The sequence below is a fragment of the Uloborus diversus genome, chromosome 1 (genome assembly GCF_026930045.1).
Source record: "Uloborus diversus isolate 005 chromosome 1, Udiv.v.3.1, whole genome shotgun sequence".
Classification (NCBI taxonomy): domain Eukaryota; kingdom Metazoa; phylum Arthropoda; class Arachnida; order Araneae; family Uloboridae; genus Uloborus; species Uloborus diversus.
The window spans coordinates 96,785,300-96,929,478 of NC_072731.1; the positions used below are offsets into that span (position 1 = coordinate 96,785,300).

At 35.3% G+C, this 144,179-nt stretch overlaps 2 protein-coding genes and 1 non-coding gene across 3 annotated transcripts; 2 read left to right on the plus strand and 1 right to left on the minus strand.

The window, feature by feature from the left end:
- Positions 1 to 14,820: 14,820 nt before the first annotated feature.
- On the plus strand, positions 14,821 to 33,527 carry LOC129231292 (exosome complex component RRP40-like). Its single transcript, XM_054865959.1, has 4 exons — positions 14,821 to 15,078; positions 22,857 to 23,006; positions 25,293 to 25,444; positions 33,291 to 33,527. The coding sequence occupies exons 1-4, from the start codon at positions 14,887 to 14,889 to the stop codon at positions 33,499 to 33,501; spliced, it is 705 nt and encodes a 234-aa protein (XP_054721934.1). The 5' UTR covers positions 14,821 to 14,886; the 3' UTR covers positions 33,502 to 33,527.
- A 27,753-nt stretch (positions 33,528 to 61,280) lies between these two features.
- On the plus strand, positions 61,281 to 61,397 carry Trnal-caa (transfer RNA leucine (anticodon CAA)). The gene is made up of 2 exons: positions 61,281 to 61,318; positions 61,352 to 61,397. It is a non-coding gene; the product is annotated as a tRNA-Leu (tRNA).
- A 3,085-nt stretch (positions 61,398 to 64,482) lies between these two features.
- Positions 64,483 to 108,287, minus strand: LOC129232346 (uncharacterized). The gene is made up of 2 exons (XM_054866825.1): positions 108,043 to 108,287; positions 64,483 to 68,033 (listed from the first exon to the last, which is right to left on the minus strand). The coding sequence occupies exon 2, from the start codon at positions 68,024 to 68,026 to the stop codon at positions 67,139 to 67,141; it is 888 nt and encodes a 295-aa protein (XP_054722800.1). The 5' UTR covers positions 68,027 to 68,033; positions 108,043 to 108,287; the 3' UTR covers positions 64,483 to 67,138.
- Between the last annotated feature and the right edge of the window lie 35,892 nt (positions 108,288 to 144,179).

The following is a 144,179-nucleotide window of genomic DNA, read 5'->3' on the forward strand; positions in this document are numbered from 1 at the left end:
TTTCTGGTCTTGCACCCCAGGAGGTATCGTTTCACCTGGAGGCAGTCCTTCATAGTTTGAGGGCAAGAGGTCCCTTTGATAGTTGATAGAACTTGCTACCAATCAAAAAACTTTGTTCCATCAATTTTGTAAGAAAACCTCATCTGTTTCAAAATGCAGAGATAAAAATTTAAACAAACGGCAAAATTTCCAGTACATTTTCTGCACTATTCGAACATACCCGAAAATTGTCCTCCTCGTTGCGGTTGGTCAGTAGAAGCGTAGCCTACGAGGATGCAACGCTTGTCTGTCTGAGGAGCCTGTCATTTTCGACCGATTTCCGAAGCTGAAAGGGGACCAGAAATATAGTTCAGTTTGAGCTGATAGATGGAGCTTTTAGCGTTGCCAACAAACCGCACGATTGCATATGTTTGCGTGCTAAAAAGCGGTTTTGCTTTCGCTTTGAATAGAAAATAATTGATAAAATTGAAGATGAAAGGAAATATTGTTGGATACTTTAAAGTTCAGCTTCTAAGGTACTTCAATGAAAGAATGTCCCTCCAAATAATGTTCATAATAAGCTTTGAATAGTGCTTTTAAGGAAATGTTTTATCGGACCCAACCATGTTACACATTTTTAAATTACGTAAAATAAAAAACATATTTTAAATCGAATTGCATTATTACTATGGACGTATCTAGAGGGCGGCAAGGGAGGGCAGCCGCCCCTTTAAATTGAGAAAACATATTTTAAAATAAAGCATGAAATTTCAAAAAATTGATAATTGACATTTGTTTCAATTTCTCAATTTATTGATAATTTGGCTCTAGTGACCTGACTTTTAAAGTATAAACTGTTTTTTGGGGAGCTAAAGCGAATATAGATAATTTCAACTGCGTATTTTAGTCATATAAATCGTAATTGGCATTCGGGGGGGGGGGGGATTTTTTAATTATTTTTTATTTATTTATTACTCTATTTTATTTTTTAAATTTATTTCATTTTATTGTTTGCATTTTATTTCATTTAACTTTTTAGTTTGCGTGTGTGTGCGGGTATATGGGGTATGTCATTGGCACTTTTCGAATAATGTAATAATTATAATAATAATTAAAAATAAATAAGTACGTAAATAAAAATATTCAAATAAATAAATCTTTACTAATAATAAAGCTGAAAGTCTCTGTCCGGAGGATGTCAGGATATCTGTAGGATGTCTGGATCTCTGTGACGCGCATAGCGCATAGACCGTTCGGTCGATTTTCATGAAATTTGTCACAAAGTTAGTTTGTAGTATGAGGGTGTGCACCTCGAAGCAATTTTTCGAAAATTCGATTTTGTTCCATTTCTATTCTAATTTTAAACACATTTCTCACAGAAATTTAATAAAATGGGAAAGAATTTGTTCTGAAAATTATCTTTCTTTATCTTTTTTTTTCTTTACTTCTTTATCTTTATTCTTTTCTTTTCTTTTTAAATAACAAACCTGAAAGTCTCTCGGTATGAATGTTTGGATCTCTGTGACACGCATAGCGCCTAGACCGTTCGGACGATTTTCATGAAATTTGGCATAAAGTTAGTTTGTATCATGAGGGTGTGCACCTCGAAACGATTTTTCGAAAATTCGATTTTGTTCTTTTTCTATTCCAATTTTAAGCCCATTCTTCTCGGAAATTTAATAAAATGGGAAAGAATTTGTTCTGAAAATTATCTTTCTTTATCTTTCTTCTTTTCTTTTCTTTTTAAATAAGAAACCTGAAAGTCTCTTTGTATGGATGTTTGGATCTCTGTGACGCGCATAGCGCCTAGACCGTTCGGCCGATTTTCATGAAATTTGGCACAAATTTAGTTTGTAGCATGGGGGTGTGCACCTCGAAGCGATTTTTTGAAAATTCGATTTTGTTCTTTTTCTGATCGAATTTTAAGAACAAAAATATCATAAGATGGACGAGTAAATTACGAAATTATCATAACGCGGAACCGTAACATGGGCATAAGCCAATTAGCGAGATACGAAATTATCATAACGTGGAACCGTAACATGGGTACAAGCCAATTAGCGAGAAAATTCACCATACATTATTTGTAAATATACAGGCGACCTTTTAATTTTTCTATTACGGGCAAAGCCGTGCGGGGTACCACTAGTAAATAAATAAACAGAAAAAAAAACATGAGCTACAAAAAAGGAATAGAGAGTCGAGATTTTTTTTTAGTAGTGGGGGGGGGGGCACCCCTGATTGGGCTTGGATTCTCACTAAAAAATGAAATTTTTTTGATTATCTAGATAGGTCCGCTGTTTCAGAGGGTAGGAGAAACTGAAAATCAACAATAAAATCTCTCTACTAAATTAGCTGGATTATCGTCCTCTCCTGCTCCCCCCTTAAAATTTAATGTTTTTAAAGAGGTGTAAATATTTTTTATTTTAAATACATTTCAATTTTTGGAGCTTAAAGGAAAGCCTATGCCAAAGCATAAGATGTGATGTTATTTAGCAATTTTATTCAGTACATATACATGGCCACAGGGATCTCAACGCTTCCCCCCCCCCCCCTACAGGACTGATGAAATTAGTTTCCCTATAAAAATTATCCTCCTTCAAAATTAGAATGGCGGAACCGGCACCATGAGTGCCCCTTCATAGGCACTTCTTACACAAATAGACCGCACCGCTGTTTCTTTCTTTTTGGAGTATGTGTGTGTGTGTGGGGGGGGTAATATTAGAAGGTTTTCAATCTTATTTTATTGCTACTACAAAGCCCATCCGCCCTATACAGACCTCTCAACTGCTATGAAACACTCCCAAAGAACGAAACTCTCCAAACCCTATAAAATGACCCTCCTAAATCAAGAGGGTTATTAACGCAGACTGCCTCATTGATCTTATTTTTTTTTTCCGGAGGAGGGGATGTGGGTAATTTTTGAAGGCTTTTTAAAGTGCAATCTCAGTTATGAGCCCCAGTGGGTTCTCCTAACATATCCCACACTATATCTATCCCGCACTATCCAAAAATTTTATCCTTTTTAAATAGTGCAAGATGAGCGGCTCTGATAAAAAGATGTATGACCTTGAGATAGTTCATTTCTGTGTGGAAAAAGATAGGAGTGCCATGATGGGGACTCCTGGCAGAAATTGCTCGGGGGGGGGGGGGGTTAAAAATTTTAAAAATCTCATTTTTTTTGGGGGGGGGGGGGGCTTGTTACCGGGTCGTGCTCCATAGCATTTGAGAGTCATCCTGGGGAAATACTTCTGATTTGGGTGCACACGGGGTACAAGTGCAGTCTCTTCTCCTGAAATTGACAGGGGGTAATTTGGGTAGTCTTTTCATTGGGGGCCGCTCCATAGCATTCGAATGGGCGATTCAATACATAGTGCATGATCTCAGTGGCGGATCCAGACGATCCTGTTGGGAGGGGCGAATGAGTCATGCATTATAGAGGGGGGAATCGACTTTCACGAAAATAAAAATTTCCCAAACTTTATTAACTGAAGCATGACGTGTTTTTTTCTTTTTTTTTCTTTCAAACGGTAATGATTCAAAGGGTTTGAAGAAAGTTGTAAGTGTTTCAAGCACGAAGAATAAAAAATTGAAAGAAAAAAAAAGGAAGATTTCTCCTACTAATATTCTAGATCCTGGTCTGGATCAGGATCCATTATCCAAATTAAACCTTTTAACTCTTAATTTGTTTGAGGACTCGTGAAGTATTTTCAGTAGCCATTTAGGTCCTCAATTGTACTTTTTTCCTTATGAACGAAAGGTTGCAGTGTCAAGATGACTACTTTTTTACCAGTCTTCGTAACGAACACAATGAAATACAAATATTGCATTTGTAAATAAAATTTGAAGATAGTATTGGATTTTTTTGTTTGAGCTATTTAACATTCGCACATAAGTAGGAGAGTAGTAGGAGAGTTGTCGGGCATTCCCTGAAATATTTTGTTAGGAATGCATTTTCAGTATAAATGTGAATATGTGTTTGACATCTCATTACGTCAGAATATATGTTGTTTTACTTTTCCTTCAGAAAATTTAACAATTTTCAAGCTTTTTTTTTTTTTTTGGTTTTGCTCATGCCCCCTTTTGGAATTATCATGTTCCCGGAAAGAAGGACGCACCCCATATCTTATTGACTTTTTTTGCTCAAACGTTATTTACAGGCGTTTTGATGAAGTTTACAAATCGAAAAAGGGGCTATTTTATAGTCCTCATTAATCACTGTTCTTATGGTTTTACTTGTACACTGTTTCGATTCATTAGGGTTCTTTGTGAAACATTTAGCGTAAACAAAAAATCTGAAAAGAAAACCTGAAATTTATTCAAAACTATTATACTTTCAAAAACATAGATAAATCCGCTGTACTACGAACAAAATAAAAAAAAAAAAAAAAAAGATTGCCAAAAACTTTGTTTGAAACAAATTAAATTTTTGTTTCCGAATGCTTTGCTAATTCTAAAATTTATTTTGAATATTTATTTTTATTCTTCAATGAATTATGAAATCAGCATGTTTTAAGTCCGAATAATACGTTTCCGGACAATTTCAGTGCCGTATCGATAAGGGGAGGCGGAGAGTGATCTGTAATTTACTTTATCAACCCTGTGTCTGCTTTTGATTTTCAGAATGATAAGGTTAATGTTGCATTTTGCGCGAAAACAAAATGTTTATGAACTTACTGCATATCCTTCTTGCATAAAAAGTAGACTGTGAGAGCATTTTAATAAATCAAATTTAGAAAACAAACAACGAACATAATGATTAACAAAATTTCCAGTTGCAGTACATAAAGAAAGTTATGCTGCCCACTGCCAATAAATTTTGAGCATAGACAGTCGTTTAGAGGGGGAAGAATTATCCAAAACCTGTCAGCAGATCCGCTTAGAGAGGGTAGAAAAACACTGCAGCTCTCTCTCTTCCCGAAAGCTAGAAAATTTCTGTCGGATGAGTCCTCTTAACAGCTCAAAAATACATTTAGCAAAAACAATGACAATGCCAGTTGGTAAATGCACCCAGAAGATAAAAGAAGTTTTAAACGAAATGTTTTTACCGGATCCAACCATTATGTGACATATTTTAAATCACTTAGAATAAAAAATATAATTTTAAATCGAACTGCATTTTTACCACGGCCATGCCAAGAGGGGAGAGGGAGCAAGGAAGAGCAGCTGCCCCCCACCCTTAAATTGGAAAATATTAAAAAGAAAAAAAAAATAAGTATGAAATTTAAAGAAATTGATTAATTGTTGTTTGCTTTAATTTCTCAATTTATTGATGATTTGGTAAAAGTTTAAATGTTCATGGCATAGCTCAACATATTTAATGAAAAATGGATAATCTGGTAGTGCTTTTAATGTAAACATTTGTGCCCTCCCGAAGCAGAATCCTGCCTATGCCAGAGAAAGGAAATGTCGTGGACAGCGTTATCTTCCTCACCAATTTCGTTTATTGTAACTAAAGGGACCCATACACACAAGGGCGCAGTTATAGAGGCTCCCTGCCCCCGAAATGAGGGATTCTATGAAAGACGAAATAAGCTGACAAGTAACATTGACCTAGTGTCGCATGCCGATTTGAATTAAAACTTTGCACATCGAGGAGAACACTTAGGAATATTAAACACGTACTTTTTTATCGTCAATAAATACTTTTAATGGGGTGAAATTGATCTCTAAATGCTCTCAGCTCCACTTAATCGGGAAACGGATAAACGAATACCCCGCTTTTCGAATAACACCTCCCGGAATCGAATATTCCCCCATAGACGCAATGTTAAAGATCCCCGCTTAATCGAATATTTTCATCGGATTATCGAATAAGTCAGCTTTCGAAAATATTCTTGCTGACATTTTTTAAAAATAAATTAGAAATAAATTAAGTAAGGAAAATTATTGACTTAAAAATATGAAGCAATAGTTTTCGCCGACAAAACGGGAGAGAAAAACAACTTGCATATTACATCAAAACATGTCCACTATTCTATCAAATTTCTTTTGTCTTTGTCATTACAAAAAAAAAAAAGAAGCACATTCGAGAAATAAAGTGAATAAAAAAAAATACACATTTTCAACAACAATTAAGATTAATGAAAATTAAATGCAAAGCACGGTAAACGACGAGTAGGGGAAAAAGAGAGTCAGAAAATGCGTTTCCCCAAAGATCTTGAACAAGCTATCCACTATTATGGACTTAATTCAAAAAAATAATAAAGTGAGAAAAGATAGCAAAATTTTCAAAACCCAAGTTGTTAGTTACTTTTTTTTTCCTCATACGGACTTGAGATTAATTATGAAACTATTTTGTCCTTTATTTATCTTATTTCAAAAACGTTTTACCAAAAACATTAATTATTCCCTTTATATAGCTATTGATTTATTATTGTTACGTTTAAGACAAATGTTATCAATTTAGAAAGGTAAAGAACATTTGCCCCCTTAATCAAATACCCCGCTTAATCGAATAAAATTTCTTAGAACCGAAGATATTCGACAGCGGGGCCGACTAGTACTGAATAATTGGGATATTAAAGAGTACAATATATTCTTTTTTTTTTTTTTTCAAATTTTAACTACAAAAATTCAAATTATGATTGAAAATTGGTTGGAAGACACATATAAAAATATAAAAATTATTAAAGTTCAAAAAAGGAGGGAGGGGGCAAGCTTAGGTTCAAACAAAAAAAAGTGGGTAACGCTGTTCATCCTCGACTACACTAACTGTCTAATTTTAATTTAATGCAAATTTGTGGAATGTACTGGATAAAAATTAGCAGCGATTGCTAATAATTCCTTCAATTCTATATTATTAGTTTTTAGAAAACGACGGTCACGGAGGGGGCGGTTGCCCCCACCGCCCCCTTGTAAATCCGCCTCTAGTCAAGAAGGCGATTTTTCTGACATGGAATTGTTCATAGGCAACAAGAAAAATCCAAAAACACGTCAATTTTAGTTTGTTTAGTTTTTTTTCAAACTGCCAATCATTATTTGAATTTTAGTATTCAAAATTACAAGTGAAAGAATATATTGTATCCTCTATTATCCCAATTATCGAACATTTAGGGGTAAATTTCATCCCGTTAAAGCAGTTTGTTGCCGATAAAAAAAAAAACACGTGTTCAATATATTTAAATGTTGTACCGAAGGATATGCAAAGTTTTATTCCAATCGGTAATTCACACTTTTGAAGGATTACTTGTGAATATGAAGTAATGTAATTTTTAATCGATATTTTAAAATTGTGTACTGATTAAATAAAACTAACCAAACATATCGAAAAACATTCGAACTCTCATGAGCTGCAATCTTTCAAAGACATTTTCAGTTGTTAAAAAGACAACACATGTTTCTCCAACTGCAAACCTCTTTGTTTTCCTTTCTGAAGGTTATAGCAGAGACACGCCGGGGGATAGGAACACCTAGTAGAGTACAAAGCGATTGCCAATGGGGTTTTCGGGGAAATTCTTTCAATGACACACCACCCAATGAACGACAAGAAGGTTGGGGGGAAGACCGACGGGGGACTTTTATCCGAGTACTCGATTGTCGATTGCCCAATTTGGAAGGGATACAAGAAAGCAGTTTGTATTTCCTTATCCTCCATTCAGCTCAGAAATCTAATAAAATAAAAAAAAAAAAACATCCGATTGTATTAAATTTGGCTTTCGACAGTCATTCATCGCTTTCTATGGTCGAAGATTACGAGGACATACAAAACAGTTTAATACACTATAATTCATAATTTAAGTAGCATTTTTGAGTCTCCAACCTCCGGCCCGGTGAACAGATTTTGTCCGGACCCGCGGGAAGCTTACAAACTTTTTCTATTTTTTGGAACAGAGACAGTCTCGTGGGAAATATAATTGAGACTTTATTTTTAATTACAAATAATTATTTAAAATATTTTTAATCGCTAGTTAATCATTTTTTACCGTTAACTACGAGTGCAGCAATCTCTCTTTTTGCTCTTTCCGAGAACAAATCTCTTTTCTCCGCTCTACAATTCTCCTGGCATTGAGCATTTCATGGCACCAGGGAAAACATGTGCTAGGGCTGACACCAGATTTAAATGTTTTTTTTCCAAACTCTAATGCTAGATTGTGAATTTTGTGAAGAAACTTTAGAACAAAAGCCGAACATTAGCCTTTTTTTTTTTTTTGAGCAATTATGATTGCTTATTGTTCTCATTTGACTGTTTTGAATTCCTATGATTTTATTTTCCCACCACCACCCTCTGCAGCACCACCGTCGCGTCGACCGGCCTCACGATGCTGCTCCTCTTGCGAAAACCGTCTACAGGTTGCGTCCATATCCTACACACACACACACACGCATACACACACATACACACACATGCCTACACACATACACACACTCATGCCTGCGCACAAACACAAACACACACTCCTACGCACACAAATACACATACACACACTTATGCCTGCACACAGACACAAACACATATGCCTACACACACACACACATACATGAACGCCTACACACACAGCACTGCATACACAACACGCACACACACCCACGCACATGAGCCTACACAAACACGCGCATTCATACACACATGCGCTCGTGATTGCGAAAAACATAATTTGAATTCAAGATGCCAAAAATTCAAATTAATATAATTTTTTTTTTTAACTTCACTTTATTTTGTGACAAAGAATACCTTTTCTTTCAGTTTTCTGTACTATTCTAAATTTTACAAGACTCCCTGTCGTTTTATTGTTAGAAATTTAAGGGCACTTAAAATACAATTTCATTTAGCTAAGAGCAAATATGTCTAAGGAAATATAGTAACTTAGAAGCAAGCTCAGAAAATTTTCAAAAACTACCACTGAGACTGAGAGCTTAATTTATATATATATATATATATATATATATATATATATATATATATTAGGGTGGTCCTTATTTTTGAAGTTGTAGATATTTTACGCGACGCCCCCTCAATTTGTTCCATTATACAAATAAATGATCCATGCAAAATTTTAAGTCAATCCATGAATATTAACACGTGTCCCTAGGGCCCCCTTTTTTGAGTTTCGAAGAAAAAAATTGCGGATTTTCTCATTTTTATGAAAAAATATTCCTCGGTTTCATATTTAAAGTAATTTTGAATCTCAATAGATGTTGCTACTTCCTGATCAACCATTCTCTCACTTTCATTCTGTAAAATTTTACATATTACATAGGGTACATGTACACGAATGGCCTTGAGACAGCCATACCGCTATTCGAGCTCGTTTCAAACCAAACGGCAGGGGAACATTTCTTTCCATCAAGATGGACACAAGGGATTCCTAAAGAGCCATTAATGAATGGAATAGGCCCATTAATGAATGATTTTTGACAACAAATTGCCTCCTCCAGTCTTTGGGGGTGTTGATTTAGAAAATTTTCTGTGTATGTAATAGGTGTTGCAAATAGGTTCACTAGGTTTCCGTGCTATAAATATAAGTAATGACAATTATATTTTAATTCGCTGTTCTTTAGTTATATACTTAAATGTTTTATGCATTCTTTATAATTTAAATTTTGAAAAATCCTCTATTACCCTACCATAAAAATAAACTCTATTTTCCATATCTAAAATATAAATTTTAAAAAATTCCAGATCGGAATAATGTAAAAATCTATACTTTAAACTGTCTTCTATTTCAGTACATAGTCCTTTATTATCATCAATATTCCTCTTGCAATTCACACGATTTAGAAACCGAAATGGGGTATCTATCCTAACCTGTTGAACTTTTTTTTCTATATCTGGTCTACCACAACGCAAAAAAGCTTCAAATTATTGATATCTGCTCGCATTTCATCAATGTTAGACAAATGCCATATTAGGGACAAAGATGCTGCTCATTTATTAACAGCCTATGTAGATGCAGTAAATTTAAATCCAAATAACCTTATGATCAATCGTACATCCCTTAAGAGAGCAAGAGAAAATCTTCGAGAGGTAAAATCAGATTTCATGAATTTAAATTTAGATTTTTTAGTTATTCCCTGGGATACAAAGCTACATCCAGATGTAACTGGAAAAAAACGCCGATGGGCTTACCCATGATAGCTTCAGGTCCCAATGTTGAAACAGCTACTCAGAATTTCTGAGATATTTCTTCAGTTGTATATGTGATATCTTAGATGATTGCTCTTTATTGCTAACTGTTCAAGCTGCAGTGTTTTATACAGCGGCTTACAATACCGGAAGTATAATTGTTTGAATATATTGTTTGAATATTTATATATTTAGGAAACAATTTAAATTCATCTTACATGAAGAGAATGCCCGTAAATGCTGTTTTACAGTTAAATGTATGTATGAAAATATAGTTTTTCGCAGCAACCCATTCTAGGCCTTTTAAATTAATATAAAGTCTAGTGTTTAAAAAACCTGCAGCGTACAAAATGATGACAAACATGCAGCAAAAGCAGTGATTGAAAAATTCATAAATCACTTATGGTACTTAGGGCTACTGTAGCTTTGTCCGTATTGGATGAAGGAATTATTTTGGAGATAGGAAAAGAATACTTCAAAAAAATGCTTGCTGAATAGAAAGACGTGTCTGATGACTGTATAAAAAATTTCAGATAACAGTAGATGATTTGGAATACTTTCTTAGTAAAGATCTTCCTCTTTATAGAATGAATTACAAGTCAATAAAACTGTTTGATAAGTTACAAACATCAAAAGATGTTTTCCTATTTGATCCTGATTCATGGCAAAATGAAGGAAGCTATCTAAAGGGAAGCGGGAAGAGATATCGTTAAAATGCTGAAAGATGTGAATGATACTACTGAAAGAGGAGCACAATTAATCGAAGAATTTCACAATCAATTTACCAAATATGAGTCACAAAAGCAATTTAGTATTTTACAGACAGTCCCAAGACTATCGGAAAAAAATGCACACGATTGAGATACATTGAGAAAAGTGTACGATTAAGGTAAAGTTTCTAAAGCACTATTTCATTTTTATTCAATGTAAAATCTTTAGACGATATGAAGTAATTAAAAAGGTTAATTTTAGTGCTACCTCGCTGTAAAAATATTTAGCAAACATAGGAGAAAACGATGTATGGGATCTGAAGCAAAAACTCGAAGATTTGTGGGAAAATTATCAAAAGTGTTAAAGTTCAACGTCCTAGGGGCACGTGTTATTATTGACCGATCGAGTTCAAATTTTGCACCGATTACTTTTTATTATAGTGTCACAAAACTAGGGGGCGTCACTTGTTGAATTCCGAAATTGTTTTTCCCCATATAAATAAGGACCACCCTAATATATATATATATATATATATATATATATATATATATATAATATATATATATATATATATATATATATATATATATATATATATTATATATATATATATATTATATATAATATATATATATCATTCGCGATGTATGGGTGGAGGATAGGCCATATGCTAAATGGACATTTGGGCTAAAATATTGTTGGACCGGCCCGCCTTGTCTCAAAAAATTTTCAATGTGGCCCACAAGTGAAAAAGGTTGGAGAACCCTGTTCTATACCAACTAGAGCGTGATTACCGCAGGGGCATGCGGGCACAGGCCCCTCCTCTTAGATTTCAGGGGCCTAAAATTCCCTTAATTTATCATGCTAAATAAAAATAAATAGTAATGATTTTCACTCAGAATCTATAGAGTACAATAATATCATTGATATTTTTGCAAATGCCAAGACAAAGAAAAAATATCTTATAAAAATTCCTCTTAAAAATTTGATCTCTTTGCAAATCCCAAAACCATTCCCAGCTTGATCTGTATTTGTTATTAAAAGTTATATTGTAGATAACTTTACGGTAAACTGTAACAGGCAAAGTTTAACACATCTACTCGAATTATCGGTATACTATATCTCTTCCTACTTTTTAAATGTTGTGATATGAGGTACCACCAAATTTAGAATGGTTGTGTTAATACGCAAGTATCGAAATATTTAGTAGCTTCAGAATCAGCGGAAACAGGGGGAGGGGGGCACGAAATGACTTTCATGCCCAGTGTCTTCAAAAATCTTAGTAGGGCTCTAGGGGGCCCCCTGAAATAGAAATGTGCCCTATGTCCAATATCAGAATGATCGGGCTCTGATACCAGCGGTCCCCAACCTTTTTATACCAAAGGGCACATGCTAACATGCCGGTCGCACGCAGAGTCTGATTACTGAATAGACTGACTAACTATAGAGCCCCCACTTTTTAGGGGCCTCCAAATGCCTTAAACTGTTTCAGCCAACGACAAAAATTGTGAGGTTTAGACTTAAATACAAAAGGGCCTTGAAAGAGCGTTTGACCTTAGGTTCCAGATAACTTAATCGGGCACTGTGCACCCAGGGCTGCTCACCCCCTCTAAGAGTAAGGGCACACACCCCCTAAATATCACAAAGACCCCCCCCCCCAAAAAAAAAAAGCAGGAGACAATTCCCAAATGAGAAAAATATCCATCAGAGCATTCCCCGTAAAAATTTTAATGGTGCAGTCTGCACCTTGACCCCCCCTTTTCTAGGTGGGCACCCCTGGGGGTAAATTTTCTCAAATGCCTTTCGAAAAAATTCTTACATGTAAAATAAGTTTATACTAAATAATGAAAGCAAACTGTACGAAGGTCGTAGCAGGAAAATGAAATTGCAGTTCAAAGTCAATGTAAGTTTCGGAACTTCATTTTATTGGTCATCATGGGCGCAGCTAGAAGGAGTAAGGGCAAGGGAAGGGAGGGCAGCTGCCCCCCTCCCATCCAAAATAAAAATTGTTTAAGGCTACAATAGAGTTTTAAAATGAGAAAAATCGACCAAAATTTGGATTTTTCATTTTTTCCCTTACATTAATCTTTGAACTGGTGGCACTAGGCGCAGCCAGAAATGCCTTCTGGAGGTTTTTTTTTTTTTTTGATCAAAATATTTTCTGGAGGGTTTTTTTTTAAAAAAATGACTATCTGAAAAGGCATAAGCAAGTGCTTGTATTTTATGGCTCTGATAAAAAGACGTATGACCTTGAGAGAGTTCATTTCTGTGTGGAAAGAAAATATTAGTCGTGGAGAATGGGGACTCCTGGCAGAGACTGCGCCATTGGTATAAAAAGGGGGAGGGGATTTTAGGAGATTTTAAAATCGTATTTGGGGGGGGGGGAGGGGAGTCTCGTTAACGGGGCGTGCTTTTTTGCATTTGAAGATGTGTACCTTCCTCCTAAGGGGGGGGGGGATATTTCTCGCTTGGGTGCAAACGGGGGTAAAAGGGTAGTCTTTTTTACTTAAATTAACAGGGGGGAATTTTAGAGTTTTTTTTAAATTTCCTTTGGAGGAGTCTTGTCATTGGAGGGCGCTCCTTAGCGTTCGAAGGAGCGATACGTTGCCCATCTACCCAAGAACGATGACACACCCTTTCCATTGCACGGAGCTCCCTCCAACCCCCCCCCCCCAAGAGGGACTGCATGAAACAAGATCGAAAACCTTCTTCAATTACTGGCTCTGATTAAAAAGATGCATGACCTTCAGAGAATTCATTTCAGTGTGAAACAAAGCAGACAACGAAACTCAAAGCGGGGCGGGGTGAATCCGGGTTAAGACAGTTAATCATTAAATCATGTCCCATGAGGTCAAATAAAATTCTTAAACTACCTCCTAAAAATTTCAGCACTGTCTGCACCAGGACCCTACTCCCCCCCCCCCCCCGCCTGTTTCCTTTCACATTGAAATCAATTCTCTAAAAGGTCATACATATTTTTTATCAGTCTTATTACAATCATGCTTCTTCGGATTGCTATATTCGTCAGGAGTGACCACAGGAGGGGGGGGGGGATCATAACGTAGCCTGTACCATCAACAATTTCTGGGGGGGGGGGTAAAAAAGGTTTTTGATCTCATTTTGTTGAATCTCACAATTGTAAGAAAATGCCATCTAAATGGGGCCGGGGGGAATCAAAAGTTTTAAAAGTTTTTTTGTTTTAATTTATTTATTTTTGATTAATTTTTTTTTTTTTTGAAAACTGTTTATTACTCTTTTTATTTAGTTAGTTTGTGTGTCTGTGTATGTCATTTGCGTAGCACAGAACTTTTCTAATAAAATAATAATAATTATTAAAAATAAATAATCATAAAATATTTTTTTTAAACAAATTTATTTAAAAAAAAAGAGCAAAAATACGAAAGGAAAAAGGGTCGAGAAAATTTTTTCACGGGAGGGGGTGATTTTTGTTAGTAAGCTTGGGGGGGGGACACCCCTGGATTTCATATGTTTAAAGAAAACTGCTTTTAGAAAGTTAGGTTTTAGCATCTAATGAAACAAAAAAAAAAAAAAAAAAAAAAAAAACGTATTAAAAGTAAAAAAATACATTTGGCAAAAACAAAATGTTATCTGGTAAATGCACCGAGAAGAGTAAAAGAAGATTTTAACGAAAATTTACGAAAAACAAGGACATTCTTTGCGTTTGAAATTATTACTTTAATTCTCTGACCGGAATTTATCTCATTTTCGATGCTTGTTTTCCTCGCGCTATTGTGACTCAAAGGACAATATTTTTCATTTCCAGGTGCTAAGGGAGAGTATCCTGGGTTGCCTTAGATGCTTGAAAGTTGAAAATTTGAAAAAGTATGCATATTATAGCAAGATATCTAATAAGTTTGACAGTCCAAAACACTTTGTGTTTGCCTGTCAGAGAGCTTTGTTGGCCTCGCTATAGGCGCCATCTAGGGGCGAAATTCCCTGCCCCTGTCCCTCGCTTTCGAAGGGAAAATAACAGGCTCTTCAAGCAACAGCACAGATTCTCGTAGGCTACGGTAGAAGTATAACTGTTACTGTTGTTTTAACTTTGTAAACAATCGCACTGAGAAATGAATGAGTTTGTGTACTGTGAAGTCTAAAAGAATTTAAGAACTATGGATGCAAAAGTGGGCAGTATTGTTATGCCAGGAGATGTATTGATTGATTTAAAAAACTCTGACACAAATGATAAAATAATTTTTGGACCTGGACTTAGGAGAGATGGCGAAATGATTATTGCTATGAAATGCGGAGTAATCAAGCGAAGTTCAGCGAAAATATTTTACGTAGATAATCACCAGATGAGGGTATGTTCCATTTGTATTTCTGTTCTGTCACACACACATGAGCTTTCTCGGAAAATAACCTTAAAGTACATGTGTTGAATTGACATTAGGTACTCGTGTTGTGATACTGCAGTATTCAGGGCCAAGGGGGTAAATGCAGTGGTTGGAAGTAGCGCGCTACAAGTAGCGACGCTACTGTAGTAGCTACATTTTTGAGTAGTTTGTAGTGTAGCGCACTACTTTTTAAAGAAAGTAGTGTAGTGAGTAGTTAACTACAAAAAATAGTAGTTTGTAGCGATTTCTGGAAACTACCTTCAAATAAACTGAAACCAAAAAGGCTATGTTCAAACGAATTTGACTGGCGCAAATTTTACACAAGTACATCAGCAGATGCAATGAGAAATAAGACTAAAAAAAATTCGAGCTAACCTCAGGTATTTCATTTTCACGCCATACCTGCTATCTGTTCGACGCCTTTAGTTTGTTTGCCGTCGTAATTTTTATATTTCCTCAATATTTACATTGAAAAAAGCACTTATTTTCGTGAAAATGAAGATATTGGTGATTTTGCGAGTTGAAAATTTGGTGAATTTTATATGAACAGATCAAAGATTGAAAAACAAAAATATTTTAGCGAGGCTTAAATTTTTGACAGTATTCACCAAATAAAAAGAAGTTACTGAAACTGTTATAGAAAAGGATGAAATTGAACTGTTCTGTAGGACTTACAATAAATGCGAGCATTACAGTGTATGAGAGTATTATAACGGACATTTTTCTTAGTGTCTTCTGATGAGCTAATTTATCAATCTTTTTTTTGTTCAATCCTCTTATGGTGTGTTTGTGTATTAGGGTGTCCCGTCCCCCCAAAAAATGGAAAGCTGATTTTTCAAGTCGCACACTTTCTTATATTTTATCATTTTACATAAAAAAAAAAATCATATAATTTGAACAATGGCAACAAGTGCCGATTATGTCTGAAAGTGTGAACCAGCACTTGTGTAGTACTAGGTCAAATTAAAATAAAATGTTTTTCTTAGAAACTCAAAATTTCTGTTGATAAAACATTGCTCCTATACCCCACATATGCACCACAAAAATATTTATTCAAATTAAAAACCATTTAGATGTCCCACACGTGGCCTAACATTTATAATTTTCTTCAAAAATTAAGTTTTTGATACATATTTTCAGATATGTAAGATTTTACGAAATTATCAAGCTGAAAAATATAAACAGTAAAGCAAAAAAGTAGGGAATTAGCGTTCCCACATAGTACTCAAAGATATGGATTTTTTTCAGGTTGAGTTAAATTTTTCATTTAAAATATATTATTTTTTTATTATTCGTTTGTAATTGTTGATCTGTAAATGTGTTTGGCAGTAATTTTTGAACTTGATATTCTACTTAAATTTATATGTAATTTTTTGAAAGATAACTGAAAAAAAAATCAATTTTTTAAATGAAATTATAAATTTTAGGTCAAGTGTGGCGTATCTAAATGTTTTTTAATTTGACTAAATGTTCTTGTGGTACATGTGGGATGTTGGGTATAGGGGCAACGTTTTATCAACATAAATTTCGAGTTTCTAAAAAAAGTTTTTTTTTTCGATTTGGCCTAGCATACAAGTACTGTTTTACACTTTCAGGTGCAAGTCGACACGGGTTGCCGTTGTGCACATTATATGAAACTTTTTAACCGACTTCAAAAAAGGAGGTTATGATTTCGTATTGCGGCTTTTTATGTATGTTTTCGAATTATTCCAACACTACTGGACCGAGTTGAGAAAAAAAATTTTTTGTTTGGAAGGGTATACTTCCCAGATGGTCCCATTGTAACTTGGTCTGGATCTGATAAGGGGTCTCGGAGAAATCGAAAAAACTTTAAATGGAACTGATGTGATATACCCCACCCTTGCCGACTTTTTCCTGTTGGCGCCAAGAAAGCATCACCAAGAAAACGATGTATGACGACATATGTCATACATCGTTCTTAGCGATGCTTTTTTAGCGCCAACTGGAAAAAATCAGATAAAAAAACATGATCAAAGCACTTCAGAACACAATATATATAAAAACAACATAAAATCACAACAAAAAACATCACGAATATATGCTTCAAAAATGTACAGGGCCGGGGTTTTTTGTAAACATATTAAAATACAATGAAATAAATTATTGTATTAAATACAAGTCGAAATTAATGCATTAATTTTTTTTTCATCATTTCTCCGGGATACGAGCCCTCGGTCTCATAGTACTTTCATAATGAGACCTCGGCTCGCCGGCCCTGCCTCGGTCTCATTACGAAAGTACTATGAGACCTCTGGCTCGCCAGGACCTCGCTCCCCTCGGTCCGTTATCCCTCCGACTGTTAATATACATTACAGTCGGAGTATGGTCACAGTTATGTATATTTTCATGGAGACACCCAAGGGTGGCTCCTTCTGTTCAGTGTACAATAATGACACAGTTTTAAGTGTGAAATATGCATTATTATTGTGCAGATTTATTAATAAAATTCAGCATTTTTAAGAGTACAACCGAAAGAACTTTCAATTGTTTACATAAAATTCAGTACCTAAAGGAGGCACGTTAATAGAATGTCTAAATAATTCGAGGCATCGATAAGAATTAACTTTTAGAACAAAATAACCGTACTATTTCTGTAAAATTAATTTACATACAGTAAAAATAAAGTTAAAAACTACAAGAACCCCTCAAGGATTTGTAAAAACAAAGAATTTTGGAAGTGAGAGGTTTTTTTTGAATTCTAAAATAAAGAACTTACCTTTTTATATGGTATAAATATTCACACTCAGTCTAAAACAATACATCATATGACAATGGCACGTTACAGATACACACCACGTTGGAGTTAACTTTTAATTAACCTTCAAGTTTGAAGAAACTGGCATTTTCTAATGTTTTTACTTTAAAACACAACTACTGAATCTAAACTAACACAAAATAAGCATTCCTGTAAGGTATATTGCACAAAACAACACGTATCTCTCCTGCGTAAAACCAAGTAAAGAACCCAAGTAAACAAGTTCGAACAAGTTTGCCTTCGCGTTGCCAACCACAGGTTAGTTTCACCAGGGATGCCATGCTTAAAAATTTATTGCCTCATTGGCGAGAAAAATATTTCAATTTTTTGCAAAAAATCGGATGTCGCCAAATGGGGGGGGGGGGGTATATCACATCTGTACCCTTTAAATTTCATACATCACGGTCACGTGGTTTTGCTGTGATCGGTGTATTTTCACACCTAAGGTTTTGGCTTTCTCTTGAACGATATTTAATTCTCGCGGCACATGGATGATTAATTTTCGCAACGCTGCGCTGCCTGCTAATTTATTGTTGGTGTTACTAATGTATTTATTACTGCATAGCAAAGCTGTAAATTAAATATATTTTGCTGCTTTAATAGTTGAATCAGTTACCTTAATATTTTATTTACTAATAAATAACTTAATTTAGGCACTAAAATATAATGTTCTTTATTTAATATTCCAGTTTTTAAATATATTTTGTGTTCAATTGCGGGGGAATTGAATACAGACCACCCCTCCTTCACGATTTAATTTATATTCTTTAATAATATACATTATAACTGTGTATGATTTCTGAAGTTTGACCATTATTTTAGATTTACTATTTCACGGTGCCGCCAGTTCAATTTGAAATTAGGGTTATATTAATTAGCAGGCTTCAAAAAAAAAAGGAGGAGGTTCTGAACTCGTCGGATTTGTTTTTCCTTTGTACAATGTTCCATAAATACTTGAAGACACCTGTAGTCAGGGGCGTGCACAGGGAGGGGGGAGGGGCACCTGTTGGCCCGGGCCCAAGCCTAAAGGGGGCCCAATATTTTTATAACTAAGGGTGAAATGTAGGGTTAACAATATGGAGAGGGGTCCGGAAAAGTCATTTATGATGGGCTCCAAAATTTCTATGCACACCCCTGCTTGTACCGATAAGGAAAATTCTTTTTTTGTTTGAAACGGTATACTTCCTCGGCGGTCTACTGGTCATCAAGTTCAGGTTTGATGAAATTGAGGGAACTCTTCAAATATCATACTCACATTTCAATCGATTTGTACTTTATTAACTTTGTATATCGTCTCACTTAGTGAACTGGTTTTTATGATTTTTTTTTTTTCTTGTTGTTTAGTGGTGGTTTTGTTTAGGGGTGATCTAACTTAGGTTCCAATTCTTCGATTTACCCTATTTGTTCTTCAGGGAAAAGTTAAGGGTAAAACAATAAATTTCCCTCACAAACGATTAAATATAAAACCCATTGATAAACAAAGGCCATAAAACAAAGGTTTATACTTTCTTTACCTATAGTTAAAGAAAGTACTAAAAATAAATATTATTAAGAGTAATGATAATGAACATTTTGAATTAAGGATTCTCTGAAGTAAACATGAAATTCATTCTAGTGGAATTTTTAAACTTCATCTATAGTGGGGCCATGTGAAGAAACATGCGACTTTTATCATGAGTTACATGACATGTATTGTGAAACATAAATTACAATTTACAATATTACAATTCTAAAATTTTCAATTTTACAAATTTAAACTTAAAGCGATTTCGTTTATTTATTTATTTTTTTTATTTCTCGTGCATTTGCTTGCGGAAAGCAAACTTTGATAAAGTTGAACAACTAATGATGAAGACAATTTTTTTTTTTTTTGCAATTAGTTACGCATTTACAAAAGACTTTCTGCACAGTCGTCGAAAGTCTCCGAGACGCTCGCCGTGTTATTTATACCACTAACAAGCAAAAAATAAATTACTTTTAAATTAAAAAAAAACCCGCCTTCAAAAAATACCCAGGAACTAAAAAGCAAATAATAACTGATTACACTTACATTCTATTTCCTACCTAAACATAGAAATGAAATTTATTTTGCAATTCCAGTACAAAAATCAACTGAACTAAACACCGAATTGTAAAATAAACACTGATTTAAATTGCTACACGATGAATTATTTTAAATACCTAACTAGTTATATACGATCTCTTAATTTTTGATAATCTTTTGAAATCGGGGCCTCCTTTAAACTACTACCTAACGTAACTGAGTAGGTTTAGTTTTAAAGACTAATTTCGCGCATAGTTTTTGCGCATAGTTTTGTTTAATTCAGGATTCGGTGGGCTGTCAGTTGCGTTATGTAGTTGTTTATAGGCGGCACCGACTTCAAAAGGTTATTAAAAATTAAGAGATCGCATATAACTAGTTAGGTATTTAAAATAACTCATCGTATAGCAATTTAAATCAGTGTTTATTTTATAATTCGGTGTTTAGTTCAGTTGATTTTTGTACTGGAATTTCATTTAATTAAAATAAATTTCATTTCTATGTTTGGGTAGCAAATAGAATGTAAGTGTAATCAGTTATTTTTTGCTTTTTAGTTCCTGGGTATTTTTTGAAGGTGGTTTTTTTTTTTTTAATTTAAAAATAATTTATTTTCACGATTGTTTTTACACAAGAGGAAAATTACAAGAGTGTATGCAATTTGAAAAATTGACTTTCATTTTTTGAGGGACAGCCTATTGTGTATGCTATGTATTTACTTATTTTTTGGAAAGTAGCGAAGTAGCGACTACATTTCAGAAGTAGTTTGTAGTTGCTACGTTTTGAAAAAAGTAGTTGTAGTTAACTACATTTGTAACAAAGTAGTTGTAGTTGTAGTTCGCTCAAAAAAAAAATATTAGATTTTCCAACCACTGGGTATATGCTATCCAATATTAATGATTAGGTGTAAAAAATTATTTTTCGCTTTCGGTATAGTTAGTAACTGCAACTACATTTCTAAAGAATATTTCAAAAAGCAAATGTTTGATATCACGTTTACTAAAATACATTTTTGTTCTAGAAACTCATACATTTTCTTTAGTAAATTTCAAGTTTGAAACAAGGATCCTTTACTGTCTCGGTATTTTCTTTTCAGTGTCCAGGAAATATAAATACTACGGTACTATAATATACAAATACTATATTGTTCATTAAGTCAAAGAATTTCTTGCAAAATGTTGTGACCATTCAAAAGATTCGAAGCATATATCTCTAAAGCATACAATAAGATGTAGACGCTTTGCCATTTACCCAAAAATATTTTTTAAGAAAATTAACTGATGTTACATTTTTGGGAAGACAAGAAGTGGCAACAGTTCAAGACTGGATGAATGAGGGTATGGTGAATAGTTTGAAAACAACATGTATAAGGTTCATTTAAATGAAACAAGTTAGTGTGTCTAACTTCACGTTAGACATTAGACGATGCCACCTAACTGCATGTATGGAGTCACCATCTATTGGTAGAAAGACCATTCGCAATGTTACACAGTGACGGTGATTTAACGCCGAAGAGAAGGTGGTCACGCAAGTTATCGTCCACACAGAACATGTCCTTTTTTGACCACAAGGGTATACTCAGGGGGAGACTTTGCTTGTAGAGTTCCTGAAAGGGGGAAACTCCATCAATGCCCAGCGTTATCAAGCCACTTTACATAGCCTTAGGGTCAGCTCTGTTCTTTTTATCCAGATTAGAAACCAAATAATCAAGGATCCAGCAACTCCAGTGGTATCAATTCACTTGGACAACTTTGTGGCCATGACATATTTAATGCACCCCAGTTACCATTAATGAACATGGAATATCTTCGAGCAGCTGGCATTGAGCCAGGGACCCTTCAATTACTAGTCCAACAAAGATTTGATCAATGAGTAAATTTTTGGGAAGTCACTGTGACCTAATGTGACCTCCTGTCCAGGCAATCCATTTGCTGCATCAAAATGTTAAGTTCGTACAATTAAGTAAAATGCTTCTTTACTTAAAGCTATGAATGCAAAACATAAGAAAACTGAACAACAAAATTTTAAACAAAAAAAAAAAAAAACTCACTGACTTGGGTTTAAACTGTTAAACAACATTTCATAATCAGAGTTAAACTTTAATGGGGAAGTAATACACTAATTTTGCTATTCTATGAGAATATTCGAACTTAAGAAAATGAATGATTAATATATGATGGAAACCTACATATTAAACTATATAATAACACTTAATATATTTCAAACTCAATTGTTCTCTGCATTAGAATGCATTTTTTTTCCTTAACATTGCTTGCAAAAAACAAGTTTGAAACATTACCAGTTTCTAACCATTTTTGTGTATTATTTTAAATTATTTTGACTAGGTATTAAAATTTTTGGGATAACTTGGCGATATGTTGGCAAACTTTTGATCATCAACTTGGTGATAAGATTGAAAAAAAAGGGGGGAGGGAGGAGGGTTCAAATATGGTTTCAGTTTGCAAATATTTAAGGAGATATCCATTCAATCGCATTAAAATTGGATAAAATTATGTTTGGAAAATGAATCTCTATAAAACACTTTTTTTGCATTGATTCATAACAAACAAGGGGCGTAATTATTTCAACTTTTCTTGCTCCCTCTAAGTCACTATTATATCGTATTTTTTTTTCTTTAAACACATTCTGTAAAGATTATATACAATTTTAGAACACAGATGCTAATAACATCCCTTTTTTTTTTACTTTTAAAAGTACTATTCTCTATGTGTACCCTACTTTTTATAGGGTAGGAAATTGTCTAAAAAGATAATGCAGCCTTTCCTTTCAGTTATTAAAAACCACTGATAGTTTAATAGACGTAAAAGGAACTAGTGTGGGTTACACATCAGATTAAGTTAAAATATAAAGGAAGAAAACATATGCAATTATCATATTTTACAATTCATTATTGTTGTGTTCTTTTTGTAGTATGTACCAACACGAGGAGAAAATGTTATTGGAACTGTTGTGAAAAAGGGTGGAGAAGAAATATTAGTTGATATTGGAAGTAGTGAACCTGCTGTTGTTGACTTATTAAGCTTTGAAGGTGCTACCAAGAGGAACAAACCACTAATAAAGGTATACCTACTTTGATAGCTTTAAGATTCGTTGTAGTATTTCCAAATGATTAAAATCTAACTTAATTACAAAATTAAAATTAAGTGTTAAATCATGTAATTGCAGTATCATAGTTTCCCAAATACTCCAATTTTATTAGTGTACTCCAAAAATAGATTTTTTCCCCTCAAAGATAGGATTTTTTAGGACTCCCCCCCCCCCTCCCCCATCTCTCTTTGGATCTTTTTTCAGACGGAAAAATTTGGCATTAAAAAATTTAATTAAAATAATTTCACTAAAATGAATTTGAACAATTTATAGACTATTATGGTGAACAATCTGTGTTTGAAGACTTGTCAACATTAAGCTTGTGTTTCACCAAAAACTGGATGCAAAATTTGAGATTGCAATCCTTTTGCACCTTTTAAATATTTATTTATTTTATGTTAAAGCCCCCATTCAAACATATGCTATCAGCTAGCTTGAATTTGTGCATTTTATTTTTATTTTAAGTCATTTGTTTTATTTGCTTAATTTTAGTTGCAAAATTATGTAGTTACTAGAAGTTTAACATCGCACATTGTGATTAAAGTAAAAAGATTTTTTATAGCAATACGTTTATGAGACATGTGCTGGCTTTGCAGTGCTCTTATGCTCCTATATTTTCCTATACTATATTTCGCATACTTTTCAGTCCCTGCTCTTTCTTGATTTCTTATTCTTTCCACTCAGATCTTCAACCACATCAATTTGGGCGGAAAAATATAAAGCTCTATCAATACCTGCTAAAACATCAAGGTATGGCAGGCTAATAAAAACTCTTTGACATTGCAAATAATAATTCAGACTTTTAGTGAACTTTTAAAATTATTAATATGTTAATTAAAATAAAAAAAGAAAAGGCGTGTATAATATTAACAACTTAACTCGCAATTTGCATCATACAGAGCGAGATATAAAATGCAAGTAGAAGAATTAGGTTCTCGGACTAATGTTAACGTATTGTAATTATACATCTTAATTGAAATATAATAATTGCCTATTGCATAAATTAATGTGCCAAAGGTCTTATAAAAGTAGGTAATGTGACACATGCGCAGGGTTTAAGTTAAGTTCAAACGTTCCTTTGCGAAAAAGCTAAAATAGGGAAAAAAGCTTTAGGAAAATGCTAAAATGTCAAAGGTTATCACCATACCATGGTTGCATTTACATATCTTTTTCATCATATGCGTGTTTCATCTTCAGTTTAAAGCAAAATTCAAAATTCAGCCATGCCATCTTTAAAAAAATAAATACAGATTAGCTAATATTTCTTTAAAATTTGAAATAAAAACTTAGAATGGTACAAGTTTAAAACAATAATAATGTAATAATTGGGGGAGAAACATAATGTGTATTAAGACAAAGTATTGTTGAGCTTAATGGTAATTTAAGCATGTCAGCTGAAGATTTATAAAAAGATGAAGTTCAATGTCTCCATACTTGCTTTATCTCTCGGATTTTGTTTCATTTTTCCTTTTTTGAGCATAAAAGCAAAAATATCTTGCTTCATTTTCATACTTTAGAGTGTTTTCGCATTTTTCAAAAAAGCAACTATAGTTGAAACCCTCCACATGTGAAAAAGCAACAGACTCGGCTGTAGGAATAACTATTGGATGGAAGAGTAGGACCAATAAAATCTAAACCTGTTGTAGGGCTCATGAAATTTTGATAGAGGTGCTTTTGTGTGTCGATGTATCTTAGTCTTTTGGCATTATATGCCATATTTGCTCCATTTGGCAATATCTAATAACATTCTAAGCCAAACAAATTCTGACCTGAGCATGTTGCATTTTGCTGCACCAGGGTGAGCCATGTTGTACACAGAATTAAAAACATCTTAGCAATATTTATTTGGCTTATAAGGCCAAGTACAGTCTGTTGACACATCACACATTTATTCATTATTTGCTTCACGGAGGGTAATTTTCCTCAGCTGCAACGGTTTATTTTACTGTAAAGATAGTAGTAACTCCAACTTTTTGTCTACTGCTTGAGCAATTGTAATTGCAGCAAAATTAACTACTGTTAGAACAGTTTAAAATAAGACTACCTATCTCTGAAAACATTTCACTTGATTGTGATTGTTTTTTTACTTTAAGCACATATCATTTGTTGTAGATGGGTGTTAAATTACACTCTGCAAGTAATTTCCAGAATGATTGGAAACCTATAGAAGAAAGTTTATGTTCCCCATTGATTGAAATACATTTTGCAATTATATTTTGTTCTACATTGTTACTTTAAGTGTTCTGTTTTTCATTTTAGATTGGTGATATAATATATGGTAAAATTATTGTGGCTTGCCGAGACATGGAACCTGAATTAGTGTGCATTAATAGTTATGGCAAAAGTGCAGGTCTTGGAGTTCTTCCATCAGATGGGTTCATGTTCCCAGTCTCTCTTGAATACTGCAGAAAGTAAATATGTTTTTTCCTACTAAGTGTAATTCTACTTCTTAGTTTCATGTTTATTATGAGTTTATGTAAAAACGAGCTGATGTGTGCATTACATGACTCCCTTTTACTACACTTTAATGCTATTTTCTCATTATTGGCAGTTTTAATGTGATTCAATAGTTTACTCTCTAAATATCACCAACAGTGGCCAAATTGAAACCAGATTTTAAAAAAAAAAATCGCCAAATTAGTTGGTGACAAAACTTGGCGACCAAAACATTGGCGATATATCGCCAATGTTTTGGTCGCCAATGTTTTGGTCGACACTTGGCGATATATCGCCAAGTGTCTGCCAAATTATAACACCATGAGTTTACATAGAAATTAACAATGATTTCCCCCCAAAAAAGGGGCAAAAGACCCCCTTTGGAGCATCCGAATGCAACCAAAAAGATAGGTGCACAGCAAGACCCCACTAGGAGTCTACATACCAAATTTCCACTTACTAGGACATTCTGTTCTTGAGTTACGCAACATACATACGCACCCAAGCACATACATACATACAGACGTCACGAGAAAACTTGTAATTAACTCGGGAATCGTCAAAATGGTTATTTCACGTGTCTATACGTTCTTAGGCACTTATCCACGTGTGGTCGAGCCGGAAAAAAAAAACTCAATATTCATTTGGGGATGAGCAAAATAGAAATTAAGGTCGATTTTTGAGTGAAATTTTTTTTTGCAAATATAATACTTCCTTTTTTATAAAAGGAAGTAAAAAAGATGTCACTAATTTCAGGGCTCAAAAAGATCATCATATTTTCGAAAATATCCGATACTTTGATATATATCCGAATATTTTGATATATATGTATATGTCCGATATTTTTGACCCGTGAAAGTTAGGATATTTTATAAAAATTTTATTGTGCGGGTCCCTTTGTTGTGGAGGCCCCGGGGCAGTAGCCCCGCCTGCCCTCCCCTAAATCTGGCCCTGTGTTAACAACTATAACAAGTATCCTAAATGGGAGAAGGCAAAGCAATGATTTATATATATTTCATTACAAAAACCATGATTTACAAAAAAACTAATAAAAAAGAGCACCAGAAAAAAAGGAGCATAATAATGGGTCCTGTTCAAAAAAGCCATCAAAAATATTTTTAAAATGGGAAAAAATTACACAAAATGGTAGAGTATTGATTACAGGCATGTGTGCAAGACCTTCCGTCTCAGGACGGATTTCCGTCTTGGACGAAATTTCCGAGACGGAGGTCGGGACAGAAAGAAATTCGAAGATTTTCCTTCCGTTTTTACTTAAAAATGAAAAATTGATTGCTTGATAAACATGCTTTAATTACTAGACCATTCCATAACCACGATTTTACATCGACATTCTCTCGATTTTCCGCCATAGTCTTGTTTTGTTTGCAACTTGCTTTAGAAGGTGTGGCTTTTAGACTCGCGCCGTTTGACTTTTTTACAGGTAGCTCTGTTATTTCTAACTCACTGCATTGCAGACCGCAGAGTTGCTCACTATTCTCCTTGATTTTTTGAATTAATCGCCTTTTCTCTTGCTATTTTCAATCATCCTATAGTTTTTTTTCCATTCGTGGAGGGTTTTTTTTTCAAACTTTACACGCATAAATTAAAATTAAGTGCTCTCTTAAATTGTCTTAGAGTTGAATTTGAATCACCGATTGAGAGTGATTGCTGACGGGATGAAATGTTTTCACCACAGCAAAGGGCGTCCACATACCAGGTAAAACTTGAGCAATCAGGGATTGTGAAGATTTTAATGAAAATGGGAATTTTGGGAAGAAGCGGTAAAATTTCAAGCTGGTTTGAAACACCGATGGGCCACTGTTCCTTCATTTTTGACATGTTTCTAAGACTTGAGGAAACACTAAATTCCAATTTTTTCAATCTAAAACTCGCTAAAATGGAAATAGGGGGGGCAGGAGGAAACGAAAAAAACGATGGCAGCATGAGTTTGCGAAACAACACGGCTCTTGCAAAGAGGGTAAGTCTGCAAATTAACCCACGATACTGAGGTCTTTAAAACATTTATATTTTGGACAATCTAGGGGGGGGGGGTGCCACTCAAGGGCTCCAGAATAATATATAGAAAAACCATTTTTGAAGTTAGGAGTGGTTCGGGATTCTCTTCTGCAAACTCTTAAAAATTTATAAGTCAAAAATGTTTAGTCTACCTTTAATGATGTAAAAGTGGGGAAGGGGAGCTTTTAAAAAAAAATTCGTAAACTGGAGTCTTAAAAACACTAATTTTGGCAATTTTTGGTGAATTTTTGTGAAATGGTTTCAGTGTTCTGACTTGAAAATGTTTTATAGCTAATGTATTAAAAACTATTTGAGGCTATACTTAAATGACTTAAGAGAAAAGGAATTTGGGACCCTCTCCTGAAAAATGTTTGTAATCGAAGTCTTAAAACTTTAGGCTGTCTTTAGGCAAAATTCCGAAATTGGAGTCTCAAAAGCGCAACTATAGACCATCTTGGGGTTCGGGGTTCCCCTTCCCTGAAAAATATTCAAAGCTGCAGTATTCAGAACTAAGCTTTAGGTAATCTTTGGGGGACTTAAGAAGGGGGAATTTGAAGGCTTTCTCTCTATAATTTTTAGAACTTAAATTCTTAAAACTTCGGTGATGAAAAGGGGGAACCGCAAATTTAAGTCAAATTTAGTGAACTTAGGGGAAAGAGTTCGGGGGGCTCTCTTCCCCAAAAATTTCTCTATGCTTAAGTATTGAAATGCTGTTTTGGCTGTTTTTGAGTGCGTTAAGAGTTAGGGAATTCGGGATCTTTCTTGAAACATTTTCGAAATTGAAGTCTTAAAACTATGAGTTGTCATTGGCCATGTGGGGAACAGAAAAATAAATCTTAAACACAAACTTACACTGCCTTAGTAAACACAAGGAGAGGGGGGCATTCCGCCACCCAGCCAGAAATATTTCAGTTTCTGAAGAAATTTTAAAAACTCTGTTTTGGTCTATCTTTGGATGACTTAAGGGGCAAGGGAGTAGGAAGTTTCTTTCAAAACGTTTCTGAAATTAAAGTATTGAGATTTTTAGGCGGTCATAAGTCATGTATATAGGTAAGGGGGCTTTTCTGTTCCTAGAAAAAAAATTAGAAACTCAAATTAAAAAACTCATTTGTGGTGAACTCAGAAGAAGGGGTTCGGGAGTTCTCCTCCAAAAATTTTTAGATGCTGAAATATTTAAAACACCACTTTAGGTTATATTTGAGTGCCTTAAGAGGGATGCGATTCAGGGTCCTCCTAGGTGTGAGGATTCAGTTCTCCTATTGCTTTTTTAATTAATGAATATTGGAAAGTGTATCTCGTTTAAAAAATATATCTACTTCACTGAAGCGATTTTTTATTGCTAATTTCACCACCTGCTAAAAAAGAATTATAAAATAATTCTTTTTCAAATGAAGACTGCATGGGGAATGGTGCCACTTCATTATCATTAGTCGCCCATACCTTTCCTTCTTTTCTGGTTTGTTGGCTCTACCTTGGGTAAACTTTACGATCAGAACTGATTTGTGTTGCAAAAGTGAAAATTTTGTATGCCAAGCGACTTTATTGCTGCAATAAAAATGTTTACGATCAGCAAAAAAACTAATGGAGGGGAGCCCCAAATGCTTTTACCCCTAACGTTATCCATCATTGTCTAAAATTGCGTTTTTGGAACTTCGATTTCAAAATACTGCTGAATTAGAGCTCCGGAACTCCATCCCTTCGATAATGCAGTCAAAAGGCGTGTAAACGTTATGAAAGATGAAATACAAGTCCGTTTCTAAAGCTTCAATTTCCAAGCCCAGAGCTTCCCCCCCCCCCCCCTCTTTGTCTAATATTTTTGGAGGTCGCCCAATATTGTGATTTTGGGACTACAACTAAAACTGAAGAAACTGATGTAAGAGAGTCCCTGAACCTCTCCTTTCCCTGAAATTTACCAAAATAGCCTACGATTGCGTTTTTGGACTTCAATTTAAAAAATTTCTGGAGGAGAGCCCCCAGACCCTCCGTTATGTGCGGTTTTTAGGTTTTCGGAACTATGATATCAAAACGCTTAAGTATTACAATTTAAACTAAGGTTCATGTTGTTAGAAAAGTCAAAGCATTGAAATTCAAATCAAACAGTTTCAAAAACTGGCGTAGTTCAAATCTACAACATTTATACACATACATTTTCCTTAAGCTTGCATGCATGGGGGGGGGGGGGAGGGCTTAAAATATTTTCCGTCTTGAACACATCACCAAACTTGCACCCATGATTACAGGACAAAAAACAGTATTTACAGAAATCTTAAACATAGCTGGCTCTTTCAGCCCAGACTCAGTTTAAGTGTGCCTACATAACACATTTCACCTAAACCTCTCCCAGAGTGTCTTCAAAGAACTTTCCATCAAAAATATGCAAGTTGCATCGCTTTAGAAATAATTTTAGTTGTTTAAAAAGGGAGGTTGTAAAATTATGGACATCCTTTAAATGGGGGCCCATATTTACACCAAATAAACCTAAGAAAGATGACCTCACATATTAGCGTAAAAGCGTGTGTGACTAAAGGTGTGCTTCAAAAGTAGCTTAAGATCTCCGTTTTCTGGATATCACTGAAATTTTTTTAAACTAAACATAAGAATATAAAAAGAAAATAATTTCACTTGCCTCTTAGAGGTTTGCAGTCCAGAAAAAGACCAATTGGCACGATAACTCACACTGCATCCACACTATTTGTAAAAATGTTTCTAACTGCCCTTTGCTATCTAACATTAGTAAATGGCTCCATCTACAATCCTTGCCACCAGTCTTGAGTACCTGCCATAACTAATAGTGAGGGGTGCCCATATTTACACCTGTGCCCGTTTTACCCTTTTCCTCTACCAGTGAACAGTAAGGCTAAAACAACGATTATATACAATCGCCCCTGACGTCAGTTCAGTAGCACTGATTTATTCACCAATGCTAGAAAGAAAATAGAATCGAGAATGCTATCTGTACAATAACCATAACTATGTATCAGTTTTCATTGAAAAATTATTTAATTTGACAGCCGCAGAAAAATTCAGCATGTTATTATTAAAAGATTTCTTCAATGGCAATACCCTTCAAATGTTTCATGCTGAAGTCATTTTTATATGGTTCTGTGCAAAAATTACAATATGTCTCTCAAAACATGCTTTTAATGAAAATGCGCAAAATAAAATTTTGTTTCTGGGTTGGAACAAGATACTGTATGTGTTACTCCTGCTAAACCACCATATTTTTCCACAACTTGGAAGCTGAGCAATAAACAAAACAGTCCTGTCTATATAACAATTGAAGCTGGAGTTTTCATGTGCAAAGAGAGACAAAAGTGCTATCACTGAAAGTCCTATTCTAGGTCCATCCTTCCTGGAAAAACTTTGATGGGGATGTACTTGGGCATCCTTTTTCTTGCCTGCCTGCCAATGATATGTGCAGTGACTATGCTTTTGATACGCCTTATCAAGTAATATTTCCTTCATGACTGGAGATGTTCCCATCACATCATAGTAAAAGTTGCACTTTCAAGTATACTAATCATCCTAAAATGAACAAGAACACAAGGGCGGGGCTTTCTGTCCCAGTGATGGTGTCAAATACGCTTGTCCTTTGGGCAGGTTTACTACTGTGTTTCATGCTGAGATTTATATCATCCTTATGTGCTGTGTTGTTTGTTTGAATCAAGGCTACAGGAGCAGACATGTTCCCATCTGCTCTGATAGTCAACTGAAACTGCTTGAAAGGCCCTAAATAAGGTTGCAATGACATCCCACATTATTTGGGAATGTTATGATATGCTTTGCATGCACTCGTGCAAGCCTGAATAAGGTCACTCTCTGTTGGTACCTGGTACTCTAGAGTCAAAGGAGGTGAAAAAGCTGATGACTTTGCTGGGAAAAGTTATGATGCTCCTTTTGTTAGTCCTGAACCAGCAATTGGGATTTTAAAGAATCTTATTAGGACTGCTGTTTTTCATATTTTTAGACGAAACAGTATCGTAACTGGCATAACTTGAATAGGCAGTGTTAAGCTAAGGAGCTAAGCAGGGGTTATCCTAGTATTAGGGCAAAGGAGCTTTTAGAGAAATTGGATTAATAAGGCTATTGGTGTTCTTACTGATCGTTGCACCTTAAAGCGGCACCTCGTTATAATGGGTGTCAGCAGTGATCCAACTGTCAGGAGTTGCTTCTTTCATGAGGAAATTATTTACATGGTGTGTGATAGCCCCTAAAGCAGAATAGTTTGCTATATTCTGCAATGTAAAATCATTTGACCTAAATTGTTCTGAAAGTACTTCTAGCATTGTACATTGAAATGTTTTGAAACTAGCTTATCGTAAACACTATAAGTTCTCCAAAACTTGAACAGGCTGTAAAACCTAAATCGTGTAAGATTCTCCAAATTAAACACACAGAAAAAGCAAACATGTAAAATTTTATCAAACTCCTATTCTGGCTGTTGAGCAATTTTTTTTTTTTTGTTAATTTTACATAGTGTGAACAATCAATTAAAGTAATATTAATAAATAAATGAATTATTAAAATACTATAATAAATGAGTCGAGCTACGGCAGCATGTAATAAAATACCTCAAAAGTTTTTAAATAATTGAAATATATTCAGGATGCAAAGGGATTGAAATCTCAAGCAAGACACGCAATTTTCATTGAGACACGTCTTTCAATGTTGGCATGTTTTTGAAACATATGTGTTTATGGCAGAAATTGTGGTGGATAAAAATCAATTTGTGAAAAATAAGGAAAAGGAACCAAAAATCAAAAAAAAAAAATCTGAATTGTTTCATATTTATAAGAAATATAGGATCTCTCTGAGGTCTGAAAAAGTGAAACAAGTAGGAAAGCTTTGCAAAACAAATATAGAAAGCTAGAAGTCTGGTAAAAGCTGGAAAAACCTCATTCGGTATGGCCATTAAGGACATAAAGCAGGTGTTGGCAGTCAAAGATGATTTTCTGCAGAAATATTAATGTTGCACAAGTTTTTGCAGATTTCTTTAAGCCCCAAGTAAATCTAGAGTTTCTGCAAGTGACCCATGGAATTGCAACATTTTGCGCTCGCTTTTTGCTTTACCAAATAGGCGTAATTTGGGAAAATTCCAGATTTTCTTCTAATTTGAAGAAATCTGCCGAAATTCTACAGAATTACAACTTTAGTTGGAAGATATTTGCAGAATGTCTGCAGTTTCTACAGAGATCTGCCGTTCCTGCAGAAATTCTACAGAAATTTCTAGAATTTCTGCTGAAAATTTCTGCAATTTCCTTTCTCATTCTCATTTGTGAGCAGAGTTGTTCTGCAGCTCAGGCATCTGTTCTGCGAGGTACGTCACAAATTTAGTTGTAATTCTGCTTTGGGGGTGATAGCAAAGTGTTTACTGCCTATACTGCCGTGTGCAGATAAAGGGCAGTAACTCCAATTTTTTCATTTTTTTGCGTTTTTTTCATCTATTGTACGTTATCTTTATTGTACAAATTCGCTTATTTAGTTTCCTCTGAAAAAAGGCGTGAAAAAGACGTCTAATTCTAGCATGTCCCTATTTTTAGTATTGAATCTAAAACGCGTTTCTTTAAATATCTCGAAAACTCATTTCTGCAGATACTGCAGTTTACCTGCACACGGCAGTATAGACTTCATATTGCCTCAATCAAGTACTTCTGATTTTCTTGTTAAATCTGGGTTCTCATAAAATCAGGGCTTGTTATGAGCAAATTTCTCATAAGGTCATTCATTAACAGTGATTAATACAGTCAAATATATTCTCATCATATTGTATTTGATATCTTTTCATTATTTTCTTTGATTTTTCAGATTATTAGTGCCAAATTCTCCCATACTTAAAAGACTTTCCCAAAATGTTCCGTTCGAAATCGCTATTGGACTGAATGGTATAATATGGATTAAGTCTGTGTCCCTACACAAGACATTGGTACTTGTGCAGGCAATCAGCGTCCTTGAATATGCTACAGAGAAAGAAATAGAACTCATGTGTGATGGTATTAATAAAGTAAATGTAACATAAATGAAGGAAATTTAATAAATTCTGGTTTTAATGAATTATGATTACTTTTATTTGACATTTTTTATACTATTATTGCTATTGTATTTGCAAATCATTTGTAATATATATTGTAGCCTCAGAGCAACAGTAAGATATCTAATCCCAGAAATAACACTAAGATATCTTACTGTTGCTCTGAGGCAACGATATAAAATACAATAACTATATACAGGTAATCCAAACAATGAAAATTGAAAACATCTTAGAATTGTCAAGAATTCTTTATTAGGATTGCATATGACACAATACAACTACAATATGTACTACAATATGTAATACAACTTGGATTCAAAAACAAACGCTAATGTAATGAACAGTAACAGGCTGTAGGTCCAGCTAGGCTGATGCTATTCAATTCATTAGTCCCCAATGAAGATCAATGGCCCTCTTAAAGCTATCTATTCCCTTGTTCATTACAACCTCTTCTGGTAGGTTGTTCCAAATGCCCACAACCTACTAAAGTAGTAATTTTTCCTAATTTCTGGGTTTGAATAGTTTAAAATAATGGCGCCTCGTTCTGTTTTTTGTTCAAAAATTTAACAAATAAAAATCTTTCATTTTGATAAATTTAAACAATTGAATCAAGGCCCCTCTAGCTTTCCTTTGCTCCAATCTATGTATATTAAGCCTTTTAAATCTGGCATCATATTTTAAATTTGAAAGTCTGCTTACTAGCCTTGTCACCAAAGAATTGATTACTTGTGCTAAGTAGTGTTTAAAGGAATATTATACCATTTTTCATGAAGATATTGTGATACTTCTTGGAGAGATGCCGGTAGAGGAAATCAATTCCGTATTGAATGCTCTAAAATAGGCCCTAACAGTTCAACTATATTGAGGTCGATTTCCTGATTTTACTGGTCTCTTTAATATCTCAACAGTTTTGGTTTCCCCGATTGACCAACTACGTCAAACAACACGTACGACAATGCATTCCATCAGGAAAAATTCAGGGAAAATTAAAACCTATCCCAGTTCTGAATTATAAAGTTAAAACTTTATTTAATAACTAGCAAAAATACCCGGCGTTGCCTGGGTCAGAAATAAATGTAAGATATAATCGCTACTTCCTTTCGTTTTCTGTTTTAACTGAAAGAACTCGAAACATATCACTTTTGACGTGATTAAAAAACGAGCTTCTTCCTTACCCATTAAAGTAAAATAGCAATAAGTATAAAGAAAGAACGAATATTCATTTAGAAACGAAAGTACAAATTTAAGCATATAAAAATTTGAAGAATTTCCAAAATATGAACTAACAAAAACAAAGATCACTGAAAAAAACCGTGCACTTTATTTAATTAATAGTACACACTCAAAATAAAACACAATAATAGTACACACTCAAAAGAAAAAAAAAGCTCACTACTATGTTTCTTTAAGGATGCAGAAAGTAGAGTTTGAAATGTTTAAATGACTTTAAACTCATGTCTACTCCAGAGAAGCCTTGACGCAAAAATTTCATTATGATTACTTTTATTATTGCTGTTGTTAGGCAATGAATTTTTGTGACAATGGGTTTCATATTCGCAACTTCAAAGCTCGAATACGCCACCTTGCAGTGATTACCAATACCAAAGAAAAAGGTAAAACATTCCATTCCACGAGTTTTCTTTGGGGTAAATTTCCGGCTTCAAGCAGTTTGTGGTGTAATGTAATTTCAGAAGAATAAAAAAGAAAGCTTCGCACAAATACGTTGAAAAAGTACTGTCATTCACTAAACGTCAAAGCAAGTTATAAGTTATGGCATTTGTTTGTTTCATCTTTTTTCATCCGCCATTAGACAGTAGCTTCTGCGCCCCCTATAATTTATTGGAGTTGCGAATTTAATTATTTAATGGGGAAATGATATGAAATTCACTGTTATCCACCATAACTTTTTACAACTAAGTTTTTAAGGAATAAATTACAGCCTAAGATGATCCCTCATAATGTATCTGTCTATGGTGAAAAAATGGTTAAAATCTGTCCAGTAGTTTTGAAGTTTACCCCGGACATCGGGACAGAGATTAGCCCTTTATGTATAAAGATGAGGATGCAACTCCTAAGAAAGCAATGTCATGCTTGCTCCAGAGAGGCCTTGATTCAAAATTTACATTATGATTACGTTTAATATTGCTGTTGTTAGGCAACGAATTTTCGAAACAATGGGTTTAATCTGTAATCATTTGATGTGGAAATTACATGACATTTACTGTTTTCGATCACGACGTTCTTAAACTAAGTTTTTTAGTGATAAATTATAGCCTAAGTTGTTCCCCGATTATGTAGCTATCTATGGTGAAAAAAATGGTTAAAATCCGTCCAGTAGTTTTGAAGTTTACCCCGGACATCCGGACAGAGATTAGCCCTTTATGTATAAAGATAGTGTAAACATGCAATCATTACTTAGCTAAGCATCAAATGTAATCATTTTTTTTTAAAGAGATAATTCAAAACGTCTTACGACCTACAAATTCCACTCATGATCATTGCCTTTCTCCAAAACCAAGGTTCTTTGTTTACACGCCTGTGTGGGTGTCTGCCAAAAGTGTCTCCATCCTGCTGTAGGGGAAAATGTAAAAGACTATTTGTCAGACTATATCATATTACTTTCTTCCACTTATGAATTGACCAGGTTTTGCAAGTGTGACACCACTTTAGGAGAGGTTTGGAAATCATATGTGGGACAAGTGGCTTGATAATTACTGCTTTACCATAAATGTTCTGATTATGAAGGTACTTTTGAACTGTAATCATTGACACTGGAAAATCCAAATGCTGATTGAGTTCTGCGATCACTTTTGCTGCAGTTCGCTTTTTAGACATTACAATCTGCTTCAATATCCATCAGCCTCTTTCACTGAACTTCTCTTTCTATCCACTGTTTTGCTTTGATAAGCTTGTCTTACTACCCAATGCAGTGGTGGCGATTCAGGGGGCAACCGCCTCCACACTTTTTATGGTTCTCTCTCTTTTCTGGTTTTTTCCAATTTAGGAAACAAAACTAGAAATTATAAAAGTAGCAGAAATGTCAAAATTATTCAGAACATAATTATTAGTTTTACTTTGTATATCTGTTTATGAAACACTACCTGAACGGCTTTGCCCATAGTGAAAAATTAAAAGGTCATTTAGTTTGCTTGTATATTTACAGATAATGGATGATGAATTTCTCCCCAATATGCTATGGTAATTTGCTCTTCCACATTATGATAACTTGTCCTTCCATTTTATGATAACTTGCTCATCCATGTTATGATAACTTGCTCCGCCACGTTATGATAACTAAAACTTGCTTGGCCACGTTATAATAACTTGTTTGTTGGTGCAGAGGAATTAAATTCAAAATAAAATCATAGAAAAATAACAAAATTTAGTTTTTGAAAAATCGCTTCAAGGTGCACACCCCCATATTACAAACTAATTTTTGCCAAATCTCATTAAAATCGGCCGAACGGTCTGGGCGCTATGGGTGTCAGAGACATCTAGACATCCAAACATAGATCCAAACTTTCAGCTTTATTTTTAGTAAAGATTGTTAAGCACAAGCAGTAACTTTTGTATATGTATTCATTGTTTTGATATTAGTAAATCAATTGTTTTACTTAAAGAATCCATACTTGTTCAATATTAACCAAGTGTTTGTGACATCTCAAATTACTTCGAGGTAAATAATGTATGTTTAATTCATGTGTAAGTGTTTCTTCAAGCAAAGTTTTTAAATACAAAATTCATCAAAATCTTAATAAAAATGTGAGTTAAGTTATTAGATTGGCATGAATTTATTACCACTCATCTGCTTTCAAAACCAGCCCTAGCAAAATTTTGTACTTTTTTTTCCCCTTTCTTTTTTTTTTAATTTTTTTACTGCTGCTAAAAGTTTTATGACTTTTAGTTCCCCCCCCCCCCCCCCCCACTTTTTAGTCCCAATCTCTGTTTCTGACCCAATGTGTATGCTTTCAAGATTTTAGACGCTGTGCCTCCAGAAACACATAAAGGTTTGGATGTTTTTTGTCGACACTTGCTCCAGTATGGATGGACTCCTACAATTTGGCCTTTATGAGAATCCGATGCGACACTTTTGAAAAACCCATAACTTATGGAAGTTGAATAAAACTACCTCATACCAGAATATGTACATTTCTATTAATAGAAAATATCGATAGAAATTATTATATTTTAATGCTTTTGAAATTCATTCAAAACTCGCTTTAATTTACTGGTATTTCCATTATTTTGACAACTACCTACATGTACAGTATAATTCTTCTGGGGCAGATGCTAACGGGACAAACATTTTTGTTCGTAAACGAGGGGTGTCTGCTGGCAAGGAAAAAAATGCAAGGTTCAAAGCCTTCTCCCCATATGCAATTATTTTTGTTGTGCAAAAAATAATACTTTTCATAACTGAAATATCTTTCTGCTCCACATTGAATACTATTAGCTATGTCTTTCATCTCATGCCCTCCCAATTTTAGTAATTGTTTGCTCATTATTTTTAACAAAGGCTTATCTTCTGGCCCTCGTCCCATGCGGTAAATAATTCGAGTGTAGTGCCCTCACGTGTGGATTTAAAACAAGGTCGTGATTTATGACCCGTTTTATGAGACTTAAGATAATCTAAAGTTGCACTTTAGCCTTTAATTTTGAAAATTTTCTGGGATGCAACTTCTCATTCCGAGTTAGCCCTCCCCCCCTCCAATTCGACAAATACAATCAAAAATTATAGTCTAAGAGCCCATGATAGCCAGACATACGTCATAGTATAAAGGCCCAAAATTTTCCTGCGCAAGCGCACTGGAGCAGGTATGAAGGGTTCGCTATTAGTTAAGCTGACTCGCGCTGGCTTTGGCGGGCAAGAGGTAGCAAAGGCGCGAAAAAATGGTGAACAAAAACATCATAGTATAACGCGTGATTTTTTAATATTTTATTAGGGGTACTATTACGAGTTAAACCGTACAAAGCCAGACACTTAGCACGCTGGCTTTGCGCAGCCAGACACTTCAAAGCAGGGAAAAAAATGGTGCACAAAAACATCATAGTATCAAGCGCGATTTTTTTATATATTGTAAGGGGTGCTACTAGGAGTTACGCCTTACAATGCCAGACACACTTCGCACGCTGGCCTTGCGCAGCCAGACACTTCAAAGTTGGGAAAAATCGTGTCCGAAAACATCATAGTATAACGCGTGATTTTTTTATATTTTGTAAGGGGTGCTACTAGGAGTTATGCCTTACAATGCCAGACATTTCGCACGCTGGCCTTGCGCAGCCAGACACTTCAAAGTTGGGAAAAATCGTGTCCAAAAACATTATAGTATAAAGCGTGATTTTTTTATATTTTGTAAGGGGTGCTACTAGGAGTTACGCCTTACAATGCCAGACACTTCGCACGCTGGCCTTGCGCAGCCAGACACTTCAAAGTTGGGAAAAAATCGTGTCCAAAAACATCATAGTATAAAAGCGTGATTTTTTTATATTTTGTAAAGGTGCTACTGGGAGTTACGCCTTACAATGCCAGACACTTCGCACGCTGGCCTTGCCAGCCAGACACTTAAAATAATTAAACATTTTCTGAATAATTCGGTTGACACCGATTGATTCTTTTCAGTTGCAGAAAAATCGGAGGTGGACGAAGACGTCGCAGTCTCAGAGTCTGATACAGAAGTTTTTTTTTAACTTTGCAAAAAAAGACAACAATATTTGTCAGCTTCATTGGTTTTGTCATAGGAAGTCCTTTTCTTACAAAACGCGGCTTTTTTCTGCACAGTTTCCGTCTAATAAAAGGGACTAACTTACGGGAAGTTTCGCGCAAACACGAAACTAAAATTTTACATTTCTTGCACGACACAATATCCAAAACACTGATTTAAACTTTTTGAATTAACTATTTACAGCACATTTACAAATAACTCAGTACGAACAAAAACGAAAACTGTCTAAAGATCACAACAGAAAGGAATAATAATTTACAGTTACTTTACATAAAAATATTTACACACTCAAATGTTTTATCAATTAATTGCCTGCAGTTTTACAATAACTATCATAGCGATCGGGTGGCAGACACTTCTTTGTTACTTTTCATTTTTCGGCGCCTGATGAACAGTGCCGTTGAAAAACTGTCTCAAGTGCAGCTATATATCAATAGAAAAATGACATATGATGCCAAAAAAAAAAAAAGGAATTCAAAAATTTTATTTATGGTTTCGTTCTGGTTTTTTTTTTTCAAGCAGTCATTTTCATTACTCAAATTCAATGAACCTTGTAATGATTGCAAAGTATTGTCGCAGATTAAGGGAAAGGGACGCGACCGTCATGGCCCCCCCCCCCGCTCCTTGTATCCACTTCCCTTCATTGTTCTGCCCAAAAAAATTGAATTCGAAATTTTTAATTTCGATTAATTTTTTTATTTTTCAAGCAAACATTCAAAAACTGTCATAAGTTTGGGGTGGGGGGGGGTCATGACCCCATGACCCCCCCCCCTTGTATCCGCCACTGACGAAAAGGTTGACCAGTAATACGATTTTTCATGTCTGAGTTGCTCCTCGTAAATGTGATAAAGAGTCTATGTAGGTCTAAATAAAAGTGCGACAAATTGAGGAACGACCCCTGTACGGCAGAAGCCGTACCTATACAACTAAAAAAGATACTCAGTAATTGCACTCTTCCCGCAAGTTAGAACAGGATTAAATATGTAATGTATTAGTGCCAAGAAATAAAAGGTGTTATTATCACATTTCATAAAAATGCATAAAATTGCTCACTTTTTTCCCAACTTTGAAGTGTGTGACTGCGCAAGGCCAGCGAGCGAAGTGTCTGACATTGTAAGGCGTAACTCCTAGTAGCACCCCTTACAAAATATAAAAAAATCACGCTTTATGCTATGATGTTTTTGGACACGATTTACTTTGAAGTGTCTGGCTGCTCAAGGCCAGCGTGCGAAGTGTCTGGCATTGTAAGGCGTAACTCCTAGTAGCACCCCTTACAAAATATAAAAAAATCACGCTTTATACTATGATGTTTTTGGACACGATTTTTCCCAACTTTGAAGTGTCTGGCTGCGCAAGGCCAGCGTGCGAAGTGTCTGGCATTGTAAGGCGTAACTCCTAGTAGCACCCCTTACAAAATATAAAAAAATCACGCTTATACTATGATGTTTTTGGACACGATTTTTCCCAACTTTGAAGTGTCTGGCTGCGCAAGGCCAGCGTGCGAAGTGTCTGGCATTGTAAGGCGTAACTCCTAGTAGCACCCCTTACAAAATATAAAAAAATCACGCTTTATACTATGATGTTTTTGGACACGATTTACTTTGAAGTGTCTGGCTGCTTAAGGCCAGCGTGCGAAGTGTCTGGCATTGTAAGGCGTAACTCCTAGTAGCACCCCTTACAAAATATAAAAAAATCACGCTTTATAATACTATTATGTTTGGGACGCTATTTTTCCCCACTTTGAAGCGTCTGGCTGCAAAAGCCAGCGTGCGAAGTGTCTGGCATTGTAAGGCGTAACTAATAGTAGCACTCTTTACAAAAAATAAAAAATTCACGCTTTATACTATGATGTTTTTAGACACCATTTACTTTGAAGTGTCTGGCTGTGCAAGGCCAGCGTGCGAAGTGTCTGGCATTGTAAGGCGTAACTCCTAGTAGCACCCCTTACAATATATAAAAAAATCACGCTTTATACTATGATGTTTTTGGATACGATTTTTCCCACTTTGAAGTGTCTGGCTGCGCAAGGCCAGCGTGCGAAGTGTCTGGCATTGTAAGGCGTAACTCCTAGTAGCACCCCTTACAAAATATAAAAAAATCACGCTTTATACTATGATGTTTTTGGACACGATTTACTTTGAAGTGTCTGGCTGCTCAAGGCCAGCGTGCGAAGTGTCTGGCATTGTAAGGCGTAACTCCTAGTAGCACCCCTTACAAAATATAAAAAAATCACGCTAATACTATATGTTTGGGACGCTATTTTTCCCACTTTGAAGCGTCTGGCTGCAAAAGCCAGCGTGCGAAACCTGGCATTGTAAGGCGTAACTAATAGTAGCACTCTTTACAAAAAATAAAAAATTCACGCTTTATACTATGATGTTTTTAGACACCATTTACTTTGAAGTGTCTGGCTGTGCAAGGCCAGCGTGCGAAGTGTCTGGCATTGTAAGGCGTAACTCCTAGTAGCACCCCTTACAAAATATAAAAAAATCACGCTTTATACTATGATGTTTTTGGACACGATTTTTCCCAACTTTGAAGTGTCTGGCTGCGCAAGGCCAGCGTGCGAAGTGTCTGGCATTGTAAGGCGTAACTCCTAGTAGCACCCCTTACAAAATATAAAAAAATCACGCTTTATACTATGATGTTTTTGGACACGATTTTTCCCAACTTTGAAGTGTCTGGCTGCGCAAGGCCAGCGTGCGAAGTGTCTGGCATTGTAAGGCGTAACTCCTAGTAGCACCCCTTACAATATATAAAAAAATCACGCTTTATACTATGATGTTTTTGGACACGATTTTTCCCAACTTTGAAGTGTCTGGCTGCGCAAGGCCAGCGTGCGAAGTGTCTGGCATTGTAAGGCGTAACTCCTAGTAGCACCCCTTACAATATATAAAAAAATCGCGCTTTATACTATGATGTTTTTGTGCACCATTTTTCCCTGCTTTGAAGTGTCTGGCTGCGCAAGGCCAGCGTGCGAAGTGTCTGGCATTGTAAGGCGTAACTCCTAGTAGCACCCCTTACAATATATAAAAAAATCGCGCTTTATACTATGATGTTTTTGTGCACCATTTTTTCCCTGCTTTGAAGTGTCTGGCTGCGCAAAGCCAGCGTGCTAAGTGTCTGGCTTTGTAAGGTTTAACTCGTAATAGTACCCCTAATAAAATATTAAAAAATCACGCGTTATACTATAATGTTTTTGTTCACCATTTTTTCGCGCCTTTGCTACCTCTTGCCCGCCAAAGCCAGCGCGAGTCAGCTTAACAAATAGCGAACCCTTCATACCTGCTCTAGTGCGCTTACGCAGGAAAATTTTGGGCCTTTATACTATGACGTTTGTCTGGCACCCATGGGCTCTTACTCTATTAGTTTTTGGACTTGAATTTTAAAAAAAAAATTGAAGGGGAGCCATTTGCTCACTTCCTCTTTGGTACAACCAAAATAGCGTTTTTTGTCTAAAACAATTCTCCAATGGTAATCCGTTCCCTCTCTCTTGTCTAACTTCGCTAAAGAAAGCTTTAAAGTGTGTTTGGGATTTGCATTTATAGAGATTGGGAATCTACTACTCAGTCCCCTTTAACATCGCCAATGATAGCTTATAATTGCGTTTTTAGAGCCTCAATCCCAAAAATTTTCTTTGGAGAAAAACTGAAAGCTCTGGCTTTCCCAAATGTCGCTAAATATCACTCAGAAGCTTTTTTAGGCCTTCAATTTCGCCAACATAAAGTTTAAAGTTATGTTTTTAAAATTTCAATACCAAAAAAATTCTGTAAACAGCCTTGAGTCCTAACCTTCCTCGAAACTTCAAATATTGCTTCAAATGCGTTTTAAGACTTTAATTTTCCACAAGAAACTTTCAGAGTGGCCATGAACCACTATCGTTTGCCTATGGTTAGTACCCAAGATAGCCTTCGTCTTTAAGGTTTCAATTTTGAAAGATTTTGAAGGAAATCCCTATGCCCCCTGACGTAACATTTCCAAAATGTTGACTGACGTAACATTAAGAAAGATTAAGTAAGAAAAAACAACGTCAAAAAAGCACAAATTGCCAATTACAGCAGACACGTGTTTCGGCGTTCATTGGCGTCGTCAAATCAAATTTATTGGGGGGGACCAACTTTAACATTGTCAATTTCTAGTTTCTTCAAAAAAAAAAAAAAAAAAAAAAAACAAGAAGTGAATGTGTGTGTGTGTATATATTGTAACGGATCCGGCGCGACTTCCACTTTCTTGAAATGAAGACACAGTTCTTGATAAAAACACAGGAAATTTATTTACATTATGTACAGGAAAGATCTTCAACAACTGCTAAATTATTCATCAGCAATTAAGCAATTATCACACAACACCGTAAACTCAACGTTTACACACGTATTTACTTCCAAATACGAAAACAACACAGCGAAATGCCTCGCTATAAACAGAGCAAAAATCTCAGTTCGAAATATCAATCGAAACTAAACTGTTTATCCATCGCTAACGGCTTAAATACACCGAAAAGAAATCTCTCAAATATTCCAGAAAATGCTACAACGTTCAACAACTACACTTCCATTGATAAGATCAGTGAATGAAATAAGAAAAAAAGAATAGGGGTTGTATACTTTAGCCATATGTTAAGGGGTTGTATATTCATTGCGGGAAACTATTTACAGGTTACGTTACTACAATAATTACTATTTACAGGATTTGTAACATTGCCCCCTTCCTAAGGACTGCACGTCCCGGGCAGTACAATCCCCAGAAAGGGTGCCAAACTTCTATCACATGTTCACAAATACACACATTAAATAATAACCAATAATGCATAGGAAACACAATAATAACAAGAAATATTACTAAACATTAAAAGCAAAAAAATTATCTACAACTTTTATGTTATCAACCATGGTTGTTTACGTAATACTCATGAACTATGGCCATAGTATGGGGCTAACCGATCATAATGTACAACCCTAGGTTTTGCATTAGGTGATTTTTGGATCCTCACTACGACGTCATTTAGTCGGTTAAGGACTTTGTAGGGTCCATCCCAATGCGACTGCAATTTGGGTGACAGACCTTTCCGTCGGATGGGATTCCATAACCAAACCTTGTCGCCTTCGTTGAATTCATGTCCAGTAGACCTTGTGTCGTATCTGGTCTTCATCTTCTCCGCCGCGATGTTGATTCGCTCTCGTGCGAAGTTATGAACGTCTTCCAACCGGGCCTGGAGATCCTGGATGTACTCCTCAGGCGATGAAGGCGCATCCGGAGGACGACCGAAGACGAGATCACAAGGTAGCCGAAGCTCTCGTCCGAAGAGCATCTGAGATGGGGCAAATCCGGTAGTCTCGTGGACAGCACTGCGGTAGGCCAGCAGGAACAAAGGTAGCTTCTTGTCCCAATCCTGTTGATTTCTGGATACCATAAGTGAGAGATTATTCAGGATTGTGCGGTTAAATCTCTCCACCATGCCGTCCGATTGTGGGTGTAGTGGTGTTGTCCTAGTTTTCTCAATTCCGAAAATTTGACATAGGCCCTTAAGCGCAGCAGAGATGAAATTCCTCCCTTGATCGGAAAGAATCTGCAAAGGTGTTCCATATCTCGAGATCCAATGTTGAACTAGAGTCTCTGCTACGGTGGTAGCTTCTTGATCTGGAATGGGATATGCTTCCGGCCATTTGGTGAAGTAGTCGATGGAAACAAGAATGTATTTGTTCCCATCAGCAGTTCTTGGTAGAGGACCCAGGATGTCGATCCCAATTCGTTCGAAAGGAGCTCCAACGTTGTACAGATGTAGCTTCCCTCTGCTTCTTTTCTTCGGTCCTTTACGAGCAGCACAGGCGTCACAAGAATGGCACCACTTCTCCACGTCATCCTTCGCCTTGCTCCAGAAGAAGCGCTCCCGAACTTTATTGAGGGTTTTCAAGACACCAAAATGTCCTCCAGTCGCACTACTATGTATTTCTTTCAGAACATCTGAAATCCTTGATCGGGGAAGTAGTAACTGCCACCTAGATGTTTTGCCGTCGTCAGATTCCCATTTCCGGTGTAGCACGCCGTTCCGTAAATGGAGTGAGTTCCATAAAGCCCAGTATCTTTTTGTTGCAGGACTGAAGATGGAAACGTCCTGCCAGCTAGGGCGTCGACTGTCACTTTCCATGAACTCTAAAATTGGTTTTATGTCGGGGTCTTCAAGTTGATCTTTTCGAACTTGGTCATCACTCCATGGATCAGGTTCTGATGATGTTGGAGTCACTGTCACCTGATAGGCGGTAGGGCTAGTCGTTCCATACTGTTTCTCGATTCGGGAACAATAGTGGCAGTTCTCAGGACAGGGTCTCCTTGATAAAGCGTCAGCATTACCGTGAGATAACCCTTTTCGATGCTTGATCTCCATGTCATATTCCTGGAGCCGCTGTATCCATCTGGCTATCTGGCCTTCCGGATTTTTGAAGTTCAAAAGCCAAGTTAATAACGCATGATCTGTCCGAAGCAGAAATTTTCGGCCGTAGAGGTAATGATGGAAGTGTTCTACAGCTTTCACTATGGCCAGTAACTCCTTTCTGGTGACGCAGTAATTTCGCTCCGACTTTGATAAGCATTTGCTCCAGTAAGCGATGACATGTTCATTTCCGTCAATTTCTTGGGATAAAACAGCTCCGATGCCCTCGTTGCTCGCATCAGTGTCCAGGATGAAGGATTTTTCAGGCTGAGGATAGGCGAGGATAGGCGTTGATGTTAAAGCCTCCTTCAGTCGTAGAAATGCATCTTCGCATTCTTTGGACCATTCAAACTTTTGCTTGCTCTCCGTCAGCTTATGCAAAGGTCGTGCAATGTTGGAAAAACCCTTTACAAACTTCCTGTAGTAGGTGCAGAGCCCCAGGAAACTTCGCAGCTGATGGATGTTTTCGGGACGACTCCAACTCTTGACAGCAGACACCTTTTCTGGATCGGTTTGTACACCTTCAGAAGAGATGATGTGACCAAGGTAGTTCACTTCCCGGCGGAACAAATTACATTTGGACGGGCTTAACTTCAGATTGGCTTCCTTAAGCTTTTGCAGCACCTTCCTAAGATTTGCCAGATGTTCTTCGAAACTGCGTCCCACGATGATGATATCGTCTAAGTAGACCAGACAGGATTCGTAGGAAAGTCCTCTTAACACTGTCTCCATAAGACGCTCGAAAGTAGCTGGTGCATTGCAGAGGCCGAAGGGCATCACTTTAAACTGCCATAAGCCTTGTCCAGTTGTAAACGCTGTCTTCTCTCGGTCATCAGGGTGTATCTCAACCTGCCAGTAGCCGCTCTTCAAGTCCAGGGTCGAAAACCACTTGTGTCCGGAAAGAGTGTCCAAGGTGTCGTCTATCCGTGGAAGAGGGTAACTGTCTTTCTTGGTGATTTCATTCAGTCGTCGGTAATCGACACAAAATCTGGTGGAGCCATCTTTCTTTCGGACCAAGACGATGGGAGAGGCCCAAGGACTGGATGAAGGTTCGATTACATCATTCTCCTTCATCTCTTTCAGGAGGGTCTCAACCTCTTCCTTCTTGGCGAACGGTAGTCGTCTTGGATGCTGTTTAATAGGGGGGTGTTCTCCAGTATAGATCCTATGCTGCGTCAAATTCGTCCGACCCACATCCTCCGATGTAGATGAAAACAGATGCTTGAAGTCGTCCACCAATTGTTCCGCAGCAGTTCTTTGATCCTTCGATAAGGGTGCACTCCCAATTAACTTCGATGTCAAGGACTCAGAAGACACAGTCTCGGGGGAATTGATTCTTCTAATGATGCAGTTTACGGGAGTACAAGTTGCTAACACTTCGCCTTTCCGGATATTCCTTGGCCTTTCACTCACGTTGGCGACTCTCACAGGAATTACATCCTTAGAAAGGTCCACAAGCGTAGATGCTACCAGCACTCCTTTTGGGTTATTGCTTAAGTTGGGGTATTCAATGAGTCCAAATCTAAAACTATTGCTTTCTTCAATGGAGCCGGGTATTAATGATTCTGACCTTGAGGGAATTGATAAATCTGTTTGGGCAATTATTTGATGAGCGGATTTTACATCACTTTCTGCGGGAAAGACTGCTATGTCTTCTCTCGTCGAGTGCAGCTCGTTAGTCTTGAAGTCGAGGTTGAAGTCATACTTCTTTAAAAAGTCCAATCCGAGAATGAAGGGGTCTATGATAGCAGCAACGAATGCGGTATGATGGTAAATGGCATTTCCAAACACAATTTCTAAGTTCACTTTACCTTCAATCTCGATCTTGTCACCTGTCACAGTTTGGAGGGTAACGCAGGGCGGCGTCCACAGAATGTTGAGTCCAAATTGACGAGCCACATCTGTTCTAATGATCGTAACATTGGCTCCAGTGTCAATAATCAGTTCGCAGGGAAACCCGTTTACATATGCGTAAACAAACAGTCCATTACTGCCGCCACTCGTCGATGAAATCTGGAAAACTTTAAGATGGGGCTCATTCCAATTTGGCGACCTCCGCCCCGCGAGATTGCCATGGCTTAGTTTTCCTGGACCTGCGAGGGAGAGGTGCTCTTCCCTCTGGTTTCTTGACGAGCTTCACAGTTTCTTCGTAAGTGACCCTCGCCACCACATTTCCAGCACTTAAGTGATTGTCCATTATGGTCCTTGGGAGCCGAAGTCCTTTTGAGGATTCCTGCAATTTCTTTTATTTGCTTTTCCAGTTCAGCAAAGCGTGAGGAAACCGGATCAGGCTCATCAGTTTTCACACCGCGGATTGAATGGCGATCCTTGCGGGTTGCTTGCTGGGCGGCCTCCAACTTCATCGCATACACAACAGCAGAACTCAGGTCTTTGACATCCGCCATCCGTAGAGCTTTCTGGATTTCCGGATCTCGAACCCCGTCGATGTAGTAGTTGAGTGCCAGGTTGTCTCGAACATCCGCAGGACAGTCACAAAAAGCAAGATGAGACAGTCTCTCGACGTCCGCCGCTAGCTCTTGCAGGGTTTCCCCGGTTTTCTGGAAACGGGACTTCAACTGGAGTCGGCTGAAATCTTTCTGGCACTTCTCACCGAAGCGAAGCTCCAACGCAGATGTGAGGGCGGCGAAATCCAGGCGCTGGCTGTCCGGAAGGGTCTGAAGAATGTCCGCTGCGTCACCTCTCAGGGATGCTGCAAGATGACAGGCCTTGGTAGCAGAGTCCCATCCGTTCGCTTCCGCCACTATCATGAACTGAGTTTTGTAAACCTGCCACGAAGTTTTCCCATCAAATGTGGCAAGTTTAATGGACGGTCGAGCAACCGATGTGGGAGCGCCAAACTGTACAGAGCTGCTTTCCGCGGTCGCCAATCTCCTTTCCAGGTCTTTAAAGATGTCTTCTTTAAGTTGATGAAATTTTCTATCTTCTTCTTCCAGTTTATTTTCTACAGCATTGCATCGGCCTTCCACGGAACTTAATTTTTCTTCAAATTTCTCTTCGATTTTATTTTCCACTGCGATGAATCGGCCTTCAACTGCCTCAAACTTTCCTTCAATAGCATCAACTCGATGCTCTATCTCATTAAATTTATTTTCCATCACGGTCTTTACCGAAGTAAGATCGTTTTTAATTTCCTCTTGGTTAGAAACTAGGTCATTTTTCAGCACCGTTAAATCACTTTTCAATTGGTTTTGATTAGCCGCCATATCATTTTTTAATTGTTCTTGATTAGCTGTAAAACTTGCAGTCAAGTCACTTTTTAATTGTTCTTGATTAGCCGCCATATCACTCTTCACAGAGTTGATTGCATCAAGCAGTTGTTTTAATTGTTCATCCATTGCGCGAGTAATCACCATAAAAATAAAGTCCAAATTTAAAAAGTCTTTATGAAAAAATGTCCAAAGTCACACTTACTGCAAGAAAGTCCTGAAGTAGCCCCACGTTGGGCGCCAAATTGTAACGGATCCGGCGCGACTTCCACTTTCTTGAAATGAAGACACAGTTCTTGATAAAAACACAGGAAATTTATTTACACTATGTACAGGAAAGATCTTCAACAACTGCTAAATTATTCATCAGCAATTAAGCAATTATCACACAACACCGTAAACTCAACGTTTACACACGTATTTACTTCCAAATACGAAAACAACACAGCGAAATGCCTCGCTATAAACAGAGCAAAATCTTCTCAGTTCGAAATATCAATCGAAACTAAACTGTTTATCCATCGCGTGTGCAAGAAAGTCCTGAAGTAGCCCCACGTTGGGCGCCAAATTGTAACGGATCCGGCGCGACTTCCACTTTCTTGAAATGAAGACACAGTTCTTGATAAAAACACAGGAAATTTATTAACACTATGTACAGGAAAGATCTTCAACAACTGCTAAATTATTCATCAGCAATTAAGCAATTATCACACAACACCGTAAACTCAACGTTTACACACGTATTTACTTCCAAATACGAAAACAACACAGCGAAATGCCTCGCTATAAACAGAGCAAAAATCTTCTCAGTTCGAAATATCAATCGAAACTAAACTGTTTATCCATCGCTACAGTGGCGTAGCTAGACCCGACTTTCGGGGGGGGTTACTTCTTTTATATATATATATATATATATATATATATATGTGTGTATGTATGTATGTATAATCGCTTGGAATTTTTTCCTTTTCTTCCTTTTTTTTTCTTTCTCTTCTCTCTTCTTTCTCTCTTTTTTTTTGAGACTAACTTTTCGGGGGGGTTTGTCCCAACCCCCCTTATACGCCCTGCATCAACGGCTTAAATACACCGAAAAGAAATCTCTCAAATATTCCAGAAAATGCTACAACGTTCAACAACTACACTTCCATTGATAAGATCAGTGAATGAAATAAGAAAAAAAGAATAGGGGTTGTATACTTTAGCCATATGTTAAGGGGTTGTATATTCATTGCGGGAAACTATTTACAGGTTACGTTACTACAATAATTACTATTTACAGGATTTGTAACAATATATATATATATATATATATATATATATATATATATATATATATATATATATATATATATATATATATATATATATATATATATATATAGCAATATTAAATTTGAACAAGACGGGACGTTAAATTGAATCCCAGTATTAAAGTGCTGCCTATGGCGCCTATTGAACTGAGTTGTGAAGCTCGATTCAATTTAATTTAAATTGTGTGAATTGTCCAGGTTTAAAATGCAGTTTATGTTAATGTTTTTTTGTGTGTGTATATATATATATATATATATATACTTTTATAAAGAAACTTTTATTTACTTATATAAGAAACTTTTTCTAATCAGCACGTGTGATTAAGGTGACTTTTTTTTTCCTGCGGCGAATTTTTTTCGGAGACATTTTAATAAAGCGTTAGCAAAAGACAACATGATTTAATCGTTTTTTGTGTATTTCAAGTACTTAGAACTTTTGGTGTGATAATTCATTACAATTTTTTGAATCTTTCTATCTGTATTTCAATTTTTTTTATATTTCAAACGTATTTCGCTCGACGAGGTAACGTAATTTAATAATACAGAATTTTGATGTTTCTAAATAATCTTTTAAGATTGCATTTGGAAAAAATAAAATAAAAGAAATATATACGTATATATCTTTTTTCACTTTCACTGTATTTACTCGTTTAACATCTAATTATTCATTTTTAAGAACGTGAAGGTTTTCTTTTTTTTTTTTAATCATTAAAATGAAATTGGAAGTTCAAGTTCTAAAAAAAGGGGATGGGGTGACATATCAGTTATAAGAGGTAGTCTTCTTCTACTGTTGCAGGAGTTTTGTAGAAACCCAGAAAAAGTTTCTTGGAGATTTAAAGTGTCTTCTAATTTTGACTTAATGTATAGACCTAAAATTTCTGTTTGGCCATCGAAAATCACGGAGAAAATAAAAAGGGATTTCAATTGATCTTCTTAATAAGGTATAACGTTATCATTTGTACTATCTCATTTTGAATATCTGGTTGAGTACATTTTCATTTTCTCTCTCTTTGAAACCTCTGCCTTAAAAAAAAAAAAAAAAAAAAAAAACTTGGGTAATGTTCATTTCTTCGCTGCAAGCCTTCAGTAGCTGCATAAGGTTGCCATCACCATGTCTTTGTGGCTTCCTTGTCTTGCGAGCAGGCCCGCCATTTAGAACCCTCTAAATTTGAGAAAATACTGTATTTGGCACATGTAAGTGGGCGAGGTTTTTTTGTGTAATTTACATTGACCCTTTACGCTTCCCCTTTACCCTTTGCCCCACCCCGTCCGTAAAAATTCGAAATGACGGACCTGCTTGCGAGGTAGCTTAGACTTCTGATAATAATTAGCAGCGCTTCGGCAGCAATTCTTTGCTTCTAAGTTTTCATTCTATACAGTTGCTTTACTTTTGTGTTCGCGAAGTTCATTTTGATTTTAATACATAACAATTAAAAATTCCAACTGCATTTCACATGAAAAATTATGTTTTATGTAACTGTGCATTACGTCCTTTCTTGGAATTAAAACAGTAATAAGTTCCCGAAAATAATGGATTTGATTTTAACAAAGTCCAATTTTTGAGGGGGTCCGACTCTCAATTATTTTGGGGGTCCGGACCCCCCCGGCCGCGACTCCCATGTCGGCGTTACAGGGAACGCCTTTTTCAATGCAAAAAGTAATGAGCCTATGGATGAAAAGACATCCGACCACTTTTGTTGGATGTCTTTTCATCCATAAGCTCATTACTTTTGCATTGAAAAAAGCGTTCCCTGTAACGCCGAAACACGTGTCTGCTGTAATTGGCAATTTGTGCTTTTTTGACGTTTTTTCTTACTTTACTGTTCAGCTCAAAGGTATTATTTATCTTATTTCCAAAGATAGCCTAAAACTATGTTTTAAAGATTAAATTTTCTTGGGGCAGGGGTGCCCATCCCCCCAAGCTCAATGGCGCAAATCCCCCCCCCCCAAAAAAAAAACTTCTCGCTTTGGAATCGGGTTAAACATAAGTTTTTAAAGTGTCTAATTTCCAGTCGAGTTAACGGGAGGGGGGGGGGGGAGTAGCGCTAACAAATACCATTTGAACTTAAATATTGTTTGCTTGTTCCGCCTCGTCTTCCCAAAATCTACAACGTGGACCTTGAGTAAAGAAGTTTTGGAGCCGTCTGAGCACCTTTTTTTTTCTTTTTTTAAACGTATGAATAATTACAGGGAGAGTGGATTTAACTTTCTGTTTAGGGATGGAGTCATTACTAGATGTATACAATATGAACCTTGAAACGGAAATATAATAGTCACTTAACTAGGGGGTCCGGGGGGTGTCTACCCCGGAAAATTTTCGAAATTGTAGTTTTAAAAGCAGTTTTAGACGATCTCTGGTGATGTTTGGAGGATAAAAGGTTCGATGGCCTCTTTCCGGTAATTTTTCAATATTGAAACTTCAAAAACGCAATTGTAGATAGTCTACCGTTGTGTTAGGAAGAGGGACGGGTTCGGGGGCTCTCCTCCGATAAGTTTTCAAAAGTGTAGTTCTAAAAACGCAGTTTTTGACTATCTGTGGTAATGTTAGGGAAAAAAAGAGATTCGCGGGCTCGCCCCCGGAAAATTTTCGCGATAAAAGTCTTAAAAACCAGGGCTGCGGAGTCGGAAGGAAAATGGCCGACTCCGACCCCGACTCCTACTCCTGGATTTTGAAGCGCCCGACTCCAGCTCCGAATTTTTTTTAATTGTATTTTTCAATTCCCTCTCTCCCTTCAGGAGAAGGGGGAAACCTCTAAACAGAGATTAAAATATTAATTCCTTTTTATGAAAATTTCGCATTTTTTTTTTGTAAACCCAAGACGCATACAACGTAAGAAATTCAATTTAAAAATCAAATTTTCCAACAGTTACGAGTTTAAAAATGAAATGACTTAAAAATTCCTTTAAAAAAATTGAAAAGGATTACCTTGCCCCCCTTTAATATTTAACAAATAGATATTGATCAAATCGTGTGATTTCAATTTTTAAAAGCTGTAATTTGAGAGGAAAAAAGCTTTTTTTTTTTTTTTTTCTAAGTCCAAGTTCTTGAGAGGGTGTGGTTTGCCCCGGGTGACAACCATGTGGTAGGTGACACCTAAAGTTAATTTCAGAGTTTATAAAAAATGTATAAATACTTTAATTCTGAAAATTCTCCCGATTATATTTTAAATTATATTTCATCAATAAAATTTCAACGAAAATAGGGCACATATACGTCAGGAGCAAATTTTACACAAAATGCGGCGGTATACAGATTTATACGAATAGTTTTTACTATACCTATATTTCTTCTTCGCTAAATTTTTAATTTCAATTTTATTGGCTGCTTTAGAATTAACCTTAATGTGAAGATTTTAAGATTAACTGCAATTATTTAGTATTGTAATCAAGAAATTATTTATACTTATTTTGTTCCAAGTTTTTTAGTGAGAACCAAACTTATAGAAATAGTCTTAATAAAGAAAAAAAAACATTAAATTATTTCATCGGATCTTTTGTATTCGTGCTTTCGCGCCAGAACTTATTTGAATTTGTCGATCACTCTCAAAATTTTCCACCTGAGGTACGGTCCCCGACTTACTAAATTGTTGCGTCCCTTTTACTATTTTATAAGTGAGATCGAACAAAACACTATATTTTTATTTTATTTGAAATTGATTACTTGAAAATGTTAGGCGATAAAACTGTTTGCTGACAGTTGCTATATATTAGTTAAGTTAAAAAGCAAGCAAACTAGGGGACGGCTACAGAAAGTTCGATAAGCACTCAAGCTGGCTGATTGCCATTGTAGCAGTTATTTTTTCATTAGTTACTCTTTATACATGTAATCGAACCAATTGCTAGTAGTCAGTTTTTAAAAAATGCAATGAGAGTCAGTAAAAATGAAAGACAAAAAGAAGCCCGGAGTCGACATGTTTTCTAACGACTCCGACTCCTTTACCCCAAAATTAGTCCGACTCCGACTCCACAGCCCAGTTAAAAACCCTATTTTAGTCTATCAATGGTTAGGGGACAGGCAGTTTTCTGAAATTGATCCTCTAAAATTAAAATTGTAGCCGACCTTTGTGACGTTAAGAAAAAGAGTTTTCGGAAGCTCTCCCGAAAGTTTCTCGAAATTGAAGCCCTAAAAATGAAATTTAAGACGATCTTTAATAATGTTGACGAGCGCCCTACTTTAATTTTCGAACTTGTAGCTTTATGTAAAGTTAGTTGTATTAGTTTTGATAAATCTTGATCAGGGCCGTCGCTAGGTCAAAAAAACTGGGGAGGGGGGGGGTACGCATTTGGCGGCCCCCTAATTGTTTCAAACGCATGTTCCAATATGCAGAGAGAGAGATTTCGCTTCTGGTTTAGCACGGATTGTTATTTTACTGGATCTCAGTATACTAGTAATATAAATTTAATTGTATAAGGAGAATGTTTAGTGGGGATGGGGCTACCTCCTGGCATTTTTCGAAATTGAAGAGATAAAAACGCAGCTTTAGACTATATTTTAAGTTGGAGAGGAGTAGAGAAGAAGTCCAATATATCCTCTCCCGATAATTTTTACCCCAATTTAGGTTTCCAAAACACAATCGTACGTTTTATTTAATTATGAGAGGGGATCCGGGGGCTCTCCCCCGGCAATTTTTCAAGATTTTAGTTGAAAAACTCGGATTTAGACGATCTATGGTGATGTTATAGGAGGAAGAGACTCGGAGTATTATCCCCTGATAAATTTTCAAACTTCTTTAAACTCTAAGCACGCAATTGTGAATTATTTTTGATTGTGACAGGTAAAGGGGGATCCGGGGGTTCTCCCCCGGGAAAAATTTGAAAATTGTAGTTCGAAAAATGCAATTTTATGCGATTTATAGTGAAATTAAGGAGAATAGAGATGCGAACGCCATCCTTCCAAAAGTTTTTGAAAATGAAAGCTTTAAAATGTGGTTGTTGACTTTTTTTTTGTTAAAATGGAGTGCACTGCCAGTTTCTTGAAATTAAAGCTCCGAAAACGTAATTTAAGCTTTACTGAACTTACTTCACTTACTTCACTGAAGGAGGAGGGGGGAGGGGGGAAGTTTTGAAGGGGCTCGTGCACAGAAATGTTTTGAATTTGAAGCACTAAAAACGAGATTTAAGACGTTTTTTGGTGATGTTGGGAGAGAGAGAGAGGGGGAGGGGGAGCATTCTCTCGAAAAATTTCCGATCTATAGAAAACGCAGGTTTAGAAGATTTTTGATAATGCTAATGTTAATGGGTGGAGAGATTCGGAGTCCTCCCCCGAAAAATGTTCAAAATTGAAATTCAATTAACACAATCATAGGCGATTTTAAATACTGTTCGAGGGGTGGGGGTTTGGGAGATCTCCCCCGAAAAATTTTCTAAAGCCTTAACAATAAAATTTTTGAGGATGTTTGGTAATATTAGGAGGAAAACAGGTTCGGGAGACCTAAGGGAGTTTTTTTTTTTTTTTAATTAAAGTGCAAAAGACGAAATTTATTCGGTCGTGAATGATGATGATCGATTAACTGAAAGGGCATTTCTCGGGAGTTACGTTGGGAACACTCTCATGTTTTTCGAAACTGCAGCCCTAAATACTCATGTGCAGGCCACTTTTAATGACGTTAGGGCATGAAATTGGGTTTTAGAACGTTTTCCCTGAGTTTTTTCAAGGCCTAAGTTTTAAAAACTCAATTCCTGACCAGCTTTGGGGACGTAAAAAGAAGGAATTGGAGTTCTCCACCTCAGTTTGGCTACGTCCCTGTCTTCATTTTAAATTTTAATTATTGATAAACATACTGTGGTAATACTTTCTTCGAATTTTCCTTTGCCAAACACGATTATTTGCTTGGATTTTTCCATAATAAAATTGTCAATTACCAGCCTAATATTTTTGTTTTCTTGAAATACAAGCGTCTGCGGCCCCAGAAAAAGAACTTTTAACATTTTGAACGGATGTGGTAATTTTGTGCGATAACTTAGGTCTTATTTATTCCACTTCATTTTATTTTAAATGTTCCTCCTGCATCTCTTAATTAAGCTTTGATTCACTTACGATTTTTACGTTCAAACGTTTAGAACTTCTGGTGTGATCATTCATCACAATAATTTGAATCTCTCTTAGCATTAAACTGTTTTTTTTTTTCTCCTCTCTCTCTCTCTGTTTCACATACATTTCGGCGACCCAGGCATTTTTCTCCACTTAGCAACGATTTTCAGAACAATATTTTTCTTTAAAAAAAATACGTATGGGAATGTTTCGGCGGCCCCTATGAAGCCATCCTATTTATTTATAAATTTTTTATTTATTTATTTTTTTAACTGAAGGACCATGAAGCATGGTTTTGTATAACCAAGGCCGCCGAGAGACAAAGCGTGCACCATGTTAGTTTTGTCGCCGGTTCTCCCTCCTATTATGCTAATTTTATTCATGCACAATACTTCGGTTTGAGCCAGGCCCATAGTTTTCGACTAGGCAAACATACTCACTCTACGGCCTAGTGAATAGTGCACTGAGTACTATTTTTTGCGTTAAAAATGTTTGAAGCGCACATTTCCGTGGCTCTTACTTTGATAATCTTAATAAAAGAGAATCATGGATGTTCCTAAATTGTATTTTAACATTACCTTTTCCATTCAAATTTTACTGAAAAAATATTTTTGTCACTATTTTTACAGTTGTTCATTTGTATTTACTATTTTAATTTTTTAAAACAACGAAGAGTTTCCCTTTTTCTTCGTTTGTTACATCGCCAAAAGGAAATTGGCGGCCCCACTAATGAAAAACTGGGGGGGGGGGGGGGTAGCACCCTCTCCCCCCTCGGCGTCGGCCCTGATCTTGATAATGTTAGTGGAAGGTGAGTTTCAGTGCCATTCAACCGACAGTTTTTCGAAATAGATACTCCAAAAACGCAATTCTAGGATTGTCTTTGATTGTGTTAAGAAGAGATGGGGGTAATCAGATCTCTCTCTTATAATTTTTTAAAAATTGCAGTTATAGAAACGCAGTTTTAGATGACTCTTGATAATAAAGATGGTGTTATTCGGGCGTTACAATGAGGGACGCTCTCCTGAAAGTTTTACAAAATTGAAGTTACATAGTCAAAAAGGATGGATAAGCACACAGATACCCTGTGACAGATATTCTTCGGAAATCCTAAAAAATGGATTCAGCTATTCAACACACATGGAAAATCAAAACTCGAGAATTTTAACGAATCAAATATCCTTCTATGCATATCAGATACTTTCTATGCTTCCCATTAGCAAAAACCAACATTACTTAAAGTTTTAATAAAAATCATCTAATGATAAATTGAACCAATTAGTTTAAAAATGGTAGAGAAGATGATAGTAAAGTGAAATGAAAAATTCTACATAAACTTCAGCTAGTTTATGAAAAAATTATAGTAATTGTCGATTAGAGGGATTAAAAATATGTTATTCGCAAACTTCAAAACTAGCTCTTAACGATTGTCAAGGTGCAAATGAATCAATGAAAGACCAGTGCATAGTGGTAAGAATCAGTAGTTGGAAAAACTACATTTTTTTTGTAGCGAACTACAAATACAACTACTTTGTTACAAATGTAGTTAACTACAACTACTTTTTTCAAAATGTAGCAACTACAAACTACTTTTGAAATGTCGCTACTTCGCTACTTTCTAAAAAATAAGTAAATAAAAAGCATACACAATAGGTTGTCCCTCAAAAAATGAAAGTCAATATTTCAAGTCGCATACCCTCTTGTATTTTTCCTCTTGTGTCAAAACAATCGTGAAAAAAAGTTTCATATAATTTTGCACAACGGCAATCCGTGCCGACTTGCATCTGAAAGTGTAAAACAGTACTTGTATGCTAGGCCAAATCGAAAAAAAGAAAAAAAAAATTTAGAAACTCGAAATTTCTGTTAATTAAACATTTCCCCTGTACCCAACACCCCACATGTACCACAAGAACATTTATTCAAATTAAAAAGAATTTTGATATGCCACCTTGACCTAAAATTTATAATTTTATTTTAAAAAATGATTTTTTTTTGTCAGTTATCTTTCAAAAAATTACATATAAATTTAAATGGAATATCAAGTTCAAAAATTACTGGCGAACACATTTACAAATCAACAATTACAAACGAATAATAAATACATAATATATTTTAAATGAAAATTTTAACTCAACCTGGAAAAAATCCATATCTTTGAATACTACGTGGGTGACTTAAAAATTGCAGGAAAACAAAATTTTCTATTTAACGCTAATTACCCACTTTTCTATTTTACTGTTTTTTTTTTTTTTTTCAGCTTGATAATTTCGTAAAATCTTACTTTTCTGAAAATGTGTATCAAAAACTTAATTTTTTGATGAAAATTATAAATGTTAGGCCACGTGTGGGATATATAAATGGCTTTTAATTTAAATACATGTTTTTGTGATGCATATGTGGGGTATGGGAGCAATGTTTTATCAACATAAATTTTGAGTTTCTAAAAAAAACATTTTATTTTAATTTTGCCTAGCATTACAAGTGCTGGTTCTCACTTTCAGACATAATGGGCACTTGTTGCCGTTGTTCAAATTATATGATTTTTTTTCTTTTTTTTTTTGACGTAAAAGGATAAAATATAAGAGTGTGCGACTTGAAAAATCAACTTTCGATTTTTTTTTTTTTGGGGGGGGGGGGGACACCCTAATACACACACACACACACCGTAAGAGGTTTGAACAAAAAACGATTGATAAATTAGCTCATCAGAAGACACTATGAAAAATGCCAGTTATCATACTCTCATACACTGTAATGCTCGTATTTATTGTAAGTCCTCCAGAACAGTTCAATTTTTTTCCTTTTCTATAACATTTTCAGTAGCTTCTTTTTATTAGGTGAATACTGTCGAAAATTTAAGCCCGCTAAAATATTTTTGTTTTTCAATCTTCAGTCTGTTCATATAAAATTCACAAAATTTGCAACTTGCGAAAGCACAGCTATCTTCATTTTCGCGAAAATAAGAGCTTTTTTCCAAAAAATATTGGTGAAATATGAAAATTACGTTTACAAACTAATGGCGTCAAACAGATAGATCGTATGGCGTCAAAATGAAATGCCTGAGGTCAGCTGGTATTTTTATGAGTCTTATTTCTCATTGCATCTGATGATGTACCTTGTGTAAAATTTGCGCCAGTTAAATTCGTTTGAACCTTGATTTTTTTTTTTTTTTTTTTTCAGTTTATTTAAAAGTAGTTTCCAGAAATCGCTACAAACTACTATTTTTTTGTAGTTAACTACTCACTGCACTACTTTTTGTAAAAAGTAGTGCGCTACACTACAAGCTACTAAAAAATGTAGCTACTACAGTAGCGTCGCTACTTGTAGCGCGCTACTTCCAACCACTAGTCAGAATTATTACAAACAATAAATTAAGGAGAGGAAAACTTTTTATTTTAGTCATTTTTGATCTCTCTCCCTCTCATCACTGTCACACGTATTCATCATGCAGAATTATGCTACATCCGGAAGATTTATAATAAATTAAATGGAAAACAAGTCGTCTGATCCAGCTTTGAAACGGGTACCAGCTCCATCCTGTCTCTGATGTTCCCTTTATTGAAAAGAGACACGGGTATTAAAATTTGGAAAGAGTACGTGAAAAAATTATTACTTATGCATCTATTTCTTGTTGAATAAGTTTAAATATTTTTCCCTTCAAAAAATCAAAAATTTCATATATTCTAAAGAAAATCAAAACTTCTGGAAAAAAAAATCCCCCCCAAAAATTTTGATGGCGCAACTTGCGCCATAATCCCCCCTGTGGGCACCCCTGCTTGGGGGCAGACTAATCCCTTTCCCTGACCTCTCCACAGATAACTTATAAAATTTTGATTTTATGAAGTTTAGTCGGATATCTTTACATTTATAGGCTTATATTTTATTATAAGCTTAACGATGGAAAGACGATATTTCTTGCATCGAAAAGGGTGCCTTGAATCCCATATGTGTATTCGCAGATCTCGCAGTGTGGTTGGGGGGGGGGGCGTCCTTAATGGCAGGGCCCGACTAAGAGTAAGACCCTAGGCCCACAAAAGTTTGGCGGGCCCCTGAAGGCTCTATAGTAGAATGCAGTGACTGATTTACAGGTTTGGGGACCCGTTAAAATGAATTTTTGGAGGCCCCTTAGCCTATCACAGAATAATGTAAGTCATTTATCATATGCATTTATGAATCTCCTTTGGGGCCTCTCTTAATAATGGCATGGTAAATTTGCTACTGGCAGAGTGAATAAAAATTCTGACTGACAAAAGGTTTTTTTTTTCCCAATTAACAAGTCATTATTTTAAAAATGTGTGCATTTTTCGTATAGTTGTAATGCTATGCATAATTCTTTACGTAATTTGGGGCCCCTTAGGAAGAGGGGGACCCAGGCCTAGTAGGCCTGTGTGGTAATCAGGCCCAGCTTAAAGGACGCAACGACCCAAGAAATTTGAAAAAAAAAAAAAAAAAAGTTGGGGGAAAAAATAGTGCTTTGCGTTGCAAATGTACACTGCTGGCCTCTGGAGAGAGGCCCTACCTATTTTCTTGCAGGGGGCCCAAAATTTATAAATCCGAGATCCGGCCTGCCCTGATGCCTTAATCGAGCCCTGATGGATAGATTCCCAATTCCCTCCCCCCAGAAGGCGCCCCTGCAGGTGAAAGTGAATCATAGAATTATTTTTTTATTTTTTCTTCTTTTCATTATTTTACAATCAAGAGATTCTCAAGGGGCAGTCTCGTTATATTGTAGTTTATTTTGAATTTGCAAAAAGAAGCATTAAGAATGCACCCTTTGAACCCCCCCCCCCCTTCTTCCGCAGAAAAATTTTAAATGATCGACCTGCTGGATTGGGATCAAGGAGCAGGGAATGAAAAGTGACAAAAATATGAAAGGGAATCAATCTTTTTTTTTTTTTTTTTTTGCAACAAACTTCCCAATTCTCAGTCTTTCTTTAGTTTATTTACTGTCTGCAAACAAACTAGCAAGCAAAGAACGAAACATTATATTTTCACCCAATAGATGGCGCTAAGTTAAAAACTTACATTATAACTTGGCTTATCGTTGGATATGTCAGGATGGCCGAGCGGTCTAAGGCGCCAGACTCAAGGTGATCCTTACTCCTATAGCAGGAGTGTGAGTGTTCTGGTCCACGAATGTGGGCGTGGGTTCGAAACCCACTTCTGACAGTGATCTTTTTTTTTTTACAAAAAACTTACTATGAAAATAAGAAAAAGCACTACGTCGATTGATAGTGTAGTAGTGGGATCGCAGGTTCGAGTCCCACTTCCGACAGCTACTTCTTTTTGTTTTCTATTGATTATGACTTCATTCTAAAATAATAATAATTAATAAACAAAATGTTGCTTACTGTACCTGATATTTTAATAATATACACTGCATTTTTCGTACTGGCTCACTAGGAAGTAACACTGCCTCGAATTCTATTCGTTTTGGTATATAATAGTTCAGTCAATGAACACATTGTAGCGTGCATGGAATATGCGATAATTTTTGACACCAGAATATTGTTAGGGGTATAAGTAAACATACTAAAAGTCCCTCACCCCCTAGGGGATGAGCTAAAGGTGGGAGGGAGGAGGAAGAAAATTTTGGGTTTTTCGAGAAAATGTCGGAAACGGTGAAAAAAAAAAAAAAAAAAATGCGTTTAAAATAAAAATTCAAGTTACATAAACTTCTTCGAAACTGTTTCTACACATACTTGTCAGATTTCCAATAATTTTCCGGATATATGTTTTGAAAAATCGATGATTTTCGGAAAAATTTTCCCTTTTTGTCAAACATTTGATCCTAGTACCTCCCAGGATCAGTATTTATGAAAATTGTCAATGACAAAGTTGTAGAACTTTGTCTTTAATATTTTAATAAAAGCGATGAAACTTTTCCCCTGTGTTTGGAATAATTTTTAATTATGAAATTAGCAATATATTTTTTGATCGTTTGATTATTTTTGAGGTACTGTAACCCCTTAACTTTGCTTAACTAATTTCAAATCGAATTGTAAATTTTGTTTTAAATGACTTGAAAAATCTATGCTATTCAAGATACTTACAGTAACTTTACAAAAGATGTTATAACTTTAATTAAATGAATTAAATGGAAGTATTAAAGTTCAGCCAAATTTAGTTCTATGCCACTTCTTCAGGATTATTTTCCAAACTATAGCCGCTGGGCCTAATACTATTCAGAATACATGCAGTGGAACTAATTTTTATTAAATTAAATGGAAGTGTTAAAGCTCAGCCTTCAGGACTAGGTTGTAAAGTACAGCCGCTGAGCCCCTTCTCGCCGATGCTTTTGCGATACTTTTCTACAACTAATTATTACCAGCTCAGTTTAAAGACAATTACATGCAATTTAATTTGATATGTAATTTGAATAATTTTCAAAAAAAAAGAAAAAAAATTCATAAAACTTTTGAAATTAACATTTTTAAGAGGGTTCTTAAAAAATTTGAAAAAAAAAAAAAAAAAGAAGAGCGATTTATGCATTTTAATGAATACATTCGAAAAATTTCAGTGGGAACATGAAGGGATCAGCAGTTACAGCAAATAATGTTTTATGCAAAATTTTGCTTTAAAATGTTGTAATTCAAGTCTTATAGGAACTACAGAGCTCCTATAAAAGTAATAATAGCTCATTTTGAAGAAAATTGCATGAATTTTAGTTTGATACGTAGCTTGAATAATTTTCAAGGGAAAAAAATTACAAAAGTTCAAAATGCAAAAAAAAAAAAGAAAGAAAGAAAGAAAAGTCGCAATAGTGTCTTTCGGCAATAATTTAAAAAACAAAACAACATTTTGAATGTATTTTAATAAGACATCCAAAAATATTCAAAGTGGGCCCATCGAGAAATAGCAGTTACTAAAAAAGTTTAGTAAACAATGTAATAAGGTGTTCTACATTATTTGCTTTAACAGCTGATCATCTTTCATGGTCCCACTCTGAAAATGTTGGATATATTCTTTAAAATCATATTTTTTCCAAAATTTTTAAAGAACACTATCGTAAAAATTTTCAAATTTAAAAATTGTGGGATTTTTTTTTTTTCAAAAATTAGTCACGTTACATATTTTGCTGCGGGCAGGTAAAAGGCAGTAACTGATTTTTTTTTTTTTTTTTTTCATCTATTGTATGTCAGCTTTATTGTACAAGCTTGCTTATTTGGTTTCCGCTAAAAAGGGGGGGGGGGCGAAAAGCGCTTAATTCCAACTTTTCCTTATTAGGGGCCATTCATTAATTACGTAAGGATCCCGAGGGGGAGGAGTTGAAAAAATCTCTACATACCCTTTCTTGGGGTTGAGGGGGGAGGGAGAGAGGGGTCAGCCCCATTCTTACGTAATACTTTCCAAGTCGATATTTCATATTAGAAATCGCGCGGTCGAATGGTTTGGCAGGGATCATATTTCATTTGCTTCTGAAAAGTAAAAAAGCGTATTAGGATGAGCTGTTTTTATAACTTATTTTTCAAAGAATGAATAGTGTAAAATACAGTAAAGAATCGCACTGCGTATGACATGCTTATTTTTAATAAGTATCGCATCATATACAAAAAATATTTGTCGAATACATTCACTCTAGATTCCTTTAATAAATATTTCTTTACACAAAAAGGTTTTTTGAAACAATTTTAAAAAGGGAATTTAATAACGATTCCAGTGATGTAAGGTTCGTTATCTTATTATTTTGAAAAACGAAATGTAATCTTACGTAAGATGGGGGGGGGGGTTGAAAAGTCTTACTTACCTTTATATGGGGGGGGGAGGAATTGCCAAAATCACCCGTACGTAATTAATGAATAAATAGTCCCTTGCTAGTAATAAATCTAAAACGAGTTTTTTCAAATATCCCCAAAACTCCTTTCTGCAGATACTGCAGTTTACCTGCCCACGGCAGTGTTAAATTAGAATGCATTTATGATAATTGGTCTTTAAAATGAGCTAATATACAACTCTGTAGCTCCAATAGAACTTGAATTATTACATTCTAAAGCACTGTCGGCAAGATTGTTTTTTTAAGTGCTTTTTAACGAATTTCAAAAACTAATTACTTATCAATTATGAATGATATATTTTTTAGAAATTATATGTAAATTTAAGATATCCAAGAGTAAAATTTCTGAATTTTTCATGAAAATTTGAGATGGTCAAGTTGAATGTTTTGTTGATTTGACATGAAATAACACCATCAGACAGATATGGTAAAAGACATGAAATTAAGCAAGCTACGAAGAAACGAGGAACTCAATTACCAATATAAAAATCTTTATACTTTCACGTTGCAAACATTGAAAATTATTACACAAAAATACACTTCTCTGTAAAGCGTGTTTCATACAAAACTTCAGTTCAAATGTTCAGTTCCTTTTGGCTTGCAGTATGATATTTTTAAACTTAGTTTTTGGCAGCAAAACTTGTTACAAACCAAATTTGCTACCACTTTTGGCAAATCACGAAATAGATTAAGTAACATAGTTCATAAACTGCAACGAAGTGCAACTTGGTTATACAGCAGAACACGATATCGTTGAGTGTTTTCTTTTTAATATGATTTTTACAATTCATTTGGCATTTACAAAGAGAACAGTGATGTTATTTAGCACTACTTTCGTAGAAATCTACACATTTGAATCTTGAAGGATGAAATACTATTGCTTTTAACAAAAAAATCACTTGTTTTATCACCACTTTTTTTGGTCTTGGTTTCTTGTAACAAAAGGAAGCAATTTTCAATCATTCAAACAAGCCGGGAATCACAACGACATAATCAAAGCTCATTTTTGTAAAATCACTCTAACAAAGATACGTTTTACTAAAGATGAGAAACTATGAAGTAAAAAAAGGAAAGCCCGTTAATATAAAATTATATAATATTATTTCAGAAGTTCTGAGTTCGCAAAATAAAAAGGCAATGATGCCTTACAATAAAATTTCATTCATTAATAATTTTAAAATATTTAAAAAAAAAATTCTTAACATGCTTCAGAATTCAATTTTTGTTCAGAACCCAATTTTCTGTTTTAAAACGAGTAGTACGCAAGCCCGGTCGAACAATGGGGTGGTCATTTGACCCAGTGGGAATTTTATTGTAAGCCGTAGTATAGCTAGTAAAAAAGAGTTCAAGCATCACGCCGTACATTTTGGGTGGTACATGCGACTACACAGGTAACAGGAAGTTACGTATCGGGAGAGGGTATTTTAGGATAAAAAGATTTTGTACGTTATATAGTTAATTTTAAAGGTAATCAATTCAAAGTCATGTTTAATTTATTGCCGTACAAAAAAAAAAAAAAAGTCTAGAAAACCCAGAATTTTTGCTTTTTGAATTATTTTACGGACTTTTTCAGTGATTTTACCATGTACGGCACTTGCATATTTTCTTTTTTATATATAATTTCATTTTTTTTCAATGCCGTACCAATTTATTGGTACGGGGCTGAATATATGAGGGGGGGGGGGGAACCCCTCTTTTTAGAACGAGGTTTGCAGGTCATTTGAAAGTGTACGGCATTAGTTGAGAAATGTTCTTAAATATTCAAAATAAATTTTGAAAATAATGCCATCTAAAAATTATAGTCTATGATAGCATTATTAAAACGAGTTGATGTGTTTGTCACATGACTTCCTTTTACTCCAATTTAATGTCATTTTCCCATTATTAAAAATTTTAATGTGATGCAATAGTTTACTCTCTAAATATCACCAACAGTGGCCAAATTGAAACCAGATTTTTAAAAAATTGCGAAATTTGTCGTAAACGTAGGGGATTTGTCGCAAACAACAAAGCAATAATTTTTTCTTTTGATAGGCAGTAAGGAGGATTGCTTGTTTTAATGACCAGTATAATTTCACCGCTACTTTTATAGATTATAATGAGAAGTTCAATTTTATTTTTTTGGTTGGAGATTCCCCCCCCCCCCCCCCGATTTTAAACATTTTCAATTGGTAGAGCTTGGCGTCTTTTTGACTCTGGCGCCGCCGTGCGTCGCAAGACCTTGCACATTAGGACAACGCGGCCCTGCCTGGCCCTTTTTTTTTGTACGGCAAAAAATTAAAAATGACTTTTAATTGATCATCTACAAAACTAACTATATGCCGTACAAAATGTTTTTATCCTAAAATACCCTTTCCCGCTGTGTTTCTTTCTGTTACCGGTAAAGTCGCATGTACCACCCAAAATGTACGGCGTGGTGCTTGTGAACTCTTTTTTTATGAGCTACATTATGGTTTACAATAAGATTCTCGGTGAGACAAATGCCGCCCCCCCCCTCTCATTTTTCGACCTGGCTTGTGTACTAGAGTAGATGTTAAAAATATATAAACCCAAATAAAATCTCCTGAATTTTAAATTTTCTACATAAAACATGAAAGATAAAACGAAAATGAAAAAAAGCCTACCAAAGAGATTTTTCACGAGGGAGATTTACTATAAAATTTTCTGTGGGTGGTATTTTAATTTAACTTCTGACTATAAAAATCAGAAATACTATGTTCATTTATTCTCATGAACGTAGGTTTATTTTTTGTCATAATTTAAATAAAATTCAGAAAAAGTAAAAGTAGCTGAAAGACATTCATTTTCCATTTCACTGCAGTAATATATGAGGGAAAAAGCCCCAAAGCTCAAAATTCCAATTGCTTCTTAAAATAATTGAGGCAGCAGTGTAAGGGATGTAAGTGGACTTTTTCAAGTTTTGAGAAAACCGCCTTCCGGTCCTAGGTAGGCTTTCTTGATTCCCCCCCCCCTAAATCATGCTGCATAGCAGCACCTACCAGGACTACTAATACTATCTCTTGCCCTTAGAGAGAGGAGAGGCTCGCCTGCCATTTGTACTGGTTTTCTCCAAATTTTTACTTTTGGCAATTGCATCCTTTTGCTTTTCACTGCTTTAGTTCTACCTTTTGATTTTTCATTGGTTACTTATTTCAACATCTTCGTTCTTACTCTGTAACATTTTCTGTCCTGGGACTAGAACTTCATTTTTCCAGCTCTGAGAATCCAACCCTAAATCTTGTTCCTCCTGTATAGAGCTTGGATCAGAAAAGGAGAAACTAAGCTCATCTTGCGAGTGCAGGTACTCCTGAACTCGCCTGATGACTTCTTTCTGCTCGTCTGTGGCACGTAAGGAAATGACACAATGAGGACTGACGTGGCGAATTACCTCGTCCACGTATCCTGCGCCCGGATGCGGGGACCCTATCGTGTCCCCTTTCTCAGGAGACGTCACACCCCCTACAATGTCAGTCTTGACGATGACTTTCTGCCTCTGATGGTTTACAGAGGGCCTGAAGAAACCCCATCTCTTCCAAAGAGCCCCTCCAGAAGTTAATATCGACAACAGAGACACGATAAATTCCCCCATCGTGGCCAAGAGTGCATTCGCAGTGACATGGGGGCTGTCGCCGAATTCTCTTGGAATGCCATGGTATTGCACGACCCCTAGAAGACACAGGCCTATGTACGACACAGATCCCATCATGGAAAGGGAGGCGAGTCCAAAAAAGGCCCGGATTTTGAGCTTGCGGTAAGGTCTCTTCCAAGATATGAAACCGCAGATACCACAGGCAACGAACACGGGGCCGAAGAGAATGCCCATTAAGGTGGCATTGGGTTCGTGTTCCACTGCTGTTCGAAGACTTCCGAAAGTCAGCACCAGGACACCGAACACAATGTGGAGGACGCCGAGGCCCAGGATGGAGCTTCTGATCAGGTCATTTGGATCTGTTGTTGAACTAGATGACTCGGATGTCGACGTTGAAGGTACTCCACGTAGTTTGATTACGTAGACCTCCTCCATGTCCTACCTGGGAGAGAATTAATGATTATTAATTTGAAATTTTCGAAAACAAAATTAGTTTACTTAAAAAATTAAAATTTCGTCACGTGATTGCACATGCTAACAGTAAAGCTTGCAGAGCATTGTTGATGCAGTTTTTGTTGAGGATTAGGTATGAAGGATATTTGTATTAAGGTATCCTTAAGACACAACATTATTTGAAATAATTTTTAAATTAACCTTTTTAGGGAATAAAGTTCTTTCAAATTTCATACAGTTATACCTTAACCTCTTAAAATGTAACCATTGTTCCCGATGTACGTCATTAAATATTTCAACTTGGGATTAAGTTTGGAACTTCAAGTATGTTACTAATTATAATATTTCGACTTACTCGTTTGTTATTTGACGAAGCAATATTTATTCATTAAAGAAAGACATAGGGCATGTTTACCAAGAAAATGTAGACTTAGACGAGGAAGATGGGAGTTCAAAAAAAAAAAGTTGACATTAGAAACTGCAACTGAGCAATAATCACCTCTAGGTATCATTTCGTTTGCCACTTGAAGGAATGGAAAATGGAATTGAGAAATGTTCTGTTAATTGCTCAAGCTTCCGTTTGAGAGAAGAGATCCCTTCTCTCTCTCTCTCTTTATTTTATTTCCTTCTTTATTTATTTATTGAGCAAATATTGTACAATTTGTTAAAAATCTTATTTTGATCAGTTGTTATAACTTTTAAGGACAAATTTCATTCATTAGACCTAAATTGTACAGCACATCTACATTGCATTCTCCACCTATCTCTTTGATTTTCTTCTCGTCTTTAAGCTAGCTTTAAGATTCCAAAGATAACTGTTGGTCAGAAAGGCAAAAAATAGTTTCCTGAGTGAAAAAACACTCACACTTAATATAACTACAAACTTATTTGCGAGTGATAAATGACAAGAACATGAACTATCTTACACCCAATTGTCAGTTTTAAAATTACCAATCCGATAGCACAGATAATAAAAATTCGCGGTTCAGTGGAAAAGTATGACACATATAATGGTATTTTATACCGTTCAGCATGGGTTACGTTTGGGTTTAATAGTGTACATGAGAATTCTGCATTTATATTTTACAACAGGTTTTCAATATCTCTATGTAACTTTGACCGAGTGTTAACAGCATTTTACAACTATTGCCATTTGACAAATATTTTAGCCCACGAGACATATCATCTCATTCTTTTAAGTTGGGTAAACATAATTCCTCTCTTCATGCTTTAAGTTTGAGGTGTCTCTTCAAGAGGTACTCTGAGGCCCTCTCGTTTGAGGTAATCATGCACTCTTCGTGCATTAATAAAGAAGTTGAAATTTCTAAGATGACACGAATTAAAGGAAATACATTTTACAACGTTTTTTCATTTTTGTATGAGATGAATTCCAGGAAAAAGTAGACATAACAGTTGAATTTTAAAAATCAATATTCTGTCACTTGCCATATACCAGTCTCTTCAGAAATAAATGAATTTCTTGAATCTTAACCTGTTTTTCCCCACATAGTTCGCTGACTTTCAGAAAATCAAGTTTTCTCTTTGTGTTTTTGCGGAGCAAAAAAATCTCTTTTTTTGTTACATATTGTAATTTCAATACAATTATTATCAGAATAAAATATTTAGGTTAACATTTATCTTTTGAATGTCTGGTTAAACTCATTATTAAATAATTTAAAATTTTTTTTGTTTTTCAACCATCAAAAAGTAGGTCCATTTTTAAGGGGATAATTTGATGTCCTTCCGTTACCAAAACACTGCATCTCAGTTAGTTCACCAAGAACCTGCTGGGTTATGTAAAGCAGAATTATGTTCCTTGTCAATGAAGCATAGTTATAATTTTAATAGATATTTACTTTATATGGCTTTTAACAGTAACGGAAGGACAAAAAACACGGTCACGGAAGAACATTTATCTATAAGTTGATATAGGTGAATTTTAGAATGCTAGTAGAAAACAAACTATTGTTTAAAGTTAGTAGTCACATTTAAAAATACATAAGTAATATTTGTAGAAAAAATATGTGTGCTTTCATTAAGAATTTTTTTTATAAAAAATGTTTTTTGATTTTATTTCTTCTATTGTATGTGATAAAAATCATAAAAACTACATTTAAGTTCCTAAGCATGGTGAGAATCATTTTGGTAAGACATGTTTGTGATATGACAAGCCAATTTAAGCAGAAACAATTGCTTACAAACCTGATATTTTTATTTTAACAATGCAATATTGAAACGGCTTTCAGATTTGTAACCACAAGTCACAGGAAAGAACTTTTGAGAGCATTGGGTTAACCGTTAAACTTACTACGAAGAGATCAGTAAATTCAAAGATCAATTTTCAAAAATATGGAGCAATATCTATTCTCATCCTGGCACATAAAATATGCACTATTGGAACCCTGTAAAAAGGTATGTTATTGAACGAAGTGAGTATTTCAACAAATCGAAGAAGATTTCACTTCAAAGTCAACACACTGAGTTATAAAGGGTGTCCCAAAATTAACGCAAGATTTGAATTTGCCACAATTTTTGCTGTGAATTGTTGGCAGCCACGGAAAAAGAACCATTTGACAGCTGGGAGTTTAGGGTTAGTAAAAATGGAGTGTTATGCTATTATACAGCCAGCGAAACAATTCAATCACTGCATAAGGATTTTCCTGTTCGTGTACTCTCTCGTTTCGGTGATATGAATTGTACCCTAGATCGTGTGATTTTACATAATTAGATTTCTCCCTATGGGGTTATTTGAAGTCAAACTCTATGTCAGCAATCCCACAACCACCTGCGCATTACCTAATTGCGATATCGAGCGCCAATAACAGTAAACTGCTTGACTCGCCCAAACTTTCATTATTTTTCAAATAATTGTTCGATAATGAAAACGCATTATAGAATCGAAAACGCTACATTTGTAATAACTCTAGACCCTCAGTTGCCAAATTGTTCTTTTTTCAAGATTGCCCACAATTTATTGCAAAAATGGCGGCAAATTCAAATCTTGCGTTAGTTTTGGGGCACCCTTTAGATAGTATTATAAAGAAGATACAGCTGAATGAAAAACACCAATTCATGAGAATATAACAAAAGATTTATAAGATTTGGACAAGTTTTGTTATATTCAGTTGAATGGAAGGGAAAGAAATTAAAAAAAGGGCAATCTTGGACTTGGACAGGTACTTAATATAGAAGATGAAGGAGTAGAAATATCGTGTTTGAGAATGCATAATAATGTGGTAATGGTTTTTGTATTCCCTGACAAAGAAAATAAATGTTCTATGGATTCTGATAAAATTGAGTATTTTAAGAATACAGAATTGTAACAGATGGCTCAGGTATTAGATGTCATTGTTTCAGACTGCTGTATTAACTGAATAAATGTTTGGTAAGTTGAAATTTACCAAGTTAAATTGTATTCGACTTCTTGTCCTTCTGTTACCCTTAACAAATACATAATTTATATTCTTAAAATAATTATTCTTTAAAGCTAGAGGTTAAATTGTAATGATTGAACACTCATGTATATGCTATAATTTTTTTTTATAGAATTTTCCTTTTTATAGTTTGGCTAAACTTTTGGGAAGAACATGATTGCGTGAAAATCATATCGCAAAAATATCCTTCCGTTACCGCTTTTTGAATTTCAGCTAAAAAAAAAGTTACTAGCAAAAAAATTCCTAGCTTTGGTTTTTTAGCAACTTACTATGATGTGTATAAAAGTCTATGCATCAGTTTTTGGAAAAATATGTATTTTGATATGCTCACAGACAGAAATACATTGATTTTTTTGTTTAGACTGTCCTTCCGTTACCGCTGGAATTCACAACCAAGATATTAAAATGTAATATAAGTTTCAAAAATTATTATGGTTGAAAACATTATTTGTTGCATGCTTGGAAACTGGTCGTTAAATTTAGAGATGCACCGAATATTCGATTCGGCCAAATACTACAATATTCGGCAACCGAATGGTAATCAAATTTAATTGTTCAAAAACTGGTAGGGAAAAACTTTTTTTTTTTGTACATTGAATGAAAGTTACAATATAGTACCACAGTACAGAATTAATTCAAATTGTTACTTATTAATTTTATCACATTCAAACAATTTGAATGTAAAATTTAAATATTGTTGCTTTTCAACTTTTCAATTTTCCTTTAATATTATGACACATTGCAGTAGCCTTACTATTACAAATTTGCAAACGTCCAATTAAGACGAGTCTATCTGAATGAGGAGGAAAAGTAAAAATTTGATGCGCGTGTTCCGCTCATTTGAAGGAGACACTGCTTAATTTAGAGGCTAACAAACATCTGCAAACGCTGACATCCCTAAAAAACTAATAGATACGTCCATGTCTGCCTTTAAACCACGGATGTTTGCCTTTCCATACAATCCGTGGTCGGACATTACTAACCACACACAAAAAAACAATGTTAAGTAATAATAAATATATGAAATCAATTTGTTACTACTGCTCTTTAACTGCTATTTTTCATACAAAATGCGCAACTAAAAAACAAGAGGAAAACACTTTGATATTAAATATAGCGTCAAAAAAAAAAAAAAAAAAAAGAAAGAAAAAGAAAAATATATAATCAAAATTAGTCATTGTAATAAAAGTTTAATAATCCTTTGCACTTAACGAGCAAAAATATTTCCTCAATTTCAATGATGATACAATTTATTAGTTGTCAAAGAGATTAACATAACAGAAAAGCAAGTGAAAAAATTGTAACTTGTAATGATACTTTAAGTAACTTGGGTTTGTATTTGTACAGGGGGTGAGAAGGGACACCTTGTCCCGGGCCCGAGCCTGAAAGGGCCCGAGATTTTTTAAATGAGTGGTGAACTATATGTAGGGACTTATAGGTAAACAATATGAAGGAGGGCCCGTAAAAGTCATTAGTGACGGCCCCCAAAATTTCTGTGCACGCCCTGGTGCGCGCGTTAGGGGAGGGAGAAAGGACACCTATTGGCCCGGGTCCAAGCCATGGGTGGCCAATATCTTAAAAACTAGGCGGCATGAAATATAGGGGTAACCAATATGAAATGAGGGGCCAGAAAAAGTCATTCGTGACGGGCCGCAGAATTTCTGTGCACGCTCCTGTATTTGTAAGGTAAATGCAAGATTGTTTATTTTTGATATAACATGTTTCCATGATTAAAAGTTATCAAATCATACATCAGGAAAGAAAATGATTATTCATTTATGCAGAATTATATATATATATATATATATATATATATATATATATATATATATATATATATATATATATATATATATATATAGAGAGAGAGAGAGAGAGAGAGAGAGAGAGAGGGGGGGGGGGAGAGAGATGTTTCGTTGTTAAAAAGAAAGAAAAAAAGTTGGAGTTGGTATTCAAGAAGGAAGTCCCAACTGTTATGATCGGTCCGAAGACACAATGCCACACACATTTTAAATAAAGAGGTCAATTCCTTTATCCGGAAATTATTCAAATGTTTCAGCATTGAAATCACCTCATACAGAGAAAGACTGCTAGAGACATCACAGAGGAGACAGGAAAATAGTTAATTTAAGCTACTACGAATGCAGGGGAGGTCTCCTCTCCTCCCCTCCATGCCTACCCTCATGCGACTGAACGGGTGATTCCACTTCTGCATCAAATAAAAGCTAGTTTTGCACAAGTCATAAACTTCTAGCTTGATCCGGGTCTACTGTTTTTACTCTTTTTAATAGAACACGAATCACTACCGTGTCATATTATCGATAGGTTTAAAGTCGATAACATCAACATATTACAATAGAACAGGCAATTAATAAATTATACTATTTAAGGAAAAAGTTTTCCTTTCTAATTTATGCTAGAAACTTAAAATATATTTGAACTTTTAACATACACATTGAAGCAAGTTTCAAATTAAAAACTAGATTTGAAGATAGACAGAATAATAACAATGCTTTCATAATTTTATAATTCGGTAGCTCAGCAGTACATACTTTCAGGTATTGTATCTACCATGCGAGTTTAGGTGGAATACAAGTCTATAGTTGTGGCAAACCTAACCTAGCAGCATTGTGAAGGCTACGCAGATCCTAATCACAGCAATAAGACACAGTCAGGTTAGGTTTGCCGCAACTAATAGCTTGTAATCAGTGATGTTCCCATCAATTTTTCTGAACGTATGCTCCCAGTAATCCGTTATGTGTATGCGATCGTACATAATATGTCTAAAATTTGTTTGAGAGTGTACGGCGTTTCTGGATCCCCTGCCCTATGCCCCTGCTTGTAATGAAAATAAACTGTTACAGAAAAATATGTAGATCAAATTTATTTTTTTTTTTTAAGAACAACTTTTTTTCTTTCCGGAAATGCTTTTATTGAATGTATACATACTTTTCTGACTTTTTTTTTAAAGATATTTTCTGCAGAATATGTTTTTCATGCTTTTATTTACTTTCTTTCTGTACTTTTATCGGAAAATAGAGTATAAAAAGGCGAATCAGTTAATTTTTATCTGAATAAAATGCATGCATCAAATGCCTGTTTCAAATGGTACTTAGAAAAGAAAAATCTGTATTGTTAAGAAAATTAATCATGTTCCTCAAAAGCATTCAGGAAATTATAACTAACAAGCTGATAAAAGCTTGGACTCTCTTTAACAAAATTAAGATTTACGGGAGGACCCTGACGTAACATTGTAACCAAATTCACAGTGTTTACTCAGACAATGAAAATTAGTTTAAGTTTTAGCCCACTTTCCCGTAAAAGTTAAAGAAAGAAGAAAAAAAGCATGGAAGACGGCTTAATGAATCTTCAAAATATCGCTAAAAACGAACTAAAAGTCAAAAATAAATATAATTTAAAAAATCGAAAAAATTAAAAAATTGGAAAGTAGGGCTTTGAGATGGGGAAAATGTTTGTCTGTCCGTCTGTCTGCCAGCCCCCTGCTTCCTCCTTCAAATACCTTTTGAGTGAACAATCCGATTCGGATAAGTTATTAAAAAGTTGAACAAGAAAAAGGTTAAAATTAGCTCCTATGGGGAAACTTAAGGTCAATATTAGAGGTGGGCAATTTCGTTCTTTTTAATGATCTATTCATCAGAGGATCGTTCATTCTTTTGATCCGTTCATTCAACACGTTCATTTGAACGACTTCGTTCATTTACTGAAGTTGCAGGTGATCTCTCTGCACGACATACTCATGTACATTCGAAGTGTTTCATTGTATTAGTAATGTTTTATGAAAAAGAAAATAACGAAGTTGATCTAAAATAATTAACTATGCCTATGAAAAATGATTCAAAAAATCTAAATTCAGGTTTAGATGTACAAAGCAATTATAGTTTATTTTGTAAGATATTTCTCAGCTGCCGAATAGTAAGATATGTTTTTCCATTCAAAAAATCAGCATGTCAAAAAATTAAGTTATTAAACTTTTCGAGCTACAGCGTTTGTATATAGTATACATGTAGTATTACCAATAGACCATGTACAACGAAAAAAGTAACAGCAAATATATCGGTAGCTCAGACGGAGTACCGGATAACTAAATTGAAAAAAACTCAAACAAAAATATTAGGGAGCTTTAAAATTATTCCACAGTACGGATGAGAACAGAAAAAAAAACCCGCAATACTTTTTTAATTGGGGAAAAAATTTTGACAGTAATAATTCTTATTAAAAATCTCTGGATATTGAATGTAAAATAAGCGACTTAGAAGACGCCAAGCAAGTTAAAAATAAAGCCAAAGTTGATAAAGTAGAATATTGTTTCATAACCGTGGTTCGTGAACCTCCCTTTTTTGAAAAGGGAAATAAAAAGAAATTTGGAGTGCTTTATTTTTTAACCGAAAGAAACTTTTTGAGTCTTTAATTTTCGGTTATAAGGGGGGGGGGGGATAAAACCCGATGCGCTTTATTTTTACCCAAAGGAAAGAGCAAAAAATGATTTTTGTTTCGATAAAATGTATTTATTTTGATGTGCTTTTTATTTTTCTTATTCTGAAAACGATTAAATATCTTCTTTTAAGGAAAAAATCTGCATTGTTTAAAAAATGCTACTATATTTGTTCGTTTATTTATTTTACGTATATATTTCATCAGATGAAAGAGGCATATTTTATCTTTAGAAATCAACTTTAAATGATAAAAATATATGTTTGACAACCTTAGCTATTAAGAGAATATCGACCAGATGCTAGACAGTCAATGTTGGTACACGGGAAAGTAGGCTCATTTAGCTCTGGGTGGAACTTCTTGTTGAATATGTAAAGTAAACATCGTTTTCGGTAAGGAAAACATGGAATGGATATTCCTTCTAGCTTTTGCATCAGCTTTCAACGATTACAACTGAAAGTTAAAACAATCGCACAGAAAAAAAAAATGCAGGTACTTTGTAGGATGATCACGCAAATTTTCAATTAAGTCTTCATAGCTTTCAACTCGGTTTCGTATTTCAAAGATCTTTTTGATTTCCCACGTGGAAAACTATTGTTAGAGGATTAAGATAACGAACACGTTTTCGAAAAAATGATCTCAGTAATCCGGCTGTCGCCTCCATGAAAGACCATTCAGAATTATTTTTAGAAGTTAATTCAATTTTCCTACTTAGAAGTATTTTTTCCTACACAACACTAAGGTTACTTCGATGTCGCACTAAATAAACCATCCGAAAAGCTTTGTTCACTTTTAAGCTTTCTTTTCAGCATAAACAAAAAATCATAATGAGAATAAAACGTAACACTTCCATTTCAGTAACAACTTCCCACAGCATAAAAATGAACCACTTAAATGAATTGTCAAAAAATTGAGACATATGCAGAACAAACTATAAAAAGTTTTAGATCCATCATTTATTCTGAATTTCTGTTCTCTTTTGCTCGATCTGAAGTTTTAAATTGCTTTTTAAACCAGGGCCGGATTTGGAAGTGTGGAGGCCCCGGGACAACGAAGGAGTGGAGGCCCCTAATCAGGGTTCGAAAAGATCATCACATTTTCGAAAATATCCGATACTTTGATATCTATCCGAATATTTTAATATATATGTATATATCCGATATTTTCGACCCTTGAAAGTTAGGTTATTTTGTAAAAATTTTACTGTGGGGCCCCCTTTGTTGTGGAGGCCCCGGGGCAGTAGCCCCGCCCTAAAGCGCCCTCCCCTAAATCCGGCCCTGTTTTAAACGTACTATTCCATTCTGTTTCTTGCGATACGTTCTATAGCTGGCAAATTTTTTTTCTATCAAAGTGCAAAAATGAAGTAATTTAAAGTGCAATTATTTTCGATGCTAGTACTGTCTGATCACCGATGAAGTGGAAAGGCGAATATCCGTTCACAGGTGAAAACGGACATATCTATTAGTTTGCAGGGGGAGGGGCAGACATTTTTCAGATGTGTGTAACTCTGCAAGTTAAGCTGAGTCACATTGAACTGAAGGAAACAAGCGCATCATTTTTTTCTTTCCCTCTCATTCAGATAGACTGGTCCATGGCCCCACTTAATTCTTACAGGCAGTGACTATCGATGAAACTCATGGCAACTACAGTGAAACCCTATTTCCATTACGTTGCCATTGGTTGGTGGATGCAGGGGTTCCTGTCAGCACCTCTTGCGGTCGAAATGGGCGACGTTCAATCAAAAATAAACAAATTTTGAAACGTTGACATTGATTGGTGGATGCATAGCAGATCTTAAGTTGCATCAGTTTAGCACAGAAAAGTCATAAATTGAAAAGGCTGAAAGCGTCAGCGCCATCTAGTGGGGCCATGACTCGTCTTAAAAGACAGCTTGCCTCCATAGCAAATGTGGGCCGACAGGACTTGTAAATTATTTATTTTTCAGAAGATTATAAATTAGTTCATTGACAAATTCAACCCAGTATGAAAGGAATACGCATTTTTAAAGAGCTATTGTCACGAATAATGCCAGATCTATCAATTTTGATATAATTAATTTCTCGTAAGTAATGCAATGTAACAAAATACAGTTTTATTGATATTGATTTATCCTTTAGCTTTTTTAACATTTTCAGTGTCGATGAGAGGCCATGTCAGCCTTTTCAAAAACAAGGGGCCCGGATCGGAATCGAAGTAGCATAAGTTTGATAAGTTTTTTTGGGGAGGAAGTGCGGGAGGGGAGGGGACCAAACTGACAAGAGGATTACTTTAGCTCTCGGTGACCCTGAAAATTTCAACCATTTATGATTGATGAAGTGAACTCTTTTCAATGATTAGATCTCATTAATTACTTTCTTCTATATCTAATATATAGAAGAAAGTATTGGATTCGTGCAAATTTTCGAATTTCGAACTTTGACGGATTCGAACGTTTTGAGGTGTGCTGAGTCCATTTCGACTATTTTTGGAAAATGTCTGTCTGTGTGTGTGTGTGTGTGTATGTGTGTCACGTCTTTGTGTGACCAGTTTTTTGTGGCTGCTCTGCAGCAAAAACTACCGCATGAAATTGAACGAAATTTGGTACACATATGTACCCCTATGTGAACTTGTGCCCATTAGTTTTTGGCGCGAATTCCTCCAAGGGGGGTGGAGCAATGGGACGTTTTTTGAGTTACGCGTGCTTGATATTCCTCAGGAAGTAACTGGCGGAATCAAACAAAATTTGGTCTATATGTTGCTCCTAACAGGCAGGTGCTGATTCAATTTTGGTGTCAATAGCTCAAACGAGGGTTGAGTTATAGAGCGTTTTTTGTCGTCAATTGTGACTGCTGTATCTCAAGAAATAACGAACGGAATCAAACAAAAATTTTTTGACAAGTAGCCCTTAGTAGGTATAAGAGCTGATTTTATTTTGGTGTCAACAGCTAAAAAGGGGGTAGCGCAATCGCCCGTTCTTTTTTTCCATTGTGAGTGCCCTATCTCAAGAAGTAATGCTACGTTCTGGTTGAAATTTGGAATATATGCGAATCCATACGTAAACAGGCTTTGGTTCAATTTTGACTCCAATCGCTCCAAGAGGTGTTGATTTTTTTTTTTTTTTTTTTTGCGAATAAAAATAGTTTTAGTAATGCAACAATAAGAAAGATAAATCGTAATAGATTGTCGTCTGCGGATTTTTCAGAGACAAAGAGATGAATTTCTCGTGATTTTAATTGTATGGAAATGATCGGAAATATTATCTCAATGATTTAAAATTTTTAACTGTTGCCATCTTATGTTTGTTAATAAATAAAATATTTGTAATTAATTTAAGCAAGGCTTTTAAAATAACTTTCAATTTTCGCTCTTTGCTTTGCTTTTACAATAATTCAGACATTGGGATGGTCGTCAAGTTTTTGCATGTGTAATTTTGTTTTTGTTGGGAACATTGCTTCCTCATCAAGCATGGGGAGGGATCAGAAAAAAAAAATATATATATAGAAGAAAGTTTCGTGATGGCCACAACATACTAGTTTTTGAGTTAGAAGCTAAAACAAAACAGCATTAAAATTATTTTTAAAAAAAAGATCACTTTCAGAAGTTTTTCATTTTTATACTGTATTGACTAAATTTAACCAGGGTCTTACGTATTAACGCGCGGTCCTGTATGTCCCGGGATCTGGGCACCAGAATTTTAAGGGCATCAAAATAGGTTACATTTGGAAACTACTACTTTGAAAATGCGCATAATTTCTTGTGAAAGGGGCACACATTTTACCAGGATCTTGGCATCACTTTGGCTTGATTGGGCCCTCAATTTAACACTTCTAATTTTTATCAAGATCCTTTTTTGCACCTTAATAATATCAGAAATTTTATTCCTTGAAAACTTGTGATGTTTCAAATATTTATGCCAGGTATAAATGGAAGAGAAAAAAAAATAATTTATTGGGAAAAACCCATTTTAAAAGGACAAAGGGATGAATACAGCGAGCTGATGTGTGCATCACGTGACTTCCTTTTAATCCAATTTAATGTCATTTTCCCATTATTGGCAAATATTATTGTGATTCAATAATTTACTTTAAATATCACCAACAGTGGCCAAATTGAAACCAGATTTTAAAAAAAAAATCGTTAAATTTGTCGCCAAGTTCGCGACAAAACTTGGCACTTTGGTTGCCAAGTGACTGGCGATATATCGCCAAGTATACGCCAAATTATAACACCACTTGAGTTTACATCGAAATTAACAATGATTCCCGCCCCCCCCCCAAAAAAAGAGGCAAAAGACCCTTTAGAAGCACCCGAATGCAACCAAAAGGAGAGGTGCACAACTAGTCCCCACTCGGAGTCTACGTACTAAATCTCAATTTTCTAGGACATACCGTTCCTGAGTTATGCGAACGCACCTACAGACCTCACGAGAAAACTCGTTGTAACTAACTCGGGAATCGTCAAAATGGATATTTTACGTGTCTATACGTTCTTAGGCACTTATCCATGTGTGGTCGAGTCGAAAAAAATAAAAAAAAAACCTCAACATTCATTCGGGGGTGAGCAAAAAGGAAATTAAAGTCGATTTTTCAGTGAAATTTTTTTCGCTAATACAATACTTCCTTTTTTACTTCCTTTTACAAAAAAGGAAGTATTGTATTCGCGAAAAAATTTCACTCAAAAATCGGCCTTATTTTCCATTTTTCTCATCCCCGTATGAACGTTGAGTTTTTTTTTTTTCGACCCGACCACACGTGGATATATGCCTAGGAACCTACAGACACCCGAAATATCTATTATGACGACACCCTAGTTATTTACAACGAATTTTCTCGTGACGTCCGTATGTATGTGCGTATGTGTGTATATATCTCGCATAACTCAAAAACGGTATGTCCTAGAAAGTTGAAATTTGGTACGTAGACTACTAGTGGGGCCTAGTTGTGCACCTTCCCTTTTGGTTGCATTTGGATGTTCCTAAGGGGGTCTTTTGCACCTTTTTGGGGAGAAATCATTGGTTATTTCGATGTAAACTCAAGTGGTGTTATAATTTGTCGAACACTTGGCGATATATCAAAAGTCTTTTAGTCGCCAAGTTTTTTCGCCAACTTGGCGGGTTTTTTTTAATTTTTTTATTTTAAATTTGGTTTCAATCTGGCCACTGTTGGTGATATTTATAGAGTAAACGATTGAATCACATTAAAATTGCCAATAATTGATAAATGACATTAAATTGGAGTAAAAGGAAGTCATGTGAGGCACACATCAGCTCGTTGTAAAAGAAAGTTAAAAAGACCCATACTTTGGTCAAAATCCTGAAATTCTAGCAACATTATTTCTTAATTCAATTCATCATTTCAAATTTTATAAAGTTGAAAACTGTGACACATCATTATTTGGAATAACAATGGATGTATTAGCAACATTTGGTCGGTAGTTATTTTTTTAACAGACACTTTTCGTAAACATATGCACATAGGCACAAAAAGGAAAAGGGAGGCAGTTTATTAGCTTAAGATGTTTTTTACAAAGCTTTTTGGAGGAAATACTGAAATTTCAATAAAAATCCTAATCATACGATTATACGATACTCGACACACCCGAATAGTTCTTTCTTTTAATCTTCATCGGTTTGAGCATTATGAATAACGTATGTTAATTCGAACAAGATTTTTGAAAAAAACCTAAGCCAAATTGAGGATGTAATGTTTAAAATTTCAATTACGGGGGGGGGGGGTTTCGTCTTTCCTCATTACTTGGAAGAGGGACAAGTATTACTTGCTTAAGTCTAATAAGGAAGCAGCAATTTCTAACGTCTTGAAGCAATTACAAGGAGGAGCTGTTCCTTACTGAAACAGCATGCGTCGAAGCTGAGTTGAAGGAGTTCTGGGCAAAAGGGGTTATGAAGTTCATTCATGGATATGGCATGAATGTTAAAGTCGGCGAATCTGTGGAGTCATTTAGTGGTGCCCATTCCCCCAACTACCCCCCCCCCCCCAAAAAAAAAACAAACCTCAACCCTCTTTCACTTTTTTATTTTCTAGCTCTCTTTTTTAATTTCTTTTTTTTAAAATATTTTTTATTATTTTTTTAAAAATATTATTTATTTTTATTTACTATTGTTATTATTTCATTAGAAAAGTTCTGTACTACACCAATGACACACACACACAAACTAAATAAATTAACGAAATAAAATATAAGCAGAATAAAATAAAATATAAAAAACTTAAATTTAAAATAAATAAATAAAAACATTTACCCCCCCCCCCCCATTTTATCGCGCAACTTGAGCCATAATCCCTCCCTTGTGGGCACCCCTGCAGCCATTACTATTAAAAGTAGATGAGGTTGAAGTTGAAACCATCGCTGTGGAGTCGCTGGAAAAACGACCATGAACAAACTCCGACTCCTTTACCCCCAAATCAGCCCGAATCCGACTCCGCTGTCTTGACAGAGTTGCGGCTCGCAGGTAAAACGACCAACTTCGACTCAGGACTCCCGACTCTCTTGCCTTAAAATCAGTCCGACTTGAATGCCCATCCCTGGTTTAAACAGAAGTTTAAATTAAAAAATAAACAACATTCTGGGAATGTGTTTTTAATTAAAGACTTGTATTAAAATTCATATTTGAAAACAGAAATCGAGTTGTGGAAAAATAAATATTTTCAGAGAAATCTTGTATACGTTCAAAACATTTGTCACTATTTTTTGCCAAATATACAACTTTGTTCAAGTTCTCAGAACTTTTTTAATGCTTTATATTTTGTAAAATCAAAGTTTAACAATTACACTTCCGTGGGTAGGTAAAGAGCAGTATTTGCAAATTTCCCTTTCCTTTTTCTTATTTTTTAATTGCCCTTTTCTCATCTTGTGTACTTTGGCTTCATAGTACAAGCTTACTTATTTGGTTTCCGCAGAAAATAAAGCACGGAAAAGAAATTTAAAATGTCAAATTTCAACATTTCCCTATCTTTAGTACGGAATTCAAAGCGAGTTGCTTCAAATATCTCAGAAACCCATTTTTGCAGTGCAGGTACTGTGCTTTACTTTCCCATGGGAGTATAGTTGAGGCAAACCTAATCTGGCAGAGTCGATATTATGATCAGCGAAGCTTTCACAACGCTGCCAAGTTAGGTTTGCCCCAAATATAAGCTACGAGCAATGTTAAATACAGTGGACTCCCTCTATCTGAACACTCTGGAATGTGAACACCCCGATATTCTGAACACGTTTCGATGGTCAGACTTAACTTAGACTGACCTCTCTGTACTCTGAACACCCCATAATATGAACAGTACACCCCAGTATAGGGAACCATGGCATACCAACGAGGTACGGGGAGGCATACCGTATCTCATGGTGAGCAAGGTTCAAACATTAAGGGGTAAACTCCCAGCTGGGCTGACGCCCTGCACGGGGACCTTCCCCGGCGCAATAAGTACCAAGCGCGTCCGTAGCACGTCACAACTATCGACCGCCGCACCCAGCCGTGCGGGGGGCCCGGTACGCGGACCCCCCAAACGGTAAAACCTAAGGCTTACAGCTAAGTGGTGTGGTGAGTGCGAAGAAAAGAAAAGTATACCCCAGTATTATGAACGCTATTTTCAACCGCCTCCAATTATTACCTCTATACTGAACATGCTCACAATCGGTGCTCGGGAATTCCTATGAATCAAGTTGGAAAGCCTAAAATACATTCACTATTTTATCACTGATTGGATTGCATTAAAAAGAAAAAGGATAGAGGAAGAAGAAAAAATATTTTCTGGATATTACTGTATCGCATGAAATTATTCTGCTGAGCAATAGGAGAGAGAGATAACCTGAAGTTTCTGAAACTAAAATATACAGTTGGTTCGCGCTACAACGCGATTCGACTTACGCGAAACGGTTATAACCCGTGTTTTTCACGAGCGACGAATTTTAAAGTAAAACAAATTTCTCGCTCGCAACACGAAAATATTTGGAAAAGAATCGTGATGCTAAGTGTCGGTTTCGTTATTGACTGCTAAATATGATTTCATGAACTTCACATTTTTCATTTATTTATTCTACACATGATAGTGATGAAATATTGTGGCATTTAGACACGCTGTTTCATCTCAAATTTGTGAAGATGGAAAGAAAAAGCGGAAGTTTCTGACAATTTAAGAAAAGCTAAAGTTTCTTGATACGCTTGAACAACAAAAAAGGGGACTACAGTAGCACGACAATTAGGTATTGGTGAATCTTCCATACGTGAATTAAAAGTCAAGAAAAGGCAATCCGTATAAGTTCAGAGATTAGTTTTAATATGAAGCTCGCAGAGTAGTATCTAAGCAAAATGCATATGGTATGAAATTGGAAGCTGATCTTGTATTGTGGATTACAGAGACCCCGGAAGAGGGGTGTTATCATAGACGGGAAGTAAAGGCGAAGCTATTGCATTAAAAAATATATTAGAAGAACGATCTCATTGCGCAGTATAAATCATCATCTTCGATTTTTAAGGTATAAATATAATTATAATTGTGTCTACTGGTACAGTGTACAGTACTATTATCGTGCAGCGCTTAATTATTACTACATACTGTACGTGCTGTACTGTTTTATATATTTTATGTCTCTCTCTCCCATTGATCATTGATTTTGTACATTGTAACGGTATTTTATGTAGAATAATGCAGCTTTTTCCAAAATTCAGAATAAATTCAACACTATGTGTAAGAAACGGTAATGTACCATTAAACTAGTATGTTGTGGCCATCACGAAACTTTCTTCTACATATATATACATATATATACATATATATATATATATATATTTTTTTTTTTCTGATCCCTCCCCATGCTTGATGAGGAAGCAATATTCCCAACAAAAACAAAATTACACATGCAAAAACTTGACGACCATCCCAATGTCTGAATTATTGCAAAAGCAAAGCAAAGAGCAAAATTGAAAGTTATTTTAAAAGCCTTGCTTGAATTAATTACAAATATTTTATTTGTTAACAAACATAAGATGGCAACAGTTAAAAATTTTAAATCATTGAGATAATATTTCCGATCATTTCCATACAATTAAAATCACGAGAAATACGCAGACGACAATCTATTACGATTTATCTTTCTTATTGTTGCATTAATAAAACTATTTTTATTCGCTAAAAAATAATGATAATAAAAATAAATCAGCACCTCTTGGCGCGATTGGCGCCAAAGTTGAACCAAAGCCTGTTTACATATAGATTCACATATATTCCAAATTTCAACCAGAACGTAGCATTACTTCTTGAGATAGGGCACTCACAATGGAAAAAAAGAACGGGCGATTGCGCTACCCCCTTTTTAGCTGTTGACACCAAAATAAAATCAGCTCTTATACCTACTAAGGGCTACTTGTCAAAAAATTTTTGTTTGATTCCGTTCGTTATTTCTTGAGATACAGCAGTCACAATTGACGACAAAAAACGCTCTATAACTCAACCCTCGTTTGAGCTATTGACACCAAAATTGAATCAGCACCTGCCTGTTAGGAGCAACATATAGACCAAATTTTGTTTTATTCCGCCAGTTACTTCCTGAGGAATAGCAATCACGCGTAACTCAAAAAACGTCCCATTGCTCCACCCCCCTTGGAGGAATTCGCGCCAAAAACCAATGGGCACAAGTTCACATAGGGGCACATATGTGTACCAAGTTTCGTTCGATTTCATGCGGTAGTTTTTGCTGTAGCGCGGCCACAAAAAACTGGTCACACACAGACGTGACACACACACACACATACATACACACACACACACACATACACACACACACATACACACACACAGACAGACATTTTCCAAAAATAGTCGAAATGGACTCAGCACACCTCAAAACGTTCGAATCCGTCAAAATTCGAAATTCGAAAATTTGCACGAATCCAATACTTTCTTCTATGTATTAGATATAGAAGAAAGTAAAAATCATATACATACCCTTTTCCACAACGTGAAATTTCGACTTACTCGAGGACTCTTGGAACGCATCCCTCGCGTAAGTCGAGATCGAACTACATTTCAAGAATCCAACCATTGTAATGAAGTTGTTTTCAGGACCTTTAAAGTAAGATTATCTTTAAAAAAATCGTGGCTGAGAATCACCCAGAAACATTTTCGCTTGGGTGACAGCACATACTTTGCATGAGGATACACAATGCAGAAACATATTTAAAATAGTCCCCCCCCCCCAGATATTGTATTGACAGATGTAGTGTAATATTATATTGTTGAATGTTACGTTAAACTTTTTAAATTAAAAAAGAAATAAATGCAAGAGTTTACGTTTACTGAGTTGAATTAGACACTGCACAGCCACCAATCCAAAATTCAGCACCTCGATCTCAGTAACTGGTATAGTTCACTGGGCAAAGTTCTGAACACAGTCCACTAACGCAATAGAATATATATACATGCATTATCCATTGTCCATCTATAATGAACACTCCTAATTCTGAACAGTTTTGTTCAGTCCCATGAGTTCTCAGAATAGAGAGAGTTCACTGTACTGTCAGACCACAGATAAGCTGGAAAAGCATACATGCGGTTTACAGGCGGAAATGAACGCATCTATTAGTTTTCAGGGATGCCAGCTTTTATAGATGTGTGTTAGCCTCTAAATTTAGCAGTCACACTGAAATGAATGAAACACGCGCATTATTTTTTTCCTTTCCCTCTTATACAGATAGACTCGTCTTAACTGGTCACAGCAACCGTGGGCAGACAGTATATTAGCACTCAGAAGAATTTCAAAGACTGGATAAGAGTAACAATAACAAATGAAAACATGAATGACAATTTTTGTTGACAACGCCATATGTAATGCGTAAAATAGTTAAAAGCAAAAATGGTGTCTATTTTTTGGGCTTCACCGTGCATTTTCGTGTACAGATTAATTCGTAGATTGCAAAAAGTAAGGGCTAAAACGTGCATTGAGAAAAAAAAAACACCTTACTGATTACGTTATTTTCCTTCTATGAGTATATAATTTCTTTTATTACGTATGTCTCTACATGCAGTTTCTTTTTTTTTCTTTTTGCAAAAGTTTTTCTTTTTTCTTTTTGTTGGTTATTTTTATTATTTTGTTGCAGCGTGATCTTCTCTGATTAGAATCAAACATAGCATTACGAATTTTAAGGGGGAAAAAGTCGCAGAAAGAAAACGAAAACTGATCGCTGCTACAATTTCGCGAATCACGAAAATTGTTCCAATATGGCGACTGAACAACACTAAACATGACAATGCACAGTTGACGAAACACTGAAATCCGAAAATCAGAAAAACATTTTTTGGAGAAAAAAAAAGAGCGGCTCTTCATTTCCTTTCGGATTCAAATTTAATGAAGCGTTGTAAAAGAATAACTTAGGCCATTTTTTTCCTCGTCGGAAACTGAAGTAGGTCAGCATCTGAAGTTCGCGTGCACCTGTTTGTAGAGGGAGACGACGATCGTCGAGTTCGCCTGGTTTGCCGCCCTTTCGAACGTTTTTCGGGAAGGTTACCTGAAAACAGTGAAGTTGCTAGAAATTCCTCAAGTGGGGTGCTCTGCCCAAAAACATATGTAACACGGAAGCGTCAACTGAAGCAGAGATAATTTGATTTCAGTTTTACATACACATTATTACATACGTTAAATTGATCAGATGATGAAAAAAGCATTTAAGTGGAATGAAATAACTTTTAATTATTGCAACTTAATTTTGAGTTTCAAGGGAGGGTTCTCTACCCGGGAACCACCACACTTCCTACGCCACTGCCTCAAAACAGCAGGACCGCAGAGAGCCCTTGTCAGTTATGTCGCCGCCCCCCCCCCCCCCCTACCGTCCAAAAAAGAAAAAAGGGGAAATGAAGATAAAAAGGGGGAAAGAAAAAAGGGGGTGGAAGAAAAGGGAAAAAGAAAAAAGGGGGGGGGGAGAAAAAAAATCAAAACTACTTACTAGGAAACAATTAACCCTATTTTAAGTGCCACAACAGTAAATACCAAAAGAGTAAATTTTACTTAATCTTAACGTTCTCTCTTATTCGGAGTTCCCCCCTCCCCTTTTTTCTCTTTTTTCCTTTCTGCGTTTCTTCCCCCTTTTCTTCGCCGAGCCCCCTCAATGGGCGGGCCCCAAATTTTCAACTAGGCTGACATGACCTCTAATCGTGCCTGCAAAACAGTGGTGTTTGTTAGAAATGCTACATCGCAAGAACATCGTAAATTAAGAGAAACATCGACAAAAAATAGCGCGATGTTTTCGAAAAATATCTTTATAGATTTAAAAATAAAAAAAAAATCAATCAAAATTAATCTAATTTTACAGAAAAGGAATTTGAAGTTACAATTTTATTATAAGAATGCTACAATCAAAATGTACCGTAAAATGGGGCGTATTGAAACAGCGGGGTGAAACGGAACGAAACTTCCCAATCGTACGAAGAAATTCTATATAAATTTACGTTTCGAAATTTTTCATTAATTTTTTTTTTTTTTTAACAGAAGGTAATACCATCAGAAGATAAGCAATTGTCATACTAGAAACGTAATAGGATAATTAACAAGACTGTACGTATAAAGCGAACTAACTTCACGTTTTCGTCATCTACACAACTTAAGGACTGAAATTGTTCGTCAAATTTTCTTTGCTAAAAAGTAACCAGGGCTGTGAAGTCGGAGTCGAAGAGTCGCAGTCGGACTGATTTTGGGGTAAAGGAGTCGGAGTCGTTGGAAAATATGCTGACTCCAACTCCACCTCTGGGCATCTTTTATTTTCCGACTATCCTCACACTGTTAAAACCAGGAGTGCCACAGGGGTAAAGAATTTCACCTTCGGGTGAAAAAACGGTGCCTCAGGATGCAACAGAGACTAAGAAGTGTTGTCAAGGTGCTTTTGGTTCCTCAGTGGATGAACGACGTTAATAAAAGTGCTAAAGGACCATTCAATAGAAGAGCGACTCATTGCGCATGCGCTCTGTCTTATCGTCCAACGAGAACTTCAGTTTGAATGGCGAACGAAGGAAGTCGCAGCGAAATTTACTTTCACATTGAAAAAGAAAAAGTTTAGTTTCTTTAGTGGTTTTTCCAAATAAGTTTTACATGATGCTTTAACGAAAACTCTTTTTGAAAACATAAGATTAAAGAACAATAAATTGATGACTAAATATATGCACTTTTATTATAAAACTTGTGCAATTTCTTTTTTTAATTCATATTTTTAATATATTACATTCTGTAACTTCAAAAAACTCATTTATTGCATTTAAGTCAATTATAACACAATATTTTGAACACTTTCATTTGCACCCATGCATAACTCGTCTCATGCGTACAAATTAAAATTTTTAATGAAGAGTTCAACTTCTATGTAACTAGATTACATTCAGATGTATAAATAATTTACATAATATTTACATTTGAATGTCCCCCCCCCCTATTGAATAAATGTTCAATGTAAAACATAACTTTGACACATTTTGTTCTGATTTTGATATTTTCTCACGAAGTACCGTTTCTCTAAAAATGTAGCTTTGGACAGGACGGTAAAAATCATGTCATCTATCGTGTTTTTTACCGTAGGTGTCCAAAATCTTGCGAACCCTGGGTCACAGTGATGTCCTAAAGGGGCGCCTATGATTGTACCAAAGGACCTCACTACCTCATAAATAGACAATCCCCACCTCCTCTACCAAGCTAACAAAACCGCAGCCTTTAGCTCAGCATTTCCGACCTTGGCGAGTATTTTCTCTTTCGAAAAATTTCACAATCAAGCGGAACAACATTGAAAACCATTGCAGAAACTGCACTTGATTCAATTTCCTGGTCATTAAACGAGTGTTATAATAGAAGCAGATGGTACTATTTACGTATAAATTGAATTCTAGAATGATCATATGCTTTAGTCCAGATCAGTAGCGTAGTTACAGTTTATGCCGCCCGGGGCGGTTCCTCTATTCTCCGCCCTTTCATTGAGGCATACCTATTATTTTTTGATGGTTTACCATTGAAAGTTATTGAACTTTTGAAAACTTTTTTGAGGAAGAAAGAAAACGAACTTAATCCGTATTTGCCCTACAAAAAGGGGGGGGGGCAGGCACCTACACCGGACAAATATTAATTTACAACAAACATCACAGCTAAAGCAACGTTTGGGGGGGGGGAGTGTCCGCTCCCGGAATCTTCATCAAAACTGAAGTCAGGTTTTGCCTTTGGTGGCGTTAGGAAACCGGGGTCGTTCTAGAATATTATCTAAAATTTAAGTTTTAAAAATAGAATTTAAGTTCATCTTCGAGGACGTTAAGGGAATGAGGAAGATTCAGGGGCTCACTAAGGAAATATTTCAACTTAAACTCTGAGAAACGCAGTTGTAGTCATACAAAAACCTTACATTTCGGAGGAGTTTTTTTTTTCTTTGCCTCCAGTAATAGGTTTCAAGTATGATTCTCTTATTTAGATTTTTTCACATCAGAGGTCGCCGCTCCCAAAAAAATCGTCGCCCCCAAAAGTATGGGACCGCCCCCTCTGCCTCACTCTAGCTACGCTGCTGGTCCAGATACTTCTTGGGTATGAATCTTGAACTGCGATGAATTATTTTGTCACATTAATATAACATAAAACTCACCTACAAAATACTTTTCAGATAATATACTTACTCTATTATTTTTATCTCTACCTGAGGTAGAATTGGGAGGGAAGGCATAAACATTTATTCGTTAGCTTTAGAAGCACCATATAAAATACGTCAAATCTAGCGTTGATCTCGTCGATTTTATTTTTATTTGATATAGAAATGACGAAGTACTCATATCAAAAAATTGAATCTCTTGGTTTTTTCTCGGAAAAAGTTGAGAAACTATCACAACTGCGTCAAATGTTTCGAGAATATTTCTTTTGTTGATTTTGCAGAACAAAATTTTAAAAATCCTTTAGTAGCACTCGAGTGATTTCACTTTCTTTTTTTCAAGTGCGACACATTTTCAACTACTAAAAAAGGACCGCTCTGAAAAATGGCGTATCTAGGGGATGGAATACGGGGATATATCCCACTCTGAAACTTAGAAAGTTCCCTTTTTTTGACCATAGAAAAGTTCTAAAACAAACTATATTCCTCTCCTAAATTTTACCTTATATCCCATCAAAATTATTTTCTGGATTCGCCAATGGTTCTGAAACATGTTAGGCGCCTATAAGCCTACTCAGATCAAAACCATAAAACGATGCGTAATAAAATGAAAAACAGCGTGTTTTGCATTAGGGAAGGCAACCCAATAAATGAAGGTGCCTCGCAGGTGAACAAACAAAGTCTTCTGCTCAATGAAGAGCATTCCATCAGAAGATAAGCAATTGTCATACTAGAAACGTAATAGGATAATTAACAAGACTGTACGTATAAAGCGAACTAACTTCACGTTTTCGTCATCTACACAACTTAAGGACTGAAATTGTTCGTCAAATTTTCTTTGCTAAAAAGTAACCAGGGCTGTGAAGTCGGAGTCGAAGAGTCGCAGTCGGACTGATTTTGGAATAAAGGAGTCGGAGTCGTTGGAAAATATGCTGACTCCAACTCCACCTCTGGGCATCTTTTATTTTCCGACTATCCTCACACTGTTAAAACCAGGAGTGCCACAGGGGTAAAGAATTTCACCTTCGGGTGAAAAAACGGTGCCTGAGGATGCAACAGAGACTAAGAAGTGTTGTCAAGGTGCTTTTGGTTCCTCAGTGGATGAACGACGTTAATAAAAGTGCTAAAGGACCATTCAATAGAAGAGCGACTCATTGCGCATGCGCTCTGTCTTATCGTCCAACGACAACTTCAGTTTGAATGGCGAACGAAGGAAGTCGCAGCGAAATTTACTTTCACATTGAAAAAGAAAAAGTTTAGTTTTTTTAGTGGTTTTTCCAAATAAGTTTTACATGATGCTTTAACGAAAACTCTTTTTGAAAACATAAGATTAAAGAACAATAAATTGATGACTAAATATATGCACTTTTATTATAAAACTTGTGCAATTTCTTTTTTTAATTCATATTTTTAATATATTACATTCTGTAACTTCAAAAAACTCATTTATTGCATTTAAGTCAATTATAACACAATATTTTGAACACTTTCATTTGCACCCATGCATAACTCGTCTCATGCGTACAAATTAAAATTTTTAATGAAGAGTTCAACTTCTATGTAACTAGATTACATTCAGATGTATAAATAATTTACATAATATTTACATTTGAATGTCCCCCCCCCTATTGAATAAATGTTCAATGTAAAACATAACTTTGACACATTTTGTTCTGATTTTGATATTTTCTCACGAAGTACCGTTTCTCTAAAAATGTAGCTTTGGACAGGACGGTAAAAATCATGTCATCTATCGTGTTTTTTACCGTAGGTGTCCAAAATCTTGCGAACCCTGGGTCACAGTGATGTCCTAAAGGGGCGCCTATGATTGTACCAAAGGACCTCACTACCTCATAAATAGACAATCCCCACCTCCTCTACCAAGCTAACAAAACCGCAGCCTTTAGCTCAGCATTTCCGACCTTGGCGAGTATTTTCTCTTTCGAAAAATTTCACAATCAAGCGGAACAACATTGAAAACCATTGCAGAAACTGCACTTGATTCAATTTCCTGGTCATTAAACGAGTGTTATAATAGAAGCAGATGGTACTATTTACGTATAAATTGAATTCTAGAATGATCATATGCTTTAGTCCAGATCAGTAGCGTAGTTACAGTTTATGCCGCCCGGGGCGGTTCCTCTATTCTCCGCCCTTTCATTGAGGCATACCTATTATTTTTTGATGGTTTACCATTGAAAGTTATTGAACTTTTGAAAACTTTTTTGAGGAAGAAAGAAAACGAACTTAATCCGTATTTGCCCTACAAAAAGGGGGGGGGGGCAGGCACCTACACCGGACAAATATTAATTTACAACAAACATCACAGCTAAAGCAACGTTTGGGGGGGGGAGGGGAGTGTCCGCTCCCGGAATCTTCATCAAAACTGAAGTCAGGTTTTGCCTTTGGTGGCGTTAGGAAACCGGGGTCGTTCTAGAATATTATCTAAAATTTAAGTTTTAAAAATAGAATTTAAGTTCATCTTCGAGGACGTTAAGGGAATGAGGAAGATTCAGGGGCTCACTAAGGAAATATTTCAACTTAAACTCTGAGAAACGCAGTTGTAGTCATACAAAAACCTTACATTTCGGAGGAGTTTTTTTTTTCTTTGCCTCCAGTAATAGGTTTCAAGTATGATTCTCTTATTTAGATTTTTTCACATCAGAGGTCGCCGCTCCCAAAAAAATCGTCGCCCCCAAAAGTATGGGACCGCCCCCTCTGCCTCACTCTAGCTACGCTGCTGGTCCAGATACTTCTTGGGTATGAATCTTGAACTGCGATGAATTATTTTGTCACATTAATATAACATAAAACTCACCTACAAAATACTTTTCAGATAATATACTTACTCTATTATTTTTATCTCTACCTGAGGTAGAATTGGGAGGGAAGGCATAAACATTTATTCGTTAGCTTTAGAAGCACCATATAAAATACGTCAAATCTAGCGTTGATCTCGTCGATTTTATTTTTATTTGATATAGAAATGACGAAGTACTCATATCAAAAAATTGAATCTCTTGGTTTTTTCTCGGAAAAAGTTGAGAAACTATCACAACTGCGTCAAATGTTTCGAGAATATTTCTTTTGTTGATTTTGCAGAACAAAATTTTAAAAATCCTTTAGTAGCACTCGAGTGATTTCACTTTCTTTTTTTCAAGTGCGACACATTTTCAACTACTAAAAAAGGACCGCTCTGAAAAATGGCGTATCTAGGGGATGGAATACGGGGATATATCCCACTCTGAAACTTAGAAAGTTCCCTTTTTTTGACCATAGAAAAGTTCTAAAACAAACTATATTCCTCTCCTAAATTTTACCTTATATCCCATCAAAATTATTTTCTGGATTCGCCAATGGTTCTGAAACATGTTAGGCGCCTATAAGCCTACTCAGATCAAAACCATAAAACGATGCGTAATAAAATGAAAAACAGCGTGTTTTGCATTAGGGAAGGCAACCCAATAAATGAAGGTGCCTCGCAGGTGAACAAACAAAGTCTTCTGCTCAATGAAGAGCATTCCATCAGAAGATAAGCAATTGTCATACTAGAAACGTAATAGGATAATTAACAAGACTGTACGTATAAAGCGAACTAACTTCACGTTTTCGTCATCTACACAACTTAAGGACTGAAATTGTTCGTCAAATTTTCTTTGCTAAAAAGTAACCAGGGCTGTGAAGTCGGAGTCGAAGAGTCGCAGTCGGACTGATTTTGGAATAAAGGAGTCGGAGTCGTTGGAAAATATGCTGACTCCAACTCCACCTCTGGGCATCTTTTATTTTCCGACTATCCTCACACTGTTAAAACCAGGAGTGCCACAGGGGTAAAGAATTTCACCTTCGGGTGAAAAAACGGTGCCTGAGGATGCAACAGAGACTAAGAAGTGTTGTCAAGGTGCTTTTGGTTCCTCAGTGGATGAACGACGTTAATAAAAGTGCTAAAGGACCATTCAATAGAAGAGCGACTCATTGCGCATGCGCTCTGTCTTATCGTCCAACGACAACTTCAGTTTGAATGGCGAACGAAGGAAGTCGCAGCGAAATTTACTTTCACATTGAAAAAGAAAAAGTTTAGTTTTTTTAGTGGTTTTTCCAAATAAGTTTTACATGATGCTTTAACGAAAACTCTTTTTGAAAACATAAGATTAAAGAACAATAAATTGATGACTAAATATATGCACTTTTATTATAAAACTTGTGCAATTTCTTTTTTTAATTCATATTTTTAATATATTACATTCTGTAACTTCAAAAAACTCATTTATTGCATTTAAGTCAATTATAACACAATATTTTGAACACTTTCATTTGCACCCATGCATAACTCGTCTCATGCGTACAAATTAAAATTTTTAATGAAGAGTTCAACTTCTATGTAACTAGATTACATTCAGATGTATAAATAATTTACATAATATTTACATTTGAATGTCCCCCCCCCCCTATTGAATAAATGTTCAATGTAAAACATAACTTTGACACATTTTGTTCTGATTTTGATATTTTCTCACGAAGTACCGTTTCTCTAAAAATGTAGCTTTGGACAGGACGGTAAAAATCATGTCATCTATCGTGTTTTTTACCGTAGGTGTCCAAAATCTTGCGAACCCTGGGTCACAGTGATGTCCTAAAGGGGCGCCTATGATTGTACCAAAGGACCTCACTACCTCATAAATAGACAATCCCCACCTCCTCTACCAAGCTAACAAAACCGCAGCCTTTAGCTCAGCATTTCCGACCTTGGCGAGTATTTTCTCTTTCGAAAAATTTCACAATCAAGCGGAACAACATTGAAAACCATTGCAGAAACTGCACTTGATTCAATTTCCTGGTCATTAAACGAGTGTTATAATAGAAGCAGATGGTACTATTTACGTATAAATTGAATTCTAGAATGATCATATGCTTTAGTTCAGATCAGTAGCGTAGTTACAGTTTATGCCGCCCGGGGCGGTTCCTCTATTCTCCGCCCTTTCATTGAGGCATACCTATTATTTTTTGATGGTTTACCATTGAAAGTTATTGAACTTTTGAAAACTTTTTTGAGGAAGAAAGAAAACGAACTTAATCCGTATTTGCCCTACAAAAAGGGGGGGGGGCAGGCACCTACACCGGACAAATATTAATTTACAACAAACATCACAGCTAAAGCAACGTTTGGGGGGGGGGGGGGGAGTGTCCGCTCCCGGAATCTTCATCAAAACTGAAGTCAGGTTTTGCCTTTGGTGGCGTTAGGAAACCGGGGTCGTTCTAGAATATTATCTAAAATTTAAGTTTTAAAAATAGAATTTAAGTTCATCTTCGAGGACGTTAAGGGAATGAGGAAGATTCAGGGGCTCACTAAGGAAATATTTCAACTTAAACTCTGAGAAACGCAGTTGTAGTCATACAAAAACCTTACATTTCGGAGGAGTTTTTTTTTTCTTTGCCTCCAGTAATAGGTTTCAAGTATGATTCTCTTATTTAGATTTTTTCACATCAGAGGTCGCCGCTCCCAAAAAAATCGTCGCCCCCAAAAGTATGGGACCGCCCCCTCTGCCTCACTCTAGCTACGCTGCTGGTCCAGATACTTCTTGGGTATGAATCTTGAACTGCGATGAATTATTTTGTCACATTAATATAACATAAAACTCACCTACAAAATACTTTTCAGATAATATACTTACTCTATTATTTTTATCTCTACCTGAGGTAGAATTGGGAGGGAAGGCATAAACATTTATTCGTTAGCTTTAGAAGCACCATATAAAATACGTCAAATCTAGCGTTGATCTCGTCGATTTTATTTTTATTTGATATAGAAATGACGAAGTACTCATATCAAAAAATTGAATCTCTTGGTTTTTTCTCGGAAAAAGTTGAGAAACTATCACAACTGCGTCAAATGTTTCGAGAATATTTCTTTTGTTGATTTTGCAGAACAAAATTTTAAAAATCCTTTAGTAGCACTCGAGTGATTTCACTTTCTTTTTTTCAAGTGCGACACATTTTCAACTACTAAAAAAGGACCGCTCTGAAAAATGGCGTATCTAGGGGATGGAATACGGGGATATATCCCACTCTGAAACTTAGAAAGTTCCCTTTTTTTGACCATAGAAAAGTTCTAAAACAAACTATATTCCTCTCCTAAATTTTACCTTATATCCCATCAAAATTATTTTCTGGATTCGCCAATGGTTCTGAAACATTTTAGGCGCCTATAAGCCTACTCAGATCAAAACCATAAAACGATGCGTAATAAAATGAAAAACAGCGTGTTTTGCATTAGGGAAGGCAACCCAATAAATGAAGGTGCCTCGCAGGTGAACAAACAAAGTCTTCTGCTCAATGAACCTGAAGGATTTTTGTTTTAAACTAAATTTTTATTCAGGCTTCTTAAATTCTGTATTTATTTTTGGCTCATCTCTTGTTTTATACCTTCTACTTGATTGCTTCTTTTCAAGGGCGCCCATATGGGGGGGGGGCAAGTGGATGCTCAAGCCCCCCCCTTGAAATTAGAACTTCCTTGCTTTTAGTATTTTTCTTGCAAAAATGTAAACACATTTCTTCTCCAGTAATTAATGAATAATTTATAACAAATGTCCAATTTTAATAATTCTAATCTATACTGAAATCGGTTTCTATGGGGAAAGTATCCTGTTAAACCACGGAGAAAATATCTGAGCCCCCCCCCCCCCCTAAAATTTTGCATATGGGCGCCCTTACTCCTCTTTTGTTTTCATTGCTTTCTGGTTCATTTTTTTTCCCGTTTTCATTTCCAAAATTGCGACGAATTGCTCGAAGGCTAAGAACGGGAGTTGAAAAAACTAAACTTACGCCTCAACATTTTTTCCCCTTTCAAAAGGGGAAGCTTAAGCTATTTTGCTTTTTGCAGACTCCGAGTGATACCCCCTATACGGTATCTAGTGTTTCGTGTGCCACCATTAAGGCGCGGCGTCAATGGCACAGATAATTTTGACACCCAGTTTCCCACTAGATGGAAGCACCTAAGTTCTTTTCGATTCGAAACTGCACTAGGGATTTAATTTTGTCGAGGACATTCAAAGCCAAACGAATATCCAAGGGATATTTTACATGCCATACGATGGCATGATATCGATTACATACCATATGATACCATACGGCATGAGCGCTGATGACTTTCTGCATCTCGAAAATCCACTGACTGGTCACCGCGGGTCAGAACCCGGGACCAAAACAGGGAAAGCCAACGCCTTACCACCACGCCACCCTACACACCCCAACATACATAACGAAAAGATCCTCTCACCAATTTATTACGGTTATTTATCGTTATATGTCAATTTTAATATTTCTCCAAAAAAGTTAACGTTTTATTTCATGATCAAAATAATATTTCTTGTTGGGATGGAACGATTCTAAGCGTAAACATGGATGTTTTACAATTAAATCAACAGGAAAATAACTTTTTGGATTGAAATTTCTCAAGTACAGATTAGCGGAGTCATGGAAAATTTGAAACCACACCTATTGAACACAGTCACATGTGACGCAACAACTGACTACACATACGAAAGCTTTGGAGGCAGCGATTATTATGACAGACGAACCATGACGTTTCTCACAAATCGTTCGGTCAGAAGCCAAATCATCCTGCTTCATGGGGTCGTAGACCGAGAAAATATCCCCAACGCGCACAAGAAATCGGAAGTGTTTTCTTTAAGTATTCGGAAATGATAACTGGTCGACAGACAGGTGCTTTTTGCGCTTTGATGAAGGCAGAGATCCCCCCTCCTCCCGCAGTTGCCTAGCTTTCGGGGAAAGAAGAAAAATTAGTGTAATTTTTAAAACATAAATCTCAGAGTTTAATTCCTCCAAATTCCAATTCAGAAGAGGAAATAATTTCTGAAGAATGTACTACTGTTTTTAAAAAGTACGTCGGTGATCTTAATCAAGCACTTCCCTTGAAATAGCTACCAGTTCGTTTTGTGAAAAAAAAAAAAAAAAAAAAAAAAAAAACGCAAAAAAAAAAGCACTTTTATTTATTTATTTTATTTTTTTAAGTTTCGAGTGATTGGGTAAAATTGCTTTTGCATGCATTTTAGTTCAAATTAAAGTCATTAATTAGTTTTAGGAGATCACAATGACCTCCCGTGACCTTACATCGGGATGCCCCTGTACACACAATCAAACTTAACAATTAAGTTGATCATCGCTGTGCCAGACAGATTGTAGTGAATCTTCAAATTCACGAGTTCGCATTCTTTTTGCTTTTCATTTCTTATTCATGTTCGGCATACGAAGATACAATATCCGTTCTTTTCAAGACCGTGATACGGCATTTAACAGACCACAGGTGCGCCATTAAATTCAAAACCTCGACTTTGGCCTCTTTCGATGTGCAACGGGAAAAGGGCAACATTCAGAATGTTTTCAGGCGATCGGGCTAGATAGTTTTGACACCGAAACCGAGAATTATTAGTTCCATGATTTATCAGTCTGGATCATCTGAAGCGCTTCTTTTGTTTTAATAGTCTCTAAAACGACCGAGAAAGATGAATTAGGTCAAGAACCAAAAGTCATTTTCCGAAAACAAGAATAAGAAAGTGTAGAAAATATCATCCGAATGTCACGGAATATTTAAATCACGTTTACTGGAAGTAGACGCTTAGCCATTTTTGTTGTCAAGATGTAGATGGGAAGTGAAATAATAGGTCGGATCACACACCTGCTGCAGATTTCAGTTTGATATAGTTTTGAGGGGAATTTTAGTTATTCATAGAATTATTCAAAGTTTATTGTGCTAAAACGTTGTTTTTGTTTGAATAGATGAAACATTTTCCTACATTAAGTATTTTAAAGTTTATTTTGTTGGGAGTTAAAATTACGCATTAAAAACTACAATTCTAGTCACGGATTCAAGTGAAAAGATATTAACAGCTTCAGGAAAAATACTGTTTTGGAACTTATGTCAACCTGTTCAAATTCTCAGCAGAGAAATTTTTGATAATTTATTACTTCAGTGAAAGCAAATAAATCGAGTTGATTGTTTTTCTTCAAAACTACAGGTTGAGAACAATTTTGGAAAGGAAACAAACAGAAAAATGTCAGTTTTCAAAGTTCAGAAAAATATATTCTTTACACACATTCGTACACACACACACACACACACACACACACAAAAGAAGCAAATTTTATAAATATGAAATGCAAATGCATGCACTCATATATAATATTTCAGAAGGGGATGGCCGACAAGTCAATCTCAGTGCGATTTCTAATTGAACTGCTTAAGTTTACCTCTTTTGTACATTGCCTTCGTTACACTTTTCTTATCGAAAAATAAAAAGGAATAAAAATGTTTCTGGCTTGAAAATTTCGCAGACTGAATTTTCCTCAAGATTTTGTAAACATATCATGCAAATTATAACCTTTTAATAAAAACTTTAAATTTCTCAAATTATTATTTTCTCTTTTTCTATAAATTACTTTTCAAAATTCATCTTAAATAGCATCTTATTAAGTAACGAGTCAAAAATGCTATTTCAAATTTATAATTTTCTAAAATTAATTTAAAGAAAGATCAAGACGAAGTTAAAAGTGAAAATAATGATTTATTGATCGTAGCTAATGAAAGCGAAGAAGTTTAATCCGATTATAGCAAAGCAAATGGAAAAGATGGAAAGAGAAAAAGAAAAACCATATTTATTTTTACGAATTAAAAGAATAACAGGAGACCAAAAGGGAAACCTCCGCTTAGGATTAATAATGAATTTCTGATTTTTCCCAAGGTGAAAATAAACAAGAATAACTACAAATGAAATTTTTAAAACCATTAGATGTGAACTCTAATCCCAACGAAGTCAAGAATGCCACTGATGCGTTAAACTTATTAATTTAGCATAATGCGTTTTTATGGAAAACATTCTTTTTGACTGCGTCATGTATTCTGTCATACGTGAAAATTCCTTCTCGAAAAGCTTGGTTTTTTCCCTTTCCACGTATACGAATATTCGATTCGACACAAAATACTAAGTTTGTCTGTTCTAAGTGTTTCTGACGTTAATTAAAATCGGTAATTATAAGTTCCCTTTCTTTATATCACACCCCCTGCAAGGAAAGTGACAAAACTCAAAAAATAACAGTATTGGAGAAAATCAAGGTTTTGCGCAATAGTAGTTTTGAGCAATTCATTCTTAAATATTACAATTCCGGGAAAAAGATTTTTGTGTGATGTTTACTAGTTAGTTTTTGTTGTTTAAGTTAATAATGCATACTTAAAGTTAGAAAAAGTTTCTTCTAAATTCTGAAATTTTAATGATGTGTCACTACTGATTAGATCGTTTTTACTCAACCTTGCACCAATTTTTTAAGCTAACTGTGTGTGACTTTTGTGGCATGAAAGAGCATTAAATTTAGATTTTAAGTCAATCGCTGTTACTTTTTCGCCAAATTTTGAGTTGTTCACTTTCTTTGCCAGGGTGCGACAAGTTCCATAAACATTTAAACTGAACAATTATTAAAGCACAGCAACCGATATAAAGCATCATACTTCCAACGCTAAGAAGAAATATTTCAAGACTAGATATTGCTCACATTTAATGACTCACATTTGCATTTTTTTTCCTGCAATTTGTTTAACAATTATTTTGCGGGCTTTGACGCGATTTTAGTGACCCTGCTTTGGACACTATAGGACCGTGTCCACTGTGCCTAGGCCATTTCAGGGTCCCATCCAATTGGTTAAGCCACAAATAGTGGTGGTACCGGGGACAATGGAGTGTGATGTGCCTTGGACATAATCAGGTTTAACCTTATCCTCCTTAATGAATTACAAAGACAAATTTAAGTATGAGTTTCTTGAATTGGTGTAATCAGTGGATAGATACTTTATCGACGCCGAAGCAATGCAAATGACTAACCCTAATGATTTACTTCACTTCAAAACAACTTCAGGGTATTGTCTCACTTTCACTTCAAGGTAAAAAAAAAAAAAGCGTGTTTATGTTTGTCGCTTACAAATGTCAATAAATTACGCCATTTTCGGATCGTTAAACACCCATTCGGGGAACAAACACCTCTCAAAAGACCAAAAGGTGAATACGTAAAAAGAGTGTCAGGGTCAGAAAGATCAAAGACGTTGCCTACGACAGGGTGGTTAGCTTAAACAATGAGCGGGCACAGGAAGGGAGGCGATACCGGAAAAGAATAATGCAGGAGCAATTGAGGTAAAAGTTATTGCTGAGCGTAGGCACAGCGTATTATTTTATGTTTTTAGCCATATTAGGGAAATGAGATGTCTGTTGCAGGGGAATACTATCATAGCATTTGGGTTTTTGAAGATGGTAGGCAAATTTGTTTCAGAAAATTCAAACTTTGAATTTGGTTTAAAAGTAATTGAAATTTATATAAAAACATTATTTAAGAATTTGATAAAAGTAGGTTGATTCTAATGATGGTCATTTGAAAGAAAAATCAAAATTTCATTCAGAAATTAAGTTTTTCGGACGATACATTGTCTCTCAATGTGTAAAAACATGCAATAGGTTAAAAATAATTTGCATTGAGCAGGCAATATGCGTAATAACTTGAAATAGTTAACCTTTAAATACGGTTTGGATAAATTTGGCAACGTATCAAATTTTATTTTCTGAAAAGTTATGAGGATAAAATTAAAGCTCTGTTGCTGCCAATAATCAAATCAGCATTCAAGATACTATTAAAGGTCAGTTTCAACAAAAGCTCTCTTATTTTGCATTGAAAAAGAAAGTTTCCTTATCACCCCGAAACACATGTAAGCAGTAATCTACAATTTTTGTGCAATTACACGTTGTTATTTCTTATTTTTACTTTTCATGAACATAGGCATTTATTCAGCTTCTACAAATATGTTATATTCTTGTTTTCATCATCTGGACTTGATGAAAAAAGGAACTCTACTTCCATGTAATGCTACTACATTTTGAATACGTCAACACATTTCAATATTCAACAAACACTATATTTTGAATATATTACTTTGTCTAAGATGTTATCATATGCATAATATAATCCACCATCAACATACTGCAGTATTCAGACTTAAGGCATTAACTCAAATTCTTCATTTTTCATTTTATTGCATTTTTGTCATCTATTGTTCTTCAGCTTTATTGAATAAGCTTGCTTATCTAGTTTCCGCAGAAAAAAAAAAAAAAAAGCGCGAAATGAACGTCTTATCGCAAGTTTTCTCAACTGTTAGCATTGAATCCACACGCGTTTCTTCAAATATCTGGGAAACTCATTTTTGCAGATACTGCCGTTTACCTGCCCAATGTTAAAGAAAATGATTAGAAAATATCATTGAATGAAAAAGTAAAAGCATCACCACTAGAAATGTAAATTACATTTTTTTGCAGATTTTAACATTGTTTAAATTTTTACATTTACCCCAAGGAATGTTGATTAATTTCTTTGAGTGTATATACGAATGTTTTTCAATCTATTGTAAAACATCCACTCAGCACGTCAGCCATCATGCAAAGAAGGTATATATTGTTGGTAGTATTCTGAAAGGATCGGAAGTACGCTGTTCAAATATCCCTTTGGCTCAGTAAAGGTCCGTAAAGTATTACTAAAGTGCCAGAAGTGTGTTGTACAGGTTTCCCTTCGGCTCAGAAAAGTCAGTAAAGTTACTGAAGTGCCAAAAGTGTTGCACACAATTCATTTTAGCTCAGAAAAAGTCAGTTTAAGTGTTACTAAAGTGCTGGAAATGAGTTGCACACATTTCCCTTTGGCTCAGAGAGAGCAGGGGTGCTCACCTTGGGGGGGGGGGGGGGGGGGGGAGTCATGGCGCAGACTGCGCCATTGAAATTGTTAGGGAGGAGAGAGTTTGAACGGTGCTTTTTTTTTCTTGGGGGTAAGGACTCTTGCAGGGAGCTCTTGCACAGAAATTTTGGGCCCCCCTCCATATTGTTTACCCCTAAATTTCACCTAGTTTTAAAAATATTGGACCCCCTTCAGACTCGGGTCCGGGCCAACGGGACCCTTCTCCTCCCTTGTGCACGCCCTGAGCTCTTGCAATTGGGGGATCTTTGCGATCTTTAGGGCGGGGGGGGGGGCTTGCTCTTACGGGGTGGCAACCGTGGAAAAAGTAAATAAAGTATAAATTATGGGCCATACATTTATGTACTAAAGCAGAAGCATCAGTTATTTGGTGAAGATTACTTTCAACGATAGAAGTTTTTTAAAAGAATAGGAGAGAGAAAAAAGAATAGGGTAAGACATTTTTTTACCTACGCATGACAAATACTTTTGAAAGCGAAGCTAAACTAAAAGTTAAATTACAAGAATTTGTATATACTACTTTCAATTGTAACTTTTGAAACTCAACGTGCAAGTGAGAGAGGTCCATAAAACAGATGACGTATTAGCGAGTGATTATCATACTTTTAAACGTAAAAATAGGGTTAATATTCCAATATTGACCGACAATATGAAACTGATTTTTCTTAGTTTTACTCAGTTTCACTTAGTTTTCTTAAACTTTTCACTACATCGAGAGAGAAAAAGAAATAAAAAGAAAGATACATAGATAAATAAAAAAAAAGGATAAAAAGGAAATTTTACGCTCGTTTTCTGGGATAAGTATATTCCCCCCGTTTTCCTTTTAATTTTCAGCCTTGAGTTATGCATACTTGACCTGAAATGCAAAAGATGTGAGCACAAACCGTGGAAAAAAATGGCATCCATTCCGTTTACTTCCAAACATCGAGATTAAACTTAAAAGTTTTATAATGGAGTTCAGAACAATCGATCTGGTGATTTAAGTTTTACCGCTGTTTTAGTGTATCGGCACAGCAAAACTCACAATTTTTAGATCCATGTTTTCGACGGCAATGAGAAAGAAATAAAACACACATTATATGGAAATAAAGGACTCCGTTATCGATAAAATAATGATGCATCTGCTGCATTGCAAAAAGATAAAGAAAATGTGTTTAAACTGAGATGTTAAAATATTAGCTTGGGACCGAGGGTCAAGTCTTTTATCCCGAAAACACATGAAGGTCGGAAATTTTATTCTTAAAAATACATTGAGAAAAAAGCATTTTTTCCCTCTTAGATTTTTTTTTTTTTTTTTTGAATGCATGCCGTATTTATGATATTTTCCCATGCATGCTAATTATATTAGAATCAAATATAAATATAGTTGTGCGCTTCCCTCATATAGATACATTGATATTGTTATCTTAAAGAGAGTATACAATAGAACCAAGGAAGAAGGGGGGGGGGACCCAAAAGTACTTGTCTCCTTCTGATGATTATTTTGATTGTTTTACCGAAAACTTCGGAAATGCTTGAACTATAATAAACGGAAAAATGAATAACTAAACAAAAAGGGACTGTCAATACAGTTATCTTATACTATTAAAAACTGATGTATATATGTATCGATGTATGTCCTTCGAACTTCTTTCGAGTGCCAGAGAATTGACAATCGAACCAGGTATCGACAGATTCGTAATTTTTTGAAAATTATCTTTAGGCAGTTTTCGTTTTTCTGCGACTTCAATTAGTGGAGATATTAATTAAAACGTTTAGAGGGCGGAGAAATAACCAAATCTAAACTATTGTAAAAAGTTTTTTCTTCAAAAGTAGGCTTTCATGACCTGGCCTATTAGCAAATAAATAGCTTCAGATCAAGCAGATCACTAAATTTGAAGCATCTGTACAGACAAGGCCTAATTATCGAAAAGGCTCGAAAAGCTTGAGCTTCCCCACAGAATTTTCATGAGAACTCAAAAGTGACAAAAAAAAAAAAAAAAAAGAACACCAATTAAATATTCTAGTTTCTTTACTTAAATGCATTTTTTATTAACTATTTTTATTAATTTGTTTATTTATTTTGAGAAGGATTGTCAAAATAGGAGAAAACACACACACTTCTTTAGTAACTTTGCTATTAAACTAGTAAGATTTGAACGTTTTACTCTTGTACTCTAGTCAGAAACCAGATATGTAAAACTTATATTGTGAGACCAATATAAATTTGATTCAACAACTAACAGTAGAGTTGAAACGCAACCATATACAATGTACAAAATTTCTGTATAAAAATGAGGGAGAGAATAAACTTGAAACTAAATTATGTTGAGCACATTTTTTAAGCAATATTTGATTTGTGACACTAATTAGTTTTTTTTTCATTGTGTGTAGCATTTTGAACAATTCCCCCCCCCCCCCCAAACGAGACTAGGCTTCTCCTGACTGCAGAGCCCCGTGTACAAAATGTATAGGTTTATCGGTTATCTAATTTTCCACTGACATAGTAAAGTTTCGCTCATTTTCTTCAATAAGAGAGCAAGCAGTTTCCGATTTGATCGCCAAACCAATGGAAAATGAAAGGAAATGCATTAGTCACGAACCGAGTCAACCAGAACAAGATTAGAATCAACTGTCCGATGTCCTCAGATCTTACAATTATAAGAGCAAATCCTAATAGTCAACAGGCAACCAATAAACATTCATGTTATGCCCTGAAACTAGAAACAAATAATGAGCTTTCACTTACAACTGAATTAAAATAACAGCTCTGTTAACTCGTATATCAAGCGAAAATTGTAAGCGTTATAGGCAGATAGGTGTTATTTTAATATTTTAAAACAGTATTCTACAGAAGATTTTACTTTGAGCAGCTCTTCATAATAAAATGATTAACGATGCGTCACAAGTGGGTATCATAGTGCTCTAACATCCGATTTTTGGAGCGCGACGATTCACATAGTTAACAGTACACAAAATTAGCATCCCATCTCCTGCCATTCATTTGAATTTTGACATCTTTTGTTCAAATTATGTGTTTTACGATTGCGATGGGAGCCACTTATAGAAAGAAACAAAAACCCAACTAGAAGGGTCTTATGGCAGTTCGTGATTGCGAAAAACATAATTTGAATTCAAGACGTCAAAATTCAAATGACTGCCAGGGGCTGGATGTTTATTTATCATTTTATTTATTTTATTTTACTTATTTATTTTTTTACGAATTTTTTTATTTTGTAACTGCTACAGATATTATTATATATATATTTTTTGGAACTCGATATAAAACCTGAATTAAGATTAATAAAGGCGGCAGTTTCAAGATTTGGCCCGATTCGGAATCAGATTCACCAATCCTTGAAAATGCTTCTTTATGCGAATTTTCCGAGGTAGACTACTTGGAGCTCAATCGTTTGAGGGTAATTAGAATAATAGATTCACAGCTGAAGGGCTTGCTGCAAAAAAGGAGGTAGCTTCAATTTCAATGTTTTCAAAAGTTTTGTATTAGAGCTTAAAACATCAATCCACCTTTTTCTTTTCATATTTTAACAGTTCCCCTGAAAGTGTCGAAGCACAGTTGTACAAGAGGAGTCATAAAAATTTTAAAAATAAAAAGTGATTTGGTGCCTTAAGTTTTATGCGAACCTTTGGAAAATTGAAATTTGGAGCTACTTCCTTTTTGCAGAAAGCCTTTCAATTGTAAAAGCATTGCCCCCGCAAAAAAGTGGTAGGACTGCACTGCGCTAAATCACTTTACAGTACTGGTCCAAAAGACACAATAACTAATTTAACAACCGTTCTTGCCATGTTTCTTAAAACCACCACCGCTTTCCTCACTGTAGTAGAAAAAGGATGTTTATATATAAAAAAAGATTAGATTATATGAGGCAGTGGCAGTGAGAAGCAAAGGGATGTAAGTAGCAGTATTAAAAATTTGGAGATAATCAGTACAACTGGAAATAGAACGTCTCCTCTGTTTCGGGGCAAGAGATCGTATTAGTAGCCCTAGTAGGTGCTGTTATACATCATGAATTAGAAAAACGTTTCAATGAAACCTTGAACCTTATTCTTAAACGCGTTTTACTCAAAACTTGAAAATGTCCACTTACATCCTTTTCCTTCTCACTGCCCCATATGTATCAAAGACAACAACACAGATTTGAATAAATGTTTTTTTATTCATTGACTTCAGCATATCCTCATTTTGTGACTTTTACTTCCTACGTTCACTTTTGCAGTGAATGAAGAAATAATTATAAATCCAAATGTTGGCAGTCGCATACTGAGGATAGGGGGAGGAAGCATATAAAAGAGTTGAAAAAATAAGGAAAGTACTGCTTTTGAATGCGAGATTCATTTAGAGTAAAATTGGAATTCGCTTTTGCAATAAAGAAGGTAGTTTAAAAAAAAAAAAAATTTTTTTTCAATGAAATTCGGAAGTTAGTTTACGTTTACAACATATCAAGCGAATTTTATGAACTAATTTCAAAGCATAAAATTCCCTTACAGAAATTAAGTTCATCAACACGCATCTAGTTTTTTATTTTTTATTCAAACTTAAAAAAAAAGGCTGGAGCTCATTTAAATATTGAAATATTTTGACATACGCACACTCCTTTCTTTCGTAATCTAGTGGCAGAAGAAGAAAAATCGAGTGAATTTATTGATGATGTGTAAATGATATACTGATGATATAGTATAATAAATAAATCGTTAACATCAGCGAAAATAAATTTTAAGAAAAAACTTACCTCCAAACTTAAGGAATCCTTTTCAGTAAAATCATATTTAAACTCGATAAAATTCTTCTGCATATAAAAACCCGTTGTGAACATTTGAAGATTCTCATTTTATGATATTTTCTGTTTACATTTCAAAATTGAAAAGCATCACTTTTTTTTATAAACCATTTATTTCCGATCGTAAAACAAAGACCGTTTTATTTGACCCGTCGCGTCGGTTTCGTAGGTCGCAACACCATCAGTTCGTTGCTCATCGCTTTATGATCTTAGTTCGCTAGGAAGAAAAACGAGAATCATTTTCTCCCATACAGGGTTACATCATTTAAAAACTTTTATCTCGCCAAGATGGAAGAAAGAATGCTACTTACACATCGCAGCTGGTGACGTTGTTTCAATTTTTTGCTTAGGCAGTTTTGAACAAAGCTTCAAGTAAAATTGTTATTATTATGATTATTATTCTTTTGTTTCACTTTGTAGATGAAAAAAATTCTGGAATCAATTGGTGTACATTTTTGGCAAATCAATAGAACCGTTTTTAAGAAACTGAATGTAATTGATGCATTTCAATAATTCTAAAAACAGGAGACTTTTTAAAAAATAAAATATTTAAATATTTTTGTTATTAAAATTTGAAAAAATAGGATTTGCTAATAAAGTGTCCTGTATACTTTACTCAGTGTCAACAGAGCTAAATACTTAAAATTTCACTTAAAAAAATAATAATGAGACATTTGTCATTGGCATGAAAAGGAAAATCCATGCTAATGACTAATTGGAACTTAAATGAGATGAAAACCACACAATAATCGTATCACAAAATTATTTTCTGTGAGATTAAAAGGTCAAAGTTATATGCAAGTCAATAAAGCAAAACCTTTTAATTAAATTTATTATAAAAAATAACTATTCGTTCTAACGACATCAGAAAATCCGTGCCAATGACAAATTTGAACTTAAGTGAGAATATAAACCATACAATAATAGCAAAACAAAATTCCTTTCAGAAGAATTAAAAGGTATAAAAGTTATATGCAAATCAGTAAAATAAAAAATAATTTTAATTACCAATTTATTATGAAAATTACTATCCATTCTCATGACATTGAGTTGATGTACTCAGGGGTATACGCCCAAAATGTCGCGGCCAAAATGTCGCCGGTCCAAAATGTCGCCGTCCCAAAATGTCGCCGTCCCAAAATGTCGCCAGTCCAAAATGTCGCCAGTCCAAAATGTCGCCGGTCCAAAATGTCGCCGGTCCAAAATGTCGCCAGTCCAAAATTCGCTAGTTCTATTGGTACGAAAAATTTAAATGTACGTCGATGCTTTTCAGCATAAAAGTTGCGAAAGAATATTAATTGCCTTTCAAAGTAAGTTCCTTCAAAAATTGAAAACGTTTTCTCCTGTCTTAATTCCTAAACATCAGATTAATTCCAGAAAATTAATAGTTTTCAGAAAAACATACGTTTTTCTGTATACTATTACAAACATAAACATGTGAAAGGCTGCTGCAACGGAATTCTCTTTCTCGTTTAATCTGATTAATAATAATACTCAAAATGTAACGCAAAGGATCAAGATGTAACGCAAGGATTCAGACAAAAAATTGGTATGGAAGTAAAACTAAACTGTTCTAAACGCGAATGAAAGAATGGTGAGGCGCAATGTGAATAGGGCAAGAGAATAGGCTGTTTGTATTTTTTGGTGTAATGAAGTGAAAACAAATAACTCCTTCACTCTAGTATATTATTACGGTAGCGACAGGTCAGTCATTTAGGGGATCAGGCGGAATGGCCCCCGACTTTGAATTTTTTTTATATATACAAGTGGAAGTGGTTTTTATAGCAATCCTATAAAATTTGCATTGGTTATACGCCCGTTATCCTCCCTCTCCCCTTTCACTGGAAAAATTCAAAATCACGGGCCAGGGTGGAAATAAAGTAGAAAAGTATCTTAATGAAATTTAATTTTCTCATAGATTTTTTAACATCACCCTAAGAACTGTAAAAAAAAAAAAAAAACTGTACCTTTTCAGTGAGATATACCGTTGGTTAAAGTAAGATCAAAACTGTTCTGAGACTTTTTCTGGAAATGAAACTGAAGAAGTTTAACAAGACTGCTCGAGACCTTCCTCTGAGAGGACATTTGTATGTCCTTTGCGACCGGGATTTTGGGACAGCAAAACAAATGTTTAACAGAGATGACAGATTATTGCTGTGGGAACTCCCATGTCTTATGAGTAAAATTCTGAAATTACGTCGAAATGTTCACCGTCAAATCTTTTGAAATCAATGAAACCCGTAACTGCTAAAACAGGTGTCTTTCACTCAGATTTTTGAAGAACGACTCTACGCGATGACAAATATTGTATAAGAATGCAAACTCAGTTTTTATTTAACACCCACGCTAGTTAAAGTGCTACAAAAATGAGAGGAATGCACGGCTAATTTAGATTTTATTGATATCTTGCTCAACCTCTCATATTTAAATTCAGTATATCTTTCATTGTTTATTTAATTACACTGACTCACGTAAACGATTACGAAACTCAACTTAGAACGAAAATAAGGCTTGTTTTCGTTTAATTTCACTTGCATACTACATTTTTGTATGAATCCTCGCATTACTTCTTGAGATATAGCAGTCACATAAAACGATAAAAATTATTCGGTGATCCATCCTTTTGCGATGACTGAAGCAAAAAATAAATGAGCAACTCGCCCGTTAAGATATACCTGTAGACAGTGGCGTAGCTAGACCCGACTTTCGGGGGGGGTTACTTCTTTTATCTCTCTCTCTCTCTCTCTCTCTCTCTCTATATATATATATATATATATATATATATATATATATATATATGTAATCGCTTGGAATTTTTTCCTTTTCTTCTTTTTTTTTCTTTCTCTTCTCTCTTCTTTTTCTCTTTTTTTTTTGAGACTAACTTTTCGGGGGGGGGTTTTGTCCCCAAAACCCCCCCCTTAGCTACGCCCCTGCCTGTAGACCAAATTTTGTCTTTACACTTGTACAGTAGACCCTCGTTTTACGCGGGTGATATATTCCACGGAAATGCTGCGTAAATCGAAACCGCGTAAATTGAGACCTAATATTAGTGTCAAACTATGGATTAGGTTCCGTAGATAAAAAAATACTTCATTCTAGTGATGACTAATTGTATCATAAGTTTAATGTGTACTCATATCGATTTTTATGCATAATATGCATAAAGAAAACAAACTAATTTCGTGTTCTGTTTATGAAGAAGAGCTGGCTATGATAGTCTTTTGGTAGTCATTAAGAATTTTTCCTCTAATTCTTTGCGGAGCATTAACGCATCCATGATGACTTGCGTCATTTCCTTGATAGAATCTTCCTTTACTAACAAATAAGAAAGATCGTTTCTATTGTCTACGAATGGTTCAAAATTCTCAATGTGAGCGTTTTTGGTTGTGTGTCACCGGAGTCGGTATTCTCGTTGGTTTTGACCTCCTTTGTCACTCCTAAAAGCTCTTCTTCCAGTGAGTTCTGAACTGTGTGAGTTTAATCACTTTACTTCTGATGGAAAAAGCTCTGGAACCAATCGCATAAAATGTCTCCAAGGACCCAAGTTCGATTATTAGCACGCCAAAATGCAGTTAGTTACGAGTAATCTGCAATCTATAGGAGCTTGGGTTTTGAAAGAAAGGAAAATGTTACCTTTTTGCATTGCCGCATCTGCGTAAATAAAATAAAGGTGTCAAATCTTCAACCGCGTATAATCGAAACCGCGTAAAATAAACCCGCTGAAAACAAGGGTCTACTGTATTACTTTTTGAAATATATCAGTCACAGATAATAAAAAAGAAAGGAAAAAAAAACATTCGATTGCTCCACCCTCTGGTGTTATTAGCCCCAAAATCTGTCCCCCTGCTGGCTCCTAACATTTTATTTAATTCCGTTCATCATTTTTTGAGCAATGAGTCACGCATATCGATGAAAACGTTCAGTTACTCCACTATCTTGAACGAATTGACGCAAAAAAAAACCACGCAGCCCTAAATCATGTATGTGTACTTGCGGGTATCGTTCGAATTCTTACTACAGGTTTTGACGTAGAATGGCCCCAAAAAATCGGTCACATACAAACGCACACTATTCTTGAAGAAAAGTTTAAAATAATTTATCGAACGTCAGAACTGAACGCCGTCAGAATGTTTTACAGTTGGTAGATAGCGAGTAACAAGAAATAAGATAACGTAATGCTTGTATTCTATTTGTTTGCTGTAAAAAAGGCCGAGAGTTGCGAATCAAAACGGAATAATCTTTTTAGAATTTATCAAGAAACTCAGTTAGTCCAGTCCCATTTTTAACGGAGGCATTCATTAAAGGCAGTAATCATTCAAATTTGCAGTAATTTATTCTGCAAATTGGGTGTTAAACAGCATTTTTGTACATTTGCATTTTTCTTACCAACTGAATGAGCGAATTTTGGATCTACGACATTTTGGACAGGCGACATTTTGGACAGGCGACATTTTGGCCCGGCGACATTTTGAGCAGGCGACATTTTGGACAGGCGACGTTTCGGCCCGGCGACATTTTGGATCGGCAATATTTTGGCCTGGCGACATTTTGGACCGGCGACATTTCGGCCAGGCGACATTTTGGACCGGCGACATTTTGGCCCGGCGACATTTTGGCCCGGCGACATTTTGGACCGGCGACATTTTGGACCGGCGACATTTTGGCCGCGACATTTTGTCCCCCGACATTTCGGTGGCGACATTTTGACCCCAAACCGTAGTCAGGTAATGTTTAACTCTTGTTCCCAAAATACCGTAAATGCTTCTATTTGAACAATAATATAAAATGGCTACCTGTTTCCTTAGAGAAACTTGTAATCAATTCTAGAATGAAGGTGTTATTTATTTTACTTCATGACGCCAAAATATATACAACATCGTAAGTTCGGGACTTATGCCCCTTTCTGCACAAGGGCATTCTGCACGACTAGGGTTTCCAATCCCGCGTCGAATGCAGTCCCGCAGGATTTCGGGATTGTAAGGAATCAATCCCGTGGGATTCCGGGATCCCGCGGGATTGACTCCCCACCCCTCCCATTCTTCCAAAAATTAAATTTTTACGTCAAATAGAAAACGTGGTGCTTTTTTAGAAAGGACTGCTTTTATTACTTTAATTAATAGTCTCCTTAATTTCGACAGCAATTATAAAGCACTACGAAGTTGGATCCTAATTAGCAATTATCATTTGGTAAGCAAAAATGTGCCGCTCGTACGGATACTAAAGGAGTTTTGCTCTAAAAATAATGCGCTTGATGAAAACACTTGCTGCGGCTCCACTGTGCAATTATTTTTTACTAAAATTAAATAATTGTGAACATGCTGAAAAAGATCCGCATTAACTTCATCACCTTCTGAAATAGATTTTTCTTTTCTTACGCTTGGTTTTCGCTCAAGAATTTTTGACAAAAACGATGTCTCTTGGATATGTGTTTTGCTTCATAAACGTTGGTCATTGTATCAGTGAATTTGATTCATTACAGCAAGAGTTGAACACTTCTTAAATTCATCATTTCACCAAGTCGTAGTATCAGTAAAAGTGTTAGGATAATTTCGCTAATTTTACCTCTCACTTTGCGAGTCTGTTTCATACAACTTTCTGTCGTCCCTTTTAAAGTCGTGCCGAATGTATAAATAATGTCAGATTTTTCATTGCTTTCTTCTTTGGATTGCACTTTTTGTAATTTAAAGGTTTTGAGTGTATTTATTAAAGCTTACAGAAGTGCTTCAACATTGCATTCAGGTTACTCCAGCGGGTTTTGGAATATGTAATATTCTTTCTCTATATTTCTTCTAAAGCGTAATTTACTGAATTTTGAATTTTAGTGATGGTTTTTGAAAACGCATATAAGTTTTGAGCATTTTCTCACTTGCTGAACGTATGAAAACTGAAACTTCGAATGATTATACAAATTCATTCGAATGTACTCTATTTTTATTGTGTTGTTTAATGGTAAATTCATCGTTGGTCATATCAGACACATCAGTTTTCCTTGCTCTTTTTGCAGATATACGAGGAAGAAAATTCAAACTTCAGATTATGCTTGTGAAAATAATCGTTTTATGAGCGGCAAAAGTTGGAAAACGTTTTAATGAAAAAAAAAAAAAAAATTGCGGGACTGGGAATCCCGCGGGATTGAGAGCAAAATCCCGCGGGATCAATCCCGCTAAATATCCTGCGGGATTTTGGGATTGGAAACCCTATAAACGACAGTTGTGGCCCCAAAACAAAATGCTTTGTTGTGCAAGGTTTCATTTCCCTTCTACACCAGTCGATTCCTCTGCGTGAAAACACGGTAAAACCACAGCTAACTCAATTTTGGGAAAATGTGTCTTACGTCCTTTCTGAAATACGGTCTGTATCTGACAAAGTTTGGCTGTGGCAGTCTTTCTAATTAAAGAAACCTTCTCCGCCGCGGAGGGGGGGATAGGGGGAGAAGGGAGCTTACGATTTCAATGATGCATTCGCGAAACTGGTATTTAGTAGCCAATAACGAAGCCGATTTTGAGGAAGATGAAAACGATGAAAAGGATCTATCTGCTCTGAATTTTGAAGTCTTTTGACAAAATGAGCGTGCACGCAACAGAAACGCTGAAACTGCACAAGAGCTACAATGACTCCTTACATCACTTTGCTTGTCTTAGAGAAGGAAATACTAAGAAAACCAAAAAATAACATCCTTTCTGATAAAGATGTCTGATCCACTAAAAAAATCCTGCAACGATTCAAGAGACACAGAAGATCAACTCATCACTCCTTCTTCTTCTTCCTCTTCTTCTGGTGATTTGCCTGGTGTGTATGCGCTATCAGAAGACTCAGAAAGCATAAAACATCACAATCTTTATTTGACGGTCCTTAGCGTTGTGGTTCCTTTTTCAGCTTGGACCAGGGGCCTCTGCAGCACACCGCACGCCGGTTTCCGGTTCTGAGCACTGCCCCCCTTTAGCCGTTTCTCCTGGTCGGTGGCGTCCATGTCCTACACACACACGCTCATAAACATACACGCTCACACACATGCATCGTTACGCACATACACACTCCCACACACACGCCGTGACATACATACATACACGCCTAAGTGCATACACACAGGTCTACGCACACACACAAGCCTGTACGTGCACGCACGTGCGCCTGCACAAACAACTATACGCCACCCAGGAGGAGAGGCAGGCTTGGGGGGACAGGAGCCGTTTTCTAGAAACAATAACTCCAATGAGTAGACTCCTGTCGTGATTGCGAAAAACATAATTTGAGTTCAAAATATCGGAATTCAAATTAATTTCTCTTTTTTTTTTGCTAAGTTACAAAGATAACTACTGAATCTACCGTATAGTACAATTATAGTTCTGCATTTTATTACTGTTACATTCTTCACGTACCACACTGTTTTATTTTCCGCCTCCCCCCCCCCTTTTATCACTGATTTTGTTCATCCTACTAGTATTTTATGTTGAATAATACAATTTTTGTAAAACATGATAAAAGCTCAATTCGTTATGTAAAAAACTATAACGCAGAGTTAAGAAATGGTTTAAAATAGTGTGAGGGGAGTTTACAAATGAGGCAGTGAGAAGCAAAGGGATGCAAGTGGCAAAATTAAAAATTTCGAGATCAACAGCACAAATAATAAGTGAACCCCTCCAATGTCTTGGGGCAAGAGATAGTACTATAGTAGCCCTGGTAAGTGCTACTGTATCGATTACAGTCGAGACTCGACTGTAATCCATACAATAATGATAAAATAAATGGCTTTAATAAGTAAAGCTAAATGCAGATTTCTTGATTAAAAAAAATTACAAAAAACATGTCTTTAGTGTTAATTTTTCATTATTGCATGCTTATAAAACTTAAAAGTTGTTTTTTTCCCCCTTAGGGAAAAAAAAAAGAAAAATACAGAGGGAGGAAGGTAAGTTGACGTTACATTTCAATGGTTACAGCCAGGATTTCATTTATTAAGAAAAATGCGGGAGCGTGCATTCTCCAGAACATAGATTCATACGCAAATAGCATGATGTTTCTTCTAATCTAGTATTTAAAAAATTACGAGCTGATGTGTGCATCACATGATTTCCTTTTACTCCAATTTAATGTCATTTCCCCATTATTTGCATTTTTGAAGTGATTCAATAATTTACTCTCTAAATATCACCAACAGTGACCAAATTGAAACCTGATTTAAAAAAAAAAAAAAAATAAAAAATAAAAAACGCCAAATTTGTCGCCAAGTTGGCAACAAAACTTGGCGACCAAAATACTGGCGATGTATCGCCAAGTGTCCTCCAAATTATAACACCACTTGAGTTTGCATCGAAATTAACAAAGATTTCCCCCCAAAAAGGTGCAAAAGACCCATTTAGAAACACCCGAATGCAACCAAAAGGAGAGGTGCACAACTAGACCCCACTAGAAGTCTACGTACCGAATTTCAACTTTCTAGAACATACCGTTCTTTAGTTATGCGACATACATACGCAAATCCGCACATACGTACATACAGACGTCGCGAGAAAACTCGTTGTAATTAACTCGGGAATCGTCAAAATGCATATTTATGGAAATTAAGGTCGATTTTTGAGTGAAATTTTTTTCGCGAATACCATACTTCCTTTTTTGTAAAAGGAAGTAAAAAGTAAAAAATAAATCCCCGATTAAGAGAAGAAACTTTGGAACTCATCTTTCGCTACTTCCCTCATTTGAGGTATACATTTGAGGTATTTGTTCGAGAATCTTCAATTCTTCATCAATAAAGACAAGATACAAATAAAATATCTTGCAACCTTAATCACCTGGGTAAGAAACAAAGGTGCCCCCCAAGGGCAAGGGCGCAACCCCTCAATATAGCGGAGACCCTCCCCCCCAAAAAAAAGCAAGTGCCCCACCCAAAAAATAAGAAAAATACCCCTAAAAATTTCAATGGCTCAGTCTGCGCCATGACCCCCCCCCCCCCCTCCAGTAGCACCCCTGCAAGAACAAGCAGAAGTTAGAAAGAAAAAAAAAATTAATTTGAATTTTGACCTCTTGAATTCAAATTATGTTTCTCGCAATCACAAGTGTGTGTATGTAGGCGTGTGTGTTTATGTGTATGTGGGAGGTATGTGTGTTTGTGTGTGTGGTGGGTATGTGTATGTGTGTGTAGTCATGTGTGTGCAGGTATGAGTGTGTGGGTAGTTGTGTGTATGAGTGTTTGTGTGTGGTGGGGAATATGTATGTGTGTGTAGGCATATGTGTTTGTGTCTGTGTACAGGCATGAGTGTGTGGGTAGTTGTGTGTAGGCATGAGTGTGATGAGTGCGTGGGTTGTTATGTGTAGGTGTGTGTGTGTGTGTGTAGGTGTCTGTATGTATATGTAGATGTGTCTCTATGTATGCGTGTATATGCATGTATATGTTTGAGTGTGTGTTTGTGTGTGTGTATGTGTTTGTGTTTGTGTATGTGTGTAGTTGTGTACGTATGCGCATATGGATGCAACCTGGAGACGGTTTTCGCTATAGGAGCAGCATCGTGAGGAGCCGGTCGACGGTGACGCTGCAGAGGGTGCTGGCGGGAAAATAAAATGATAGCACATTAAAACAGTCAAGTGAGAACAATAAGCAATCGTGATTGCTCAACAAACTAACTTGACTCAATCTAAGATGGTTTTTCCGCTCATGAACATTGCTCGAATAATTCCTGAGAATAATTCGTTCATATTTTTTAAAGTTATGTAATACAGCAAAAAACTCAAAGCATCATTTATTCTACTTCTGTTTTGAGTCACGAGCAGCAATTTATATTATTTGACGGTTCTTAATGGTAGTTGAATTAAAGAAGTAGAAAATGTAAACAAGAAAATACCATTAAAGATAGTTCTTGCACGAACAAATTCACACTTGGCCGGGCGGTTGCTCATACAGAGAAACGTATTTCAAAAGGAAGGAAGAATTCAAGATCACACAATGAAATTCTATCATAGCGTGACGTCATCATTTATGGTGTGTGATTTTGTTGCGCTTCCTCTTCGTATCACTGAAGAGAAAAAAATATCGTCTGTTCTTTTTGATATTCCGTCTGATCTTCATTTAATATCCGTAAGAACTCACTGAAATAGAACTGATCAAAATGTTATTCGATGAGGGAATATACTTTTCTTGTCTCCGTTTCAGAATTCGTTCCATTACATTATGGGAAAAGATTAGTAAAAAGTGCAGCAGACGATAATGATTTATGTTCAAATAGATGTTATAAATTATAATAATTCAAAAGTTTAATACGTAAAGAATATACTTGAATGGATTCAATATAAGTAATGCACACATTTGGGAAAAAAATCGCATTGGCTTTCATTGGGGTAGCTAGCTGATGATAATGAAATTGTAATTAGCTGTGAAAAGCAGATTGAATTATATTCCTCATATTTCTTTAGCATTACACATTATCACAACCTTTTACATTTTACAATTGCAATAAACTCTTTACAAGAGTTTATTGCAATTGTAAAATTTAGATATGGTCAGCCGAAATTTGCCTTTATTGAAAGTTAAAATGATTGACAGCAGTCCCAGACAATATGCAAAACTGATAACATTCTGATTTCGTCTCTTCGTATTTTTAGACGAATATACGATTTTTTATGACATTTTCTGTTTTGACCTTTTCTTTTGGGGCTGTTTTAGAGGGTTTTTTTTTTTCCTTTTATGAGAGTAGTGTTCCTCAAGAAAAGGAAAGTTGAGAGATTGATAGAGAGGCATTAATGATTTTTGAGCAATCACGATTGCTTATTGCTTTCATTTGACTGTTTTTGGCGTTCCTTTGATTTTTCCCACCGCCACCCTCCGCACCATCACCGTCGACGGGCTCCTCACGGTGCTGCTCCTCTAGCGAAAGCCGTCTCCAGGTTGCATCCATGTCCTACACACAAACACACACACACGCATACATACACGCACCTACACACATATACATATATACACCTACACACACATACATACACCTACACACATACACAAACACACAAACACACACACTCACATACACAACTACCCACACACTCATGCCTGCACACAGACACAAACACATATGCATACACACACATACACATACCCCCCCACACACATACACACAACTACCCACACACTCATGCCTGCACACAGACACAAACACACATGCCTACACAGACACATACTCCCCACACACAAACACACACGCTTACATATACACACACACAGTCGTGATTGCGAAAAACATAATTTGAATTCAAGATGACAAAATTCAAATTTTTTTTTTTTTTTTTTTGAGGGAGGAGGAGTATTTTGATATGAATTTCTAATGATTTCACGATTCTTAACGTGATTCCTTGTTGCTTATTTTAAAAAAAATCTTCATAAAGCTAATAGAAACAAACATAAACACAAGGTGAAGCAATATTTTGGAGAAAAAGTATGACTTTAACATTAATATTTTAACAGGGAAAACGGCGGCTTTTTTAGATCGAAGCACATTTGTCATTAAGTGGGTCAGTTTCTTCTAATATGTTCTTCAAATCCAATCCCATCATTTCGAATTTATCTATGTAGGGTGGGGGCGAAGGGTTCACACTCAATGCAAATTTTAACTTAACGTAGAAAAAATCCACTTACACTTACTAAGTCGATAAAATTCTGATCTCTTGTAACTTCATAAAATAGAAATTTTAAAGTCAAGTAGAATTAACAAAGAATGCGTGAACTTGATTAATACAATTTTTTTTCTCCTTCATTATTGTTATTATTATTATTATCAACATTATTTTTAGGGTTATTATTATAATTATCATCACACACAACATAGATGTTAGTGTTATAGTTATTATTATTCTTGTTATTATGTTTCCATTATTGTTGTTATTGTTGTAGTTGTCATTACTATTATTATTATCATTATAATCAACATTATTGTTAGTGTTACTATTATTACTATTATTATCAATACATTATTGTTAGTATTATTATTATTGTTATTATTATCAACATTATTGTTTGTATTATTATAATTAAAACTATTGTTAGTATTATTATTATCAACATTTTTGTTATTATTATTATTATTATTATTATTATTATTATTATTATTATTATTATCACTATTATCATCAACATTTACGGTTAGTATTGTTATTATTATTGTTGTTCACATTATTATTGTTATTATCAACATTAATGTTAGTTTTATTTTTACGATTGTTATTATTATTATCAACATTGATGTGTTAGCGTTATTGTTGCAATTATTATTGTTATTATTATTGTTGTTATTGTATTTATCATTGTTACTGCTATTGTTGTAGTTGTCATTATTATTATTATTGCTGATGTTATTAATATTTTCATTACTGTTTTTGTTGTTGCTGTCGTCGATATTATTATGATTATTATTATTATAAATATTTAGTTTGTTAGTGATTTTTCATTGGGATATTTTTTTTTAGTACCTTACAAATATTTCAATTTTTAATGAATGTGCCTAAATTAATATTAAAACATTATTTTAGTACAATCGCTATTTTAGAAAAGAGCTATGGTTTTAGATTGGAACTGGTATTACTTTATTCTTTATAAAATTCCATGGACTTTTTTGATGCTGTAGGATATTTGAAAACTTTTCTATGGCTTATTTTTTGCTTACTAATGTTTAGGTTTTAGTTATTACTAAGAAAATATCGACAAATATTTTTTTTATTTTTTAAACTTTCTTGCTTTACATGGATAATAAACAAGGCACTACAGCAGTGGTTCATCAACTCGGCTCTCGGTAACCGGGTACTTCAGATAACTTACTCAGAAAAAATTAAAGCAACTAAAAAGTCAAACTAATTGCTAATTTATTAAACAAATAACAAGACAAATTTTTGTTTAAGCTTTCTTTATTGTTTAAAAACATCTATGATCCTACTGCATTACTAGACACCTTTTTTTTGGAGTAAATCAATAAATGCCCTAATGAATTACAACCACATCTGAACGTATAGTTTCCACTTGAATGCTCAACAGATTTGCATACCTTCCAGTTCTTCAGTTGAAGTAGTGGAATTACTTGACTGAAATTTCTCAAATCATCTTGCCGGGCGGAGCTGAAATGAAAATTTTTCGTAAGAAGGAATTTCAATAGAATTCTAAGAGATTTTAATATCGATTAATCCTCTAAACAATTGCCTTTTATATTTAAATAAGCTAAAATGCTACTTCATAAACAGTCACAAGATTCTCGAAAATTATAAATTACTTAAATTGCTTCATTCCGAAAATTTTTCACTTATGTGGGGAACTTGTAACAAAGAGAGTTCCTTGAATTGAGTTGCAGCAAAGAAGAAACATACATGAGGGCACATTACAGTCAATCAGGTAACTGAGCCACAATTTCTCTGTTTCAAACTGCACCACTGATATTGTAATACTTTTATTGCATGTGTTCGCATAAAACTGAATAGATGCTACTTAATTAATGCATAGCTGTTTGAAGTTAAGAAATAAATTCCAAAAAAACCTTTGAAGTGAGATATTTACTGACTTTAAAGTTATACCGTCCCTTAGGGTCAATTGAACCATGCGAGAAATGTGATTTAAACTTTAAAAAAATATATAGGCAATTTTAAACCAGTGAAACAAAATTTTTAAATGTACAAAAACTCACAATCTTTTTTCACAGTATCACAAAATTCCATTACTTACTAGTCGCCTACGCCTTCTAGATTCGCCGTCTGCGACTTTTCACATAGCGATGACATCATCACTTTGACGTGACAAATGACGTCATTCACTAAGCAGTCCATCAAGAGCCACTATTCGACGGACATAAATATAAATATTATATACTACACAAATAGATACGGTCGAATTCTAATAGTATTGATTTAATTGTAGAGGAAACTTTCAATGTAAGGGAATTCAAATGATTTCTACACACTCAAATCAGGTTTAAGTGTATGCTCCAAACAGTAACTTAGACGTTACAATTGACTATGACCACTGTTATCACTTTATTTTGTAAAATATAAAGTAGCGATATTATAAACTTTTCGCGAGAGTGCAGCATTGGGGTATCTTTTGAAGTGAAATATGTCTAAAAAATATGAAGTGATGTAACGTTAACCTAAATGACTAATTGAACTCATTTTCCTCTTGTCCTTTCCCACCATAATGTGATCCATACTCGAATGCAGACGCGAATTTGATGTCTTAAATTCTTACAGGCGTTTAAATCTGTGAAAACTTCAGTTCAGCTGCCCCAAATCAGTTCCGCTAGTTCCTTTAAACGCATTTGTCACGATTTCTCTTTTTCCATACTTCCTCCACTTTTACCCTTCATTAAGCGATTAAATTCATCTCTTGAAAATGACATCTGGAGACGCACTGTAAGACTTTTTGTAGCAGATAAATCAGTTGGTTGATAAATTACCCAGTCCATTCTCATATATCGACCTAAAAATGCTTCGATGAAGCTTCTTTAAAGAAAACGCTTTCACTGGAAGGGTGGAGAAGAAGTAAATTTGACTTAGTTGTCAGTCACATACATGCATTTCAACTTTATAACTTATGGTCTTACGTTCTTGATTTTTGCTTCAGATAATATAGTAACTAAATGATTTTGTATGAGATGTTATCATAAGCATGATATAATCTAACATCAACATACTCTTGAAAGATGAATCAAGTGACATTGAAGATAAGAAAACATACTTGAATGACAAAAAAAAAAAAAAAAAAATTGAACTTTGACATCTTGAATTCAAATTATGTTTTTCGCAATCACGAGTGTGTGTGTATGTAGGTGTGCGTGTTTGTGTGTGGGGGGTATGTTTGTTTGTGTGTGGGAGATATGTACATGTGTGTAGGCATATGTGTTTGTGTGGGAGGGGGGTATGTTTATGCGTGGGTAGTTGTGTGTATGTGTTTGTTACTGTGCGTGGATGTGTGTGTGAGCGTGTATGTGTGAGTATGTATGAGTGTGTATAGGCAAGTGACGCAACCTGAAGACTGTTTTCGATAGAGGAGCAGCATCGTGAGGGGGCCGCCGACGGTGGTGCTGCAGAGGGAGGTGGGGGGAAATAAAATCATAGGACATCAAAACAGTCAAGTAAGAGCAATAAACAATCGTGATTGCTCAAAAGAAAAAAACACTATGGAAATGTAAAAATTTTTACAATGTTATGCAGAATTTTTCTTTTTTAGCATTATTATTTCAATTTACTTTTACACAAGGGTATTGATTAATTTCTTTGAATGTATATGAATGTTTTTCAATCTATTGTGAAGCACCTACTCAGCACCAAAGGAAGCAAATATTATTGGTAGTGTCCTGGAAGGGCCAGAAAAGTGCTTCTCGTTTTTCCTTTTTGTTCAGAAAAGGTCAATAAAGTGTTACTCAAGTGCCAGAAGTGTGTTGTACATATTTCACTTTGACTCAAAAAAAAATCATTCGAGTACTGCTGAGGTGTCAGAAGTGTGTTGTATAAGTTTGCCTCCGGCTCAGAAAAGTCAGTAAAGTGTTTCTGAAGTGCCAGAAATGTTGCACTTGCACACATTTTATTTTAGCGCAGAAAAAGTCAGTAAAGTGATACTGAAGTGCCGGAAGTGTATTGTACACATTTCACTTCGGCTCCGAAAAAGTAATTTAACTATAAATCAAGAGCCAGACGGTAATTGTGCTGGTCTTACTACCTCTACGTAGACACGTTTCAATAATCACATCCCTGAAGACCCCGAGTCATGAGAGTCTCGTTTAAGCTGAATTAAGACCAGTATTACCAAAGACAGTCCCAAGTGGTCTAACAGTTAGTGCTGCTGTCTTTCACCAAGACGACCAAGGTTGGATCACGGTATAGATCATGAGTGACATTGAACCTATTACCATTCTCCTGGTATATGGCAAGCCTAAGCTTCGTGCTAAACGTTGCAAATTTGGTGGAGAAAAGTATTATCGACGATATATTTAGAAATCCATAAAGTTGTTGTAGTGTCAATCCTTAAAATCCTTGAGGTTTATTGTGTAAACTTACTCTCTTAATCTCAAAAACTCCTTGAATGTCAGAAACTAGAGATATGTGTGATCCAAAGAATCACACAATATGACATTGATAAAACATGGACTCGTTATAAAATTGGTAAAAAATTCAAATTTTGTGAGATAAAAGGAAATTATTTCTTTCAATTTAGGAGTTTAACAGCACCATGCCTGCGGATTCTCGCCAGTGATATAAAATGACTTTATCTATAAATTTATTAGCAGTCTCAGCTTCAATGAAATGACATTTGTCTCCAGCTCGGTTATTCACTATTTCAGACATCACAACCAACCACGAAACTGCAGTCTCTGGATGTGATAACCGGTCTGTAGGTATATTGCATGTAATGATGCAATAGTACCGAACGAATCCGACAGTGAGTAAACGTCCCTCCCTCTCTTCCCACATTTTAATTTTAATGCCTTCATTGTATTTCGGCGGTTATTTTCCGATCAATAAGCATCTCTGCATTTTTTTCCCTAGTACATTTCCCATTATTTCAAAGTTTGCCGAGGAGAGGGAAGCAAAGCGTACAAAACACCTATTATAGGGGGGAATGCATTCAAAAATCAAAAATGTGTAAATACATTGAGCTTCTGCAATCCAAGGGCAATCTGCCTGCCTCCCTTCCCCTTCTCCTGATCCTCCAAATAACGAACCTACAAGACTACATCGGAGTGAAATCTTTTGTTAACAGAAACAACGTCGGACGCTTATTTTCGGGAGAAATGTCTACAAAAGGGAGTGTTGATTTTCTTATTCGTTGAGGATGTCCTCATTCTATTTTTTGCTTTTTCAAGATTTGTAGTAATTTTAAAAATAATACGTCTTGACGATAGAAAATATGATTTCGATTGCCAGAAATGAGATTTTTAGAAATGATGGACGACAACAGTGGTGCAATCAGGGGTAAGTTTGGGGGTTAAAACCCCTCCCAGAACATTTAGTTTCAACACATATTGCGAATCCTAATACTGTAGTTTATACACGTATAAGAGCAGCTATGATCAGAAACCCCATTCAGAGTAGGGTAATTTCTGGCTGCGCTACTGAACGACAATGAGCTTCATAACGAATGAATCATATAATTACAATTACATTTCCAAACCGCGTAAGAGCGGACAAAGTCGCCAACTTGGCATTTATCAGCCAGTTCTGTAATGCCTGCAAAATTATTCAGGCGACGCCCTAAGTTTTCCCATCACCGGTCCGAGAAGTTCCGGATGGATGGCCAGGGACGCCGGCTGATGATGTAGGTCGCGGCTAAGAAACAGAAAGAAAAAGAACTTAACATGCGTATCTGTTCCAGAAATCGAAGGAAAACTTTCGGTGTTCCCTGCGGGGGACCTTTTAAAGAAATCACACGATGTTTAATTCTGGGATGACACTGGAACTCCCGAAAGATGGTTTTATATTATTTGAAGCAAGTGGAGCGTTCTCTCAGTGCTAGAGGCAATTGGTAAAAAGGAAAATTGGTAGTTTGTAAACAAAAGTGAGGGAGGATTAGGGATTCACTTTTTCCGTTGTGAACTAGTTCCTCCGACCAAACTACAAATCACCCTTCTTTTTGTGTTCCAATCGTTTTTCCTCTTTTAGAAAATATGGAAATAACAATTTGTCAAAACAAGCTTGTTATTTTTTAAGTGTTTCAACATTAGTTAACTAAAGGTGGGAAAAATAATGTTCTGAGGTTCATCGAATTCTTACTTGACTTTTTTTTTTCTCTAAGCTTCTTTTTTGAGTGCTTTCCATGAAACTTGATCTATTTTCCGTTCCCCTCCCCTTCTCTCCCTAGAACTGCATTTTTCAAAATATTAAAAAAACTTATGCTGAGTTCAGGCACGTCATTTGGGTGATCATGAGGGGGAAATTGACGCCCCTGGCATTGTGAAATTTATGCATATCCGTATATGTGGGTGTGGTTCAGTGGAGCAGCCACGGGAGAGGTTTTGAGGTTACAAAACACCAACCAGAACTCGAACACATTCAAGGAAAATTATTCTTGTAAATTTTTATTCATCTCGTATAAAAATCAAGGAAAAGAAACAGTATTTAAACTTTTTCTAGCGGGAGAAGTTTCAAAAAATATCTTACTGATTTTAATGATCGAAAAGCAATTAAAAATTACTTTCCAACTCTTAAATATACAAGTAATATTTCATGATGAGCACCTCTACCGGTAAAAGAGAGCTAAAATGGTTTCAATCCTTTTTAAAGAAACCTAATGAGAGGAAGCTCATCACACCGAATTTTCTGAGGCCCCTTCCCAAATCTCATCGAAAGGTCGAAACCGTTATTAGATAAAGTTTGAGATTCACTCATACATAGAAGCTCTTTGATTAAATATATTGAATATTTTAGCATCATACATTAATGCGAAAGAAAGCAAAAATTTTTGATTTTGACAACCCCTCCAAGAAAATATTTTTTGCTGCGCCACTGGTGTGGTTTTTGATGGTTTTCGGTACAATATGTACTGAGTTGAACAGAGTAATTTTGAAATAGCTTACTATCTTTTCGCTCCCCCTTTAATTTTGGTTGATGAATCAATTAACACCTAATGTTAAGAATAAAGAGGCATGAACCTTTTCAATCCTATATAATTAAACCTTAAGTATTGTGAAATTCTTATCTTAAAGCGAGGTTCGTCCCAAAATAACCTGTTGCTTCCAGTTTCGTTTTAAAAACTTGTTTTGAAATCCAAGCGATACTTTATTATCTTCCATCGTTTTCCATAAAAAGGCTGCGGCACGTTTAGTATTTATTTTAGGCACTCCTTTGTATGAACAGTCGTTCCTATTGCTGATATCTATCTACCTTTTCGAATTGGGTCGTGCAGTTGCAGGTGATAACATAACGGGAAGCCCTTTAACGCGCAGTTCAATCTACAAACTGTTTGGGATAGAACGATAACACTTATCAGTACAGCTTTCACCTTGAAATAAAAGCTGGAAAATGAACTAATTGACATACATTGTTACTTTTATTGTACTTGTGTTTCCTTTTAATGATATTGACAGTGACATTTTCACTGGAACACCATTCAGGTTATCTGCTAGTGCATACGGTGGCTAATTTTCACAAAATCGATACTTCATCGATGTTTAATCGATACTTGATAGATACTTAATCGACAAATAAATATACTAGCCGCCTTCGGCGGCTAGATGGTTCGCTTTTTGCGGAATTAACTGTGTATGACATTTTCTTATTTAAGACAAGACCACCGCCTTCGAAGGCTACTGAAATTATTTCGAGTGCGTTATAAAAGTTATTTGAATGTATTTACTGTGTACGTCTCTCTATCTATTTAAATCTATCTGCTATTGTCTAATTTATCAATATTTATCAATCTATATCTAATACATTTTTGTAGTTATCTCCAGATTTGACTTTTAATTTGTAACTGTCTGTATTAATCCATCTAGTTTTATGCATAAATATTAATTTCAATAAAACACTTTGTGAAATCTAAGTATTTCCTCCTACTGCTTGCCAAAATCTCTATAGGTACATCACTCTGTATCTATCCATATAAATAATATGCTCCTCTATATCGAATTTCATGCTTCCGTCTTCCTGAGAAGCGCTATACAAACACAAACTTTTGCACATCTCTCATAATAATGTACATTTGTTTTCAATATAAGGTAAATTTTTGGGGAAACTTTCATTGCTACATAATCTTAATAATTAGAAGTCAGTTCGCTAGTATAATAACAATAGATTTATACTACAATTAGTTTAGGCCCTGTTGAATTACATGTGCTAAAAAAATCACACAAAATATCAAATAACTTTTTTTGAAATAATTTACCAAAAATATGGTTTCTGGTGGAAGAGCCCTTGCAAAATGAGGCGTGGCATACATTTTTTTAAATGTAGTTGGGTATAAATTTCAAAAATGAAGAAGAGGATTCTTGTTGAATAAATGTTGCAGATTGGTTGCAAGCACCATGTAGCTTCTGAAAAATACTTTGATAAAATCATTAGCTTCAGTATTTAGTAGAAAATTATTCATCTGTGACAAATAATTTGGGACAAAACTTTCGATCCAAATGAAGCGAATAAATTGAGGAGGTAGAAGAATGAAAAACAATTTTTGCAATAAAAATAATGAGTTACAAACTGAAATCGGAGTTCTCTGATTTTTTGGGAAATGAGTCCGACATTTTATTATGAACTAGCTGCGTCGCCCGGCTTTGCACGGTCTACTACGAAAACAAAACGTTTGTCAAGTGAAGCGTATTCAATAATCAGGCTTGAACAATTAAAAAAAATCTGTAAAATTTCTCGACAAATTGCGGAAGAAAAACAGAAAGGAAAAATTTTAAATCCCACGATGACAGGAAAAGTCTCCAAACAAAAGCCAGAATTTTATTTGTTCATATTCGAGAAAAAAAATGGCAACAGATCTTTCTTCTCAATGAACTTCTTCACGCTACAAATTTTAATTAAAACATTGTTCAAGAATGACAGCAATCAACAATGAATTTCTTATTGAAGGCTTAACTATACATTTTAGCATAAAATTAGTTAAAAGCAGTTATAATTCACGTTCTATTTACCTTGGAACATTGGAACAAATTTTACCTGAGGCAGAAAAATCATGGGTTTCTATGGATATTTTATTCTAATTTTTGGGAGCATTTTTTCACCCTTAGATTACAAAATTGCCATTTTCGGGTTCTAAAATTAAAATTCGTATGATTCGGTTCTTTTTTGGCGTTCGAAAATATCCTTTGCGTTCCTACTCGGGTGCCCAAGGATATCACTGTCAAATTTGGTCGAGATCCGACGCAAACTGTGGATTTGCACAAATGACATACATACATACACACATACAAATATATTCTCTGGACGACGAGTGTTCAATTCATTTAAGGAATGAGGTCGAAAACAGATCTTACTACTTACAAGCGATTTACGAATACTCGCTCTCCGTCTCCATTATTGGAATATTTGTTTTCTACAATGACTCATGAAATAGGTCACATTGATAGCTTCACTTTAGTGCTAAGCTGAAGATGGGAATCTAAATGAATCCATATAACTTTAAAAACACATTCATCAAGAGTTTTTACCCTTCGTTTACTTACTATTTTTTTTTTTTTTCTTAATTTAAGTTCAGGGTTTGTTCTTTTACTTGAAAGGAACAATATAGAAGAACCAATATAAAATAACTAATACTATTTTTAAATACAAAAAAAAAAAGGCTTCTCTGTTTTTTACTTTGTGTTTATTTTTGCGAAAGTTTTCAAATACCTTGTAATATGTTCTTTCTTTAAGGAATTTTAGAATTTGGATTTTTTTTTTCTGAACGAAATTTGAAATAAATACAAAATGCGTCAGAGATTCAAAACTTTTAAACATTTACTTACGCAAATATTACACATTTACATACAGCCTTAGTTTTTTTTTCCTGAATGAAACTGAAAATACTTTTTAAGGCTTTCACGATCGTAAAAGGGATCTTTTGTTTTGAAATGTATATCATTTCAATAAACATTATCACTTACAAATTATTGTTTTTTTCCTGCTTTAGAATAACGGCATCAATCTTTAACAGAAATTCAAAGACGAGAGTAATGTTGATGTCGCATAATTTGCGTGATAATTAGCAACTTCCCAAAATAGTCTTATGCTTGGAAGATGTGTTACTAAACAATATTCATAAATCCTAATTGATTTTTTTTTAATTTACCAAAATAACAAACTGCACACACTCCGAGCGATGTAATCTCGAGCTTTGTTAACTGCTTACAACTTTCCAAGTTTCCAATCTTCTAAGAACCTCATGATGGCTAGCTAATTGTATTGAGTTATTTCTATACAACAAGAAATGAATTAGACTACTAGCCATAATGGATTGTAATTGGTGAAAAATTAATTTACTCGTGAAAAAGAAATTAAATAAAAAGAAATTTCGGTATCCTCATATAAATAATAGCGGATGATTGAGTAACCCGCGTATTTCAACAATGAAACTTGCGCCACAGCATGATGATTTGATAATATGTTTTGGTAATGTTTGACATGCAAGTAAAGGCTTAGGTGTGACAGGGCTGAACTCGATCCAGTCATTTAACTGTTTTACTGGTAAGATTGTGTCATTTCAGAAGAATGAAGAAACAAAAAAATGGTCAACAATAAATGCTACCTATTGGAATTCAGGGTTAATCCACTAAAGTTATAATTTCAACTATCAAAATATCACTAAACACGCAATGATTTCGTTCAAATGTAGAAGCAATTTTCACCCGTATACCTTGACGGGCGACTTTCCAGTAGTTTAATAAGGAGGTAAAAAAATTAAATAAAAAAAAAAATACGAAAAGAGGATACAGGTATGAGAGATACATATGGCAAGTTCTTGGAAGAGGGAGAAGAAATGTCAAAACTCACAGAAATGTCTCTCCCGATATGATTAGTCCTCAAACTAAAACAAAGGACTACAATTTAGCTTTATAACAGAAATTTTGAATAAATAAATAATACCGACTTTAAAAATCCCACATACTTCCTCTTTTTTTCCTTCCCTGAAATTTGTGAATGAATGACACTTGGAGTATTCGCTGTGTAAAATGTCAATACATAGAACTGTGTTTATTTCGAGCTCAAGGTTTTCCTTATTTTTTGTGATATAACGCTGCCAAATATGTGCAGGTTTGATAAATTAGAGAAGTTTTTCTGTGTTTATAATCAGGGTTGTAAAGTCGGAAGGAAAATGACCTGAAACTGTAGAGCTTTTGACTTCGACTCCTTTACTGCAAAATTCGTTAAATAATTTTAACAAAAACACGAAAAACTATATTTTTGTTTAAAAAAAATGAAAAAATTGTGCAGATTCTGAATAAATTCTCAATATTTTGACTCAAGAAATATAGATTATTTTTTGTTAATATAAAAATCGAAATACTATACCCCGTAGGCAGAACATTGTCGCAAGGCAGAGACTGAATCAAAATGAAATAAATTCAGAGCACAAATTTTTTTACCAGAGCTGCGGAGTGGGAAAATTACTAACTCCCGAATCCTAGAATTTTAGGGAATTCGATTCCTGTACCCCAAAATCAGTCCAATTCCGCTTCCATGATTCTGACTCCGACTCTGCAGACCTGGCAGATCTGTGAACTCGAAGGGAAAATGCCCGACTTCGACAGTTTTAAAGCCTTCGGCTCCTGACTCCAACTCCGACTGTTTTGTCTCAAAATCAGTCTGACTTCACGACTCCTACTTCGCATATTTGTTTCCAACACAGCTTGAAATTTTAGAACAAGAATAACAATCCCCCCTCCCCTTCCTGTTCTTCTATGCAGAAGCTCGTTCGGATGATGTGCTATAATGGAACTAAATTCTACCATTTTTTTGTTTTGTAATGGGAAGCAAATGGTATTACACTGCCAGCGATGAAAGGCGTTCTCTTCGCAGAACGGATGAAGATAATAAAAAAGGGAAAGATTCAAGAAAAGCACATGGAGATGGGATGATGTGTTTGACCAGTTTGACCTCATATCAGTCTAGAGCGTGTTGAATTTCACTCCCACGACCTGATGATGTAAAAGCTTTCTGTATACACAGAGTTCTTTTACATAGTTTTATTTGCCTTCAGATGGATTTTTATTCGTAGTCAGAGTTGATATTGAAGGCATGTTGCGAAAGTAATTGCTTCCACTAAAGTGCCAAAGTCATTAACGTTATGTCAATAATACATCCTTTTTACGTGTTCTTGATTTCAAAAAAATTGACCTTTGAAACACCGAACCAAAAACGTGAGATGTATTTTTGAGAGAAAGTAGGTGATTTTTTTTTCTTTTTTTCTTTGCGATTGCTTGGTACATTCGACTTCGTTAGGCGTGAAAGAGATAAATGTATGATTAATTTTTCAGCGTTAATAGTACCAGATGTACACTGTAAAAACGATTCAGAAACGTTCCTGGAAAATAATGGACAGCTAATGTGCCCAATTTCTGCCAGTAACATATCTAGCAAAAAACAGAAATGTTTTTCTCTCAAAGTTAATAATCTTCCTAAAATTATCATGGAATCTTGCTGAAGATCAGCCCGGTAAAGTTAGTCATGTTTCTGAAACAAATCGGAGCCTTTTGAGAATTTAAGTAGGTATAGAATAATAGCTTAGCATCTTCCTGATTTAGCAAGAAGGCTCCTAAACCATTATTACAACCCTGGGCCAAAGACAGAATTGAAAGTAAGTATAATAAAACCTGTTAAGTTGACCACCCTTGCAAGTTGATTACCTGTCTATCTTGTCCACCAATATGCACCAAATTTGGCATAGAAGCTTGTACAAACACCCTTTGTAAGTAGACCACCTGTCTAAGTCGACCACTAAAGTACTGCACTGCAAGTGGTCAACTAACACAGTCAACTTACACTTGACCAAACATCTTATTTTCCTACAATCTTACAAAAACTTGGAATCCAAAGACTTACATTTTGCTCTCCTTGGGAGCATTGTCAATCTGCCCGGAGCATAATCGACCGGAAGGCGATACACCTAATAAATACGCCAAGTTAATATTTAAACTGGTAGCTAAAAATATGTTTTACAACAGTAAAACGTCTGAATTCATGAAACTTATAGCAATTCAGGAAACCTTTTGACAAAGATACTCGATTTTCACAGGAAATTGATGAAAACCTGTGAAATCCCGGAACGTTGCCCGAAGCTAATGTGTGACATTTCCGAAATTTCTTACCGTTTAGCTCTTCAACAATTTGAGGCTATTGCGGCTATCATTGTGACAGAAAATAGTTTTTTTTGAGCAATCACGTTTGCTTATTGCTTTCATTTGACTGTTTTTGGCGTGCTATCATTTTATTTTCCCACCGCCACCCTCCGCACCATCACCGTCGACCGGCTCCTCACGATGCTGCTAATATAGCGAAAGCCGTCTCCAGGTTGCATCCACGTCCTACACACACGCGCATACATACACAACTACATACACACGCACACATACACACACAAACACATACACACATACACACACATACACAAACACATTAGTCACACACAAACACATACACATACGCATACATACAGACACCTACACACACACACACAAAAACATACACACAACTACCCACACATTCATGCCTGCACACAGACAAAAACACACATGCCTACACACATACACATACCCCTACACACAAGCACACATACCCCCACACACAAACACACACGCCTACATACACACACTCGTGAATGCGAAGAACATAATTTGAATTCAAGATGTCAAAATTCATTTTTTTTTTTTTAATTATAGAATCAGTAAAATCTCTTGCCGCTCTTCGTAAATAGGCAGACTCGACTCCAGGGATAGGCAACCAAGGCGGCCGCCTAGGGCGGCAGATTTTAGGGGAGGTAAATTTCGAAATTGAAACATTAAAAAAAAAGTTTTAATATCTGTTTCAGATAAGATACACAGCTTTAATGCTTAAAAAATAATAATTTAGAGTGTGTACCAGTGCTTAAATATGCAAAACATAGTTTGGAGAATTCAACTAGAAATTCAGTTTACTTTGAGGGGCGGCAAAATGCGTGATTTAAAAGTCTTTTGAAAATATTAATATATGTTTCAGTGCCATAAGATGCGCAACTTCAATGTTAAAAAAGATAGTTTAAATTTTGTACCAGTGTTTGGCTATGTAAAACCCTGTTTGGAATTTAACTAGAAACTCACTTTAGTTTTAAGAGCGGCAAATTACTTGATTTATTTATTTGCCAGCTGCGTTACCCGGCTTTACCCGGTCTACCTCGAAAATAAAAGTTATGTCAAGTGACGCCGCATGTTCAAGAATTGGGCTTAACTAATAAAAAGAAAAAAACTAAAATTTCTCGTCAAAATAATGATTTTTGAATTTTGTAAACGGTAAATCTTTAAGTCCTGAATAAATTAAATGCAACCCTCCATTAATACAACTCAAATCCTTGATTATCTTCTGCCGGCAGTACAAAATGAAGGCCAAAAAATATGCAGAAGACGAACTTTTTACCTCAACGCAAAGACAAGAATTTTATTTACTCACAGTCGAGAAAAAAATGGCAACAGATCGAAAATGATTTTATTTAGGCTACGGTTATTTAAACTGAGCTCGTTGGTAAACGATAAATTTCCGATTTAATAAGGATGTTCCATTTGGCTTCAGAATGCTTATAATTGTTCCCGTTGATTTTACAGACTTGGTTTTTTTGAAATTCGAAGGAAGAAAATCAACTTGAGGGATATTTTTCGCGGGTTTTTGAATGAGACCTAAGTCAAGAAAATCGGATAACTATTTCGGGTAGAAAGAGCCATTTAATGCCATTTTCGGGTCCTAAAATTGAAATTTGAACGGTTCGGTACTTTTTTGGCGTACGAAAACCCCCTGCGTTCCTTTTCCTGCGACCTTCGGCGTCGCTTATCGCCGAGAGGAAAAGTTGATTCTTCTGCGCATGCGCGCCCGAGCGAAATCGACGTCGTGAGTGGCCACGCGTTAATCACTTGACTTTGATTTCAGCGTCACGCCGAGTAGCGACGCCAAAGCTCGGTGATTTCGCTTCTAGGAAACCAGGGCTTTACTAGGGTAACGTCAAGCGAAAAATCTTCAAAATTTCTTAAGTAATGGCAGTACCAGTTCTACTTCACTGCCTAACTTTTGGAGCAATGAGCCAGTTTATGTTTCTCGTGGTGACAGCTTCTTTGTATTAGCTGGTGTTGCGTAATTTTATTGCTGTCTTCTTCAAGTGAAAACATATTTTAAACAAACTAATAAGCTAAACCTAATTATTGCAAACCATTTTTCGAACATGCAAGTAAATTTATGACAATGTTTAAATTTTCGAATTAAATTAAGAATCCTTTGTTTTAAAAAAGAAGTTCTAAGGTAGGTGACGGGGCACTTGTGAATACAACATGTAGGGGCACATGTGAACGGTTTCCATATCCTCTCCGTAAAATAAATATTAGTGCGGGGTCATTATAACTATGACAAATGGTGCAAAGGTTTATTATTTATATTTTGTTACAGTCAGTTTGTGCCTTTATTGTTTATTATTACATTATTATAATTTATTTATTTATTTATTATATTATTTATTTTATTAATTTTATTTACGTTTTTAATTCTTTTGTTCCTAAATAGTTGGCCAACAATTTAGTGTTACATAATCTTTACAAGAAAAAAAGAAAAAATATTTTCCTTCAACAAAAAACTGAAGCGTAAAATAATTTTTAATCTCATCATCATAATCTGTATGAAGATTAAACGCACCTACGGCTTCTTCCTTTTACGTGCAATGTTCTGCTTAATAGTTTTTCTGTTTATCGTCTGCGGTTTATATTTCTTTTTATGTATGGCAACAGCGAAGAATTGTAACGGAACAGGAGGGAGCATAGACTAATAATAAGAGTAGACCGAGCTATGGCAACCCTTTTGCTGCTCATAAACCAAACCATGTGACTGGTGGATATCCTAGCAACAGCGAGCGTTAATCGTAGCAGACGATCAACGCCAGCGCGAAATAAAATAAATAGAATTGATGGACCACGGAAGAATGGTCTTTTATGGAGTCCGATTTGTAAATTTGTTATTCTAAGTTGTAAATATTTTGTTAATATAGTGAGTTTTTCGTTTAGATAGCATTGTGCATTTTCTTTAGTCAATTTCAAAAACTCTCTAAGCAATAAAAGATGCAAGCGACCAAGAAGAATCAGCAAACGGTAAGATTTTTACCCACAGTTTCAATTTAAGATACTGATTAGTACATTTTTGCGTTAACGCAAAACGTTTACGCCATTTCGTTCATGCCAACGCTGACAGCTCCAAATGAAATAAAAGTTACCGAAAACTGATCAAAATTTAGTACTAATGTCAAAATAATGCATAACTAAAAGAAAAACAGTTCAATCTCTGCACCTGGAAGCTTTTTTTAATGAAAACACATTGTCTTAAAATACATGTCGAGTGCCAAACTATAGATAATGCTGCCATCTGGCAACCATGCTGCCAAAGTCTTCGCCAAGCCCTTCCACTAGTCACATGATACATCTATGAACCAATTTTCTTTATCAGCAAGAATGAGAAAGCTCGGTCTACTCTTATAATTAGTCTATGGGAGGGAGTTTGTGAATAACAACGTGGTAGTTGAATCAGGGAGTAAAAGGAAGGAGACGAATCTCCATGTTAGCAGTTTGGCAACAAAATTCCACTTCCGCCAGAGGCCGCTACAGTGTCATCTCTCGCACTGCTTATATCTTTTCGCTCGTAGCGAAGCATTGTAAACAAGTGTGTTTTAAAAACTATCACCTGTATATTTGGAAGTATTAAACTACTTTCGCCATGAAAGCTGTTCAGAGAAGCATAGAATACTTTACTCCACCCTAGGTCTTTGGCATATTTTGCATTCGATGTGTTTAATTTGTGTTTCTGCTACGACTTTAGCGAGCATTCATTCTTGTTAGGTGTTGTGCAATTTGTGTTCTATTTTGTATATTGTTTTTGATATGGCTGTTCTGCTCATTTGCCATGAAACTAAAAATGATTTTAGCTGACTTTTGAAAACATTTTCTCCCAATAAAACCCGTAGATTACGATCCGGTTTTCGTAATTTTTCTGAGAACTATGCATTTGATTTTAAGAGTAAATGAGAGGACTTGATTTTAAAGTTATTCATTTAAAAAATAGAAAGAGAGTAGCAATGAACAACTAAAGTTTTGGAATTTAAATCACTAATTTTGTTTTCTTCTAGTTATATTTCCATGTCCTTTTTCTTCTTATTTATTAAAATTCACATATGCTTAACTTGAATAATAGAAACTCCACTGTAGTAGAAAAACTCAGGAACGCACTCATGTAGAGAATTCAATTGAAATTCAGATTGAACTGTTTAACATATAATTTTCATCAAAATATTTATGTTTTGCTTTCTTTTTTCTTCAAATTTCACTTAAATCGAGCGCAGAGCAACAATTCCAAACTAAATGTAATACATAAAGTTTTATGTAAGCTTATATCACACGAAATTTATGTATGGGAGGAGGAGAAAGAAAGTAACTATGGTAAGTGAAAACGAAACACAATGTGATAAATATATGCTATAAACTAGATCAACGCTTGTAATAAATGGTACTTTCTTGTAACATTATTTGTAATTGTTCACTAATAACTAACGATAAACAATTTTTTTTTTTCAATATACAGAGTATTAATATTTTTTCTAATCGTTTTTAAAGATAAATCCAACGAAATAAAAAAGAAAAAATAAGGTTATTTTAGCAAAAGTAATTAATTAAACAAAAACGAAACTAAATATTGGTGCACATAAAACAGTGAAATATATTAAGTTATATGAGCTAATATCGCACGAAATTTGTGTGTGTGAGGGGGGGGGGAGGTGCAGGATAAAGAAACTCGGTGAAACAGACGAAATATTGGAATAAAAGAACCAAGTAATTAAGGTAAGTGAAAACGAAATTTAGCTTGATAAATATAAGCAATAAACTAGATTAGCGCTTGAATTGAATAGCGCTTTCTTGTAAGATTCTTTTTTAATTGTTCACAATTAACTAACGAAAAAGCAGTTTTTCTCAATGTTCAAAGTATTAATGATTTTTTTTTCTTATCGTTTTTAAAAATAAATCCAACAGAAAAAAGGAAAAAAAAAAAACGGCTTTTTCAGCAGAAGTAAACAAAAAAAGAAACTAAATATTGTTGCACATATTACTGTAAAATATTTAATTTTAAATGAGCTTATATCAAGCAAAATTTATGGGGAGGGGGAGAAGGTTGATTGAAGTAACAGAATAAACTTATTGGAGTAAAAGAACTAAGGAGAAAGAAGATCGAGGTAACACATTAAAGTAATTGGAGTAAAAGAACTAATCATTCATAAGCTCATTATTTTTTGCATTGAAAAAGGCGTTCCCTGTAACGCCGAAACACGTGTCTGCTGTAATTTACAAATTTGTGCTTCTACTTACGTTGTTTGGTCTGACTTTACTATGGTACGTGAAATCTAACTTAATGAAATTCATAAAATTAAAAAAAAAAAAATTCTAATGGCTAAAACACAGAATTAATGTCTAAATTCTAGAACAAATATAAGAAAGAAAGTAATTTTAGGTCCATCGTGATGACCGCGCGATATTATTGAGTTCCAACAAATTTTTCGCATCAAGGGCCCCAAACTAGCTAACTGCCGGCATCCACCCAGTCGAATACTCGGGGTCGGTCAAGCGAAATCTCCTTTCCCTTTAAATCAGGCGAGCGAACTGCGAGAGATTGAACACTAGCGCCACCAGTGGCGATGGAATAATCCGGTCACTTTTTCGCCCCGCTGCCAAAGGAGATAAGCCTCCTTCCTTTTAGCCTCCCTGAGTTGAATATATTTTTTCTCGCCCTACGTCGGCGGAGAACTGTATTATGTTATATTCAATAAAATATCTTCCTTTGTTTAAATACGTTTTGGAATTAATGAAGTTTAGAATTATTGATTTATGAGATTTTCTGAGTGAATTGGAAGAACATAAATTATTGGAGGCACCCGGCGAGATAAGTGCTTTATACTAAGATAAGTGCTTTATTCTAAAATTCTTTATTCTATTTATAAAATCTGTTAAGAAGATAATTGGACGTCTTGAGAAGATTTACAGCTGATATTTATTTACTTGTATTTATTGCATAAGATCATTTTCCGATGTTTCATGAAAATATTATTATTTGAAGTATTAATTTGATTTGTAGAATATTTTATTGTTAATATTTTGATGAGTTCTTAGTGAGGATTACACTTAATTTTTTTGGAACTGATGCTGATTTGATATTGGTTTATGCGAGATGTATAAATTTATTTGAATTAAGAATTTGACTTTAATTCGATTACTTTCGATTTAGTATTATGGAAGAGGCAGATAGAACTCAAATAATAGCTTCTAGAGGAAGAATTAAAGCTTCTGTAACAAGACTTGAGAATACATTTAATGATATGAATACGAAAAATGAAGTTTTGATACGTATTCAAAGGTTAGATACTTTATTTACGGAATTTGAAAAACTTGATGTATTATTAGATGATAACGATTCTGAAATAGCAGAATTTGAGGAAAAATATTTTAGATTAAAAGCTCAGTATCAAAATAAAATCGAAAGCTTTCATGTTCCGTCTCAGATAAGAGAAGTACAAATTAATGGTGGTGGTTCTACTGTAATGCAAAATGCGGAGACAAATTTAAGTAATTTCCGATTGCCAAAGCTAAATATTACGCCTTTCTCTGGCAATTTTAATGATTGGATAAATTTTAAAGATCTTTATCTTGTAACAGTTCATAATCAAGATTCATTATCTAATGTACAAAAGTTTCAATATTTGAAAGGGTTGCTCACCGATGAGCCAGCGTCTTTAATTAAGCATATTCCCTTATCTAACGCTTCATATTTGGAAGCATGGGAAAAGCTATTGGATAGGTATGATAAAAAGAAGAAAATTGTATAGTCTTTGATAGGAACATTTTTAGAACAGAAAGGTATCTCACAGGCGAATGATACAAATTTAAAGAACTTTATGGATACAAGTGATGAAATTATTAGAGGATTGAAAGCTCTTGGTGAGGAAGCATCAAGTAGAGATCCTTGGCTAATTTATTTAATGCTTCAAAAACTTGATACAGAAAGTAGAAGGCTTTGGTCTTCTGAGACTGCTAACGTAGACTTTCCTTCTTTGAAATCATTTTTTGATTTCTTGAAAACAAGATGTTCGTCTCTTGAGTTAGTAATGAACAACAAGTTAAAACAAGTAGAACCAATGAAAAATAATGTTGGCATAAAAAATCGTTTAGATGTCAGAATTACTAAAAATTGCATTAAGTGCCATGGAGTGCATCCCTTGTTTAAATGCGTGAAATTTAAAAGCATGGATTTTAGTGGGAGAAAGAATTTTGTAAAACGAAACCAATTGTGTTATTTGTGCTTAAATTTGCACAGGGTAAAAGACTGTCCGAATTCACATTTAAAGTGTATGCTGTGTCAAGCAAAGCACAATACATTATTGCATGAAAATATTAAGGGGAATACTGCTAGTGTTTCTGAATATTTAGTTGAGAAAAAAAGATTTCAAACTACCGTAGAAGAAAATGACAATCCACGAGAGAGTTTTTCACCTGATTGTGAACTTGACTCTAACAACGTAAATCGGGATGTTATTTCCAGTACTTCTGTAAACAATACTAGAAGTGTTTCTTTTCTTCCTACTGCTCAAGTTGTAATTCAAGATAGTACTGGAAAATCTTACACTTTCAGGGCTTTGCTGGATTCAGGATCTGAGTGCTCATTCATCAGTGAGAATTTAATGAATGTGTTACGATTAAGAAGAAAAAATGATAGAATTTCTTTGACTGGGATCGCTGAAGTGTCCGCTGGTCAAACTCGAGGCTCCGTAATGCTTGACATTGGGTCGAAATTTTCTAATGAGCGCATCGAAGTTAAAGCATATATTTTGAATAAATTAACTGCTCAGTTACCATCTGAATTTTTGGATTTAAAGGACTTAGATTATATTAAAGCTATCAATAATCTTGCGGACAAAGAATTCATGCGTCCGCAACCAATTGACATTATTTTGGGTTCCGACTGTTTTTTCATGATAATGCGAAATGGTAAAATTGTTGGTTCGAAGAATGAACCCATTGCCCAAAATACGATGTTTGGATGGGTTATTGCTGGAAGAATTCTTCGTAGTGACATTTCGTCTCCCATTGCTCATTCGCATTTTATTAATGTCGAAGAAAACACAAATATAGATGCAATTCTTCAGAAATTTTGGCAAACTGAAGAATTACCCGTGAAAAAGAGACTGCTATCCGAAGAAGAGGAATTTTGTGAAACTCATTTCCAGACTACCTTTAAAATTAATGATCAGGGTCAATTTGTTGTCAAGTTGCCAATTTACAAAGATAAATCATTGTTAAGAAACTCTAAGAAACTAGCTGTATCGAGATTATTTGCAATGGAAAGAAAATTAAAAACTGATAAAGAGTTTGAAGATGAATATTAAAGTTTTATGATTGATTATGAAAAATTGGGACACATGACACGTGCTGAAACAAGCCCTGACTTTATAAACTCTGATACATACTTTCTTCCTCATCATGCTGTTATCAAGAATGATAGTGTTTCTACAAAACTCAGAGTTGTTTTCGATGGTTCATGTAAGCCACCTGATTCACATTCCTTGAATTCTATCTTGGCTGTTGGTCAAACAGTGCAACCAGATTTATTTGCTATTCTCATGAGGTTTCGTATGAATAGAATAGCATTTTCAGCAGATATTCAACAGATGTATCGGCAAATTCTTGTTGATTTTGCGGATCAAGATCTACAGAGAATTGTTTGGAGGGAGTCGGAGAGTTCTCCAATTAGTGAATTTCGATTATGTACTCTTACCTATGGTACTTCGGCAGCACCATTTTTAGCGACGCGAGTGTTGCATCAAATTGGTTTAGACATTGAAAACGAAGATCCTACTGTATCATCTATAATTAAGAATTCTTTCTACATTGATGACTTAATGTCAGGTTCAAATTCGAACGAAGAAGCTATTGCAACAATCAAAACACTTTCTGAAGTTTTGGAAGCTAGAGGATTTCATTTGAGAAAATGGCGTTCTAATTCTCCACAAGTACTGTCTGATTCTTTGCCTACTTCACCCAAAGAAGTTCAAAATTTAGAGATTCATCCAGATGAGTGCTCTAAAGCTTTAGGTCTCACGTGGGACTCCTTAAACGACTGCTTTGTTTTTAAAGTTAATTTCAAATTTGAAGGTAATATTACAAAACGAACATTTTTATCGCAATCAGCTAAGTTATTTGATCCTCTTGGGTTTTTATCACCATGCACTATTTCTATCAAAATATTTTATCAGCAGTTATGGCTTTTGAAATTGGACTGGGATAGTCCTCTGCCTCAAGAACTTGCTACCAAATGGGAAGCTTTTCAAAGGAACTTTGAGCAAGTGTGCTACATTCGCATTCCGAGATGGATTCAAACAACTAATAAGAACATTATTCTTCATGGTTTTTGTGACGCCTCAGAATGTGCTTATGCTGCTGTCATCTATGCAGTGCAGCCTCGTTCTGATGAGGAGTCAGAAGTAATTATTTTGACATCTAAAAGCAAGGTTGCTCCACTGAAGTCTGTTTCAATTCCCAGACTTGAATTAAATGGTGCTCTGTTACCAGCAAGATTGTATTCCTCGACAAAGAGCATATTTTCAGACTGTGATATCTCATTCCATGCATGGACAGATTCTCAAGTCGTTTTAACCTGGCTGTCTTCTCCTCCTCGTAATTGGAAACCTTATGTTTCTAACAGAACTTCTGAAATTTTAGACTTAGTATCGGTTAAAAGTTGGTCGTTCGTCCCAACGAAGGAAAATCCGGCAGACATTGCGTCCAGAGGATTAGCTCCTAAATATCTTCCGGATTGCACAATTTGGTGGAAAGGACCTTCGTGGCTAAAATTAACTGAAGAAAGCTGGCCTAAACAACTACATAGAGCTGAAAATTCAGAAACTGTCTTGAAGGAGAAAAATAACTTTAAATTTAGTTTCAATACTTCTGTTAATTGTAGCATCATTGATAACTTATTTCAGAAATTTTCTTCATTTTCTAAAATTATTGATATATTAGCATTTTGTTTTAGATTTATCTCAAATTGTAGAGTGAGAAATCGTAAGCGAAAACCAGGTATTTTGAGCAATGATAAGCCATTGCCATTGACTACATCTGAAAGAAAGCAGGCAGGTAAAGTGGTAATTTCTTATATTCAATCTGCGTACTTTAGCGATGAAATTAATTGCATCAAGAATGACAAGTCTCTACCATGTAAAAGTTCATTGCTAAGTTTATGCCCATTTATTGATAAAGATGGTTTGATTAGGGTGGGAGGAAGGTTGCAAAATTCGCAGCTGCCTTTTAGTGCTAAACACCCAGTTATTTTACCAGCTCAGCATAAAATTAGTTCATTATTAGTTAAACATTTTCATATGTTCATGCTAGTACTACTTTATTACTAGGTATTTTGCGCCAACAGTATTGGATTATAGGTGCTAGAAAAATTATCAAAAAATGTATTCATAATTGCGTTATTTGTTGTAGATATAGATTTTCTGTTTCAAAACAAATAATGGGTAATCTTCCTGTAGATAGAGTTACTCTTACTAAACCGTTTTCAGTGTGTGGGGTAGATTATGCTGGCCCAGTTAGTATTTTGAAGCATAGAGGTAGGGGTGCCAAAACTACTAAAGGTTACATAGCGCTATTTGTTTGTTTTGCCACCAAGGCTCTACATTTAGAGTTAGTTAGTGATATGACATCTGAAACTTTTATTGCTGCTTTGCGCAGGTTTTGTTCCCGAAGAGGAGCTCCAAAGCACATCCATTCTGATAATGGTACTACCTTTGTCGGGGCTAAAAAACAGTTGTCAACTATATATAACTTTGTGTCCTCTATTAATAAAGATGAAAAAATAAGTTATTTCTTGTCCCAAATGAATATTGAATGGCATATGATACCGCCACTAAGTCCTCACTTTGGTGGATTATGGGAGGCAGGCGTTAAATCAGTAAAATTTCATATAAAACGGGTTATCGGGAATACAAATTTAACGTTTGAAGAACTAACCACTCTTCTGACTCAAATCGAGGCTTTACATAATTCTCGTCCTCTCATTACACTTGATGATAGTGATTTGAGCCAGTTGAGCATGTTAACACCCTCCCATTTCTTGATAGGTGAAGTAATTTCTTCTCCTCCTGAGTATGTACAGGAAAGTAAGTTGTCACTACGCTCTAGATGGGATATTGTTCAAAAAATAAAACTTGGATTTTGGAAAAGATGGCGTGTGGACTATTTGAGGTCACTCCAAAATAAAAAAAAATGGAAAACTAAGGGCATTAATTTTGTTGTAGGGGATATAGTCCTCATACGAGAGGATAACGTTCCTCTTTCTATTTGGCCTTTGGGTAAAATAATTGCTACCCATTCAGGTAAGGATGGTGTGGTAAGAGTTGTTACTTT

Excerpts from the sequence above, each read along its gene's own strand:
- LOC129231292 (XM_054865959.1), top strand. The coding sequence starts at position 14,887 with ATGGATGCAAAAGTGGGCAGTATTGTTATGCCAGGAGATGTATTGATT. Across the intron at positions 15,079-22,856 it reads TAGATAATCACCAGATGAGG|TATGTACCAACACGAGGAGA; the intron begins GTATGTTCCATT and ends TTCTTTTTGTAG. Across the intron at positions 23,007-25,292 it reads GGAACAAACCACTAATAAAG|ATTGGTGATATAATATATGG; the intron begins GTATACCTACTT and ends TTTTCATTTTAG.
- LOC129232346 (XM_054866825.1), bottom strand. The coding sequence starts at position 68,026 with ATGGAGGAGGTCTACGTAATCAAACTACGTGGAGTACCTTCAACGTCG.